Raw genomic sequence first — 129,927 nt, 5'->3', positions numbered from 1 at the left:
ATAATTAATGACAGAGCTCAGCAAGGCAGGCTCCAGATTTACTCCCTGATACATGACACACTCAAGCACATGCAAGCACATGGGCAAACTCTTCACTTTTGGTGACATTACATAGACTTACATTAATTTCCTGGAGACTTACCCTGACTTTAACTTTACCCACTGACCCAAAAATCATGTTTTTTCCCAATTGGTTATACAGCTTCTGTCCCCAGTTGGCGAAGCCATCCCTAATTAACTGATCTTATGCCTGAACTGTGTCCCTGAAAGTAGGCTAATGCCGGGATCTACACAATATTTTTTTCTTTCACAATGGTCACCACGTGGAATTAAGCAATCATAGTGCTATTAATGCTTGCCATGTTTTAAGCAGGAGACTAGCATTGTACACTTAAATGAAGATACAATGATATGTTTTAATTTTAGGTTTCACAATCACTACAACTGAAATGCTTTTTGGGGCACATATGTAAACATCAAACATTAAAAAGTCAAAGCTCCAGTGGCTGTTGGATGGCGAGGAGAGCAGTGGCTCATCACCGCCTCCTCCACAGACGGATTCAGGCAGGAAAACCTGCCGTCAGTCATCAGTGACCGTTAACCGAAATCAAGAAAATGGTCACTGATGACTAATGGCAGGTTTTCCCTTTTTAGTCAGCCTGTGGAGGAGACGGAAATGAGCCGCTGCTCTCCCTACTGTTAATACGGCTCAACTCAGCCAGACAACCACTAGAGCACAGCGTTGACTCTGTTTTGGTGTTTGCATATGTGCATCAGAGAGTATTCTGTGATCATATTGGTCAATGTCAAGTAACACGTCGTAGGAGATGTCAAACTAGACAGGACGATATAAACAAGTCTGACATGTTAGACTTTTCATCCGGGCGTTGTAGGGTGTCCCAGATGCCTCACAACTGTTCTTTGATTATGTCAGACTACAAGACCCGTTTGTCATTCTTGACGTAATAATCATAATTGAGCCCAAAGCTGGTAATTTGTTGGCAACAACAAAATCATGTCAAAATCAGGCTGGATTCATATAGTCTAATCCTAGCATAAGTCAGACCCACACACACACACACACAACGAAGCAAACACAAACTAGGATCCACAAACACAGACTGGGACATAAATGAGCACACGCTTTTGCAATATATTATTCACATCTGTAGTTGGCGGTGGCAATCTGCTATCTTCAGAATGAAGCGAGTGGATTTTTATGTAAAACAGATTTTAATTTTTGAATTCATTGATTTTTTCTTGCAAGTTGAAATTTGCCCAATTTGCATCTCAAATTTTACAGAGCTGTGAATGTAAACAAGCAAACAAAGTGAGCAAGAGAGTAAAACTTTAACGAGAGAATAAATTAGCAATATAATGCATGTTTGTAATGCTGCAATGGCTTCCTCCACTTTACCTCTCCAAGATGTGAAAAACCTCTTAGGCAAGCTGTTGGAGTGGTGCTCCGAGCTGCTGGCATGCTTTTGTAATAAGGGATCAGCCTGAGAATGGGGATCATGAATACAAAAGCATTAATGGGATATGCATGGTGTGAATATGCATCAAACACATCTGCGCTTATGCTCTTGCCAGCAATGCACAGCATGTAATGCACCATGTTGCAGGTTTGTTCTCCATGGCTTCCCCTGTCTCTGTCTGACTTTGATTCCCATGAGGCGCCACACTTTTAGTGGGTCACTTCATATGAAATGCGAAAAGCTTTTCGGCCTTTAAAAGCCCGACCAAAATATTCTGTGGGGTCTGTCCTTAATCACTCGGATTGCATTAGAAGCTGAGAACAAACGAAGAATGACAGCGAGTAAACAAGCAATATGTGTCAGTAAAGCAATAAGCACCCCACCATCCTCACCCTATCTTTATCTCTTTGTCTGTCTGTCCATCCCGAGCCCTTTGGAGTCTTCAGAGTTTAGGGGGCGGGTGGTAATGAGGGTGCAGGCGTTAAAACTGAGGGGAGATTTGAGTAGAAGACTCAACTCTGCAGAGGGCTTTGGAGAAGATGAAGGAGATGAGACAGAGAAGAGACATGGGGTTTCCATGGACACTGCTGATAATGACGATGGTTGGTTCTCAATCTGACATGTCTGGATCGTCAAAAACATTACGGCTATCTCTCTGATGTACTCAAACAACCGTCTTTCAAAAATATTCTGTGGCTGTAGCTGCAAGGGGAAGCTGGTCTGTACTTGCACAATTTCAGCATCTTACACAAGTTTTTATCAATTTATTGTTGTGGTCGGGTCTTAAAGGATTATTTCATACTCCAACAACACTGGCTGACCTCTGGGCTTGTAATGCTAGAAAGGGTAAACCTGGAGGTTTAACACAACAGCAACACTGGTTCCAGAATTCACAATTAAGGAGCCGACAGTAAGCCCTTCAGGACAAACAGAGCCTGAGGACAAGCTATCAGCAAAGTTAAAGAAACATCTTTTCAACTTTCCTCAAATATGTTGGTTGATATGGCTCACAACGATTGGCTGGCAGAGTTTGAATGGGCACAGTGAATGACTGATTCTTTTGAATATCCTCTTGCTCTTTTGGAGAATCGCATCGGAGGTGCCACAATCACAAAAATGCTGATGTACTTGTGAGCAGTGATACATTTCAGTGTAAATTTCCCTGTGGTCAGACATCCTGGATCTACATAGGAAGTACTGCAGGATTTTTTTTTCTTCAGTGCTGGATGGACTTCTATGAATCCCTTCAGGCAAAGGATTGCCTGATAAAAACAGAGTATTGCCTCTGTCGTGGACAATGTAAATACTTGAACACACGCACAAACATACACGCACATACACACCAAACAAGACACGGGAGCCACAGAGGTGTAACACTAATTATATCTTCCATACACTGTCCACAACTTTGTGGTACAAAACAGGACCAAAAGCCTTGAATCAGAGGAAACTGAGTACACCTAACTGATGTTCAGACATCCAAAACAGTGAGAATGCTGAGACTGTTTTGGATCATCAGCTTAGAGTGCATTTACTCAATCTCTCCTGATTAATGACAGACTATGGCATCACTTGCTCGTCTCAGAGCTAATTGACTGTTGTTTGTAAAACTTCCTCCCTATAAAAGGAACAATGCAAGTATTCTACCGCAGGTTATCTGAATGCAACCTGGTAGACATACTTGGGCTCCATGATCCCTAGCAATATATAGATTATGGTGTATGGTTCTTTGTTTTCTGTCAGTTTGTTTTTTTGTACTGTGTTTTTTTCAAGGATTGAGCTCCTGTCAAAAACAACAAAAAAAGTTCATTTGACCAACGGAAAGTTGAAAGTGCTTCCAGATTTTAGACTCCATGCTGTGCACTTTTCAGCCCCCAAACCGACCCCCAACCTGGTCCCACCCTCCCACCCCCAACTCACCCTCCCTTACCTCCAGATGATGTCATATGTTTAAAGCTTGTGATCTTTTGAGTTACATTGTATGGTATACATACACTCATGTGATTAATGTGAAAAGATATTGCATCGTATCCAAGTGCTTTGCCAACACATTAGCGGAAAGATGAAAGGAAGATTCTTGTACAGCTTTTGCATCAGAAAAAAAAAAACAAAAGGGAAAAAAAAAAAGAAAAAAAATCATGCGTTGTTTCATGATAATTTGTAATAGGCAGCAATAGGCTGCCTTGGATTGCTATGTATTACTTGTGTATATATGTATGCTGTACCACTTGTCTGCTGTGAAATTTGTTGACTACTCAGCTTATATAAGGGCTTTTTATAGATATTAAAGCAGACTGGGCAATCTGACGTCACTCTCTGTAACTCCTGACCAATTTCTCCAGATTTTTTTTTTTTTTTTTTTTAAGGGATGGAGGAATATGAACAGAATTTTCATGCATACAAAATGCTATATGAATAAACTTTTGACTGACTGACTTACCGACTGAAATGTCTATAGGCACTCAAACGCCGTTGGCCCATGTGTTCTGTTTGAATAAATCTTTCAAGAAATATAACAATCATTTGTTCATTATACCTGTGTGTACTGACTGTTTCTGTTAAGGAGTAGTGTTATGTGAAAAGCTCAAAAGACATTGTACATTTTGTAGTTGCCAAATGTCCAGTTCACAACATTTACTACTATAAATCCTAATTCTTAAGTTGCTGCATCATTTGAATCCCTCATGCATGTGAAGGCAGGCATCACCACTAATAACCAAAAATACTATATAGGGAGTTAATGAAATTATGTAAGTATAGTGAATGATACATTGTATCAAAAACAGGTTTTCAATTTATTATAACTTTAATGGGGGAAAAATGTGTCTCTTTTACAACAGCAGTCACTGGCCTTGTATCATTCTAATATTGGATTTGATGGTGCGTTTAGATTGTCGGTTAAGCAGACATGATGTGACATCATACTGAGACATTTTCAGGACATGTTTAAGTAAGAGTGACAGCAGAAAATATCTAAAAATATCATTAGTAATTCTTCTGTGATGTAAAACCACCGTACATGACGAAATCCATCAAAGAAGAGGCAGAGATGAGAAAGGAAGACTGAACTGACTCTTCATGTTAATCCTTCAGCTGAAATTCAGCTGAAGTTCAGGCTTTCTGGGGTTTGTCAAAATAGATCCTGGGAAATACAACAATTCGCTAATGAATGAAAAAATTGGAATGCTTCATCGCAAAATAACCCCTTAAAGCATTGGCAGATATGAACATTTCCCTTAAAGTTATCACATAAATGAAATGATTGTGACAACAACACCGATGGAGGTGTTAGGAAGGAAACTGCCTCCTCCTACAGCAGCTTTAAAGATCTGCTGTAAGCTTTCATTTGACCCAGTTTTGAGATCTCAAGTTTGATTCCCTGCAGAATAGATTCATCAAGAAAAGAAAGTCACAAAATCTACCAAAAAGATGGATGAAATGTAACAATACATTTAAAGATGTGGCAGAATGGCTGGAGACGGAGAGAAGGGAGCACCAACTTCACAAGATCATGCAAAGAAAACAACACCCACTCTCTTTCTTTCCCTCCTCTTTCTACCTCTTTTCTCTTCTCTCTTTGTCATACACAGCCCGAAGTACGGGACTCTGAAAGAGGCGTGTTGCCGCTTAATTTGTTCTGACATCATCTGGGATTTAACAGGATGTGTTTCCTGTGGGTTGTGAGCTGGCAATGCGTGTTTTAGAGCCCCTAAGTGCGTGATGTCATCCGACAGCACGTAAAACCTTTCACGTTGCCTTGTTTCTTGCGGCTTGTCAAAGAACCAATCCCCTCTGCACACAAACACACACACACACACACACACACAAGAAGTAAACCTCCATGCATTAAGACAACTAAACGGTCAGTTTAATCAAGTAGCCAGAAGTAAGACAAACGGGACCAGAGGAGTCAATATAAGACCTTTATCATTTAGGGAAATCATAATGAAGGCCATTGTATTTAACTGATTTACTGTAATTGTTATAGTGCAGTGACATCACCACTGGGTCAATAGACTAATCCAGTTAACAATGTTGAGACAGTCATCTGACTTTTAGTTGGCTGAGTTATTGGTTTTGACATTAATAATATGATCGTCCATTTTTCCTGGAATAAAGACAGACAGCATCATTGTTCCTGACGAAGGGTGAGTAAGAGAACTTGACCTCTAACAGCAACGTGTTGTCCCTATGTTGTACACACAAACATTAGAATGGCTAATGCTGTCCTTTATGCAGATGGCCAAAAGAAATAGAGCAAAATAAGCATATCTAATGTGCAAAAAGTAGTAATGTGTAAAAGATGTGAGTAAAATGGGCACAGATGTTCACACATGAGCACACAGTGCAGCGGAGCACAGAGCAAACGAACAAAACAGTGTCATGTTTGTATTACATCCACACAAACAATGTCAAGCCTTGCAGATCCGCAAACAGGCAGTCGACAAGCAAGCCGAGAGGTACGACAGGATGTATGTCGCTGGCGAACAACACTGCCACATCTAGCCCTATAGAAAGACAAACTGATATGCACTTTTGATTTATTTTTTTTAACTTACTCTTTATGATGATACTGTGCTTTCCTGCAGTTAGTCCCTGAGGCATCAAAGACAAAATCATAACGTTTCTGCATATTTAAATTCAAAGTACTCTTAAAATCACAAAAAGATGAAAGTAGAAGTGAATAAACCTCCTCTATAGCCTCAACACATATGCTATGGTTGGGAAACCCTTACCCATACAAATGAAAGTATTTCAACCCATTAAAAGAGTCGTTAACTTTTAATTTATTTTTGCAAGAGAGAGACAAAATAATGATAGTAATAATATTATAAATAATGGATATGTAGTCCATTATTGAGTAATATTGCTTGAGAATAAATATAAAAAAGAACATTTAGGTGTTCATCAAACCTGCAGCCTAAAGGACAAGATATTGAATTAGTTTTACAAACTGGAAACAGCTGTCCATGGATGCAATGTACTGGATTTGTGTGTGTGTGTGTGTGTGTGTGTGTGTGTGTGTGTGTGTGTGTGTGTGTATGTGTGTGTGTGTGTGTGTGTGTGTGTGTGTGTGTGTGCAGGCAGGGCAGTAGGCAATGGGCATCATCTCCAGCTGTCATAGATGTCACAGTTCATTTATGTGTCTCAAGGGTTTGGACCAAATCCATCACGGAGAGCAAAAAGCCAAATGCCACAAACCATGTCCACAATAATTTTCTCTCTCTCTCTCTTTCTCTTTCTCTCTGACTCCCTCTCTTTCTCGCCCATGGCGAGCATCCTGGGCGTAAGTACCAGTGTATAAATGTTCTTATTCAGGTCAGAGAATACTGGAATATTGCATTACCATTACTTATTCAACCATCCTGCTAATACTAATGCAGGGTCTCTGCATTCTAGCAGCAAAGCAAACAGAGTCAGCAACCTTTTAGCACAGAGAGGAAACAATATTAATGTTATCTAGGAATTTAAAATACAAAAAACTATTCTGCATCCAATCTGTGGTCCTTTTTATGCAGCAGACATTTGACTCATACTACAAAAAGTGTGAGTCCAGTAATGTCATGAAAGTGTGAGAATGAGCCTGCATGAACAATACCAGGACCCTGAAACTGAAGCAGCTAAATGGAATTCAGCCATCGTTATGTCCCTCTGTGACATCTCAAAATGTCTGCTGTGAAAAAGGAGGACAGAGAGGTGAATATTTCAACTTTTATCAGACTATATTAGGAGTGTGTTAAAATATAAAACAATAGATTAGTTTTTTTCATCTATGATTTTTTTAAAAGCAGTCAAATTTATTTAAAACTTCTACAAGCTACTTCAAAAGCAAAGATAGCAAGGTAATTATCTCCAATTCAGTAGTTTGATGGATGGCTTTTAAACTAGAATTATGAACATGATAAATCATTTAATATTGCCACAATTTCATATAAGAATATTTTACAGCTGGCCTAATCTATTTTTTTGCAGTATGCTATCATCAAAGGACTATTATTATACAGTCACCAGCACTTTATTGGAAACACCTGTGCAATATAATGCAATCTAACATAACAGTTCTGCCATTAACTTTTACAAAAAAGTGATTATTCTACTTTATGTTTATCATTGAGATCATAATAGATGGTGGTAATATACTGAAGTGTATCATATTGTAGTGTTCCTAGTATTGTGTCAACTCCATCAATATACATGAGGGGGACAAAATATTAGGAATCTTAGTGAAAACTGGTGTGTGTGCTGTGCATGTAAATTTTACAGGCCATTATAGTGTAGCAGATTGAATTTAACAGTTAGAGTATAAGTAAAGTGACCACATTCTTGAGGTAAAAGAAATCGTACAGGCGCAGACACATGGCTTCTTTCACTGTTGATAGACAGGTAGATCAGATGAAGATAAACTGAGCGAGAGAAGGAGTGAATCAAGACACATTTAGTGCCAAGTGGTACAGTGTGTCCATCCAAAAACTATGCCTCCCAGACGGACACAGCACTGGCATTTTACCAGCACACCTTTGTGCATCCTACCAATGAATGGATTTTAACCGGCACCTGAAAGAACCAGATAAGGCAGAAGCGGCCACACTGAGCTACTCACTGCAGTCGATAATGACAGGATAGAAAAACAAATGAATGAAGGGGGGGGGGGGAATACCAAAAAGCCAGAGGAGGAGGGTGAGAGAGGGGTGGGGAAGAGGGGAGGAAATATCCTCCCCTCTGAAGAATTATTGTCAAAAAGAGAACGATCGCAAGAATGAGACCGTGCTAGATAATAGCAGGAGAAGAAAGGAAGGACAAAAGGAATCGGGGAGAAAAGGGAGATGACATTTCCAGCTGCACAGGGAGAAGGAAGGCGAGAGGCGTACGCTTGATGCAGAACTAACAGAATGTAACATAAGCTGTGGAAAGCCAAAGAGAGCTGGACTGGTAGAGGCAGGAACCAAACCAAAAGGAAAGCTTTACGTCTGCTGCTGCAGGAGAGAGACAGACAACCAGAGTGAGCAGCAGGAGTGTGGAGGTTAATCCAGCTAATGCTGCGGTTGACTGGGGAGTGCACAGCTGGAAAATGGGGCCATGGAGAGCTGAGGAAGTGCCGAACCTGGTAGTTTTGGGGGGTTAAGTGATACAGAGGGCAAATATTCCACTCTAACACTCTAATTATATATTATTACTATTATTATTATTATGATGAGGATTGTTTTTCTTCCTTTCCTACCAATTTGTTTTCCATTTTCCCCTATTTCGTTTGGTCTGTTCCTATATGTGTGGATTTATATCCTGATCTTCACTGTTCTGTCAGATTAGGAATATTCTGCATAATGAATAGAATATCATTGTTGGCAGGTTTAATTTTTTAATAAACTGCCGATCATGAAAAAGAAGCTCAACACGACTAGTAGGGTTAAATCAGAGTTAATAAGATGTACTGAGGAGCTGAGCTATGTGCAGGAAATTATAATCACAAGGGTAACAGTGTGACACAGAATATCATCTGCAACAGAAGGAAACTGTCAATCTATGCGCACATGAAAAGGCACACGCTGGTGCACACTCACACAGCCTTTTCACTACATTCACACATATATTCACTCTCCTATTTTATTCATACAATATGCATTCATTAGCATATAATTTACCATCTTTCTCATTGCTGGGAATCCCACAGATATCGCCCTCTTTCTTACTTACTCTCTAATCTTCAATCGATAAAGTTGCTCTCGTACAAGCACACGTGTACACACACACATACACACACACAGAAACCAGCACAACCAGGCACATTCACACACATGCGAATCTGCAACTCTGCAGGCCTGGGCAGAGACGGCTCCATCAATCTGGTCAACTCTCTGTCTGCAACCAGCTGTCGAAGCACAGTCGGGAACGTAGCAGGCTGACAAAGGAGGTTCAAGTGAAAGTGTGTAAAATTGTGTAGCTTACTGTACATGTGCGTATTTAAACCAGAATATTTCTATGCATGCATTACAAACTTGCATGCATAGAAGCAGATTTAGTAGTACGCACTGCAATAAACTTTCTCTGCTGACAAAAATGCTAACTGCGTTCAGGCAATTTAGATGGAAACAAGGATGGAGGTGTGTCATTAGAAGTAAGGGCTCAACACGGATGGAGTCTGAGAAAGGGAAAATGAAGAGATGAAATGAGGTGGAAAAAAATGCAGGTGAAAAAGGGAGAGAACAAAGCTGAGGGTGGACACAGAGAATAGAAATGCATCATGTAGAAGAGACCGGCCATACGGAAAATAAGAAGAGATGGTGCAGAGTGTAAATGTGGGGATGTTATGTGAAGTACCCATCCAGAGAGTATTAAAGAGAGTGTAAGGGTGCACAGAGGGTAGAAGGAGGAGAAAAGAGGGATATCTTGGAACGAGGAGGAAAAAAACTTAAGAAAAAAGGAGGGAGACGGACAATAAGTGAGATGAATAGAGGAGGAATAAAGGAGGAAAAAGGGAGAAAAAGATCAGGTGAGAGATGGAGAGCGAGAAGGAAGACAGAGTTCCACAGAGATCATGGTGCTATTAGATGGATGTCCTCCATCAATCTGCTCCATCCACTGCTTCATAAACTCAATTAAACCACAGGCCTCTTGAGGACGAACACTCTCCTTCTCCATCTATCTATCTAAATCTCACCCTCCATCCCTCCATCCCTCCACCCCCCACCCCCCCCCTTGAGTCTGGCGGGAAATCTACCAGTTTGTGTCACAAATACTCCAACCTTTCCCTCATCAACAGCACACCCTGCCTCAACTGTGAGAGGCTATATAACAAAGGAAATTAAAAATACCACTGCTGTTCATAGATCATCATCTGGACACCTTTTGTTGACCTCATTTATCATGACTTGAAGTAAAAGCAGATCCACTTTCAGTCAAAAAAACAAATGACATTTAAGGCCAAATTTGATGGCTTTTATGAAGGGACATTTGTGGTTATTACCTCAGCGACAAGTCAAATTCCACTTGCTATCAGTGCCACAACAACTGGAGATATAAAAGGGGGGGAAAAAACACAGACAGGCACTCCGGACTACTTCATAAAACCACAAGCCCCAATCAATACATCTGCTTTAAAGGGGAAATGATAGGAGATGGAGAGGTGGGTGGAAGACAGCACATAAAACCTGATGGATAGATAGAGCCAAGACCTGCCGCACAAAATTAATTAAACTTAAGGAAATTCATGGTGATTGGACACATCCATAATTACTCTGGCTTGATCTGTGTGTGTGTGTGTGTGTGTGTGTGTGTGTGTGTGTGTGTGTGTGTGTGTGTGTGTGTGTGTGTGTGTGTGTGTGTGTGTGTGTGTGTGTGTGTGTGTATGTATGTGTGGGTGTGTGGGTGCATGTGTGCGTGTTTAATGGATGGCGGTCTTATCACAGCTACAGATTAAGAGAGGTTGTGTGTAGCTGGAAATTGAGTGTGGTGTGTATGTGTGTGTATGTTTGTGTGTCCACCTGACATGTGCTCTTTTAAATTAACTCTTTGGAAGTGGAGTACCTCACTCCCAGTCAGTAACTCCACCAGTAAAACAGTCAGTCATTGGATAGCAGACCACTCTAGTCTGCGCAGGAGTCAGTCACTCTGACCTGACCTGAAAATCCACCACAATCTATCAGCGACTGTCGGCCGGGAGTGTTTCTTCCCATATGTTAGATTTTATCTCTCCAGGAAAGATTTGCTGAGTAGGCTCCTGTGGCCCCATCTTTCTTCACTTTTTTTTTTTACTGTCGCACTACCTGCTGTCACCCGTTGACCAGCTGGGAGTTTGGCACATTTCTTAAGGAGACAACAGCTGTAATTGCTGAGAGAGAGAAGCGCAGACTTCATTCAGTTTTCTAGCCTGCATGGGGATCAAACCGCTTATCTTCCAGACGAAAACCTGCCTTGAGGTGACTGGCAAATGTCCGTTTGCTGATTTCCAGTTGACTTCCATGACTTATCCTAGCAGTGTAGCCCTCTGTGTAGCAATGTTTATCTATTGGTCAGTTGGTTAATCCACCACTAATGGTCCAGACTTAAATATCTCAACAACTATTGGATGGATTGCCATGAAATCTTACACAGACATTCGTGGTTCCCAGTGGGTCAAATTAAATATATTGCTTGTCATTGGTACACCAATTAAAATGCTAAAAGAACAAAATCCACAGTCTTTGGTCCCTGCAAAAATGTATTCTTAATTTTATCTTGATAAGCTAAGTTGGTAAAATCAAGTGGATATCTTCCCAAAGTTAGTCTTTTTAGTATAAACTTTCTCTTAATTCTTCCCTGGACATTGTTTCCTTGTTGAGCTACAGTCAAGGGATAGTAACACTAGGAGAATCTGAAATTCAGATTCAGCAGAACAGTTGCCTCAAGGTGAGAGGAAATCTTACAACCACAAAGGCACTGGAGTGGCACTTAACATTTTACATTTGCATTTGTGTAATTACAGTAGCTGGACAGACTATCGTTTCCATCTCAAGTAATTAAAAGAGTGAGACACGTGTAGAATAAGTTCAAGGTTTTGTAGTGGCACCACTGCTTACCTGCAGATGCTTCAGAAGCCTCAGAGACCATTTCAATTAAAGAGACACTCCACCAATTTTTTATACATCAAACGTATCTGCTAAAATGGCTTAATGTGGCATGCAAATGGTTCAGAACTAATATTGTACATGAGTCAATACACACTTTCCTGAGCAGTCACACCAAACATAGATTTTAAGAATAATCTTGCCTCCCTCAACTTGTCTTCCCACCTTCTCTGTTATTTAATTTCAACAAACACCCAGTGCTCGGAGCTCCAACCCACAGAGATACTAAATACAATATACAGCAGCACAAAACAGATCATTAGTGAGTAATCTTTCAGTGATTATGACTGAGTCCTGTCACTCTGCATCACTTCCCCCTTACTGTCACTTTGAACTAATATACCAGGGCACCACTACAGTAAGACATGATTGCAGGAGCTGCAATTTTTCCACTCAATTACCGCCATTAATCTGCTTCATCTGAAGCTTTTATGTTCCCCCTCCACAATAAATAACTGTCTCCCACAGCGATTCAGTCAAGCAGCTCTATTATAGTAAAAAGCTGAACTTTTCAACAGGACAAATAAACACATGGTATCAATGGGCAGGGGAGAACCAGGACGAAAGTAACTCTTTTTAGATAAATGTCATTTTAAAAGATAATGTTACGGACAGAAACGTCAAAAAACTATTTCACGTGTGGCCTATCAATCACATGTGGCCTATCAATAACGGGTGCTATTTTGTATAATGTGGAACGACTTATAATTTGACTATGAACGGAAGTTTCACATTGTTACTTTTGATCCCATCAGTAACACATGGGTGGGTCAAAAATAACACAACGGCAAAAACTTAAATTGTTTACATTATTCTTATTCTTATTAACAATGTCTGACAAAGTCCTTGTTAATATGTAATTGCAAACATATTATCCTTTATCTTAATAAAAAATATGAAATTTCATTTTTAGAACATACAGCCTAACAATCAATGACGTTTCCTAGGTCAATACCTTTGACCTTTCCGCCCACTCCACCAAGTCGAGTTGACTGAATCTATCAGTTTGCAATCATAACATGAAATAGCAGTGTCTCAGTTGAAAAAGCAATTGATCCAATGAGCACTGCAGGGGGACTAACGATTAGCCAATCAGCACCATGGAAAGGACTAACAGTGTTGTCCAGCTATGTGCCGGAAAGAAAGACAAGCAAAATGAGGCAATGGTCATCAAATATGAATGTTACTGCATTACTCACCTCACATGTTTTCAGAAATATATTCTAATGTACTGTTTAGCTGTAATATGAGAAAGTTTGTAACCCAGCCGCCATGTTGAAAATGAATAAACCAAAATCAGGCACTGCCCAATTTGCAGTACATCACCCACTACGTCACCACCAGCTGGAGCGTTTCTCCCTCCCCCACCATGGATATGTTGAGAGTAAAGGCACAGTCAGACGGAAGATGGAAATGAAGTATAACAAGTTTACAACTCTGTCTGATATCAGCCAATCAATGATGCACATTTTGATTTTTTTTTCAGCCCATTAAAAGGTTGCATTTCTTTAAATTCCTATTTCAAATCATGTTGAGTGATTTATAGTTAAATACGATTTGTTTTAAGATTAGATCAATAAAAGAACTGCTCGTTGTTACTATAGAGGGACGAAAGCAACACCTACATGTCACAATTCAAATCCATAAAGTGATAAGTTTGACTGAGTAAAAACACACAAGGCCACAGATCTTTTCAAGTACTACTGCTGATTATACTGACTGTGATTGGTGGATCTTTAAAAGCAGAGATGCTACTCAAGTCGCACTCAAGGTGAAAATAAATTGGCTTTTGACTAAAAAATGAGAGAACATTTATTTCTCCAACTGCTGTTTACCACTACCATACATAATATTACCTGTGTATTTGTTCATTTTCATTTGTTGGTTCAACACATGTTCCATATTTGTATGCATCGTATCCCCCTCAATCTGAATTTAAGAAGAAAAAAAAGCTAGAAATGTGGAGTAACATCATCACAACCTATGAGGATGTCATTCATCTGCAGTAAAATGTCAAGAATAGGCCATTTATTATTCATTATGAACCATTATGAAGACTTAATGAGCCTATTTGTACAGGAAGAAAGGTACACTAAGGGAAATTCAGTAATAGTAATACTGTGTCCACTAACAGCTTGCCTCACTGCAGATGTGTCTGTTTTGACATTGGAATGAAACTGCAGCAGTTTTCTTCACTCTTAATTTTTCTCACCTGAAGAACAAACATTTGCTTTCACTTCTGCTGTTTCCACTTACACTCATTTACCACAAGGCTTGTCAAAACATAACTGTTAGAAATGTGAAAAATCTGTCATCTAAGAAGAAATACACTGTCGTTTTAGCTTATCAGATAGTAAAAATACAGCACTTAGAACATCTAAAAATAACTTGGCATGCCTTGCAGAACAAGAAACAAAAATACCTCATCTTTTGTCTACAATAACACAGAATTCAGAGACAAACACTTCCTTCAAGATTACAAAACATTAGTTAAAGTCAGTAGCGTGCGGTGGTGTTTCAGTCAGGGCCAGCACCAAACTCCAACACTTTACAAAGCACATACCATGTGACACAACATCAAAAACAGCACATGTTGCCCGACTGCTCTTAGAGGAAACTTCTAAATCACTTCAAAAATAAAATCAATTTCTATAACAGACACAAACAAAACTCCAAAATCCCTTCCAAAATGTACTTCACAAAGAGAAAGAGAGAGAGATATTAGCCCAACAGCATCACCAATCTGGTCCAGAGAAAGTAAAAATAAAAAGTAAAATAAAACTAGCACTCACCGATTACTTGTAGATGAAATCCATCCTGCGATCATTCATGATGAAAAAGGCACCCGAAGCAGGTCCGCAATCATATCTGTATCTACCGATCTTGCTGTTAAATCCATAGACATAATAAAGTCACCCATTGGTTTGTGGACTGCTGCTTGGAAGCGAATAGTATCGGATCTGAGCAGCGCCATCTTGAAAATTTCAGGTGCATGCTGGGTATAAAAAAAAACACGGATTCTACTTATATGGGCATCAGGAGGAGCATGAGGCGCCCTCCTGAACCTGTGAACCAATCAACCTGTGAATCACGACGTAGCCACGCCCTAAGGCATACCCTGCTTTATCGTCAAATATAAAATCAGGGAGGCCAACATTTCACAAATGAACATCATACTGCATTGAAGAAGGCTTTAAACTAGCGATTGAGACCATAAACACATTTTGAAAACGTTTACTGAGGTTAGAAATCAAGTGAGAAGTTGGTGAATTCTCCATTGACTTGTATAGAGACGGAAGTCCTTTTGACACCAAAACGGTCGCCCCCTGGTGGCCTTTTGATAGAATGCAGTTTTAAGTTACTTCCGTGTTAGCATCATTTCAGAGGACCGGAGCTCCTCGCCTGGCCCCAGCAGAGGAAAGGAGCTGTGATGCGTTTATAGGACATAGGAGATTTGAGCTCCACAAAATATAACCATTCGTTTTTCTGGATAACGTTGCATACTGAACAAGTAATTGACTCCAGATACATTTCAGAATTATGGAAAAAACAGAAGAAAAAAACATTTTTGACAGGGCTAGCAGTGCTAGCCTTGCTGCCCCTGACTGCACACCACTGGTTAAAGTTCAATTACTCTAGGCACGCCAATTATAAGTCAACTTCCACATTTCTCACACATTTTCCATTCAAAGTGGTCTCTTTTATTTAAATGGAACATCAGATTAGATTTATATTTAGATTTACAAAGTACTATTGTTCTGATTCCCCATGCAGGTCCTACCTTTTAATCAGCCACACTTGGCGATACATCTGGCACCTGTGAGCAGCTGAATTAATTTATTACACTCTGCTTTTCAGTCAGCAGGCCTGGCTCTCCCTCTGTACCACAATGAACATTTCGATCCAATTCACTTGAGTTTAAATCAATTCGATCCAACTGTCTTTGTGATTGCTGAATGAGAAACAATAAAGCCAAGGCATTCAAGCACATAATCAACGTTGTTTTAGAGACCAAATGAATCCTATCCCCTCTCGTAGTGGAGGATTAGAGATTAAAGAATGCAATCATGTAGATTATTGTCACACTTTGGCATGCTAGTGTTCATAACTTGTAAATAACATGGTAAGCTTATGTTAGATAATTATTATCAGAGCATGCCACTAAAACATGGAGCACTAGCAGGGAGCGGAACAGAGTTCAGTCTCTTGTCAACTGGTTACCCAAAGTAACCAGAACAAAATATACATAATTAATGTGTTGCAACTACACTTCAATGATGAGTTCACACTTTTTCATATCTGTCTTAAAGGGGACATAATATCCTTTTAGTGAGGCTGTCCACTTCATAGTCTTTGTTACTAAGTTTTTTTTATAGGCTGTTTGCGTTGTCCACTGGCATAACTAAGATCAGATTTGGGCTTGAAAATGTATAGATGTATTTCAGAGGTGAAAAGAAAAGGAGAAAAGAAAGAAGCAAAACCTGATTAGTAATGTCTGTTTACCTAGCAGAGAAGTCTGCTGAGGGACAGGGTGGGCTCCCCAGGAGAGGACCTTAAAGAGACAGGAGTTAAACAGCCTGTTTCAGACAGAGGCTGAACTGAGTGGCAAATATAAGACAAATAAGTGTCTTTAAACTGTAAATCATGCAAAGATTGTCCATTAGAGAGCCAGAATTAAAATATAAACCTGAAAATGTGCATGATACATCATCTTTAAAATAATTTTCAAATCTTATATATATATACAAGTTGAAAGAGTTGTGAGAAGCTGCAAATGTTCCTCCTGTAAATACTGACCCCGAAGAGATAATTTATAGCATAATTCCAATGTAAGCGATGTGGGATACAAATCTGCAGTCATTGTTTTGAGCAAAAAAGCATTCAAAAGTTCAACCAAACCAAAAAGAGACTTCAGCAGTCTGAATTAGTTGAATCAAGTAGAGAGCAAACACTGAAGTTGCAGCGAACAGACAAAAATTCATATTACAATGGTCGTAATTTTGGAAGAAGCCCAGCTGATGTAATTTAGACTGACTTCTGTTATCCTGTTAACCTGGTTGTAATTCATTCTCTCTCTCTAGAATATTTCATCACTCAGCCCCAGTCAGTCTCTCTCATTACAGTTTCTTTCTGTCCTCTCTGCCGTCCATTGTCTATTATTGTGCGCCTCTATCTCCTTGTGTGTGTGTGTGTGGGTGTGTGTGTGTGTGTGTGTGTGTGGGTGGGTGGGTTGGGCGGGTATGTATCTGTTCTTTTGGGGTCATGTTGAGAGAATTTGACTGCTGTGTTGAGCTGAGTTTTGCTCCAATTAAAACAACAACACTTGACAGCAGCAGAATACTAAGTCAGAGATGCTGCAGCTCAGTGCTCTTTATTTCCCTACTATCCAATTCTCTCTCTATTTTTTTTTCTTCTTTTCCTCACTCTATCTCTCTGTGTGATAAGATCAATCTTTCATGATCTGGGTTGGGGGAAAATGCCACATCGCAGCAGCAAATAGTAAAAGGCTATGGCAGAGAAGATGATTGTGACAATAGGAATAGACAAAATTTGGGTATATGAATGACAACACTGTGTCACTGGATACAATGTATGAAGTGGTGAATGCCATGCAGAAAACAATATATACAGAAAAAAGTGCAGAATAATGACAACACACCCAAAATATGTGCAGTAAGGAAAGTATAATATAAACGTAGATATCAAATGGAGAATGCACCATACTGTATATAGAACATAGAGATTTGAATTTGTCTAATACTAGCTGTTTATATATTTATGTATGTATCCCTCCCCTTAGGTCTGTTTCTTTGTGTTCCTCTATCTAATTCTCTTTGTGTCCTCCTCTTTCTCATTCTCTTGACTCAGCTCTCTGTTTCTTCATTGTGCCTCTGTATCTTTTGCTTGTTGCGATGTCACTTAGTAGCTCAGGGCTACTTGTTTCAGCTTATAAGTAAAGTCAACTATACAATGCATAGCTAAGGCTCTCTGTAGCTCTCTGGTTCTTTGCTCTCATCTGAGTAAACATCCAAAGTTTCCACGGACCCAGCTGTTAAATATATCTACCACACAAGCAACTGTACCACACTTTCAAAGATCTTATATTTTTTTGCTCATCATTTAGATGTAAATTGTTGATAACTTACAGATTGAGGTGCAGGAAATGTATTTCAGCTGCATAAGGAAATGTTTTCCATTCTGTTGTCTGTTTCAAAGTATTATCATTTTAAAATAAGTTATCCATATTAAACAACAAAACACATCAGTTTTAATTTCCCAGAATTCTTTTTTGACACTATTTGTCTTTGCCTTCAAAAACTGTATTAAACCACTGTTGAAAAAAGAAAGGCTATGGTCAAGGTTTGGTTAAGTCTGGGCACAAAAACGACTTTGTTAGGGCAGGGAAGAGGATTATTTCAGTTAAAAGTATTACAGGTACCCTTGTTGTCATGGTTACAGCAATAACCACAATGATAAAGGCAAGGCAAGGCAAGGCAGTTTTATTTAAATAGCGCATTTCATACACAGTGGCAACTCAATGTGCTTTACATAAAAGAAACATTTAACAGAAAAAATTGAAAAAACATGGAATTTGAGAAATAAAAATAAAACCCAATCATCCAACACATACATACACCCCCCCCCCCCACACACACACACACACACACACACACACACACACACACTAATAATAAAGACACAGTACAGAAACATAGAAAGAGAGAGAAATAAAATACTATAATAGAGCATTAAAAATAAGATTGCAGCATAAAATAATGATTTGCTTTAAAATCATTAAAAGGACATAGAGTGCAAATGAAAGATTAAAGTCAGCAAACAACTGCAGTCATGGTTAAAAGAAACTTTTGACGATAAATGCTAGACTTGGCTTGGGGGGGATTTGCAAAACTCTCGATGAGAATGCTCACTTAAATTATAAAGTTGCCAACGTTACTTCCTTAAAGTTGGGCGACCTTTGTTGTCATTGCAACATAAGCACCATGACAAAAGAAATGTCCTGACTTGTGGTTGGAAACGAGGAGGCAATCTCCTGCATCTAACCTCACCTCCAATAATGGACATTTAAATGTGTATCTAGATGTCATACCTGTGGCACGCACGAAATATACTTCCAGCTGAAAAATATTAGTTTTAAAGTCATGCCGAAAAAAAAGGAATTGTTAAAGTTGTGTCCATGTACCAAAATCTTCACTAGATTAATGCATCAGTATTCAAATGTAACAGTTACATGTTCTCAAATTGTAAAAACAAAGCCAAAAGCAGTTGGGAAATTAAATTGAGCTGTAGGCTGCATGTTTGTACATGAAAGACATGATCAATATACATTTTACCTAATCTCAGAAAAGTTTAGTCAGCAAAAAAAGCAGCATTTATTTCTTGAGCAAAATCATCAGAAAGGTTTCTTGGACACTGGTTGGCTCTTCTGTGTGCATGTGGCTGTATCCAGGTGTGCTGTCAGTAGGTGGAATAATAAATAATAATAATAAATCAAAGCTACAAATTCATTTCACCCATAAAGTCCTACTTTAAAAAGGAACATGTTCTGGGGCACTGATTGTGTTGTTTTTCCTGAGAGGACAGTCTCTTGACAGTATGAAAGTGCACATGATTGTTTTCTCGTGTCAGACTGTGTGTGAGCTCATCACTCATTCATGATTGTTTGAAATCTTTCTGCAACTCTTTCAGCAGATATTTTTCATGTGGTTTACTGTGTAGCAAGAAGATTGTGGCTCGCTCAAGAACAAAATATTTTTGGTAGCAGTTAATATTTTTAACTTTTGCAACATCACCCTATTTTTAGAGGGGGAAATATCCTCAGTTCATATTAAAGGAATTCGGCATTCAAAAGAAAGTAGATTATCCAAAAGGGACAGATGTTCTCAAAAAAAGCTATTTAACATTACAACTTGTCTGTTCGCTCTTTGTTATGCATCCTTTTTGCCTCCAACATCTAGAACTTCTCTCCCCGTTTCTTGCTTCTGATCTTGTTTCCTTCTTTATCTTGTCATCTAGGGACACCATTTACCTTTTTTTAAATTTAGTTTTTCTACATGCACTTCTTCTTACCTTACCCTGCTTTGTGGAGGTAGTTGTCTATCACTATTGCCATGTGTGGCACCTGTTCCTTCTCCTAATTTATCCTCTCTACCCTTTCTCCTCTTATGTTAAAATTTAAGGTATCCGATACAAAGATGGTTTTATTCTTTAACCTTTTCAGTTAACAAATAAACACAAACAGAACCTAAACAAACATAGAACAAGAGTTGATGGCTATCATTTATTGTCAATCACAGTCTTAACAAAAGAGTTCCTCAGCATACTACTCTAATACATTTGTATCACTACTATCACTGTGACTATGCCCTCTGAACAGCTTAAGTTCTCTGCTGACCTGGTGAAACCATGTCTGTCAGGATGTTGTTGCGTGTCGTGCCCTCGTCTCTCCGATGGACGGGCTCCAAAACGCTTCACTACCCAACTGCCCATGCAAATCATTACCTTTGGTCCAAACTGTACCCACATGTCATTGAATTTGTGTGTGTGTGTGTGTGTGTGTGTGTGTGTGCGTGTGTGTGTGTGTGTGTGTGTGTGTGTGTGTGTGTGTGTGTGTGTGTGTGTGTGTGTGTGTGTGTGTGTGTGTGTGTGTGTGAGTGAAGACATTTTGGCCGCCTGGTCCAGCTGGATCTCTGTGACCCAAAATACCTGTTGTAGTGGAAAGTACAACTATTAATAATGGCTCAATGACAGAACCTCAGTGTGAAAGGACACTTACTGTAATACATAGCTGAAGTTGCAGCACTTATAGGTATACAAGAATACCTCTGTAAATGTATTCTTTTTATGAAGGGACGTAAAAGGTAGATCTGAAAGTAAGTGGTAAAATGCTCTCTATTTATTGTCAACAGAGGTACTATTGCTCATTTATCCATGTTTCTTAGTCTGCTACTCTGTATTCTGTTTGATTTGTCATATATTGCCAGTGAAAAAATATTTGGCCACAAGAAGACAAATTGACTTAAATGGGTATTTGTGTGTGTGTGTGTGTGTGTGTGTGTGTGTGTGTGTGTGTGTGTGTGTGTGTGTGTGTGTGTGTGTGTGTGTGTGTGTGTGTGTGTGTGTGTGTGTGTGTGTGTGTGTGTGTGTGTGTGTGTGTGTGTGTGTGTGTGTGTGTGTATTTTACTCATGCTGGTGCCACTGTTGTAATTACAGGTAGCATATTTGGCAGCTCTTACTGTTGTCTTAGTGTATTTGTAGCCAATGTTTCTTGATCTTGCAGGACAGAAGAGAATAGAGAGAGCCATTGTCCATGCTCGATCTATTTTCAGTGACAGATTTTTCTCTCTCTCTGAGGAGATATTACTGTGTGGGTTGCAGAGATTTGCCTTCATGACGACTGCCAGCTGGCTGAACCTCTCATCTTTCCCTAAAATGCCCCAGAATCTGTCCACGCTCTCCCTGTCAGAGATTTGGTGGCCCACTAGCTGCTCTCTTACCCTGTCTGCACAAAGCATTAGCTCCACATCCATGTCCTTGTCACTGTAAAAAAAAAAAAAAAAAAGTTAAATATACACTGCAGCTGTCAGTTGTAGGCTGTGTGATTGTTCTGTTATATATAGAGAAAACTGTAGATCTGCTATTAGATGTATCTATGTATGTATAGCCTATGATAATAGAGCACTCAGTGTTCAGCTTTAATCCTACAATATATAATTTGCACTCAAGGCACAAAAAAAGATCTGATGTACATGTTTATAAATGGGGGTGACCAAAATGCCAATACCAGTACCTCTAACTATGATGCCCCATACAACTAAATGGACTCAAAAACTCAAAAATCACCATACAGTTTAAAACCAAAAAGCAGTGGTTCATAAGGCCAGACAGAAGTTGAGTTGGTCAATTGACCATGAATAATGCTAGTTTTATTATGAATTATGGACAAAAATAAGTACTAGGAAAGTACCCCCCTGGGAATAAATCTCACTCCAAGCTGAAGTCAAAACTTGGCAGCCCTGCTCATTACTCTGCATTTATGTGCAGCTCTACATCTTTTTAACAGGGCATTGTATTTTAATAGGAGATTACTTCTACCTTCAGTGTGCCTCAGTGTGAGCTCTTCACAGCGCAGACTTATCTGATGCATTGGAGTGGAGGAAGCAGTGTCACATCTTTTCAGATAGTCTACAATGACACCCTCAGTTACAGGTTGCATGAGTGCAAAAAACACTCCTCTCAGTGTCCGCATGAGTGAGCACAGGGTGTATATGTGCCATAGCTGATTCAAATTGTACTAAAAGCTTGTGTACTTTTCCTCTATACATTGAGGAACATGTTGACAGTTTAGTGTCAAATGAGGACATACTGTATGTACACAGTAATGAGCTGTTGGATGTATTATAAGAGCTGGATAAGGCTCCACCACTGAGCCCACAGACCACCATTGTGAAAGAGACGTATGTAAAACAGGACACCTCAAACTGCAAACACGGTCAATTATTTCTCTATTACCATATTTTATCATGGAAACTTTATATTAGTAAAACTTTCCTCGAGCTAAGAAAATCAATATAAAAATCTGTAACATCATCACAATTTAAAGTGTATGTGCCGAGCGGGAACTCACAGGCTGGGTCAGCGGGTAAAACACCACTGTACCTTTACAATGGACCACACAATGAAGAAGGACACTGGAAGCTAGAAACTTTTGTTGGCATATGTGCCATATGAATCATTATTAGTGGACTGAATGGGCTATATTTTCAGTCCAGTATCAAGCTCCTATAATACATTCATGATGCAGCTCCCTGTCCAATACATCTCCTAATAGAATCATTAACCTTTTAGCTTAGCTTTGGCACAACAACTGTGCCTGGTTGAAAAACAGACTCTATGTAAAGCTAAGCTTACTGGCTGCTAGCATTAGCTTCATATTCATTGTACACACAGAGTGGTATCAATCTCCTCTCCTAACTCCCTGAAAGTATGTTACATTATTCCTTTAAAAGATAACTCAGTGTTGTGAAGAATATGGCACGCTAACTGCAACTAAAATTACATCACAACTCATAACTTGATGGATATGATATTTGATTTAAACAAATCTCATCCTATAAATGAATGACTGATACTGAATATGACTGCTGATACCAACAACAAAGCACTCTTTCCTCGTGTCTCATGTTAGCAATTGAAATCAACTATAAAATATCAAAAAGATTATGAATTTACTAATCCGTCAAAGTTTGCTGGGTATTGCTAACAAAACAGTAATGCTGAATAAGCTTTAGTATATCCAGTAAAATTTCATTTCAGTTATAGGCCTATATGGTATAATTCAAGATACAATGAGTTACAACATACAGATGATTATGTTACACTGTCAAACAAGATAAACATAAACAAGGACTGAAATAACTATATTAGATGCACTACAGGAGAAAATAGTACATTAAGAGAAGTCAACCTAGTAACAAACCTGCAGCATTTTCATTCATAATCAGAATCCAAAATGAGTCAAAAGCCCCAAGTGATCATTATTTGCTATATTATGATTCACTTCCAAGAGTCCAAGAGTGTTAAAACTTCAAACAGTGTTGCTATTTACCCAGTCTGCGGTGTTATTATAAACTTGCAGTGTGGGAGGTTTTTCTCTTACGTATTCCTGTGATGTCTTTCAGTTTGGTGGAATTCATATTAAGAAAACCCAAACAAATTCTGAAAATAAAATCCCAGAGGTATATTATACCTTCCAGACAAACACAATCAACATTCAACTGAAATTACAACCATAACAGCTGCATATTACTTCTGTATCCAAAATATTGTTTGTGGTAAGCACTGCTCTGCGCTGGTGGCATCAAGTGGAATGTGTGAGTAATGCAAAAAAAAATAAACGGGTACCGCTGCTACTGGGGAATTTAAAGCTTCTAGGCTTGTTCTAATTTTAGTATATCACAGTCTAAATCAAAACAGCCTCTACTCTGCCAACATGACTGAAACTGTCTTGATATGATGTCTAGGAGTTCCTTTTGAATTCTGAAAATATGCTTATAGTATTTGATGAGAGACGGGGGTGGCCCAGTGAGTCACATTGTTGCAACCAAGAGATCCATTAATGTCCATTCAGTCCTCAGCAATCATGTTATCATTCTGGTTCTGAGGCCAGTAAGAACCTGATGTGGTTTCATTTAGCTCTTTTTTTCCCTCATCCATCTAATTCCTCTCTCACCTCCTATTTTTCTCTCTCTTTTCTTGACCTCCTCCTCATCTCCATACCTCAAACCCCTTTTTTTCTGCCCTCCCTCTCAGCCTTCCAGGTCCACAGGCACCAAATCACGTCCCTGTAGACTCAGTCACGACAGTTGTGCAACTACACGCTTCCCCTAATGAGGAACAAAATGGGTTTGCAGTCCTGATTCAACCATAACACCAGCTCTGTAGTGGATACCACCGTAGATCAATTTGTGTGTGTGTGTGTGTGTGTGTGTGTGTGTGTGTGTGTGTGTGTGTGTGTGTGTGTGTGTGTGTGTGTGTGTGTGTGTGTGTGTGTGTGTGTGTGTATGTGTGTGTGTGTGTGTGTGTGTGTGTGTGTGTGTGTGTTGAAGAAAGATACACAAAGGCAATTTCCTGGACAGGAGCTGCATGTGCACAATGCATATAGATTGTGTTAACCTGCATGTGTGTTTGGAAAACGTGCTCACCATTAACTGATCTTATGATGATAAAAAGGCCAGTTGAGGTCACTTAATATTGAAAATATTGCACACAGGTACACATCCAAATAAATCTCACACATGCAAGCAGATACACATGTACTCATCAGCGTGCACACACACACACACAATGTCCAGATGGGACAACCCAAGGGCATTCCAGGAAACGGCTGTAAATGGTGACTGATGCGGCAGAAGGTCTCGAGGACAGTTCACATGTATTTATGCATCTATGTATTTATGCAAGGACACGGCAGTTATCCTGGCCTTGGCTTGACACAGACATGGAACACACAGCAGCTGTTGACCCGAGTGATTCCAAAAAACAGCGACCCTGCCAGCTGGTTGGCGGTCCGGTACCGGTTTGCCCGTGGAGGCAACTGACAAGTTAGAAGTGGAAGTAAAGGAAGTGGAGGTAGAGGTGGTCAGAGGGAACAGATAGACATGCAGATTCAAAGCTGGAACAGAGGAAAAGCAAGTATGCCACACCCTTGTTTCCTCTGCAACATTTTTCATTCTGATGACTTCAGAATGAAAAATGTCTTAACCCTTATAGGATGCAGATTGTCTAACTATTTAAATCTGTTTCTGCATGAGATGAAAACAAGAGTAGAAGCAACTCATAACTCGTAAATGAATATTCTGGCTGTGAGTGTGCTTTGCTTGCATGTGTGTGACAAAACAAAAACCGTGAGAGACAAAAAAAAAACTAAAAAAAAGAAAACAGCGATGTGATGCATGCCTGGCTGTTTATGTGCTTTTACTTTTGCAGCGAGTTCGTTTCTAAAGTTGTCTTCAAAAACTTAACAGAGTGCTTTGTGATAGTCTGTGAAAGTCTAAGCCCTTGCAAAATGGATGATAAAAAATGATAAAGGTTGAGGAACAAGGTCAAGAGAGTCAGGAGAGAGGAGGCGAAGAGAGAAATGAGAGGACGTCTGGAAAAGCGGAGGAGGCGCAGCCAAGCAAAAACTCCCTGGGTAATTAAGGATTTCAAGAACAAATCAGGGGGGGGGGAGGGATGAAAAGGACAGGAATGCGGGTGCGAGAGGATGAAAGATGAGCAGAAAGAGGAGATAGAGGTCTGAAAAGTGGAAGGGAAGGTTAGCATGTTTGGTAGCTGTAGATAAGCAGAGGGATGAGAAAATGGCAAGAAAGGGAAAAATAAAGATGGAGAGGATGATAAAGGGAAGCAATAAAGGAGCAAGGGGAGGCAAAGAAAAGAAGGAAGAGAGTTAAAGGGTGAAGAAAAGGATATTCTGTTTTCATACATGCCAAATGTGGCTGCTGTGATAAATTGACCGTCATTCAAACTGCAGCAGATGTCCGAGCAAGCATGACTGGACAAGAATAATCATCACACTTACTGATGCAGTTTGCAACATTTAGCCAGACTCCTTTGAGACTGAACTTAATTAAATGTGGAGACAACTGTCGTGACAACATAAGAAAGTATCTGTGATTGTGAACAATGCATATTTTAAGATTGTTTCAGCATTAGGAAAGTTTGTTCAACTGCCTCTGGCTAAAAGTGCACAGAAAATCTGGTTAGTTATCGGACGGGTTCAAGCTTTTGCAGCACATAGTGCTTTTGAGGCGTGCTGATTTGTAAATGAGATTTGGGATTATCTTCAGTCTCTCCTCCCTGCAAAACACCAAATTCAGGGAACGTGACAAATTGTGGACTTATAGTTACCCAAAACTGAGACACTCTGTTACTGTGCACTGTATTCATTAATTATTCCTTGCTCAAAGTGGAAAAGTAACCTTCAAAAATGGTACATGAATCCCTTAATTATGCATATCAGCGCTAAATGAAACATTAAGCAGGGATGTAGTTCTCCCGGCAAAACCTTCAGGAGAGCTCATGAAAATGCAGCTTTTAAACACTTACCTGTTAAAAGTATTCCGCTTTTCTCTTTCTCTCTCTCTCTCACACACACACACACACAGAAACGTTGAGAACACTGTTATGTAGAATATTGAGAGAAGCAAATCTGGACTTCTCGATAGAACTGCAGCTGCTGTTAAATCGGTGTCTCTATTCATTTTCACTTCACACAATCCATTTGGTCTGAGTGGTTATCCTCAGAACTGATTCACTTTGTTGTCATTATGAAGCTGTTAAATAATTACATTTAACTATATTGTAAGTGAAAAGAGTCACATGCTTAACATATTTTTACATATGCAAATGTACAATTTTGACCTGTGTTTATCAAAAATCAGCATTAAAAAATTGTATATTCTATAAAATGTTGTCCTGGACCATAAAATAGTGATTGTGATTATCTTTTATCCATAAGATTAATCAAACAGAAGGATTCATCAAACATTTATTAATGACTGATGGGGAATCTATGAATGTGAATTGGTGTAGAGACTAATTATGAGTCAGAATATGAACAGGTTGTAAGCATTAAAGAGTTGGCGGGGATCTAAACAGAGCTAAAAGGAGAGAAAACAATGGACACTCATGTGGTGCAGACAAGCACAACTCTAAAGGAATGATAATGTTGCTTGGTCTCAGCTGAATGTGTAAATAGGCTATTTGCTGATACATTCACAGTAACTACTTATAGAATGATATCAATTTTGTCACAGCTTGTTAGTGGCCAAACATTTTTCAATATTGTGTGTGGTATGTATCTTAGCCGTAGAAACTGCTTATAGCATAATAACATGATGAAAATCACATATAATGTGGTATATTTTTAAAAACTTAATTATTTTCCCAGTCAGGCCCTTCCAAAATGTAGTTGCTTTTTAAGGACATATTAGCTGAACCGTAGGGCACCTGGCTTTAAATATTCAAATGTTTTGCAGTAGTAATTGTAAAATGCACTTTGAACTACGGCTGCGCCTATAGGAAGAAAAGCCAAGTCACCCCTATGTGTCATGGAAGGATTTGTCACCACAGCAGGAGGGTCAGCGTGACTCATTGAGTTTTGTTACAGAGGTACTGCCATGCTAACAACTTTGGCCCAGCCTGACAGCACCCTTGAAGTTGAAGAGAAAGTTAACATTTGCCAAAGTCACATGGACACTCATAATTGTGCTACGAAGTGAGCTGATTCAGCTTCTCACCCGCAGGGAGCAAAGACAGTCTAGGTCTGTACGCATTTATTATCCACTCTCTCTTAGGAGGGGTGCTGATCTAAAGGCCACGGACCAAGTCTGGTTCACATCTGTTTGCAGAACAGTTTTGCTCCACGGTGAGATATCTGCCATCTGGAGAAGTGATACCATCTTTGACAACATGACTGATACCACAGAGTTTAGTCGATGTACTGATAACACAGACGTGATCTGGTGTATTTTTGCGATAGATGTTAAATGACTGATAAAAAAACTTAAATTATTGTCGTCAACTCCTGCAAAGCTGCTTACTACTTGTTCAGGTTAGAACATTGGTTTAAAGAACAAGTAAAATGAGCAAAGGAGAAATAATTAGGCCCACAGGGCACTGCCAACATTTTTTAAGCAAAGCAATAAGTCACGTGTTAAAAATTTCTTTCCATTATGTTGTCAAAATGTTAATTATTACTTATTAATTCCTTTTCCATTTCCTTTTCTCATCAACCTTTTGCTTTTCCAAGGGCGAGTTTAGCTGAGATTGCATTCTGCGTCTTCAAAACACACTTACTCACTGAGAGTTGATTCATGAGAACATCATTCATTTAGTGCTGTTTATTGGTCATCTAGACCGATTAGCATTGCTGTGCCTTGCTCATTAGGTCTTGATAGCAATTATTAATACTCTGAGGGACGTAGCAGCAATATAGACTTACTTTTTGGCTCAAATTTGAATGGTTAATCCATCTCCATCCTGAAGCTGCATCTCAAGCTACAGACAGAGCAACAGTGTCTCTTAGTGGATGCTCAAAGAACTGCAGCCCAGCCACACTCCATTAGATTCCTTTTGCCTTCTTGCGTCTTTAGACATAAATTATGGGGTCATCTCTCATGCAAATTATAGTTAAATTACATGTATTTCTATCATGAGTGCAATCTTTGGCATTAATATTAACAAAATGTAAAACATGCACGTGAAAAGCTCCGGAACTGCACACTGAAAATAGCCAGAAGCTGTTCAAAACAGTCAAAAAAACACCAGGGATTCTCAAATTTGCAGTCAATGGCTTTATGTATAGGTAGATTTACAAAAACAATTACACAAACAATATGCATTAACATATCTACCATACTTAGATTACTTAAATAGGGAATAATATCCATAAATATCTGTTGCAATGTCACATTACAGGTAGCGGCCGGTAGCAACATACATCAGAGCAACGAAGGGTGACCTGTGCAGTAATACATTTCTATGGTCAGGTTAGCATGTCAGTTAGTTGGTTAGCAGAAGGCAAAACACAACCCAGATTCACCTGAGCTTTCCAGCCTTTTCAGGGGGAATTAACTTCAATTTGTTATTCTCTAAAAATAGCCTAATCCTCGGTTAACCCTTTTAAAAAATTGCACATCCAATCTTTTTGTGCATGTGCACTGGAGAGATAATTAAGCCTTGAGTGACAAGTGATGGTGACTGCTTGGAAGGTATAGTGTGTATAAGGTTCATTTATTGCAGGAGAACACAATAAAAGTTAATGCTGGTTTAATCATTCGTTGAGATTTCTTGTTTTGCTGTGCTTCATTATTCAGTGTGTGTAAGCAGGGAAAAAGGCTTGTGAGGTTCAGTGTGGTTCATGTGTGTACCATTATCTAAATTTGATAAACCCGATACTGCATGTGACCCGTGTGTTCTGTTGAAGTTAAAGAACTACTGTATGTGTTCTTTCTGATGGCAGAGTGCAGAGTATAATGCACAGAGATTATAGGCTGTGAGTGTTACTGGATCCAGATGTTGTGTAATTCAACTGTTTCCTACAGTTAAGAATTGAATGGATTGAGGGTTATTAGTTCTAACACTTTATTGTAGGTTTATTAATAAAGGTTTTCTGGAGTTTCATACTCTAAAACTAACCATCAGGTTCTTAACACAGACTGCAGTGGAAGATACCGTCTGTGCTCTATTAAAACCAAGCCAACTCGCAAACAGTATGCCTGTAGCCAAGCAGAGGGAAATGAAGGCACAGAGGTGTATTGTATATCAAACACACTCTGGTAGCTGTTAAAGGACTCAAGCAGATTGATATTAATTAGACTGTACACAAAGCAGTGTTTAGATTCTAAATATGGTCACCTTTACATTAAAAAAACACCTGTAGATGTGTGATTTAGTGTTAATCAAATGGCAACTATGCAACAACAAAAAACAAAAAAATAACAAAACGTATAAATCTATAATAACCGTCTCCCTTTGGAGCTGGTAACACAAGCCAAGAGGCACCTATGACAACATGTGTCATATAACAGGGCTGCGATGCAGTTCACTTTCACTTATATCAGAGGGTAGATTTAATACCAAAACCCCTAATTCATTCATCTTATTCAAGCTTTCAGAAATAATGAAAAATGCTGTTTTTTGTTTTCAAGAGCTAAAAATGTGATGAGGATTGCCTGGGAAATTATTTATAGCACTGTGGAGCTGCGGGGGCTTGTTTTTTCTTGCCCTGCTTGCTATAAACGCATTTGTAATCAACTCACCGATTAACAAATAATACACAGGGATTACTTTCATATAAGTAGAAATAACTAGAATTAACAGTGAACTGAACCCAGTCCTGCTGTACACTCAACAAGTTCTAATATCCCCTTTAATCTTATAACCCTCAGTGTAAATTAGGCATCAATCACCTTCTGCATGTCACATCAGAAGCTGTGTGACAAATGGAATGATAATGTAAGGTAAGGAGGCGACCACAGTTAGGCTGAATCAAACAGAAACAGAAAAGTCAAATTTTACAAGTACAAAATGATTGCGGATACGAAATCAACTAGAAGCTACAAAATAAAACATATAAGTGCATAATTGAAATATGATTGACATTAGAAGACTTTCCAAAATTAATTTATCCTGCTCTTGCTTTCCATAAACCTGCATTCATTGAAAATCAATATATTAAATATATCTATGCAAACTCAGATTAATTCCATTGTAGTCAGCAGAGGATGACTCTCGCAAGGACATCTGTGAAAACTGATATGTCAGTATAATAATGTCAGTGGTCAAAACAACTATTTTATTAAATAAACGTTGTAATACCTAAAAAGGGAAAATACTTCATTTCTGACTTAAGCAATATCATTAAAGGAGTGTTTTGCACGTTTAAAAGTACTAAATTAGCTTTATGCACCAATGTACAAGAGGTATTTTAATGTTGCATGTTTAATCACAGCTATTAGATAAATGTAGTGAAGTAAAAAGTGCATGATGTGAAGTAAAGCCATTGACTGTATATAAATATGGATGACTTCATCTCCTGCTGCTATGCAAAAAGTGAAGCCAAAATATCTCCTTTTCGGAAGCTGCCATCTTGCTTGTGTGATGTCATTTGGAACCAGAGTCTACGCAGTAGTCTGGTCATCCCGCCACCAGACAGAGGTGTGAAAGCGGCTGTCAAAGCTGTCTATCATGATGGCACAACCACTTTTTTAGTCTGGCTCGTGTCAACTCTTTTAACATGGAGGGGGCGGAGTTTGTGACCTACGTTGCAGCCAGCCAACAGGAGGAGATTGAGATGTTTTGGCTTCACTTTTGGGGAGCCGTCATGACATCCATTTATATACAGTCAATGAGTAAAACTAAGCCTTGCATAGTCAACCTTATTTACACTTTATAGTCTAAATAAAGTTGCAGCGCCTCGATTTGTTAGAGTATTTGTTGATGAAATATATGTTGTTACTTCTGAAAAAGTGTAATACTCAGATATCTGACTTTCCACAGATGTACTTTGAAGGAGGCAACATTCCTCAAACTCAACTTTTAGTGCAGGACTGTGACTGTTAGCATATCTGGCTATTATAACCTGAAATTCCCTTAGCTTTTGTTACTGTCTGAGTACTTATCACCACATTGCATTTGAACTCATCAATGGACACTCAAACTTCATGAGGTGAACAGTGAGTTCTTCACAAGTAGCATTCATGATACAAGTTACACGTTATAGAGGAAATCATAAGGAAATATGATAAATGATAATGAATTTGAGACTTCTCACAGACTGACTACAATGGAAATGACCTTAAAAACACTTAATGACATCACTGCTCTCCCAGATCAGATGTTTCTTCCCCCGTTGATGACATTACCTCCTGGAGGGGCGATGTGGATCGAGTCCAGAATGGGCCGCAGTATCTGGCCAAACGGTCTAGAGGTTAAAGAAGATTTCATTCATATTTTGAACCGATTCAGTATACAATAATCGAAAATATTTTTAGGTCTATCCCATAAACTTGAACCTTATTCATATGTCACTGCATATTTACAGACTCTAGCTGCATCTACACCAGACACAAACATATTTGTGTTTTCCTGTGGGATTATAAGATCTTTCTACTTAAGAAATGTCATGTGAATTGGCTTCTACAGTGAATTTTTGAGTGACAAATGAGTCGCTGTTCTTTCCAGGTCTCGCCAAAGAAAATATTTGAGGAAACCACCATACTTAATGTGACATTTACAGGCTGTAGTCCACTCTATGCTGCCTTGCACTGGTGCATCTGAACAGAGTTATCACTTGTTAAGCAAACTTCAGAAAGTGTCTTCATGAATATGAGATGCCAGCAGCTCCAAAATAACATGTGGGTCTAGTTCATTTATTATTTATTGTATTGTTGTTGCAGGTGTAGCTCAGATCATTGCTGTCCATTATGCATCTATTGTAATCTGCACTATTACAGCAGTAACGGGTGCTGCCTGTCATCTGATCAATGTAACAAAAGATTAAAGCGAGCCTTCAAAACAGTTGCACCAAACCAAAAACTTCTCAGAGGGCTACATCATGTTTACTTTTTGGCTCACAAGTTTGACATGTGTGCAACTTTGTTCAAGATTGCATGACAGCATATTGAAATGGACACACAGACTACATTCTTCACATGTTATAATACTCCATATTATGTATTATGATGTATATGTAATTATAAATCTCAGTGTATTTGAGAGCAGAGAGGCAGAAAGACAATAGTAGCTGTTACTGAGCTGTTGTCTTGTCTAGACTCTATCAGCATATAGGAACACATTTTGACACACTGGCATAAACACTCACGTGGAGAGGACTTCAGATGGGAGGTCGGTGATGTAGGAAGGGATGGTCCTCCCCGTCATGAACTGAGCGACCTCATTGGTGAAGGTGTTGCAGTTGTGCTCAAACAGACGATACCTGTCACCCCTGAGACAAGAAAGAAGAATAGAAGAGATGACACTTCACGTAACAGCTTTCATGTATTGACAAGTGAGTAACAAGTGTAAAATCCTAACTAGATTTGACTGATTCTTCTAACCTAGACTGAACTGATTAGACTTGTAACTTTAGCTACACATTATAACACACAAACTTTGAAAATGTATAGAGATTCCAACTCTCTTAAAGATTACTACAAGGATGTTTTCGCTGCAAGTGCTGACAGTGTTCATTTTTATTCACCACTAAAGTTTGGTGGCCTGAACCAAAACAACTACTGGCTACTAGATGAAGGACAGCTTGTTAACCTGTATGTGCTTTCTCCCAGGGAAGAGAGATAATCCATGAAGATCTCCTCAGACACCTCGGTCTCACCCAGCTCCACCACTGTGTCTGGAGGACCCAGCATTGTCCCACCCTGATGAACACAAACACAAAGTCTGTTGAAAATAAGAACACACATAATATAAACACACATAACTTGAGTGATAGCAATCAAACCCAGAACTCTATAAGCTTCTACTTCGACTGTAACTATTGGTTTGCGGCCATAAATTGGTTCACTTAGAAATGTTGTGTATCTTATTTGTGTAACTGTGTATGATTTTACATCAAATAGAAAGAAGCTTAACTTCCGTAGGCTGTTATCTTCCAAGTGTGTGCAGCAGCCTGAGGTAGATTGCCTAATTTATTTTTTTGTGAGCTTGTTTGATGAGGCTTGTGAAACAGGAGTCTCTTCCCTTGTTACAGACTCACCGGCGAACAGCTGGAGATCCCCTCCCCTCCAAAGAAGAACTCATCACCGTATGCCACTATAGCTGTGTGCCTGGAAGAAAAGCACATTTTCACAGGGGTAAATCTGGGGCAGAACAACTCAATATTACCCAGCATTATGTAACATAACAACTTAGTTTCAAACTATTTAGCAAACCAAATGACTCCAGGTCTACAGTGATAACAGGCAGAAATACTACACTTCACAGAAACAATCTAGCTTTGGATAGAGGTGTGATGTGTTATTTTGTTACAATGTGTTGGAAGTTATTTTTGTATAGTGGGTCCCTCTATCCTACAACCCTAATTATGCTTCACTCCTAAATTTCCCAACATAAAAAGAACACAACTAAAAATAGACACACCCCCAGAGCTGTTTTTAACAGTCATGTGTTTTGCAGTTTCTAAATGCCTTGTCTTATCTGCTCTGGGGCCAAAAATTGGTCACAGGCCTTTATGTGATGGATCCACTCATTACATGACAAGCAAAGTTTTCATGAATCAGAAGATCTGACTTAATGTCAAAGTAGCAGAAAGGAGACACATACCATATACCATCCAGTTGCTTTCCTGTAACAGAAAGGAAAATGTAGTTTGAAGAAGGAGGCGGTTGATGAATATTAACAGGCAGTATTCAGCTTTGAAGAGCTGTAACTAACAAGTGATTACATTATTGCCCCGGTAACAACCTTTTACCTAATTCTTACATAAATCAGTCAGGTTTCATAACTTGAGTTTCACATAACATAAGTAATAGACCTCGATCACATACAGTGCATAATAACAGCAGCATACGGCATAAAAGGCATCTCCACCCTGTTATTTGTTATCACTTCAATGTCCCAAAGGCCAGGCTGCATTACATCTTTTTCTTTATCTGTACTCACCTAACATGATAGGACTGAGGCTGCGCGCCATTCCTCTCGATAGATCATAAATATACAGCTGTACATTGTATCTCGTAGTATTCTTATCCATAATTTAAGCCCTGAAACAGCCTTTTTCTTCTCTCGTTAGCAGGCTAAAGCTAGGGACCTCTAATGGCACAGCTGACTGGGAGGTCCGCTAATAATGATGTCATTACGTGTGAAAAAATAAACTTCCGATCCCATCGTCTTCAAAATTAAAGTTTTTACGGAGAAACGTCAACAACATATTGCGTTACTTCTTGAGAAATAACTTTATTTTGAAGGGAGTTCGTTTATTTCCGGAAATAGCATAGCTACCGCTGAATGACTTGACACATTTTGATTGTAAGGGCTCAACAAATAAATAGTTCAATATCTCGTCTTTTTTCATTGTAAACAAAGTATTAAGTGCCACATGTTATCAGTCTAGTGCCTCACAGTTAAGGAGCTTTTGTTATTGTTTTTGATTAAAGGTCATTTTATGAGTTTGACTCTTTTCAAAGTGGGACACGGTCATGGATGTTTTGTCATGAACTCCTGCTGACCACTGGAGGGTGATGACAATAAACTGCTTTCTGGTCAAAATGAACAATGTGATTTTTGTAAAAGTTGAGCCACAGTTCAATTATTTTATGAGTGTCAGTATACGGAGAAGAGAAGTTATCGTTTGAACTTCATCATGGTTGAATTTAGGAAGTTTCTTTTTTACAATAACAATAATAATATTGCATTTAATTTGTACTGCACTTTTCTTATGCAGTGAATCTCAAAGCGTTACATTATTAAAAACACACACACACACACACACACACACACACACACACACACACACACACACACACACACACACACACACACACACACACACACACACACACACACACAGACAAAACAACCTTAACCCTTTTTTTTTTTTAAATCTGATTTTATTGACTGCCTTTTCTGTTATCTTTCTATCTATTCATTAATACTGATCAATTCTAATCACTTTAACCCTGTGTACTGTTAGCTGTTGATTATATGAAATTGAAAGTAAAGTCATGTCCAATGTTATCTTTACCTCATTATAATACCTAATTGTTCTCTGTCATTGTATTAATGTCACACATTGTAAGTGTGATTCATTATATACACTAAAATACATACTGCATCCAAAACATAAAAAATAGAAACATTTTTAAAGCAGTTGGTGGCGGTATTGCACCGAAAACACCGTTAAATATAAAAATGAACCGTCGTGAATGAGCCCGCTGATAAACCTACCGCGGTTTTCTTTTTTTTGTCCTAGGATGGCGAAGTCGTGACGCGCTCTATTCTGCCTCTGATAGGCTTACCCTGATATTTTTACCCGAGCCCTGACCAATCTCACTCTTCATATGTAAACCTAAGCCAATTGACGAAGGCAATGAGTACTAGCCAATCAGAGGCCGAGTAGGGCGGGTTATGACTTCGCCGTCCTAGGGAAACAAATTCGGTCCATCGGACCAAAATAGACTGGCGAGGGCTGAGCAGCTGACATCCACCAGAAATGGCTGCCACCGGAGTTCTTCCCTTTATAAGGGGGGTAGACCTCAGTGGAAACGACTTTAAAGTAAGGATTTTTAGCAATATTCTTGGATTATATGTCCACAACTGTCTTGTAACTAGCATAGTTAGAGAGCTATCTAAAGTGAATCCAAGTTTAGAGACTCGGAACAACAAACTGCTAAAGGCTACAACACTAGCTTAGCTTAACGTTACTAGCATTGGGCGTTAGCCAGTTGTCACATTTTTTAGACATGAACAAGTGTAGTCAAACATGTCTTGGCCACCGGCGTCCTGCCTGGTGGAGAACTGACTTTTGTTTAAGGGGAAAGTTAGTTAACTTTATGTAGTCGGTTATTGTAGTTGGCTCTCATTTCCAGCTTCATGTTAGCTAACACATATTAGCTGTACTGTTGGCTCTCTCTGTCTGAGCTCTGTGTCTGAACATGTTATCAGATAGATAATGCAATGGCCAAAGACAATACGTAACATTACAGAGTTTTTGAGTGGTTTACAGCTACCCAATGTTTTCATACTTAGGTTTTGACACACCACGCAGGCTTAAATTAGGAAGTACGGAAAGAAAAGCAGCCTTGGTTGGCAGCAGTGACAGCTGAGGTCACCTGGCATATTTTTGAACCATGGATGTATAATAAGATGTTATCCATGACTCGCACTGGCTGAACTATTTGTGTAGTTTAGACATTCAACGCTTCCTGTCATGACAGAAGTTAAAGGAAACTGGCGAAATAACTCCTGTAATCAGTGTAATCATCTGTATCAGTGTGTGGCTGATGATTCATACCTTATTTTCAGTGAGTGTTGGATGACCTCAGTATTACCAGTTTTTGCCACAATGTGTTTGATTTAATAACGACTGTAACCTGAAATTGTCAGATGTAAATATATACATATAATATATATATAACTGTAAATTATTATGTACACTTAACATCACAGCTAGCCAGATTTTTACTAATTAACCAACAAGGGAGATGCCATCTCCTAAACATGTATATGGACACATACACTAAGTTTATTACTTTCTATCATCTACATTTACAAGATAAAAGTGAAACATTTTGACACATTTTGTAATAGCAATTATGTTGAACATTTCAGAAAAGTTTACAGTCATGACAGTCTTTTTACGTTATTAGCTGTATGAAATAGTTTATGCCAGTTACAATTAAACAAATCTCCCATTTACCATGGAAACATTAAGTCCTGGATCTTACCTAAATAGTTCAGGTTAATATAAATAAATATCAGTAGTACATTTTAAAGGTCTTCATCACAGATTAACACTGTTGCACTGAAAAAATAGCATTGGTAAATAAAGTTTGCTACATTCTCCATATCTTCTTCTATGTCTCTCACCTCTTCCTTTCTCTCCATCTCTACAGGGGGGGTACTTCCCTGAGCATGTCAAGTGTATGAGCAGTCTACGATGGCTGAAGCTGAACAGGACAGGACTGTGTTACCTCCCAGAGGAGCTGGCCTCTCTGCAGAAGCTGGTGAGCTATTGACTAGTTATTAGCTTGGTGTCACATCTCTATAAATGGAGGCATTAAATCATAACATCAGTGTTGTTGTTCTGTCATCTGATCTAATCAGATCGGATTATAGTGAATCAACACTGTTTCCTTTTGATATAATTGTGTTTTGGTTCACTTTTGTTCTTTTTTCACTGTGTGCATTTCCACAATGAATTAGTTTGAAGCCAGAGAGACTTCAAAAAGATTTCTAAAAATACTCTTGGTCGGTGACCCACTCGAGATTTTGTGATGGAGGAACAGTTTATCCCATTCAGCAAAGACAACACAGATGTGACGTGTTTCATATTAATGTGAAGTTTTATGGCTTGTCCTAATACAGTAATACCACAACATCTTTATAATCAGTAGTAGCTGTTGACAGCGGTGGTGTTTATGTCATGATAAGTGAGGTTAACAGAGGATGCCGCATCAGCACATTTTCCCATTGCTTTAGGGAAACCTCACCTGATTAAGAACAAGCATAGCCCAACTTGAATCCTTAATGTCTGTGATGGGATTATCTGAACCTCCAAAGCTGTGTTCATTGTGTGAAAAGATTATCTGTGCTAACATGCTTTATCTTTGGTGCAGGTAAATAGGATCAATCTATTATCATGGTGAGCAGTCACAGTGTCTCCAGTGTGTTTAACTGAACATCTGCCTTGATTTGATCTTGTTTGCGGTTACATAATTCTATTTACAGACAACTGGGCATTAGTGCACTGTGCTGCTTGTGGGGAATTTTTGTGTCATTGAGGTGTTATTGTTTTATTTGTGCACACACAAAATCACTGACTCTGTTTTTCCTTCTTTAGGAGCATCTTTCAGTGAGTCACAACAGTCTGACCACCTTACATGGAGAACTGTCCAGTTTACCAAACCTACGGGTAACTCACACAAACACACACACACACACACACACACACACACACATACAAAATACACAAAAATTACACATATAGCAGATTTCTATGTTAACAATATGCTAGCTGTTATAAGTTATCAGTTGTTGATTTCATTCTAATGCTTTGAAAAGTTCACATGGGTTTTCTGGCCTGACCACCATGACCTATTTTTAACTTGTGCTGCCATTCTTTATAAATATAAAGTGTGTTATGTAGTTATAATTGTGGCCTAAATGTGTTTGACTGTGTGTGCAGGCGGTGGTTGCCAGAGCCAACAACCTGAAAAACTCTGGAGTCCCAGATGACATCTTTCAGCTTGATGACCTGTCTGTGCTGGTATGAAAGAATCGCACATCATTCCTTTGTCACTTAACACACCCTGATTGACATTTTTGCAATTGTTTATGAAACTTTACTCTCCCCTAACAATTCAACCTGGCTCGCAGACAATATTAACAACTAAAACAACATTATGTTTTTCCACTTTTTCTTTAGGACTTGAGTTACAATCAGCTGACAGAGATCCCTCGGGACCTGGAGAACAGCAGGAACATGCTTGTGCTTAATCTGAGCCACAACAGCATTGACTCCATCCCCAACCAGCTGTTCATCAACCTGACAGACCTGCTGTATCTGGACTTGAGCGATAACAAGCTGGACAGTCTGCCGCCACAGATGAGACGCCTGGTCCACCTGCAGACTCTCACACTGAACAACAACCCGCTGATGCATGCTCAGCTGCGGTAAAGACATCACTTTGTTTCTATAGTGCCGCTTCTATCCTGACCTCACCTCACACCTTTACCCAAACAACCAGACATTTCAGGATTTCATGTTAGTTCTAAAACAAAGTGATTAACTTCATTTGAAAACAGGAATATAAATTTACTTTGTGCTGCTCTGTGTTTGTGTCTGAGCAGCCAGCTGCCCGCCATGGTGGCATTACAAACTCTCCACCTGAGGAACACCCAGAGGACCCAGAGCAACATGCCCACCAGCCTGGAGGGACTGACACATTTAGCAGGTAACGCACACATTATCTTTGTTACTGATAGGCCACTGATTTAGTGATATGGTACATTTTCCCTACTGCTCTCACGTCTTGGCTTTTGTAACATTCAGATGTTCACATGTTTCATGTGTTGCTTTGTATATATACTCACACACACACACACACACACACACAGGGTTTTCTACTTGTTACAAACACGTCTTCCCTTTGTTTCTGTCCTTCCAGATGTTGACCTGTCATGTAACGACCTGACTCGGGTACCAGAGTGCCTCTATTCACTGGGCAGTCTGAAGAGACTCAACCTGAGCAGTAATCAGATCTCAGAACTGTCCCTGTGCATCGATCAGTGGACTCAGCTGGAGACGCTCAACCTTAGCCGCAACCAGCTCACGTCACTGCCTGTAAGGACAATAATCACGCTACTGTGTTGTCTTTTTTCTACCAGTGTTTTATATTTGGGGGGTGGAAAAAATCTAAGAGATACATATTTTATAATTTGAACAAATGAAGCGTAAATATCTGTGAGGCTTATTAGGTGTAAGTAATGTTGACCAAGTAGTTACCTTGAAGAATTTCTCTTTATAATTTGTTTTTAAAAATGTCTAACCTTCAGAGTTTGCTTGTGTGTCTCCATCCAGTCTGCAATCTGTAAGCTGTCCAAACTGAAGAAGCTGTACGTAAACTCAAACAAACTGGATTTCGACGGGGTTCCACCAGGCGTGGGCAAACTGTGCAGCCTCACTGAGTTCATGGCCGCTAACAACAACCTGGAACTTATCCCAGAGGGACTCTGCAGGTGAGCTTAACACATACACACAGGCGAGGGTGGATACCTGGAAACCACTTGAGAATGACGTGAGGTTAAATGAATATTTGGTTGTGTGTTGTTGTGTAGGTGCGGCAAGCTGAAGAAGTTGGTGCTGAATAAAAACCGCCTGGTAACACTTCCTGAGGCCATCCACTTCTTGACTGACTTGGAGGTACAACACTAAACACACAAATAATAATATTAATAATATTCGACTTAAGGCACCTACAAACAGCATGTATATTGGGTAAATGGTGGATTAATGTGATTACTTTGAATCGTGTTCTGCTACCCACACAAGCTCTTTAACGTGAATGTACCTCTTTGTAGATACTGGATGTGCGTGAGAACCCCAACTTGGTGATGCCTCCTAAACCAGTGGACAGAGCAGCAGAGTGGTACAACATCGACTTCTCCCTTCAGAACCAGCTCAGACTGGCTGGGGCCTCGCCTGCTACTGTAGCTGCTGCTGGAGGAGGTGTGTGTGTGTGTAACTGTGTATAAAGTGGACATGGATGCATTTAGGCATTTAAATCCATTGTGTTTGATTGTACCACAAAGCCAACTTGAGTGTGTTTGTACATGCAGGAGCCAGCCCCAGAGACCCCCTGGCGAGGAAGATGAGGTTACGGAGGAGGAAGGACTGTTCTCAGGACGATCAGGCCAAGCAGGTGCTGAAGGGCATGAGTGACGTTGCACAGGAGAAAAAGAACATGGAGGTAAGGGAAGAAGATAATAGAGGATGAAAGGACTGTGGAGAGAGTGACTTCGGTAGAGGCTGTGACTGGAAGAAGAATAAGTGGAGACAAAAAGGTTGTTTTGCATTGAATTGACCAAGAAATCTACTTACTGTGCAGGAAAACGGGGACTTGAAATACGCAGATTTAAAAGTCCGGCGCTGGGACAAGAGTCTGGAGAAGCCTCACCTGGACTACTCTGAGTTCTTTATGGATGACGCGGGGCAGGTAATGTGTCTCTCTCTTTGTCTTCAGCAACTTATCAGGGCCTTTAAACAGGGCACCGAACTAATTAAGTGCCTTAGTTGAGCTGTGACATCAACTGGCAGCTCCCAGGCATGTGTAATAAAGAAGGTGTAGATTAGATTTTGCTGCTTTGCATTGTGCATGTGAGTATACACACTCTATCTCTTCTTTTCCTCCTCTCTTCAGGTTCCAGGGGTATCCGTGTGGCAGATAGAGAACTTTGTGCCCATGCAAGTTGAAGAAGCTTTCCATGGCAAGTTTTACGAGGGGGACTGCTACATCATCCTCAAGGTAGCAATCTTTCAATCTGCCATCATTTACATATTATAATATTAGTCACATTTGCATCAAATAAATTGGATTTAACCCAACTAAATAGACTAGTTGGAACTGGTGGAACTGTTTTCTCCCCACGTCCCTCTCATTCTTCTTCTCTTTGCAATCGTAGACCTACCTGGATGACAATGGAGCGCTTACCTGGCAAATCTTCTACTGGATCGGTCAGGAAGCAACAATTGACAAAAAGGCCGGCTCCGCCATCCATGCCGTCAACCTCAGAAATTTCCTCGGAGCCGAGTGCAGGACGATAAGGGAAGAGATGGGAGACGAGAGCGAGGAATTCAGTGCTGTATGTATCAACACACAGTTCACACAAGCAAATAAAAAAACACGCTCAAGAAGATATACACATAAATAACTTCAGCAAGACTTCATCAATGCAACTTCATTTTTGTAGCTTGTTACATATGGAAGATAAAAATTGCTTCACATAAAATACGAGTTAAATAAAGTAAAGTAGAATAAAATGTATTTAAAAATGCATATTCTTATATTGGACCCAGGCAGGAAACAACTGTTACATGCTGTTGTTAATGATGGATGTTTTTGTCTTGTGTGCAGGTGTTCAACAATGAGATCTCCTACATTGAGGGAGGAACATCTAGCGGCTTCTACACTGTGGAGGACACAAACTATTCTGTCAAGTAGGCTTGAAAACACTTTTCTTTATAAGTCGAGTCAAATTTCTTTATCTTATCTTGCTTTTATCATCGAAATATCTATTAAATTAAATTCTAAATTGTCTCGTTTAATCAGGTTGTACAGAGTTTATGGCAAGAAAAACATCCGACTGGAGTCCGTCCCTGCTAAAGCCTCCTCTCTTGATCCTCGGTAACTCTCACACTTTTTGTTATTGCTGCCATTTTGTATGGTTGCTATGTTTCATTCAGTGTGGAACTTGGATTATTGTGTTCATGACATCCTGTCTTTCTTTTCCTGGCAGCTTTGTCTTCCTGTTGGACACAGGGCTGGAAATCTTTATCTGGAGAGGAGCCAACGCTACGCTGAGCGGCACCACGAAGGCACGGTAAGACTTAAATCTAGCCCTGACACACTTGAATTGTCTCTTGGGCTAAATATTTCATCAATCAGTGCAACAAAAGATTCATAAACAATCAAAACTGATTCCAGCTCATAAATGCAGTGATGCAAACCCGTGTATGTGTGTTTTTTTTCATCTTTCAGGTTATTTTCAGAAAAGATCAATAAGAATGAGCGTAAGAGCAAGGCAGAGATCACCACCCTCATGCAGAACCAGGAGCCTCCAGAGTTCTGGGAGGCGGTGGGAGGACAACCAGAGGAGATCAAGAAACACGTACCGGATGACTTCTCTCCCGTCAGACCTAAACTATACAAGGTAACTCCCACAGACAATACTACTACTCTGTAACTGACTGAATCTGGTCAGTGTTGTAGGAGGTGAAGGGTGTAGAGAGGTGTAGAGGTAGAGCTTTCCTCTTCACAGGCTTGAAGTCACATGTCTGTTGTTGTCCTATAGGTGGGCTTGGGTCTGGGCTACCTGGAGCTGCCTCAGATTAACTACAAGCTGTCAGTCGAGCACAAAGACACCAAGATCAAACTGGACACCCTGCCAGAGCTGAGACTGGTATGTTTATCCGCTGCACAATCACTACAAGTCACCTGAATATAATCATTTTTATCAAATCCATTTTAATTAAATTGACCCACCTTCTTCCATCCTCACCTACTCTCCTTTACTTCTTCCCATTTCGTTCCTCAGCTGCAGTCTCTGCTGGACACAAAAGGCGTGTACATCCTCGACTGCTGGTCCGACGTCTTCATCTGGATCGGGAGGAAGTCTCCGCGTCTCGTCCGAGCCGCCGCTTTGAAACTGGGTCAGGAGATCTGCTCCATGCTGCACCGGCCCAAACACGCCAGCGTCACCCGCAACCTGGAGGGCACCGAGTGTCAGGTGTGAAAAATTCCTATACTACACTCGATTCTGTATTATATGAGGCAGTCGTTTTCTTGTCAATCTTTAAATATACTCACTCTATTCTCTTCTTCCTCAGGTGTTCAAGTCCAAGTTTAAGAACTGGGACGATGTGTTGAAGGTGGACTACACCAGAGCAGCTGAGACTGTACAGCAGGGCAACAACCTACAGGGCAAGGTCAGTGATACCAGTGTGTTTGTTTGCAAAGCTAATTGTGGACTCTGATAGCATGCTGCCAGTCACATGCTACTTATAAACTGAAATTAATCCAGTTTGTTGAGTCCAGTTTTTTTTACATTTTTTCAAGTCAGGCAGAATTTTTTCATGTGTGTGTTTGTGTGTGTTTTCTCTCTCAGGTGAAGAAGGACGCAGAGAAGAAAGATCAGATGAAAGCCGACCTCACAGCTCTGTTCCTGCCGAGGCAGCCGGCCATGCCTCTCACTGAGGTAACACACACACACACACACGGTTATTCCTTTTTTCTCTGCCACTTCCTATTTTAAACACACAAAAAACTAAATTCTTGGATATTTGTGATTTCTGTGTAGGCTGAACAGCTGATGGAGGAGTGGAATGAAGATCTGGACGGTATGGAAGGATTCGTGTTGGAGGGAAAGAAGTTTGCTCGCCTGCCGGAGGAGGAGTTCGGACACTTCTTCACTCAAGACTGCTACGTCTTCCTCTGCAGGTAATTGTATATGTGTGTGTGTATATGAGTTTGTGCGGATGTTTGGAAGCAGTCAGGTGTGTATGCTCTGATTTTATGCATTTGAAATGAAAACACGTAAATTGTAGCTTTCTATATGTTTTAATACAGAAAATGACAAACCATAATTCAGTTATTTATTGTGTGCATGTTTCTGTTATCTCACTGCGCTCTTGTAGATACTGGGTGCCTGTGGAGTATGAGGATGACGAGGAGAAGGGGAAGGGAAAGAAGGCAGGTGGAGGCGGTGGAGGAGGAGGAGGAGGAGAGGAGGAGGAGGAGGAAAAACAGCCGGAGGAGGACTTCCAGTGCGTGGTGTACTTCTGGCAGGGCAGACAGGCCTCCAACATGGGCTGGCTCACCTTCACTTTCTCCCTGCAAAAGAAGTTTGAGAGTCTCTTCCCTGGAAAACTGAAGGTGTGGTGTGATTTGTGCACATAATCTCTGCTGGGTATGTTTTTTTTTTAACAGTATTGAGTGGAGCTGACTTTTTCCTGTGTCTGTGTTCAGGTGGTGCGTATGACTCAGCAGCAGGAGAACCTCAAGTTCCTGTCCCACTTCAAGAGGAAGTTCATCATCCACAAAGGGAAAAGGAAACAGAAAACGGATGGCGCCCAGCCCTCCCTCTATCACATACGCACCAATGGCAGCGCACTTTGCACCAGGTAAACACAGCATGTCGTCTTTGTATCAGATTCATCTACAGCAGCACAGACACACAGTGGACATAAGCATCCGTTTCTGTCCTCACATCACATCTTGTATCCGTCTCTTAGAACCATCCAGATTGGAACAGATTCCAGCAATCTCAACTCGGAGTTCTGCTTCATCCTCAAGGTTGGGATTGTTTTGTGTTTTAACATACAAAAAAGTTTTCTCTTGTCCTCTTCCACTTTTATACTGTTTTTTAACACAAATATGGTTATGTTCTTTACTTGGACAAAGACTTGTTTGTAGGTTTCTGTGTAACAGTGAGTTTTCTGCAGGTACCATTTGAGAGCACAGACAATCAGGGCATTGTTTACACCTGGGTGGGCAGAGCTGCTGACCCTGATGAAGCCAAACTGGCCGAGGACATCATGAACAGCATGTTTGATGACACGTACAGCAAACAGGTGAGTGTGTGTGTGTGAGCACATATTTAGTGTGTGCAACTTGAATTACTCAAAACTACCCACTAAAAAATACAGCTTTCATCAGCTGTTATGTCAGTGTTTTTACTCATCAGCTGACAGTTCAGTCAACTTTTGACTCATCGTTCACTTGATAGTTTCTCTGCTTTCAGTGATCACACTAAACTAACTTTTCCAGCTCAATTTATCACATTCTCAAGATTTTAGTTTCTTGTAGTTCTCTAACTTTGAGTGAATATCGTCAACTTCTTTCAACACTTCCATTTTCACTGCTGTTTCAACTCCTTACAGTATTTCAATTATTTTGAATGGTTTGAGAACACTTTCAGCCTTGGGCACCTTTCTTTTTAATTTTCATGCTGTTTGCATGCATGTATTAAATCAAAAATACTCCCCTCAAATAAATTTGAAGCATTTGCACTAACGAAGGCAGACAGGATAGATTGAACCTTTCAGAAACACCTTTATACCAGCACTAAAGCTTTAAGCTAATGTGTCATGTCTGTCTGCATGTACTGTGATGAGTATATAAAAGTAATCATGTCTCTCACAGAACACCAGTAGCAGTTTGTTTGCTTCAAAGTATATTTGATCAATTTTGTCTCCTTAGGTTATTAATGAGGGGGAGGAGCCAGAGAACTTCTTCTGGGTGGGAATTGGTTCTCAGAAGCAGTATGATGAAGATGCAGATTATATGAAATATGCCCGGCTCTTCAGGTGAGTCACCATGACCTGCCTGACCAGCAGCTCTCTTCAGGTCATCATAAATAAATGAATATGTAAGACTGTCTGCTTCTTTCTCTGTGTATGTATTTATCTTCCTTCCTCTCCTTCCTCCAGGTGTTCGAATGAGAAAGGTTATTTCTCCGTGTCAGAGAAATGCTCAGACTTCTGCCAGGACGACTTGGCTGATGATGACATCATGTTGCTTGACAACGGCAATGAGGTAATTATAATTTGCAAACAGAAGTGATGTACGTGTTTATTTGCATGTGGAGATGCCAGTTTTGAGGTGAAGATGGAAGTACATCATTGTTACCTCTCCTTATCTTCTATCAGGTGTACATGTGGGTCGGTAATCAGACCAGCCAGGTGGAGATCAAACTGAGTCTCAAAGCCTGCCAGGTGAGTGATAAATTGAAGTTTGTGTGAAGATGTTTTTGCTTTCATAAATCCATCTCCACATCTTATTTAACCCCTCTCATCCTCCTCGTCTCCTCTCCAGGTTTACATCCAGCACATGCGCTCCAAGGACACGGAACACCCCAGGAAGCTGCGGCTGGTGCGGAAGGGAAACGAGCCTCACTGCTTCACACGCTGCTTCCACGCCTGGGGGGCTTTCAAAACTCCCCTCGCATAAACGAACATTCACGCGCGCACATAAAAAAACAAAACCGCTCTCACGTACATTTAAATTGATTTGCTGCCATGTAATTTTCTTCCAGTAAGATAAAGATGATGATGTCTATGCCTAAACCCAGCTTTACCCGAACCCCAAATTCCTCCTTCTCCTCATCCCGCTCAGCACTGCTGCTCCACAGCCTCATCGAGTTCTCACTCTCAGGCTCACGTCTTCTTATTCACATGAACGGCTCACACCCCAAAACATCTGCACAGGTTTAAATTTAGAAGAACATCCCTTTCAGTAAAAATTCATCGGCTCAAGAAGCTGTTGGCGTTCTCGGTTTCCTGCTGTTGGGGGGAAAAAACTACAGAATATCTAAATTTTTCTACAATCCTTATAAGCCGCAGCTCTAAATACTGTTGAAAGAGAATTATGTTTTTGAGATAAAGTAAAGGTGTACAGAGGCTTTATAAAAACCCAAAGGGAGGCAAATCCCCGAACATATCGATCTGTTCCACTGCTTTCTCGTGGCTCGCGCTGCATGGTCGATAGTTTTCCAGGGGAGGAGGGTTTAAGAGGCGCTCCTCCGTGCCATTTTGTGCAGCTCACTTGAAGCAGTTTAAAGGCAGATAAAAGTTGATTTTACAGTTTGTACTGCTTTTTTCATGACAGAGGAGCTGAACAGAAAACAGCACTATAATTGTTTCTCTGAGGAATGTTGGTTGATATATATATTTTTCTGTTGTATGACTCTAAAGGTGTGTGTGTGTGTATGTGTGTGTTTACCCCATGCGCCTTCACTGAAATGGGGTCTGCTCCCCCTTTCCCTAGTGTGTTTGGTCTCACCACCTGTAAGTTGTCCGCTGATCAGAGGGGGCTTCTTCTCACCCTCGAAAGACACGTTTGACTTCTGAGCGGAGGTCAGGGTGCAAAGTTACAGTTTGTGAGGCAGCCTCGTTTTAATGTTTAAGGTCAGATGTTTTAATGTGCAATCAGAGCCGGGAGATACTGAAACTAATTAACTACGACACTGCGTTCAACTTGACGGGCTTCAGCTTTTTTTCTTCTTGCTTTTCTGGAGCTTTGCTAGCGAAGACGCTCAGAATAGGACGAGAAAGTGCTAAAAAGTTTCCAAAAGTGTTGCTTTTTTTTTTTCAAATATTGCTCATCTTGGAAAAAAACTTTTTTTTTTTAAATGCAATTTAAAATGGGAGATCTAGTGCATCATATCAGAGACATATCTTAAAGGGACAGTAGTTTGTTATACGGTTAACAGATTTCTGATCGGTCCGACCAGTTCTACAGCAGATCATTTGGAGCACATAACGCAGGTTCTTGTGATCATGTGACCTGTGTATCATGCAGGTATCGGTCCAAGCAGTATATCTATATATGTTCACAAATTGCTGCAACTACAGAACCATCTTTTTTTGTTTCTGTATACCATATTTTGTGGGGTGAATTGTATGCTATTAAGTGTGTTTGAGTCCTACGCACGTATGTGTGTATATGAATATGTGTACATGCTCCTGATGCCACCTGCAGATGCTTTATTTATGTATTTTATATTAAAATAAAATCTCACATCACATTGTCATCTGGCTTTTTTTGGTTACCGTCTAGTGATCAGAATTCATTTGAATTCAATTCCCTTGAACGTTTAAACAGTGTGGACATTGATTGTGCAATTTTAAAGATGTGATTTTTCTTCTTTCCAAACATGTCTCACTTTCAGATTTTACATACGAAAGCATGTGTGTGATGCACTGTTACAGATTGAAAACCTCTAAAATTAGCTACACCTTCTGTATGAAAAATTTTCCATCTTTTTTTTTTTTAAGCACAAACCAAACACAGTAGACCAAATCCCTTAGAGAGTAAATTTTTATTAACATTCACAATTTTTCATCAGCCAAAATGCTAAATGACCCAGTTAAAATCCTACGCACAAAACTGAATGACAAAAGTAGAAACAAATTCATCATAATTGTGGAATAAAAAATAAAAAAAAAACCTAAATCGTGCCAGCTGTAGCATGAAAGGATTAATTATCTGAGTGTCAACCAGAACACAGACAAAAGTTAACACAAAAGTAAAAAGGCATTAACATGATTCCTACCTGTTGAGCTACATAAGTTAGTAGTGAGGTCCCTTTTTTTTTTTTTTTAAACTTCTTATTTTATTTAACGTGATGTGATCAAAAAGCTTGAATACGTGTTACTCTATCATTGGCTTGCCGTTATAAACCTGTCTGTAAACCTAGATATAGATACTGTATATATTTTTTAAATTTTTTTTACACAGTAAAACCTTTAAAAAAAAAAGGGGGGAAAAAAAGGGAGGGGTGGGGGGGTGGGGTTTGTTTAAAATACTGGTGATCAAAGCTCTGAAGCCAGCCAATATTATCCACAATGCACCAATTCACAGAAACCCCAAAGAAATCTCCTGGGTGCATCATAGTACACAGTACATTACACTTAGCATTCACACTGACTTCGCCTCCCTCGCCACACTTCCCTGAGTCCCGTCAAAAAGATTTCTGCATGAGATGATGTAACGTTACGAGAGGAGGGAAGATTGAACCAAAGTCTCCTGTCACCACATTCTTTACCTTCATCCCCTGTCTCTTTATGTTTGAGTCACTGAAAATAAGCAGAGAAAATATGTTTTTTTTTTTCCTGATTTTACCAAACCAGAGCAGAAATTGAGGATAAAAACAGAAACTTTATTCTCAAGCGCTGATGATCCTGTTAACTTCTCGTCAATACTGTAACTTCACGTCGCATGGTCCCGCTGAATGTAGCTTCCTTATTGGGAAACCTTTAGGAGGGCAGTGATGTCACATGTGAGAGGGCTTCAAATCAGAAAAAGCAGCCAAATGTTTCACTGATGTCTCTGAGTGTGAAGCTGCAGGTGTGTCGTACCGTGTCTATATCACTCATGTGACATCACTGTCCACCTTCTAATTACATGACATGGCCCCAAAATAAAATAACAACGTTATTTCCAGTTGAGGCCATGTATTAAGAAATTAAAGTATTTCCAAAAGCTGTCAAAAATACTATCTCATCTAAATCTGCTTTAGAACAGCTGCAGCACCACCTTCGTGATGGTGTGTGAACGCAGGCTTAAAGCTCAGCTACTCTCTCTCCTTGCATCTGCCACTCAACAGTATCCACCATTATAAAATACCTTTACTTTGCCCAGAAGCCATAGAAAACATATTTAGCATCAATCTTTGCAATACAAAAACACCTTCATTAATCCAGAACTCCCCCCCCCCCCAATACAAAGAGCGTAAGTAGACAGAAAGCTTGTTTAAACCTTGATCATATTTCTTCACTGCACTTATTGGCACATAAAAGGGGGAAGAATAGAAATGCTACAAATCTCAATACTCAAATATTCAAAATACTTCATTTGTTAGTCTTGCTCTTTTTTCAACGCTACAACGCTCCCCTTTTCCTTTCAGTCTCTGCTGGATATCAGTTCATAAACAGGGCTGTGGTGTTTGTAACATGTGCAAAACAATCCGACACATCCGCTAGTGTGTACAAGGAATCTACTGGCGCGTTCGGCGACGGAGCACCAGTTCCAGTTCCAACTGTGGGGAAACCTCAACAGACCATAGCACGCCACAAAACTGTGGGTAGAAAAAAAAAACAAACGTCACAATTAATTCTCCTGTGTGGGATGTAACAGCCCTTTCCTCGCGAGCTGAGCCCCCTCCCGTCGTCACGCCTGACCGCCCCGACTGAGGAGGGTAACCAGGGGAAGGGGGCTCAGGAGGTGCGACGCAGCCGTGACGGTAAAAATGTCAGCCTTTAAGTTCTTGAAATCGGAACCGTCGCCTCCGAGTCCGTCCCTGCGCCCACGCCGTGCTGAGTGAGAGTTCGGTGTCTCCGTGTGAGGGAGGTGATGTCATGTTTCCAAAAGTGGTTATAAAAGAAGAAGATTGAGTTCTTCCAGCAGGAGGAGCCGCAGCCAGAGTCTCTAACCTTGTTTTCTTTGTCCGTATGAAGGCTTTCCTCCCGGTGTGTGCCAGGCTAACGGGAGAGTGCAGAGTGCCGGCCGGGGGGCTCGACAGTGGGCTGATGGGAGATGTTTGTGGTCCAGCACTGAAATCCGGTCCATCCAGACCACTTGAGCCCCTCCCTGTAAAACTTGAACAACAAGGAGGACAACATGAGCTACAATCATTATAACATTACATAAAGACACAGCTTGATTCAAAGACAAAGGAGTTTTGGGGACAATTGGTGATCTAAATAATGTTAACATGAACAAAATCAGATCCATGTGTTGATGCAGGTCTGACAAAAGATAACAGCAGGTACTCGTTAAAACTGTGTATTTCTTTAAACTTTTAAGATCTAAATAAGAGACATTAGCTCATATCACATCTGATTGTCTCCGCTACTCTTGACATGCAGACAAAACAAAAGTTCAATGGAATTCTTTGAGGTTAAAACAATTAGTGGATGGTTCAGAAACATAAAAGTACTTCACAAGCAAGAATGGCACACATGTGGCTGTTTTCATCTTACTGTTTGCTGTTTTTATGACTCTACATTTCATAGCTTTAAGACTGTTGGTTGGACAAAATGTTATTTTGGGTTAGGGTTAGGACTAAAAAAGATAACAGACAGATGAAATAATAATGATTAACCTATATACAAAGTACATTACTGAAAATATATATTATTAATAAATAAACTATATATATATAATATAAAGTAAATGCAGTACAGTGTGTGCACAGTATCTGTATTTTCATATGCCACCACCAGAGGGCAGCAGAGAGTTTAAGAAATAATTAGGCCGAGCAGGGAGATGATGTCAGCAACCATCACATCCAGATTTATGACTGCTGTGAGTACACAGTGTAATGTTATTGAACGGATGAGTGCAATTAGTGCAGAGAGGGTAAAAGATTCCACTAAATACTATTTACTTCATACTGAGTACAGCTCCCCTGTTTCACTTTATTTAATCATAAAATTAATCTTTGCTTTCAGTATCAACATACAGTAAATACAAATATATGCTCCAACTATGATGATAATGTCTTATATTTTGTAAAATCTAGCATTGTATACGCCAAATTTGAATTTTCAGAGGTAACACTGTTCTTCAGCAGGGTCAGTCACAGCTACTAAAAAAACTTTTGAAAATTGAACAACACGAGTTATACATGTGAAGAATTTAATCTGGGCAAACTGGTAAAGTGAATAAAGCTGCGCAAATGAGCCTTGGGCCAACTCCAAGTACAGTACAAAGAAAGTCGGAGCTACAGTATGAGAGCACACAGTCCTTTCAGACCGCCTCGCTGGAAATCATTTCTGCTCCACTGGCTTTTCAAAGACGCAGAGTGGAGGGGAAAACAGAGCGCAGAGGGCTTGTTATTGGAATGCAGCGCTCAGACAGAACAAATCTTTGAAGTTTCCACACTCTGGACCAGCTCCATTAGAAACAGGTGTCTGTCTGTCTGAGTGTGTGTGTGTGTGTGTGTGTGTGTGTGTGTGGGCGAGTTTGTCTACGCGCTTGCTCTAATATACACAGTGTTGTTTCAGCAAGTGTGAGCTCATGCATCTGCTTCATACAGGTGTGTTTGTGTCACTTTAACAAAGAAAGGTGCACTTTTCTCACCTCTTCAATTGATGAGGATGCCGGTCGAGCGTCCCTCCTCCTCTTTGATGTTCTTCAGGTTATTCTCTGCCTCGTCCACAGTGCTGCACGGCAGATACGCAAAATGCAAATGAATTCTCGTCTTAGAATATGTTATGTAACGGTGTGTAAATGTGTGTGTGGGAGCGTGTATGCCTACGTTAAGAAATCCCTGACGTCCTCCACGGTGATTTCTCCGGTGGAGTCGAGGGTGAGGTCGGCGCAGCTGAGTGGGGAGTCCAGCGGGGTTTCCAGGATGGGAGACGACAGGGTGCTAGGAGGCTCTTCTGTTTGTCCTGTGAGGGAGAAGGCCAGACAGTGAGAGGCTGAAGGCTTCTGATTGACAGTATATATAGATAGTATACTTTCACAGAGTTGCATTGCTGTAGATTTTTGGATTAATATTACAAGTTTATTTGTTTCTTTTTAGATGAATTGTTGCTGAAATTCACATTTTTTCTAAAACCCAATAGCATGCCTGTGTTACTCAAATGTCACTCCTCAAATGCTTTCACGGCTCCTTCTTCCTCATCTTTCAAAATTAACAGTATTTAATCTTCTTCTATTCAACAACACATTCTCAAAGTCAGCACCTATCTGGGCACGATTGGTTATGGATTCCTTTTCTGTAAAACCCAACAAGGTGGGGCGACTCAAAAAGTGGATGTGCCAAGATTAACCTGCTTTTTCTCCTGTAAACACAAACTTTGTAATGGTGTATTAATGCTTACAAGTTGTAAAAGTAGCAGGTGATAGGCCCACTAGGATATAAACAAACCCTACTCTGGTCTCCACGACAACCTTCATTTCCTGCCAGGGAGGGAGGTGCTGGGCAGGAGAGGCAACTGGGGCATACTGAATGGTTACTATGGGGACCAGAGAGGAACCCCTGCAAGGGCTGCTTGGAGTTTAAGAGGTTCACAGAGAGAAGAGAGAAGAGAGAAGAGAATAAAGAGGGAGAGAGATAATAAGAGGAAAGAAAGAGAAGTAAGGGCAAAAAGAAAGTGTGTGTGTGTGTGTGTGTGTGTGTGTGTGTTCAGGCCTACCCTCAGCCTGACCCATCTGGTTCTTGTGGGTTCCGTTGGCCTGCGGCTGCGTCGTCGTACCATCGCTGCGGAGACACATGAGCACACATCATTTGCTTTGGCCATAGATGGAGTAATAATAAAGCAGTTACAGTAAAAAGTATCATTTCTTTGGTTTCGCAAGCAGCTGAGTGCATGAGAGAGAGCTGGTGGTAACCCACAAGAAAGCATTATGAACAGCAGGCTTGGGAGGTTCCAAATGTGGGGCCCAGGGACCACAAAGGGTCACTGATAGGCTTACAGGGGGTCCATGCCGAATGTGGTTAATTTGACTAATTCTCCTCAGATTCAGATAATATGGAAGTTAGTCAGACGTTGCATAAAATCTTGACAAAAAATTGACAAAAACGTTTATGTACATTGGACGACACTGACATGGAAACATTTGAGAGTCCCTGTGGTAGGTAATACAAACATTATGGATGTTATGGTGTAGAGGAAAGGCAGATCATTTTTATCTATGTGGACGAACAGAAGTTGTGCGTCCTAAGGTGAGATACACCCCTGCTATATGATTGTGTCTGTGTGTGTATTACCTGGCCAGTGTGGACTCCAGTGGCCGGTCCAGCTGAACAGAGCAGAGCGGTTCAGTGAGGACCTTGGCAGACAAGGAGAACCTCTCGTACTCTGAGGGAGAGATCAGGTAGAACCCTGCGTAGAACCACACACAGAGACAACAATTAGATAGATAGACTTGTGATTAACTGTAAAAACTCCACAGGATGTGTGCAGTTTATGCAGGGACACCGTTTCTTGCACCTTCATTAAAATCAAGTTTTGTCCTCACCTTGTCCGTACTTGGTGAAGACGCAGGATGCGATGCCGCTGATGTCCTCTTTACGGATGCAGTCATAGCGAACCTGAAAATACACAAAATATCAGTACATCATTAAATAAACAGTGAAAGTACTGTAGTAAGTGTTCTAATGTACTAATCAAAGCAGCACAATTGCAGTAAATACCACTAAAATGCACACAATCATACCCCCGAACCCTACCTGCGGTCTAAGGCCAGGTATGTTAAAGAGGTGCATGTCCCCCAGGTTGGTCAGACAGACCAGTGTGTGTTCGCTGTAGTCTTCCTGAGCTGCCGAGTTGAAGACCACCAGAGCCACCTTCCTCACCCGACAGCCTTCGTGCGCTGTCAGCTTGAACTTGGTCTTAGCGCTGACCTTGGGGAGGGAAAACACCTGCAGAGAGAAAAGAGGAGAGAAGCCAATCATAAAAAAAAATGTAACATTACATTAACATTTATGCGTTACATTATAATCCATTTTTTTCAGCTGTTACCTTGAGCTGTTCCTCGGAGGCGATGAGCACAGAGTGAGCGTTGGTCATGTCCGGGGCGATGGAGAGGTCCTGCGAGGCTTCGTACGGGTCTGGTAGCGGTTTCCCCCGGCCGTCCAACACGCAGATCGACACCACGGGGGCCCTGTGCATCAGCTGGATCTCTTTACCCAAAACTGCCTCCACACACACACTGCTCTCTCCCGCGCCGCCCCGCTCACACACGCGCCCCGAGCCCACGCCGGGCACCTCCAGAGCGTAGGCGTACACACTGCCGGAGTTGGTGCCCGCCCACAGTGTGGGGCCGTGATGCGTACCTGTTATAGACACAAAGAGAAATCAGAGAGAGATTGAAGTGAATGATTCTTTTGATTTTTTTTAAAGGCTGAGAATTTGTGAAAAGGAAATTCCAAATTTAGTTCATAATCTTGACGAGGAAGTTAACACACCATCACGCAGGAAGGTGTCGGCGAAACAGAGACATCGGACCACTCCAGACAGCGAGTCGTCTGCTGACCGGGGTTCAATCCTTCTCTGTATCGGAGCCATGTCCTCCTGCTCTGCTAGAGCAGCGTTTGCCTCTTGGACCTGCACATAACACACATACATACACACACACACACACAGTCACAAAATGCAGAAATGCAGAAATGCAATTAACTCTACTTGCTCCCAGAGATTGACAGATGTTTACCTTGCTGGTTGGCGTGGTAATGGTGCGTTTCTTTCCAGACACTCTGCTCTTGCGGATGCGTCTGAAGCTCTGCCGTAAGGACTTTTTCAAGGATTTGACTCTGGACAGGGGACCCTCCATCGCCAAGGAGTCATTAGGGTGCAGGGTACACCTAGGGGAACAATTTGGTGACTTTGATAAATTTATCTAATAACCTATTCCAGCAGCGAAAATAAAGGCAAGACTGAGGAAGCTGATATGGAGTATAGATCCTGAAACATCCCTTCTTTGCCTCATGAACACCCAAAAATAAGAATGAATATAACGAGCTGTGACTGTGTGTTCCTACCTGGCCAGCACAGCGTTTCGTCTGTGGTAGTCAAACAGGCCAAATCCATGACTCGTCCCGAAGGAGATCAGGTTCCACTCGGCGTGCAGTGCCACCGCTGTGACAGAGGCTGGGGGCAGGCACTGCACCAGCACCAGCGGCTGAAAGCCTGGGGGGAAGGGGGCGGGTTTAAGCCGCGGCTCCAGCCTGTCATGGCCCTTCCAGGTGAAGCCCTCCCTGTCCTGCAGCAGGTCGACCACCGAAACGTCCACCGAATGGTCCGAACGCTCGTCACTCAAACCCAGGACGATCACCTGGAGAGATGAGAGGAAGGAAACATAATGACTCATTGAGTATGCAGACATTTCACAGAAACGCCATAAACTGACATCACACAAAAAGTTCAAAATACCAGCACATAAAACAGCTCACCTACAAAAAGTGGAATGTTTTCAGAGAACTGCAAAAGTCAGGAAAAAATCCAGTGACGATGCATAAAAGTGCCACAGTTAGTTAAAATGTCAGCTTTATCTTGGAGGGTAACACAGTGGGAAAACCCTATGTGTAAAAGTTACATTTTAACCCTGTACTACTGAAGCTCTAATAGCAATAATCCTCATCATATGGTTTGTTGTGTCAAACACTTTTAGTCGAGTCCAGTTTGTAAGGCTTTCACCTTCTATTCCTGTTAAAAATCTACATAAATTCTACTTAGCACAGGTGTACCTGTCGTAACCAGGCAACGGTTAAGTGTAAAAGCACTTGTGAGATTGCAGTTGCACCAATTAAACTAATCACCTGCCTTCATCTCGTTCTGAGAAAATAAATCATAAAGCTATTTAACTTCTTGGCAGATATTAGCAAGATTATAGAAAATAGATATAACATGTAAATGTTAGTATAATTACTCTTAATGTTAACTGCCAGTGTGTTATATTCACCTACACAGATACTATATAGATAATATCTCACCAAACACAAGTTAATGAGAGCAATCCATGCTAATGAAAAGATGACAAATTCACAGAGTTCTCCTGCTGTGAAATTGTGAACTGTGAAGCACAATTATCTCTGTTAAAATGATTGGATAATCTAGATAATTGCTGAACGAAATTCTCTCTTTTCTACATTTAAATGTATTTGTTTGACTTAAACTCTTAAAGCTTTTTGCTTTTAAACAAAAATCTTTTTAAAAACAGGAAAACAGTTATTAAGAATAATAACTTCCAAAAAAAACTTGTATTGCATCTTCAAGAAATGATGTGAGACAGTGTGACAGAGGTCAGTGTGTTTGCTTTAGTAGACTGTATGTAGATTTTTACCTGTCCAGCAGTCCCAGCCACCACCAGCTTGTTACTGTATTTGCACAGACCGATCTTCTGGATGCCCAGTCTGGGGTCATCGCTGTATGGGTCAAAACAGCCCACCTATACAAAACACACAAACACACATGTACAGAGGTTGAGATTAGCTACTTACTGCATATATCTTATTTTGCTTCACTGTGGCTTTCTATAAAGTCCATCACAGTCACTAGTTAACACAGTGACACTTCAGATTAATGTTCCAGCAGCTATAGCAGCATTCTGAACATGCAAACAAATTCAAGGGACATTTTCTTCTAAACTCTCCACCTCCAACATCACTGTGTTTCTCAATCTTTAATCTGAACCAGTCACAAACAGTTCAGGAAGACTAATGTCAAAATGCTCTCCTGAAGCGCTCCTCCTCTTCCTCGCTCTACAGCAGCCTCTTTGCCTTTATTCTCTACCAAATGCCAGGCCGGCCCCCCCCTCCCTTTCCCCCTCATCCACACTCAGCGAAACATGTGCGTTAAACACACACACACACACACACACACACACACACACACACACACACACACACACACACACACACACACACACACACACACACACACACACACACACACACACACACACACACACACACACACACACACACACACACACACACACACACACACACACACACACACACACACACACACACACACACACACACACACACACACACACACACAGTAGGAATTCCAACAGAATCCCCTCACATGGGAGTTGTGTCTTGGCAAAACAAGGAGTAGGAAAAGTTGGTCACTAATACACACATACACAGAAAGAGTGGGCTGATGGGTCTGGTTTTCATTACAGAGGAGAAAAAAGGGAAAGGCTCTTCATCCCATATGAGGGCCACATTCCTGAACATGCAGCTCTGTTACCACAGGATACATGAGGAAAGGATGGGGAGTAGGGTGGGGGAGGGGAGTAGGGTGGGGGGGGTGAGTGGGAGAGCAAAGAGGGGAAGAAAAGAAGAGTAAAAGGAATGGGAAAACAAGCTTAAGAGGTGAGTGTGTGTGTGAAGACTGATATAAGTCACCAAATGAGACAGTTATGAATCTTCCCTTTACTGTAATCCCTGCTGTCTAGAGAAGAGATTGCAGGTCGTATACGCTCATCTTGGACGACGTCCAGTCGTCCACCCAAACATTGAGAAACATCTCGGATTCAACTTGATTTAAATATTCATCGCTTCTCCATTTCCTGTCAACATCTAGCAAAAACACGTCCTGTTCAGCCAGATTTCTTCGATACGAGATTCTGCTTCTTGATGCTGAATCACTTCATTTTAATGTAACGCTGTACAGAAAACAGGCCATTAAAACTGAATCAGACTGCGGTTCCTTCAGAGTCAAGTTTTAATAACGGGAACAATGGGGTGGGCCTGTCTGAAAACCAAAACGCATGAAAACAATCAGATGGGAAAATTAGGCCACAGATGTAGTGTTACAGGACTGACTGCGTGCGTGTGTGTAAAAAAACACAGATTGTTTTTTTTCCCCAAAGCCTGTAAAATAAGATCTTGTGCCTGACTTCTAGAGGGGGAGATTTTATAACTCTCTTTTTCCTTTCACCTACTCAAGCCTCCTCAGCTCTCACCTTCCTGAAGGGCGGCCATTCCTCCTCCTGCTGCATGTCGGGGTCGTCGCTAGGGTCCTGAGGGTCATCGCTAGGGTCGCAGTCAGTGTGGAAGACGTTGGCTGTGCTGAGTTTGTACAGTGGTGTAAGAGCAACACCTGACGCATCCCAGAAACGCACAGTGCCATCCTCATGTCTGTGAACACACAGATTTAAAGGAATGTTGCAACAAAAATACAATCAAAATTTTCTGTGTATTTTGGTGGAAAAATCCATCTGATCATGTGATTTCTTTGGATTTGTCCAAAATACAGTTTATTATTAGGTACAGCATATGTAGCCACATTTAATGCAATCTGATTCAATAACCCTGCAATACATTACATCTTCGTAATAAGTTTTGTTGGTTAATTTTGAGGCTGTGGTTTGGTGGTATTGAATTACACTCCCTTATATTAAAATAAAAATATTAAAACCAGAGCAATACAGAACTACTACTGTGAGAAGCTACAATAACAAAAAGGTGATAGCTACTGTACCTTTTTAAGTACCTATCCAGCTGTTACACTTTGTTTAAACATTGTAGTTGTGTCTCATTGTGCTTCATGCCAATGCTGGCTCTGCCAAACATCTGTAGTTGTCTCAGAATTTGTTTATTGCCCTGAACAATTCTGCTTTCAGTGTTTCAGCACATGTCACATGTTGATCATGCTTTATGCATGTGGTTCAGATCTGATTTTTTTCCTATGCAGCATTTAATCACTTAAATTTACTAGAGCGAATCAGATTTGTGCCAGATTATGTAATGAAAGAACTGTTGAAAACTGGATCCACCTGCAGGGTGGACACAGCTGGTGGCCTGTCATTACTCACTTTTGGGGAATTTCAGACTTGAGACCAGTTAATTAGGGACAGATTATCCAATTGGGGACAAAAGCCATGTCCTCAATTGGAAAAAAGATGATTTTTGGTTAAGTAATTAAGGTTAGGGTTAAGGTTAGGAAGGTAGTGGTGATGGTTAGGGTAAAACTCCAGGAAATTAATTTAAGGCTATGTTCAGACAAAATTGGGTGGTGTGGCAGACCACCAAAGGGTTGAGCAGAGGTATGTGGGGGTGTTTGTGCTCTACAATGTAACGTATCAGAAAATACCATTTTATTGATCTGATTCACCGGCTTTCTCACTACTACCACTCCCTATACTAATTCATGCGCTAGCTCATTCGACCACAGCTGCTTTCAGCTCTCTCTGTTTCTCTCATCATTTTTAAAATTCGTCAGGAAGCCGACGAGCGAAGCCTGATTTTACTTTTAACATTACCAAACGAAGAGAAATGTCCTGCATTCCTCATAGTAATGTCTTTGTCCTCCCTCACGGTAGAGTTTCACAGCTCTGATCAATGTGATCGCCGGCTGTGATTGGCCACCAGGGTGATGTTGGGTTGCGGTTCCCCAAAAGTTTACTCTGGCTCAACTTTCTCACAGCCAAATTGTCCACAGCCAAAATGCACAACCACCATTCAAATGAATGGGAGGACTGATGATTTCGCTACACTGCATGATTTGATCTGAATACGGACTACGTCTATGTAATGTGGTCTGATACGTGTGTGTGTGTGTGTGTGTGTGTGTGTGTGTGTGTGTGTGTGTGTGTGTGTGAGCGCAGCATACCCTGTCAATAGCAGCTCTTGTTGTTTGGGTGGAGGTGCCAGGTTTTTCCCTCCACATATGGGCCAACTCTACACAGACAGAGATTGGATAAAAGTTAGAAAGTTAGAGAAAAAGCAAATTCACATATTAAAAACTTTGACCAACAACATATTTCCTGACGTTTTCCATTTCATCATGACCCCGGCTCAAAATGTACTGGCCCTGACACCCAGGCACGGCCCCACATGGATGAACATGTGTAAACAGAAACTCTCGCTGGCCTCTGCAGCTCGGTGCTTTTGTTGGGTTTTCTCTGTTATAGTGCCAGTCTCTCTGGTTCAGCCTCACACACACAGACAGACAGACAGAGATGATTTACAAACGTACCAGCTGTGAGAGAGTGTGTGTGCCACTGATCAAACAGCTGATCTAAGCTACAAGCCCTTGCACAGCCCTTAATTGCCCACACCTGCTCTTAAAGTTAACACAATACCAGCAAACTGATGGTCAAACTTCCGCTGGCTTCCTCCCAGCTGTCGAGCTGCCAGCGTATGAGCTCAAACTAACTAGTAGCATGAGTAATTATGTAACTAACTATTATGTATCTAACTTATAATTAAGTTACTAACTGTGGTTGTTGCTGTAACTTAAGTGCAATATCCTGATTTAGATTACTCAATTTAAAACTCTGCAATTTCAATAATCATCTATTGGTCCTGCTCTCTATTTGCGGACAGATGTAGCAGCTGAGTCTTGAGATGACATTTGGTAGAAAGCCAAAAAACAACCTGTATGTTGAATCTGTGAGCATGCAGATGTGTGTAGTATGTATATACACACTGACTAGTGTTGATGGCTACATTTATAGTGAATGCAGGAGTTGCCTTGGCGATTGGCTACACTTTGTTTAAGGTATTCTCAGGTTAAGCTGCTTACATGCGTCTTGGATTTACTGTAATTGAATATACCTGCTGCCATGAATAAACCAATTTACAGAGTAATCCTGTCCTCCTGTAGCATCCTGCCAACAGCTACAGCTATGTTCTATGATTAAGCAGAAATCAATTAATTAAAAACTATTCATTTGTGGAAAAGAAATAATGATCCCAATAGTGATGTTATTTGAGAAAGAAAGAAAGAAACTCTTGGTCTTGGTTATTCTAAACAAGTTGACACGTATTTAATGACTCACTCTTAATTAAAGTCTCATTTTGTTACATGAGTAAATGGATTAAATGCATATATAATAAATCACTTAAAAATCAGCTGAATTGACACACTGTGCTTCTCACCCCGTGTGCGTGTTGGCGGCCCTGCTGTGCTTTGCCAGCGTTGACCAGCCTCTCCCAAAGTTTGGGCGGGACGCTGGAGATGTGGCAGGAGCAGGTGATGGCTGAGGAGTGGAGAGGAGCCAGGTAGGGAGTGGGCACAGAAGGCCACCCGGGGGTCTTGAGGTCGATAACGACCAGCTCCTCTTCTAGTAGCACTACCAACGCTGACGGGTCGTCAAACTCTGTGAGGAGAGGCGAGACAGAATATGAAGTTCTGAGACATTTAGACAACACTTTTTATACAAAATTATAGTTTAGCGAGCTGAAAGAGAAGCTGAAAGTAAAAAGGAGAGAAAACTATACTGGACACATGCCAACCATCTTTAATGCTGCCCAGCTCCTCACCTTTCTCTTGCTCTATGCTGTGGACAGTGAAGAAGTCGATGACTCGGGACGTGAAGTCCAGAGTGACGTGGTCTTTGTCCTGTTGAATGGTCAGACAGTGGCGGTCACCGTAGCTGGCTCGGGGCATCCCTCCACTGTATAACAGCACTGATGAGCTAGAGAGAGCCACACAGAAGTAAGGAAATATTTTTTACCATCACATCCATGTTTCAAAGGATAGAAAAGGAGAAAAAAAAACATGCATGCTACAAAAAATTCTATTCATTTGTTCATATATTCATTTTTTTTTTTTTTTACTGGAATTACCAGCTTCTTAACATTTTTTTAAATAAAACAGGGCAAAAATTACTGACTGACCTATTATTTATCCCTACATACACAATCACGAGAATTTAAGACATTTCTCTGTTTTAAAAGGGAAAAAGCCAAAAAAAGGTTGGGAACAGCTCCTCTGGGGAAAATACAGGTGTTTGTAATATCAGTTCTAATAGAAGATGTAGTGTTTAATTTTAATTTTAAATTATAAATATACCAATTGCACTTTGAGAAACTGCAAATGAGCTGCTGATTATGAGCCAATGTCTCTTCGATTTTTACTGCTTTTTATTAGCACTTTGATTACTGTAAACTCAAGTGAATAGTCTTCTTGGAGCAGGAGACAACGTTTTGGTCAAATGGGACATAAAATCAAAAAACAAAAGTAGTACAGATTAACTGCCACTATCTGACTGCACTCATAAGAAAAATGTGTCCCAAAATAGGGACGAATGGCTCACCCTGTCTCTGTTGTCCTCCTCAGGATTTTGTTGATGGCTTTACAGGGAAATGGTCCTGCAACAGACAACAACCAACAGTGATGTTAAAAAATATGAACTGTTCCATATTCCAGAAAGCCTTTTAGTCCAGAGAGGGCATAGAAAAATAAAAATAAAAATAAGAGCCGAGAGAAAAAAAATCATCATTGTCTAGACTGTCTCATAGTCACTCCCAAAAGGAAGCTGACTGGACAAATGCCCCTAATGCTAACACTAATACTAACTATAACCACAAGTTTCTATTATGAGTCACAAACATGGATGACCAGTCATGGTTCATTGAGCCATAGTCTTTTAGATTAGATTAGGTTACATTAGGCCAGATGATACCAGAATACATATTCATCACCAGACCTGGATGACAATATACTGCACGCCTCAAAAATGCTTTAGCTGGTAAACACAAATGTTTGTGTGTGTGTGTTATGTGTGCATTTCTCACCATATGGGATGGTAGAGGACTCTGGCTGGTGTTTGTAGGTGTTGCCGCTGGTAACAGCCCACACAGAGTAGCCACCATCGCTATGGGAGCTGACAAATAAGTTTCCAGAACGTTCCCACACCAGGCTCTCCAGCTGCTGCAGGGGGGCGGGTACACATGTGCAAACACACACACACACAGACCAACATCAGACAGGTCACATAGCAGTACAATCATACATACTATATTTCTCAAATAATGACAACCTGTTGACTACTGAAGGAGTTGCCACTGAACTAATATCAGAGAGCAGAGCATCTTTGAGCAGCTGGGACTTTACTTGAATTAGTCAATGACTTGGAGAAGTGTTGGGAGTAATTATGTCACTTTTAATTGTATTATTACTTTTATCATTCCAAGTTTTATAAAAGGCATTTTAGGAAGAAAGATACTGTATATTTAGTGAACTCTCATGTTCAAAGCAAAGTAACAATTACAAGAAATAAGGCAGCACAATACTAAACTAACGTTTTGTCATGGAAAACTAAAAATGTACATCAATTTGCAATAAACTTTACTCTATATACCAGGTACCTGTTTGCCCAGGAAGAGCTGATCGGCATGACGGGTGCTCAGGTCCCATAGGACAACCAGGCCTCGGCTGTAGCCAATCAGAATCACCCCTGGTTGCTGAGGATGTTCCTGAAGAGATTCCACCGGCCCCAAAGATTTCCCACATCTGTAGTCCTCTGGCAGGCTTGAAGAAACAAAACATTTCCCCATCATCCTCCCACATCTGTCCCATTTACCAGAAAAGATTTGCTTACACTGCATGCTGTAAATTACAAGTACCTACAGGTCAAAACAAGGTGAAATAATTGTCAGTCAAGGGGTGCTTAAATTGTTCATCCTGCGTGCTCATACATACAGAGTAAAGATTAAAGTTGGACCCATAGTCAAAGTATCTCACTTGATAAAAAAACTGGTAACCATGTCGACTAGGAACCAGGAGTCAGTAGATATCCGCAGGAAGATCAGGAGGAACATTCAACACCAGAGAGAGATGGCTCACAATCTTCACACGTTATCATGTGACCAAAGTGAAATTTCGGGTTAAGTGATGATGACTGAGCCAAAAAAAAAAAAACTCAGCATATTGCCTCCTAAGATCAAAAATGAACCTTCATGCTCAAGTATGTTTCATGTTTGTTATGAGTCAGTTCATTTTAAAAAAATTTTATCAAGTTATAACTTTCAAGGCCATTTTTTTGGTAAGAGAGGAGAGCCTAATTCTGACTTCATGATGTAATGTACAATCAGAAAAGAGTGGACTGATTTGTGGGAGCGTGGAGACTGAAAAGGCGAGCTCAAAAGCTTCCACTTCCTTTGCACCAAAACAAAACCAACATTCAGTGTTAAAACAAATGTCTAACAGAATATATAATAAACTCTAATACTGCAGCAAAGACTGCTCATCCAACAGCAACAACAACATCAAGCTGGAGCTGAGCTTGTGAACTAGACATTCCTCTGAGGCAGCAGAGGAATGTAGAGCAGGACACACCCTCAAGATGTCAGAGGATTCCCTGAGCGAAGGACAGAGGGAAAAAGAGGGAGAGAAAAACGATAGAGGAAGAGAGCCGCAGACATGAAATCCAATAAACAAACAAACATGGGGGAGTAGACAAGAAAGTGCAGCAACTTTCTGAGCTCTTTACTGCAGATGAGGCAGAACCATCGCAAAAGACATTGTCAGCTTGTCACACACACACACACACACTTCAAACTGCTTTGGTAGGGTTCACTGAGGAAGATCCTCTCCGGAAGCACAGAGGCAGAAACATTCCCAACAAAGCATTCCATTGTCTCCGTCTCTCTGTTCACAAGTATTTTTAGGGAATCCAGCATCCTGCTACAGAGTCCTGGTGATGAGCCTCTGTGTGTGTGAGTGTGTGTGTATATGTGTGTGTGTGTGTGTGTTGGAGATTCAGCTGAAACACTTCCCCGACCGGAACACCGCATTTTGGCAGCTGGTACAAAGCCTCACTGTCTAAAACCTCCCCTCCTTTACACACACACACACACATGCACACACATTATACGCACAAACACACACACATACACACACAAACACAAAGCCTTATCAGGGCCCTCGTTAGGCCTCAGTTCTGCCCACTTCCCTAAACAAGCCTGGTTAATGAGGGGTTTGGTCAACCAGTAGGACAGTCAGTCACAGAGCATAAAAAGACATCCAACAGAGGCTCTGTGATATACTGCCACTGCATCAACAAGGAATGCAGCAAGAAAAGCTGCCACAGACAAAAAAGAGAATACTTTTTCTAATATGTGTAAAATAAATAAAATCAATACTGCAAATTGCCAGTTTGTCCTGGATCTGTCTTTCAACACCACAGTCCTACAGTGTTTTATTCTAGTTCACTGCTGAACTCTCACACATGGCTATACAGTACTGCACGTCACACTGTATGAATGTTGAGGGGAGGGACAAAATAACAGAAACACCATACAATTGAAGAACCCACTTAACAGATTTATACAGCAGAACTAGTATTATTCTGTGTTGTATTTTCTCCACCCCTCATTTTCCCACAACTTCTACTCAAGAACATTCATCATGCACTCATTTAAATTCTAAACCAACATCATATGATATCAGCCTTGAGTGCACCAAGCTGACTACAAATCTACATCTGATTCATTGTTCCTCACTCACACTGCATACTGTAAACATCCAGCGGAGTATATTATTTTTCACTTTTACATGATGTCTTCCTCCCTTTCCTCTACTCTCCCGACAGCATAAAGGGGATCTGAATGTTCTCATGGCCCCGAACAACACGACTCGGACCCGCCTGCTGCTGCTGCTGCTGTTAGGGTCAGGAGGGATATTTGTCTCTGCGTGCGTGTGTGAGCCGACTTGCTCAGCTGGAACTGTGAGTGAAGGGAGCGCTCAGTGTTAAAAAACATTTCCAGAATCGGAGGCTTTATTTCCCCGTCTGACTCAGAGAAACACATGCAGGCATCTGTCGTGAGTGGTTCTCTGTTTATGGGTCTTCCAAATAAAACAATCCATAGATTACAACTCATCCAGAACTAGACCGCACAAGTTCTAACCAGGACAAAAAGATCAGACTATGTAAATCCAGTCCTCCGAAACCTTCACTGGCAACCTGTTGTCTTCAGACTACATTTAAAAGCATAGTATTGGTTTACAAAGCACTTGCTGGTCTGGCTCTACAGTACATCTCAGACATGTGGTCAGTTTACAGTGCCAACAGATTTCTCTGGTCACAAGGTGGAGTCTGTTGAGATTTGGTTGTTGGCCTTTTTGTGTGTTTTTTTTTAAATGTAAAGCACTTTGAACTGCTTTTGTAGGAGATGGTGCTATACTGATACATTTGAATTGAACTGAATATATCTGGTGTCATGTTTGACATACTCACACTGGAAGCATGAATGTATACTGTGCATGCTCTATGGGCAGAACATGCACACCAGAAACTGACGCCAACCTAGCCGGCGAATTTCCGGTTAGCTCTCCGTTAGCTTGAATGGGGATAAAATAATTTAATTGTGTTGCTCTCCTAGACTTTTCAAACATTATTGGACCAAACTGAAACAAGTCATGTGATGCTCAAAACAATTTATCTACCGTTTTACAGCTGAAACAGTAGCAACAAGTAGGCTTCAGCAGAGCCTGTTACGTAAGTGCGTCAGTGTTTTTGTAATTACTGTCACTGCCAGAGAGGAGACACTAAAGTTCTCCACTCCGGCTTTAACATTTTTTAAAAATAATTTCTTGGCGTGTCATTTACGCATCTCACCTCTGTGTGACCTGATCCTGGAGCAGCGTCTGGTTGTCCTTCAGCAAGAGGTGGGGCAGATCCAGGAAGTACACGCCCCCTCCCTCTGTTCCAATGCAGAGCAGGTCACACGACCTCAGCAAGAGGAGGACTGTCACCCGAGTGGCACTGGGAGGAAGAGGAGAGGGAAGATGAAGCATGAGTCATGAATTAACCTGTGAAATTCCTGAATTTACAGTATAAACAGGATCTGTACCTGCAGCTCTCAATGCCAGGTCTTCCTGGGAGGCTGTAGCTGCCCACTTCCTGTAGAGAGACCACGCCCTCTCTTTTAACACCTCCCACTTCCCTGGGGGCCGCGGCCACCAGCTCCCACAGGTGAATAGTGTTGTCATCCAGCAGTGACAGCAGATGACCCTATCGCAGAGCAAACAAGTCACACATTAACATTCCACATCAGTTTGGACGCCATTAACATAATCTCTTTTTTTTTTTTACATTCAGAAAATCCTGGCACAGAGCTCACCTGTCCAGGCAGGAAGTGGATCTGTGTGACAGCAGTGGTGTCTTGGTGTAGTCCTGTGAACTCCACGCCAGGCTCCCCGTAGCTGTGAGGATACCGTCAAGGAAATACACAACAGAGCAAACCCTTACACAGCACAGAGTGAAGAGTGCTTGAGCAGAGTTATCCCCTAAAGTCCACAGCCAGCAGAAACACCATAATCCCAGTTTGAGCTGCTGGAGCAGATGTGAGAGACTAAGTCAAATGTGAGAATCAAACACAGTGGGAACTTCCAACTTACGCAAGAGTTTTTTGACATAAATTTGGAAGGTGCAACCACTTTTATAGTGGAAAAGTGCTGTCATCTTAATAGTACAAGGAAGTATAATTTTAAATGTGTTTTTTTAAATAAAGTATAACTATGTATGAAGGAACAAGGTTGTGAATTTGTAAAAACTGTCTTAGACACCTGATGGGTGTCTTACTGCAGAGCTGGGCAACGCTCACAGTGCATATTTTAAGTAATATAAAAAATTAGAAGAAAAGAAAAACAAGATAAAGAACACCTATATGAAAATAAAATAAAATCTATAATAAATAAAAAGTTATGTAGTAACATAGGTACGTACATATTGATATGTGAAGACTACACAGCAATAAAATAAACAATTTAGTGAATTGTGTTTTGTAGTAAGTTGCATTAGGCCTGAGAGTGTCAGTCTGGGATGGCATACATTTTTTTATTTATACAAAATTTAAAGTAGATCAAAGGATTGTGATGTCAGAGTGGGTAGGGGTATTAGTCATTCATGTCACAAATTAAAGGAGCAGTGTATAAGATTGATTGGCATCTAGGGTTCTCTCGCCCCTCCTCTACTCTTCCAAGTGTGTACAAGAACCTACATTGGCCGCAAAATGCATGAAAATGCAAAAGGCCCTCTCATTCCCAGTGTGATTTGTCTGTTCTAGGCTACGGTAGAAACATGGCGGTGCAACATGGTGACCTCCTTAGAAGAGGACCCACTCCCTGTGTAGATATAAAAGGCTCATTCTGAAAAAGGTAATAAAAACTTTGATTTTACAACAATTAAAACATACCTATGAATATTATGTTCCATTTCCTCCAAGTCTGTTTCACTAGATAACACTAAATCTTCCTTTAAGAAATCACACTATACCACACTAACAGAAAACAATGATACTGTAAAAACATTTATATATACTATAATAAATCCCACATTATTGATATTGCTTTATATCAATACATGCATATAAAGACTTTAATCTGCCAGCTCTGTTGTTGGATAACATCCAAAAAGAGACACACTGCATTAGCCCAGTTTACCATTCATCTCCTTCTCTCTCTCCCTGTTAAATCTCTTTCATCGGAACTCTAATAGCCGCAGCCCAGTATAGCACTACATGTCAAGCATGGCAGCAACACCGCCAGGGTTAGACTTCCAATCATGGTTTAAAAATATGTATTACTGGTACGGTGGGACTGTTTGCTCAAAAAGTGTCAACCAAATGGCAGACTTAATTTCTGGCTGTGTGGAAGGTCATGTTCTCCAAAAAGGGACAGATCATAGAAACTAAAACCAAAGATATGACACATTTGTACACAGCATGAACACCACATGCACTCGTGACAGCTCAGCATCACCGGCCCATCGCCACATTAACACACATGCCACCACGCAGCGAGGAACATCTTAAGGCATCCTTTCCATCTTCAAAACATTTTTAAAAATAGATTAAAATGTGACCGGTAGGATAGAGTGTGACACACACACACACACACACAAAACTGTTAATTCTCAGCTGTAAACAAACAGAAACATACTGGTTGGGTCTAATAATAGGGAAGAAATTAGAGTGCTATAAGAAAGCTCATAGCAATTACCAACAACAGATGACGCAGATGCTCAAAACCACCACTGTGTGTGTGTGTGTGTGTGTTTGTGTATGTGTATGTGTATATAATCAACAGCAATCTTTACAGAGTCCTCGCCTTTGTTAGACCAGTAAATGAAGCCGAGCTGATAAAATAAAAGGCTACACTTAAGAACTGTGACGCCATCTACACAACTCGGCTAAACTGTGAGTTAGCGCACACCCACTAGCTTGTGAGCAATACTGACACACTTAAGCCCACTGCTTACATAAGGCTGTAGGAATGTGGATTAAATATGCAGAAAAATAAGGAAATCTGGAGAGATCGAGTGTTTGTATGCCACTGTGTGGAGTTGGTTTCTGCATTTCTATCGCTATCTTTTTTATTATCATCTACAGTTTTTTCCCCTATGAAAAAGGGAAATAATATACCTAGATACATTATTCATCTCCTCGTGTCATTCCCATTTATATCTTTAATTTACTGGATTTTTCTTTCCCTGGAAGACTCCAAATCAATTTATCTTCTTCTCTTTTTTTCTTTAATCGCTCTAACTCTAAACCCTGTGAGGGAAATGAGTGACTACATTCCCTCCACCCTCCTTCTACCTCCTCTCATTCTCAAGCTCTGACAAACATACCTGCAACTCCTCTCACCCCTTCATTCCTCCCTCCTTCGCTCGCTCCCTCCCTCTGCTGAATCCCCAGAGGCCCATCTGAGTGTTATACTAGCATTCCTTGGTGTTGTCACTTCCTGTCCCCTGGTTTTATTCCCTGCAATAACACATGCCTCAAACAGCTGGAGGTGTGAGACAAAAAGTCTCCGATGGGTCATGAACCACTGGACCAGATACAGGGAGGGGGGGGGGGGGGTTAGACACCAAAACAGAGAGTAGAAGCGAAACCACAGTTTTATAAAAAAGAGTTTTGCAGATTTCAACTCGCTTCATGTAACCAGAGAGATGAAACTGAAGTGAGAGCAAGAAAAAAAAAAGTGTCAAACAGCTGTGTTACGAGGAGATGAGATGTACAAAGCGAGGTCGACAAACTGTGAGGAAATAACTATGCTGGAAAGAGATAGTGCGACATTTAGGAAAAAAAAAAAAAGAAATTCTGCTGTGTTGGAAAAGATAGGAGTAAGAAAACTGACAGGAAAGTAAATGTGTGGGGAAATCAGAGATCCACAGCTGTGTAAAAAATTTCAAAAGGCCTGAAGACAGATGGACTGAAGTGGTTTGTGCATGTGACCGCAGCTCATTCATCACAAATCTATACAGCATTTGCCACGCCATTTAAGCTAGCTGTGCAAAAAAAAAAGTGCAAAGAAAGCTGTCAGTGCATGGAGAAAAATAAAACCACTAATGACTATTTAAGACTATGTCAGAAGCTTGACACTTGGCTGGTCTTTAGTACCTCTGACAGCAACCAGGCCACTAGCATCTCCAATTTCAAACTTTGTCCTTCCACATAAACCCCAAATAATTATGTCGCACATGCAGCAGAAGAGTTGTAAGGCAGGGCAGAGGTCTTCAGTGCTAAACAAATGCAGGGTGTGACGAGGACAACTGTGAACTAACAGCTCAACTGTGGCATTGTTCACACACACACACACACACACACACACTTCCTGGTCGTGGTGATGTCAGAAGACAGCTGGTAGAGGGATTCCCCGGTGATGATGTCATCACCTCCTCACTAGCGACAGCTGTGCAGTAGATGGAGTCCCTTTTTTTTTTTTTTTGCTTTAACCTCATTACAAGTTTGTGTGCATGTTTGTCTCCTCTAAAATTAAGCTCCCTCCCCCAAGGGGTCTGCTGATTGGCCAACAACTCCTCAATAGAAGTGGGCAGATAATAAATGTGTAAATGTGTCACATTCCTGTGCTCCCTTTTAAAAACACTGATACATAACTCTGCTGGCATGTAAAGTATAAATAATTAAAATTCACACAAATAAACACATGCAGACGCAGCCTCATCAATCTGCTTCCACTCACGTTAATCTCTGGTTAACCATGAACTTGACCGACAGAAAGAATAGCATTAACAAGCATTAACATTGTTTTCACACGAAGAGGACATTTTAAGCTGGTGGCTAATAGCTTTGTGCACATTAGTTTAACAGAAAATGATAACTTAAACTTTCAATTTAATGTAGGCAGCTTATATTCTCTGAACATTGCCATCACCTCTAGCTGATTATCTAAATACCTTTGTTACAGTCATTGTGTCCACATGAGTCCAGTTTCTTATAAAAACCATAATCCTATTACCTGTACTCTGTGTAGTGCCAGTCAATCTGTTATGCCCAGTCAGCATAATGAAGAGGTCATCATGAACAGCAATTCCAACATGAAAAAGGACAGAGCAGTGTAATTACACATAAACTGATTAGAGAGGGATTAACTGGAATTAATATGAATAGACAGAAAGGCTAAAAGTCTGTAGTATTACTAATGGCTCATACCCACATGGAAAGGTTTCATCCTCTGAGGAGCATGAATGATTAATTCAATCGCAATCTCCTCTTTAGATTTAGTTTGTTTTATTTTTTGATATATGGTGTAGTATAACACAGGTCAGAGAGACACAATAAAACAGGATTCCTCCTCTGAAGATCATGAATATCCACAGAACATTTCTGGGAAATGAAAGAATGACTTTTAGATTTTGTCATGAACCAAATCTTTAGTCAAGGGGAGATTCTGGTTGGATTGAGGCATGAAAAATGGACACATAACAAACAGTCCCCTTCACTTCAAACATGCCACATAAAGACGTGGCTAAATTTAAAAGATCAGGATAAAAAGACAGAAATGTCGGATGAAAGGAGCTGCTGCAAATTCTCAAGATGCCTAGCCAGGAAGGAACATCAGAGGCTACACACACACACACTCGCACGCACGCACGCACGCACGCACGCACGCACGCACGCACGCACGCACGCACGCACGCACGCACGCACGCACGCAAGGCCATAACACCAAAAAGCTAAAAGTCAGGTCAATGCTCGGTAAAGAGCTGGAAACACTGACTCAAAGCAGTAATTCGACAGCCTCCTCTTCAATCCAATTTGGACATGAAAATTGAAAGTACCAATAAAAAGCTATGAAATGAACCACAGAAACTCAACAGCTCATCTCATAAAAAGCAGGGAAAGACCCAACGGAGACAGCAGACATCCTTAAAAAATAAAATAAAAAGGTTCAGAAACAAGAAACAGAGATGTTGGATTAGGCCAGCCCTCCCGCCCCCTGAATCTTATTCAACATGGGAGACGTGAATCTTTGTGCAACCTGTTGAATGACGCGCTGGTTTAAACGGTGGTGCTCCGTGCAAAGAAACTATTCAAATCAACCTGCACGTTCTGACTGTGGAACTGGCAAAGATTTGCTGCATTGCTCACCAGAGAATCCTGAAATGCACACAATGGAGGCCTACAGTAACTCATAATCACTGAATCACTGTCTCTTCCTCTCACACACACACACACACACACACACACACACACACACACACTCACTCACTCACACACACAGAGCGCGATTGCCCGGTGATGCAGAGAGAGAGCGTTAGCAAGGATAAAGCGATTTCACGGTCTGAATACAGACAAACAGAAGGCATTGTCCTCCATGCGGACACACAGACAACGGCCAGCACACTCGCTAACACACACACACACACACACACACGACAGAAGATAGGGATGGGCAGAAAGGAAGGATGAACTGACCCAAGGATGAACATATAAGATGACCACACACAGAATGTCAGAAAGAGAGAGAGAGAGAGGTGACAACATTTTACAAGCAAAATCATAGAAGAGTTTTATTTCCAGACATCAGACAAAACGAGTCAAAATAGTTTTGTTTGAAACTCCTGAGGCATTATCTGTGAGCATTTTCCCCTCCAACTCCTTTTCCTTCTTACACACACACAACACACATATAATCTCAAACTCTTCAGACGTCTGGCAACAGGCAGCCTTACAACAAGACAAGCCAAACAACTCCACCCACCCACTACAGAAACAATCCCGTCTCATTTGCATCCTCTCCCTCTGCTAGTACCTCTCAACCTCCCACACTTCCCCTCTCTCTGTCCCACTCGTTTAGCACGCACGCTCTCCCCCCGACAGCTCGTCAGGAAGAGGATATACTTGACTTTCAAAAAACCAACAGCAAAGCACGAAAAAAATGTTTAACCGTAATGCAAACAACTCCAGAGGATGACTTATAATGATTTTTGCTGACTGGCGTGACCACCTGAAAACTTCCACTTACCGCCTGTCATCTACGTTTTATACAACGGTGTAATTAAGGCAATGTTTAGACATGTTTAAAGATAGAGCTAGCAAGTATGCGGATGCTATTACTCTCCAGCACTCAAGATGGACTTTCTCTTCCTTCACTTCATCGATCCTGACTGATTCAGCCCTTCGGGGACTGATTATTTTCACACAACTTTGATCTGTCAGTTCAGATAAACGTTCGCTTTGTTGTGCTCCTCTCGTCCACCTCCTCGACGTTTTGTTCCTTAACTCTCCCATTCAATAACTGATCCGCTCTGTCCAACTCGGCAAGCCCACACACCCTTTCATCCCCCGCCTCTCTCCAAAAACTGGGCGAGCAAAAGTGTGTGTGTGTGTCCATTCAACTGTAAGTGTGTGTAGATGTGGGGGTGAGGCTGAGGAGGAGGAGGAGGAGGGAGAAGAGGGAATTTTAAAGGTCCTGCCATTCTTCAGGAATATCAATGAGGGTTCAAGTTATAGTCAGGGGACTGAATGACAGAGAAAGTCAAAATGAGGAGGCAGAGAAAAAAAAAAAGAAAAGACATGACAAAAGAAAACAAAAAATAGGAGGAGTGAGAGTTAGCAGAGTAGGTAGTGTGTGGGCATGAGGAGAAAGAGGTGAAGGATGGGAGGAATGTAAAACGAGTGAATCAGACTCAAGCTAAACTGAAAGAAATGCAGGTTACATAACCTGTATGATTTTTTTTTTCTTCCACAAATGAGCCTCCAATACAAACCACAGTCTGTGCCGCTCAGCATCAAAACTAATTAATTTGACTGGGGACTAATCAAAAGCTGGAAATTGTTGGGGAGAGGGCAGGAAACCACACACACACACACACACACACACACACACACACACACACACACACACACACACACACACACACACACACACACACACACACACACACACACACACACACACACACACACACACACACACACACACACACACACACACACACACACACACACACACACACACACACACACACACACACACACACACACACACACACACACACACACACACACACACACACACACACACACACACACACACACACACACTAAAGCAGCTGTCACGGTCAGTTTCTCAGGTCACCATGAGAAGAAAGATGAAATATATTCAATCCCCATCATTTCAATACTCGTAACACATGATTCACAGTGAGAAAGCACATATTTCCCCAGAATTTCAGACGAGCGCCACTGGTTGATTAAGACAAAACATGAAGAAATGTTGGTTAAAAAAAAAGTAATAAAACTTCAGATTTTTCATTTTTACAGGCGAATACATTCCAGTTGAGAGACAAAATCTGATGAATCAACACGAAACAGGGTGACCATGCAGTGTGGAGTGTGTGTGACCAACAGGATGTCAGACAGACAGAGAGAGAGAGAGAGAAAGAAAGAGAGCTGACAGCTGAAGCACACCCACAAACACACAGATCAAAGCTCTGCTCTATGTGTGTGTAAATATTAGCTTGTCCTCAGGCTGTTGGATTGCCGATACTGGAGCTTCATGGTCATAAAGTTTCAGTGTGATTCAGCACATATTGGATTGTCCTGATAAAGTTGCAGCAGCACAATTTCATACCCACAGATAGGTGTGTGTGTGTGTGTGTGTGAGCAGTGATTCCTGAACTTTTTACCCATACCAAATGCATTTTTACCGACAAACACTGATGTCAGATGTGCTGAGCTGTAGACTTTTAAAGCTCTCCAGTCTGCAAGCACTTCTCATCCCAGGCTACTGCACTGGTTGTCTTGGAAACCAATTCAAAAGCTCCCTTTATTAAGACTAGACTCACCAACAAAGCTCTCGCCCAATCTGCGCACACATACACACACACACACACAGAGGGAGGGTTAACCCAGGGCAGCGCAACATGCATTCCACGACAGGAGACAGACTCCTCGAGATCGGCCCACCACCCCCACACATTATCTCTGTCGACATACACACATGCACGCATGAAAAAAAAAACCCGAAAAAAAACCCACACCACATTGTCCCCTTCCCTTCGCTGAGCCCCAGTCTGTGGTCGAAGCAGAAACTCTCAGGGCGTAATATGACTCTGGCTTTATAAACACGCAGAGAGAGCGAAGGAAGCAGAAAAGAGAAGAGAAAAAAAAGAACAAGTGAAATAGCGAGAGAGGCTGAGAGAGGAGGAGAGATCACGCCGAGACAGAGAACGACAAAAACACGTACAAGTACCGCTCATTTTGCAACTCTCTGCTCCTTTTTTGTAACGCAGTCAATAACCTTCACGTCTCTGCTCAGCCAAACTTCCTTTTGGTTTTTTTCTGATCTACTCCTACTGCTCGACACACACTGTACACTACACAGGCGTCGTGTTGTGTGTGAGCGTTGAACCACACATCCGACACTACAGGCAGTAACTGGGTGTGTGTGTGTGTGTGGCTTAGGTCAAACCCAAGTCAGTGAGTCTGTGAGATTATCAGGGAATGTGGACACACACACAAAAAAAATGAAGGCTATTTTTTCAACTGAATGAGATTTGCAGACAAAATCAAGGTGCATGCTGCTCTGACGTGAATTCTTCACAACAAAATCAAACCATTTACTATTAAAAAAAAAATCATTCTTTCTGCCTGTTTTGTGTTGTGGTTTCAAAGATGGTTTCCAGTCCAATTTGGCTCGCTATGACTTGTATAACAGCGGCTACAAAGTGATTGAACGCAATTGTTCTCAATCTTTTTTGGCGTGAAAACAAAGCAATGTTTACTAGCCAACAAGAGTCATGAGCGCTCCAAAAAAAAGACGATTTTTCCAACTCAAGCTGAATGATTTAAGAGGCCCTGAGAAGTGAAAATTGTCCACTATTTAACAAGGAAAAGGCAAAAAATGTTGTGTAACTTTTCCAAATGGATTTACTTCTGGGCCCTCTGGGGGGTCCTGACCCTCATGTTGGGTGTTGGGAATCCTTGATCTAATGCAATAAATGTGTGAAACAAGATATACAATTCTGTAATATTCCTGTAAAATGACCGATTTGTAAAAATTTCCAGATATTCCCAGAGAGGGTGTACATTTCTTCACTCTGCAGCGCTCCAGTCTATGCGGACTTTACAGAAATTCCAGCAGCAGCTGGGACTTTTGCGCTAGGTAACACCGTGTAGCCGTGTGGTGAAGTTATTCTGCCTCCCCCTCCATCTCTTTCACACTCCCTTGCCTTCATGGCCTCCCTTTATCTCCATCTCTCCCCTCCCTGCTCCATTTCTCCCTCCATCTATCTTTCCCTCTCTCTCAGTAGTGGAAGTGCCTGGTACCACCAGTCTCTCTCTCTCTTTCCACCACCCCCCCCCCCCCCCCCCCCTCCTCTCTCTCTCTCCCTCCCTGAAAGCTGCATCTCAAAGAGTTGATTCTCCAGTGCATGTCCATGTAACACACACAAAGCCAGCCTCCCTTCCCACACACAGCTAAATGTGTACATACTGACTAAATAACAATACGCAGTTGCTATGGGCAAACATTCAGATGCACACACTGGCATGTTTGTGTGCTCATAAATCCTGTTACATGCTCCTCGCTGCAGGTCACACACACTCACAGATGAAACATGCGAGACGAACAGGAAACATGTGAGGCAAACATGCAAGACAAACACACTTAATATACGCTTTAAAAACATCAAAGCTCTTCTTTTTCTAAAGATGATGATTCTGATGATCTGAAGCTAAAACTCAGCAGCTTGATTAGTAAACAAAAGTTAAAGTAAAACCTAACACAGACCAACATCACCTACTCAAAGTACTGTAGCAGCAGACTGGCAACGGAGATCAACAAACATGTCAGAGTTGTGTCATGTGGACAGAGCATGAGCCTCTGAGTTGCTGAAATTTTTACACAAGTGTCACTGACACGCTCTTCCAAACTACGGTTTGCTAAACAGCATCTCACAAGCCAAACTGACTCGTTTCAGGCGTCAACGTTCCAACTGACACAAGTTTTGCACCGTCACTGCCGGCAGTTGGAGGTGTGATTCCCAGTGGCCACACACTAAAAAAATGCATTAGTGGCATTTTGAGTCTCAACAAAACATTTGCCAAATGGCGCCACAGTCCTATCAACTATGTAATATGTTACTAAGTTAATTGTAGGGCTCTAGTGACAACACAACAGCAGGGCAAGAACACAAGCAGTCAGATATCAGGTGGTCTATGCACTTTGTCACTGGCTGCACTTTATTGCTTGCTGTTCTGTATTTGTAATGTTGTAATGTGAAATTCAGCAAACATTTTTTATGTTAGGAAATTACTTTGAAAATGAGCCACACCTGAAATGTCCAATGTCCAAACGAAGGACAGTTTGAGTAATAATTTAAAAAGTTTCAATTCCTTCAATCTCTCCATTAAACATGTTCCTCTGCTACCTTCAGTTTATGAGGGAATGGTGAAGATGCTGAAACATCCCACAGAGACAGACAGCACACACAGCAACGCTCAAGAGATATTATATAAACAGCACTGCTGCAGATACTACAGTTTATCTTCACCATCAGGCATCATCAGAGCAAAAAACCAACAGTGCCAAAATAACATAACTCAATACACTTTAAACTGCACCAAATGGCGTGGACTCCTTGTGCTTTGTCAAATCGCAATGGCGGCAGTTTAAAGATTCAGTAGTATTCATCCACCCACCTGCACAGGAGATGAGATCGAGAGTACGACGGATGCATGAAACGCTGACCCCTGTTACTGAAGACGGCACAGTAGCTGCACCGCAGAGCTGATGTGGAGATAAACAGAGCTCCACTTCAAAAGATGCAAACTGACAGTTTCTGTGCTCCACTGTTCAGAGGTTTTCTTAGATCATTTCTCACCTGCCAATCATAGTTGGCTGAATTGTGGGATACGTAGCCAGCTGTGACTTAGCTGAACAATATTATAATAAATACATCTGTTCAATTGGTTTGATAACTATACATGCACGCGTGTATTTCATTTCTCATAATTGTTCATTTCTAAATTGTGTATCCTGATTACTGCAGTACAACCACCACTGGATTGTGGGCTGATTGACTGGTTAAACATCTGGTTACATGTCATTGGTTGTTAAAGCTATTCTCAGTTTAAATTATATGTAATTCAGACTATTTATTTATTGAAAACTCTGATACGAGTTCACTTGAGTTGGTCATTCCAGCCTTACTGTGAGTGATGGAACCAAAAAATTAATCTGGTAGATGCATCAGCTCCATGATGATAAAAAGGATACACTTTGATGGCTCCTGACTTTGTGCCGATGGCCATAAGCTGCAGCTTGGGGTCAAAGGCCAAAGCACTGGGTTGATGGGGGAATCCATGCTCCACAGTCTAGAGAAACACAGACAGACGAGAGAGAGATTAATAGACGACACAAGAAATAAAACAATGAAGTGAACACTCCCAGATTTATTCTTCTTACATCTTTCCCCTAAAATACACCCTGTCATGTCTGTCTGTGTGTGTGTGTGTTTACATCTGTCAGACTGTATAGTCAGTGAGGCGTCTAAGTGGGAGGACTCCCTTAATAAAGTTAGAGGAAAGTTCTTAAAAGCAGTGATGGCAGCAGCATTGCTTTATTGCAGCGCCATGCAGAACTTGTTAAATGGGATTAACATAAATTCACAGCTTTTCCTCCTGCCACTGTCAGCAGAGGACGAGACAGCTGGGAAAGCATTCAGATCTACAGAAAGAGGGAAAAAAGAGCAGAAACCTTCTTGTAGGAAGAGACTTAAAGCTACATTAAAGAGGTCAAGGGGGTCTTTCAAGTTTTGCAGTCAAGGACCCCTGACCAGACTGTGTAATCAACAAATCTGGAAATGACTTATTTAGCTTGGGACTCGAGCTGCAACCATTGCTCAACTGACTGAAAAGTTGACTGACAGAAAATTACTTATTACTTAACTATTTTGATTATCAATTCATGGTTCCAACTTCATTTAAAAAAGATATTGTGGCTTCTTTAGTCCTTTGTGAACTGAATATCTTTGGTTTGTTGACTTGGGTTGGAACAAAAAAAAAAAATACAATTCAGATTGAATCTTGGCCTTTGGGAAACAATGATCTTTTTTTTGGTTTTTTAACATTTTCAGACATTTAAGCCAAAAAACTAATAATTTAAATCGAATTTAAAAAATGTTACTAGCGGCCTACTTGGGACCTAACTCTGTCTTTTAAGTACCGGTCTGATCACACACACACACAGATAAAGTCACATCAAAGACTCACTCCTGTTGAGAGACCACCTCTGTGATAGTTGTGGCAGCTGGTGTCTGACCTTAAAAAAAAGTGTGTGTGTGCACGTGTGTGCACGTGTGTGTGTGTGTGTGTGTGTGTGTGTGTGTGTGTGTGTGTGTTGTCACAGTGCAACAAACAGTTCATGGACTTTAGACATGATACACTGTTCAGCCAACCTGATTGCACTACTTAGACCACATTGACTTTCTCTTATATCTTTGAGTTTTCACCCATTGACGACTCATTGTTTTGCCCTTTCTGCCGCTGCTGTCGCTCGTCATCTCCCCGTACATTCTGACATGAAGCAACTAACCAGTTAACTCTTCAAAACCCAAACTACAAACTATGTGTGTTTTAACGCTGCACAACTTAACATGCAATAATCATCATCTCAGTTTCCAAAATGATAAAAAGTTGAAATCTGTAACTTCTAACTTAATGTCAAGCTCTGCAATAGAAAAAAAACTGAAATCCTGGTTAAAATCAACATTTTGGAGCTTTGGTAGTAGGGTTGTGGGGGGGCCTGCTGTTGAGCCAATGTAGAGCTGGAACTAACAATATTTTCAATTATTCATTAATCAATTGGTCTATAAAATGTATGAAAATACTGAAAAATGTTCAGTATGGTTTCTTAAAGCCAAAGTTCACATCTTCTCAATGTCTTGTTTTGTTCCATTGTACATGACAGTCTGTTGTCATGTACGGCACATAAAAGCTTGAAATCATCATTTTTGATAGGCTGCAACCAGCAAATCTTTGGCACTGATGTTCTGACGATTGACTTATGAAAGAAAACGACTAATCCTTGCAGATCTAAGTTGGACAGCGCACCAGATTATGAAGTGTGGTTTTTGCCAAGTCTCATGAGCCACATTTAATACTTAAAATGCAAACATAGTGTAAAAAGACATCACTCTCTAAAATCTGGCTCCATTCTGACCTCATTCAGATGGTCAACCAGGACAAGTACCCCCTCACACAAGCTGTGACGAGCTGGTCGACATTTGTGAGCAGCAGAATAAATACGCTTGAGTGTTTGCTTGTTGTTACAATAGTCTTCCTCACAGAACAATTGATTAATCAAAAACATCAGCTTTCCTGGCTTAACTGTATACAACACTGATGCTTTATGTTTCAGAGTGGCTGTCAACCTCAAGTGTTCATTTGAATTCACCATTTGTAATTTTGGACGCCTTATGAAGGATTGGGCTGTTAGCCAAAAGGTTTAAAGAGAAAGCAGGTTTCCCTTATGCATTACAAATATTTATTTGTCATCAATTATCAACCTCTCCTCGCTTGTATCCCACTTTATGTGCACTGCATGTCTAAATAATCTAGTGGAGTCTGGTTCCTTTGGACCCGTCAGCCCCTGTGCGTGATGAACTGTGGCTTTCAAAAGTTTGGGCAGTCCTGCTCTCTGAAACACTCTGCTCTACTTTTTGAGTAACACTGTACAGATAAACAGCGGCCTCACCTAACCCGAGTTCAAGGCTGCAGCAGTGCATAACCGCTTTGTCTTTACACAGTCGTCTAGCATGAGCGTGGACACCATTGACTTGAAAAGATTACCTGCAAGCGGATATTTGATAGGCACGTTTATCAATACATTCCACAGACTTGACAAACGGGCACCACGGGCTACTTATAGTCTCCCACCAGTTTAGCAACAGCAGTCAAGGTGACAACATGCAACAAACTGAAAGTGGATCTGAAATCTGCTCAGTCCAGGAACTCTTAAATAGACCTCCTAGCTGTCAGGGTGAGGAGGGCGGACAATGTGAACTCAGGCACAGGGAGGCTGACTATATACATGAACTGGTTTATGTCCATGTGGATGTGATGCCAGAATGGAGCAGCACGAAATCTGACACTCATTTCTGTTTCCCCTCCAGACCCTAAAAAACTGAAACGAGGAGAGGTCTGAGCTCCCGGCACCACCACCACCACCACTCCAGCGAGGGGAAGACATCTGCAAATCTTTGCATGATAAAATGTTGCAGTAGCTTCTGTTGGCATACGTTGAAACGCACGGAGAAGTGTCCTGGAAAGCTGGGCATGTCGGCCAGCTCGTCCCCCTCCATAAAAACCCTGACATCAATAAATAAGCACTGGCATACATTAGTTGAAGTTAAAAGGATCTGAGAGTGTTCACCATCTTTATTTATAGATATTTTTTAGATTTGTGTTAAATCATTTGTTCAGATTGCACAAAAATATTGTTAATCTGATCTAAACCTATAAAAAAGGAAGGGAGAAGGCATAAGAGTTTAACTGTCACTGCAGTTGCACCCACTAATCAATATCTGAAATGTGGGTCACACAAATTACATGAAGCATAAAACTGCTGCAACACAATTTGAACTAATCTTGGTAATCTGTAGCCCTGATTATCCCATCATCATCATCATCATCATCACCACCAGAATAATCCCTATCACTGGCACACAGTAATCAGTTGTTGATGGTATCACAGTTCACTTCAAACGCGGGCCTCGTTTGGATGGAAGCCAATTAACACGCCATGAAAACAACTGAAACCCATCAACAAAAAGCCAAGTCCAGTCTGTGCTACAACCACCCATCAGGACCAGTTCACAGATAAAATGTGCGTGTTTGTAGCTGGACACCAGGACAGAAACAGACACAGAGAGGACAAATGCTGCAGAGAGTGCTCGACTTCAAATCTGGTCCCGTTTTGAGAAGGAGGGGAAAAAAAGACAATACTAGCTCTGGTTTTGGGGAGCAGCAGAGGAGGAGAGAAGAGGAGGAAACCCTCGCTCCCCTGCCTGCCTGTCCCTCTCTCCCTCTCTCTCTCCTCCGTTCCGTTACTTTACCTTGTTGAAGGCGAAAAGCTCCTGTTTTATCTTCTCTCTCTGCGGGTCGGTGCCCTGCCGACGAAACCTAAACTTCATCATCTTGGAGCCGAGCAGGAAGGGGGAGACGGGACTGGGGAGGAAAACACGGAGATAACAACCTCGGCGATGCTAATAAGCTAGCTAAACGACTAGCCCATGCAGGCTGAAAGCGGGGCTGGCAGGCTGCGACGCTGCTGCTGCTGCTGCTGCTGCGGGCTGCGGCTCTCCTCCCTCCTCTCCCTCCTGGAGCTGTTTAGGTCGCGGTGGGTTTGACCACAGTCTCCCCCCCTTTCCCCAACTCTTCCCCTCCTCTTCCTCCCCCCGGTTCACACGGACCCCGTTGTTGTTAACCAATGAAAGCGAATAAATCTGCGAGCAATTTAGTCAGAAACGCCCACACAGCCGAGCGTTGGGTTTGTAGCACAGGACGCACCGAGTGCACTTCCCACCGACGTCTGTCAATATGAGAGGATAAACGGTGAGTCCTGTAATTAAAATCAAACTGTCAGCCAGTAAATGGCCAATGGGAGTTAATAATGGCAAACCAAGTGAACTTAATCAATTGTTGAAAAATTGTTAAAATGTTTTATGTTTGTAATTATAATAAAACTTTTTGGATTATGCTTTCTTATTGTGTTATTATGCTATGTTTAATGATAGATAGATAGATAGATCGATAGATAGATAGATAGATAGATAGATAGATAGATAGATAGATAGATAGATAGATAGATAGATAGATAGATAGATAGATAGATAGATAGATAGATAGATAGATAGATAGATAGGATGGTCGATTTTGCTACAATAGTAAGGTAGGGTGCATGATTGTCCTTTGACGTCAGATTTCAGTGCACTTAATATAGACACCTGAATAATATACACAAAGAATATTCATATGGCGACAGCAACATACAAACAGTACCAAAACATATACAAATATGAATCTGAAATACAACAGCTGTGATGGTGATGGACAATGTAATAAATAATAAAAGTCCAGATGAGCAATCTGTCTTCACTGTCAGAGTTTTCTAGTTTCCTTGTTTTGACTGAATTTACAAAGGTAGAATTGATTTTTGGTATCATCATGATTCTAAATATTGTAATTATAGAGAGATGTAGGATAAGGAAACCATGTTTTTTTTTTACTTTAAATGAATACTTTGTCATTTCAAAACAGGCCAAAAACTATTTTTGTCTTGTATTTTGTTCATCAATTTGATTTACTGTGTACATTGTTTTCATCATGTTATAAATAAAGTTCTACAAAAGCAAGATGAACAAATTTACACACCAGAATAATTTATGCTACAAACTTTAATTTACAACATTATTCACATGCATTGATTATGTACAGTAGGTATTTACAATCAAAATACATTATATAAATAATCATTTGACTTAGTGCAAAGTGTTCTCCAATGTGGCCAAAATGTGCATTCCCAAATATGTGTCCCCTGTTGTGTCTTTCCCTTGATTTCATGGCAAGGGATGAAAATGAGAATTAATTCATTTAGTGGTTTGTTCCTGTGGCTGCCTTCTCTTCTTTGAATTTTAAATGGTAAAGCAACTTAAAAAGTAATATCTCATGGCTTCAAAGGGAATGTTTATAAGTTACACCTAATGAAAAATGACACATTATGTCAAACCACAAGCATCAACTAATGTTAAAGCAAAAGTAAGGTTATACTAAAGTGTACTTTCTATTCATTATGCAGACAAACTCTGCCTGGGAAACAATTGTTGGCAGCAGCAACAGCAGGGGATCTTACTTGTGTTCAGTGCAAGAGCATTTTAATTCAATGTTGCAGGAGGATCAAGGCTAATCAAATCATACTCAGATGTGGGGATGTGCCTTTAAAGAAGCCTAATCCATCATAGTCTCAGCACTATAAGGCAGCCATAGTAGACAAGATCTTAAACTGTAACATGTATTCAAGCCTGACTCTTGGTTTCTTAAAAGATGATAATATGCCTGTGTGTACTTTATCTGTTTAATGCAGATACAGATCACTGAATCATTGAATGAGGAGCTGAAATAATTCGTTTGATAATTAATTTGACAATCAACGGGAAATTAAAAGCTGCGGTTCTGAAAACTGATTAATCATATAAGTCATTTGTTAAAGCAAAACCGCCCAAAAATTCACTGACTCCAGTGTATCCAGTGTGAATATTTTCTTAGTCATCTATGATAGTAAACATATTATCTTTGGGTTTTGTCCTCTTTGTACAAAAAATAAGTAATTCAAACATGTCAACGTGAGTTGTGTGGATTTGTGATCATCCTCTTTTAACAATTTTATGACATTTTATGAACCAAACGATTAATGGAGAAAATATATATCAGATTGAAACATAATGAAAAGTAAGTTAGTTGCAGAATTCATTATGTACATCAGTTCTTGCAAACTATGTCATCAACATCATCACCATATATTCGTCACATTACAGACGTATGGGTTTTAAATATCAAAAATATTCTATATTTAAAATAGAGGTAGATACAGTACATTTATGAGGCATAAGGTGTGTGCATGTGCATGTTTATGTTACAGCAGGGTGATTTCACTTGGTGGCAAAGTGAGTCTCTTTTCTCTGACAGACAGCATGTTCTCCATGTGCATGGCAATGACTCGGCACAGCTCCAAACCCTGGAAAACACACACACACACACACCACAAACATATAGAAACATTTAGGCCACTTAAGATGAGTGAAATGGACAGAGAAACCATAGATACCATAAACACTATAAACACAACTCTCTAAGTGCTTATCATGTCTTCGCACACACCCACCTGCTCAAGTTGAAGCTGTGTGATGCGCTGGTTGAGCAGGTCTCCTATCATGATCTCCACGTACGGGTAACTGGAGCCTGAAGTCGGTCTCTGGGTGCGAGTTGACTGGACCTCCTTCAGAGGGAAACGCACCATGGCCTCCTAATCACACACGAAACCAAATGTATGCTTGAATACACATACAAACATACACTGGCAAACTGATATGCACAGATGTTTAAAGTTAAACACATCAAATAAAAGATTTATTATCTAGGAAAATGTTTGTCATGCTCTATTTCCTGTTATGTGTGGATCATGAGTTGTGAAGTTTCAAAACGCGTAGATGGATGACAAAAGACAGCAGCCAGCAGAGGGAGCCAAATAATCTTTTTTTTTTTTAAATAATTGAATTATAGCAGTATGATTTTAATTAAAACGGCCCCAAGGGAAATCAAATGAGTAGAGTCCTCATACTGTTACACATATCCAGCTGCACACTACCATATTTTTCCAGCTGGTCCTGGAATGTGAAGCTTGCACAACATTACACAGGCAGGTTGTGTGTGATTGTGACATACATGAGTATCCTTGTGAAGAAAGTGCAGCCCATTCAGATTTACTGCCAGGATGCACGGGGCGTGGATGGAGGCTGAGCTAGAACTCTGGATGTAGAAAAAGGAGGAGCCGAACATGGGGAAGGCACTGACCAGACCTGCGGGAAAAACACACAAGGGGTCATTACTACTTTGCCAATCCATTCAAGCCAAAGTGACGACAATGAGAATATGTCTTTTATTATTTTATTATAGAGTAAATGAGAGTTACAGTCTTACCAAGGAACTGTGCACGGGCCTGGTTTGGGTTTAAAGGCTGGACCTGCTGCATGTGTTGAGTTGTCATATTCAGCCATTGCTGTGGGCCCTGTTTGCTGTAGAACTGTGAGGGGACACACTCCTGCAACTCACGGCTAAACAAACACACACACAAACACACACATAGAGCAAACCAGGGATACTGTATCTCAGAGGCAGCAGTTACATTATATACAGAGATGCATGCTAGCTGAAGTTTTCTGTGTAAGTAGCTGACATGCGAGTGCATTTGCAAGTTTGAATTTACATAACTGTATGAGGATGCACCTGTGATCGCCATATGTGTCACTTTGTGTGTGGTCTGTCTTTGAAAGTTCAGCTGTGCGACAAAATTTAAGCATTCATGGCACATATGGCATTCCATAGATATATATGGTGTATATTTACATGGTGGGCAGGTAGATGGTGTCCTTGGCACGGTGCTGTAGGGCAGCCAATCTGGCGATCTGCTGCAGATGCTGTTCACTGGCCTTACCCTGAGGAACCACACTCAGCAAGGCTTTAAGATAGTCAGGTAACACCTTGGACAGAAACACAGAGGGTGCAATGTTACTTATGGAAATGTAAAATCTATATTTTCGTGGTCAGTCGGGTGTTTGCATAAGGATTACAGAGGTAATATCTATAATGTGATAATGTAATTGTTGTAAAAACCAGCCACACAACCAAAATATGAGCCAAAGATGGCCAGACTCTAAAATTCTGTTTGAAAATTGGAAATTACCTGTCCCTCATTGCATACAGTAACTCTCTACCTGGTTATAGTGCATGGTGACGTATAGTTCATTGTCAAGTTTGAGAGCCAGACTCCATATGACTCTTCTGAACCACAGACTGTAGTTGGCGTCCACTGGCTCTGCCTCTGTAGCAATGTCCAGGATGTATTCACGCTTGTTGAGGGGGCGCACATTCTGACCTACACAAAAAACAATCATTTACATATGTGTTACTATAAGAAATGCTAGACCTTGTTAAGAGTGTTTGCATGTTATATATTCACTGTGACAGCTGGATCCTTGTTACCTCTGTGTGTGACCAAAAAGATGGCATATTCATCCAAAGCCTCCACCCTGTGAAGGCCCATCTCATAGCAAAGCTCCTCAATGACATCCAATGCAACCTTAAATGAATAAATCCACTCACAATAAGCAATTCTGACATAATGTTGATCCACAGACGCAGCATCAGCTGTGTTCTTTGTTATTTCAGTACTACAGTCAGTCCTTCTGCAGCTACTTATTGCTAAGTCTAAGAATGTTACACACTAGTATGATGCTTTTCTTCAGAATCAGTACAATATCATTTCACTGTGTTTTACGTGTGTGTGCCACTCACAGAGCACGTCTTGATTTTCAAGTGCCTTTCGATCCCACCTGGCAGCAGGAACAGTTGTCTCTTGGAGCTCCGCCCAGCCTGTGCAGCCAATCATAGAGCAGTCACATTAAGTGTACAGTTGTCATTGAGAGCAGGAACGCAGCTGCCAAACAAACTCACACTTAAACATGACAGATGCCTTCAGTAGAAAAGCATCAATTCCGTTGGATGAAAATATCTACCGCACGCAGCCGATGACAGGGAAGAGATTAATAAGGTAGTGAAAGCAGCATCAAAAAATCATTTGTCAAGATTCGCCAAGTATTTCTGGTATGTATAATACCCACATCTAAGGATTGGTCTGAAAATAATATGAGACCCCTCTCATCCAGTACTTTTTGTCCCCTTCCCTTCAGGAAAAAGGTTTTGTAGTATTAAGAGCAGAACTTTTCATTTCCGTAAGAGCACATATCCTGAGGAAACAAGGGCCCTTAACTCCTCATCAGCAGTTTAGTCCATTTACTCAATTTAACTGTCTCTTTTCCCTTGCAGGTTTTTAGTACTGGGTAAGTTACTATAAATTAGTATTTAGTCACAGTTATTAGTTACTTTTGTCAAAAAGTAATTGATTGACTTTACCAATAACTGCATATAAAAAGTAACTGGTTACTAGGGAAAGTAACTTTTGCATTACCTTTAACGCGAAAGTGTAACTCGTCCCAATATCTCGTAAATCCACTCTGTAAAGAGTCCGTTTTGTTTTCCACAAAACCCCAAATCAATTCAATTCAATTCAGTTGCAAAGACAAAAGAAAGAAAACTCAAAAGGCTGCTCCAGGCTCCACAACTCAAACCAGGAATAACAGTTGCACTCCATTAACAGGTATTATTTACAATATATAACGTTATGAGTCCAGATACAATGACATGGTACGATCAGATGATGATGTAAGTGCATTTGTCTGGTATCCTCTGCAGTTGTTCACACGTTTCTTAATGATTGAGGAAAACTGAAGAAAATGGAGGAAAAGTAAGCCATAATTTGAGGGTTTCCTGTGATACACTTGACCATTGCAAAAGGTTAAAGGCATGGACTCACCAGCATAGCTTTCAGTTCCATGCTGTTTGGATACTGTACACGCCCGCCATATTGAAAAGTCCTCCTCAGATTCTGCTCACATGCCTTTGCAATACCTGTCAATTAAAAGCAGAAGCCAGTCAACACTATGATCACTGAGACTCAATAGATGAATGTATGCATGGATAGATCATATACCTTGGTACTGCACCCCGGTGCTGGCACAGGCATCCTGCAGAAACTTCAACAGGAATGGCTTCATCACATCAGAGCAACGATGGAAAGCTGTCAGGATGTACAGCAGCCTCCATCCTCTCTGACAGCTGTCCCTACACAAAATACGCACACACAACCAAAAATAAACAGCTCTATACGGACCACTTTGGTACAAACTCTCTAACTCCATGCAGTCTGTTCACCATGATAAAATGTAGAAGAGTCTTACGGTTTGGAGCTAGTGTTGGCAGTGACTTGCTTCATCACCTGGCAAAAGGCTTCATCCTTCATCAGACCATGATCAGCACTCAACTACATTCAGAGAATGAATATGTGACAAAGATGTACAGATACATGTGTACACACAGACACACAAGGATTAGTTCAAGCATCAATGACACAATAAAACAAAAAGATCATGAGTGGAGTTTGTTTCAGTCGTACTGTGTACATTTTGTTCATGTGTACGTACCTTCAGTATCGTGGTGACGAGGTCCTGCTCACTCAGACCTTTCAGTGGGAAGTCTCCCATGAACTTCATTATAGCTGGACAAAAAATACATGGGCACAAATTACATTTAAAATAAAGGAGGCCTCAGTATACTACATCCATATTTTGTTCTACATCAATCACCTAAAAGTCTTAAATAATATATGTAGCCATGAATTACTTTTTTAATCTTCCACTCTACTACCATCCATTCCTGTTCTATTCTCTTCTCACCTAAGAAGATGTCAGCAGCCACTCTGTTCATCCCACTGTCTGAGAAGTCAATAAGAGACTCCTGGATTGGAGACTGGAGAGACAAACATGATGAGGAAGTAATACCTGAAATGTTTCAATCAGATCTCTAGTGTTTGGTAAATTATGAGAATGAGGCGTCAAAGAAAAATACTTTTATTTTTATACTTTTATTTTGTGCCACGGTGCAGTTCACAATAATTTAAATAAGATTATACAGGAATGTATAGTCATGATTCTGCCTCTTACCTTGGAGAATTTGACCATGTCAACAGGGTCTCTGGCCTCTTTCCCCTTTTTGGCTTTCTGATCACTGTGGGGAAAAATACAAGCAGCAGTCAGCAGCTGTGAACTTGTGTCAGTGCATTCATGAGTATAAATGTCCATTTACTTAATTTTAGGACCAATTTGAGCTTTGGACCAGTAGGTGTGTATGTGTGTGTTTGTGTGTCTGACCTCTTGTTCCTTTGTGCCTCTCTGAAGTACTTCTTGGTAAACTCAACCATATCGTACTGGCTGCCGTGCAGAGGCAGATCGTCCATTTCGCCGATCTCATTCACCACCTGACACACACACATACACCAACAGCAAAAATAAGCTAAGTAGCTGTGTTGCTTAAGGGCGAGATGTAATTATTTAAAAATATTTCAATTCCTGCAAGCCTAAATATTCCAACATATATTGTAAAAACAGTAGCTGGTACTGTAATGTAGTGGTATTGGAAGATGAAGAAAAGGTATAATCTTTCTTTTTTGGGCAATATTTTGGAAAATTGCAACCATAAAGTGAGTAAAGAACTTCCTGGTCTGCACCTCTGTGGAAAGATCAAGCTCGTGGGCAGCTATGGCTGAGCCCATCGCAACGGCAACAGCAGCTGAGGCGGCAACCCGTCCCTGTCTGTCGCGAGGCTCCAGCCGCTCAGCAGGGAGAACCAGGAAGTCTGGAGCTGCCACAGGTCGGACGTACTCAGAGGGAAACACTCCTGACTTTCCATACACAGCCCCAAACCGCCAGCCTGTGTGCAAATACACACATACAAACAAACACACACACACAAGTACACGTGCACAATCACTGAGAGGTTCATATTCTATATAAACGTAAACAAACCTAAAGTGTCACACCCAAAACCACAAATGACACATGCATTCAAAACACACAAATTGCAGTCATCTTGGCTTGTGTGTCTTGTGACAACTGAAATAAACATCTTAAATGGAAGTAGAAGAAGCTAAGAGGCTAAAGAAGCACACTTTAAAGCATCAAACATCTTACCATATAAGTCCCCTTGGGCAGCGCACTGCTAGTTTAATGATATGTTCCTAAGGTTACGTGATATCTTCCAAAAGTGTATCCTTAATATTGTTAATGATCTAATGATGTGTGACGACTGTTCTTGTGTGTATTTTTTCATACTCTAATGTATTTTAACTTGGTGTTATGTCTTGTCTTTGTGTTTTTATTCACCACCTGAGTCCTGATTTTCTTCTGAATGTGTAGTGTTGCTGTCAAATCAAATAAAAGAGTTTAAAATAAGTAGGAACACAACACAAACTAGGACATATATCCCAAAGCTGCAGTCACTGCACCCAAGCCATTGGGTTGAGTGACATACAGGTTTATTATCAAAATAAACCCAAACCAACCAGCAAAAAAGAAAAAAGAAAACAGCAAAGCAAACACTCACACACACACACACACACACACACACACACACACACACACACACACACACAAACAGCCGATCACACCAGGCTGTCAAACCCACCAAACTCAGGAGTGTCTCTCTTTAGCTCTTCCAGAAGCATGACCTTCTTCTTCACTATGCAGCCATAATATTTGCCTGATCACAAACACATATACGCACAAGGACACATTCGCACACACAATGAAAGTCACGGCATGAAGCACAGAGTAGCAGAGAGCAAGTGTACAGAGATACTGTGTGTGTCCTTAATGCCAGTAATTGTGTTTGTGTGTCTCACCCGCCTCCAGCCCATCCATGTGCTGAAGTCTAATGATGTCTCCTTTATGGAAGCTGAGCAGAGTCCTGTCCTCAGTAATGTAGTTCCTCACTGCCACCACGTACTCTGAGTCCTGACGGAGACGACAGCCAGAGGAGGTGTGAGCCAAAACAATGTCATCACAGTGGACTGGGTTACATTTGTGTGAGGAGTTTAAGACAATTGCCTCTGTTTCTGTCCCAATATGATGAACAATTTAAGAATGTATTTAAATATTGTCTTTTAAACATCTTCTTGTAGTTAATACGTTGAGGACAGGTCTACTTTTTTATGAGAATATCACAAAAACCAAGTCAAGTGGCAGACTTCTTCTTCTTCTTCAGTGGTAAGAGTGAGACAACGTATTTGTGAATCTGAGGCTGTGAAAAAACTCCACACCCAATCCTTACTTGTCAGGTGATCCATGTACACACATTCAGTAATCTGTAAATAATATGTAATATAAAATGCAAAAAAAACCTTCAAAAGATTTCTAGACATTTATATGCACAGGAAGCTTTTAAAAAAAAAAGTATTAGATTCATGAACTTGAAGTTTCAAATGTATAAGTACAACACACAAAGTTGGTTTGTGTTTTTTATGTAAGAGGGTTTCACATTTGTTCAAACTGTTTGGTACATGTTTGTTAACACCATAAATTGCTCATAAATCGTTATACATATTTGTAAATCTATTTTTTAAATATGTGGATCAAATGTGTGATGAGACACACATTTATCACTAGTGTATTGATTAATTTCCCTCCATTAATAATCATGCTTGTATATAAAGACAACAATATTGAATTTCCCATATTTAACACAGCTTAAGCTATGAAGGTGAAACAGATTTCCACATAGTATTCAGTCTGCCCGCACTGTTTCACCTCAGTAGTTGCTGAATTGTTCTAATATGTATATATTTATATATATATATTATATTTTACTAATTTGAAATTGGTATTTGTGTTTATCTGTTGGCTTTATATGATTTCAAATGTTCTGATTGTATTCATTTTGTCTTATCCATATAGATAGATAGATAAATATCCTCATCTATAAAAGAAAATTGCATTTGATTGAAAATCTTTGTGCTCCTTGTGTGCTATACAAATAAAATTACTCTTGTTATTATTGAATTCCAGTTGTGTTACACAAAATATACACTTATAAATATTTTCTCCATGTTGGACTTCCAGACCCACTCAGACATACACACACTCACACAAAAGCCCTCTGACCTTCTTGAGCTCTGTGAGGAAGTAGTCGATCATGTGCTTGACCTGCGGGGCCTTGGCGGAGAACAGGATCAGCTTCTCGTTGATCAGGTTGAACTCTAGCATGTTCTTGGATGGAATCGACACAAACAGGATGTCCGAGTAGCTGCAGGAAGTAGGTGCAAAAGCGGGAAGTCGACATAAAGTCACAGAGAAAAGAGAGAGGGGTCTGAGGTCAAATTACTGGAGGACTTGACACGGGAAGTTGTGAACGCTGAATAAGGTCACTTGACATTTTATGGCCTTTTATTTGAATGAGGAGAACACAGTCTGTTTTTTTAGTTAATTTAAACTCTTTTAATGTGTCTTTGGAGCATTTTTTAATGATGTCTTGATAATAATGTATGACGTCTTGAAAAGGTGTAGGTATAATTTTAGCTTGATGACCTGTGGCTGACATCACAGAAACTGTGTCCATGTTGTTCTGCAGTCTATGAGTCTATGAGGCCCACCTGTAAGGCCTCAGCACCCTGAAGTAATCTGGAGTAGCGGAGCTGCTCTTCACCATCTTCAGCAGCTTGATGCCTTTATGAGACACAGACAGCACTTGAACTCCTGTCCCCACACTGCCCTGAACACACACACACACACGCAAAACTGAGTACAGGCACTTATGAAAATTGTCAAATAAAAGCATACTAACAGTCCTACACATCAAGTGAAGGAAGCAGACTGCTGTGTTTATATAATATTCACAGTGAGAACTTGGTTGGCTTTGGCTACATATTAAATTCAACACATGTGAGAGAGACAAGAACTCACAGAGGCTGGAAAGAGGCGGGAGAAGTAGATCTCCCACGAGTCTCTTGCCATGGCGACCACTTTCTTCTTCACATTCTCATCATGAGTTCCTGATACCTGATCCACTTTGTTCTCTGCTGTTAAAAAAACAAACAAGGAAAGTTTAAGCTACAGTATTGAATCCTGAGAGCAAAGTGACGTCTGAGGGGCCAAAACCTGCATAAGTGGAGTTATAAACAATGTTTTTAAACAAAGCATAAAGTCCTTGAAAGATTTGCGTTCATACCAAACAGAGCTTTCATATTCTGTCTCTCCTCCTGAGTGATACGGATGCAGGCCTCAGAGAAAGTATCATGTACAACCTGCAGAACAAATGCACAGGAGTGTGAACTCTGGAAAACTGGAAAATATTTATGGCTGCTATAAATAAGTATAAGCATAAATAATCATCATAATACAGTATATTTATATAGTACTTACCAAACCCAGACATTACAAAGTGCTCAACAAGGACAAAACTAAACCAAGTACCTAGAAGAGTACTCTTTGATGTATTTGTTTTTACGATAGCTATGATGCTAAAATCTAGATTTAAATCACAAAGTTTAGCATTTTACTGTTAATAAATCATAACCACCATGTGGTTATTGTGCTATAAACCACTAGTTTATGCCATAATGACCATAAACACAAAGATGATCTCAGGCTTTTTCAAGAATAAAAAACTAGACCTGAAATATTTATGTATAAATTAATTAATTAATAAATCTAACATGAATTACATTTAAAAAGAGATACATTTAAATAAAGAATTAATACATAAATCAACCTGTCTGAAGATCAGGTCCAGAATCATGGGATTGTTGAAGGTCTCCCTAGGATAAAACACCTGGAAAACAAAATAGATCAACAATGGAAATATTTACAAAAATAAATAATTCTAAAATATGACAATTTTAAAGCATTGTAAAATAGTTCAATGTTAAGCAGAAGTAGATCCATGTAGAGGGTACTAATATTACAGCTTGTGCAAATTGAATTAAAAAGTATGGTCTAGATGTGAAAAGTCTAGACCATACTTGTGTGGTCTATGTTAAAAGTGCCTTGAGTTAACTTTTGTTGTGATTTGGCACTGAATAAATATAATGGAATTAAACTGAATGTTACATTTCAGGGCAATATATATTAGTTGCTTCCGTCTATGCGTGTGCACATTCATGAAACCCACCTCTTTCCTCATGTAGAGTTTCCAGGGCACATTGGTGTAGGTGAAATATTCATCACTAGTCCTGCTGTGGAGTTGAGTCTGTATGATCTCCTCCTCTACTGGTAACTCTCGAGAAACTGAACACAAACACACATGTTCAGCTATTTTAGTTCTTCTTCAGATGTGAGTATGAAATTAGTAAAGATATGTCTGTCATTGTACATTTTATTCCTGGGGATTTATCAAGTATGTGAAAAGCTCACCTGGAGGAGGGGCGGGGCTCATGTTGGAGCTGGTTGGCCCCACAGACCGAGTCTTGGTCTTCTTGCTAACCTTAATTACTGCCGCTTCTTTTGGTTGGGAGGATGAAGATGTCTTTTTCCTTAGACTCTGAGACATGAAAAGGGGTATTTTAGCGAGTGTGTGTGTGTGTGTGTGTGTGTGTGTGTGTGTGTGTGTGTGTGTGTGTGTGTGTGTGTGTGTGTGTGTGTGTGTGTGTGTGGTAGGTGGGGTACCGGGTTTGCCATCTGGTCTTTAAGTATCTCCATGGCTTCATCATGAGGGTCTGACTTCTTGGCAAACATCTTTCCATCATCTTTCCTGCACACACATGAAAAGATGACAATAAGTTGACAGCTCTTGAAATCTCTTCAGTCTATTCAGCTGGGAAATCTTGTGCATATGCACTGCATGTGTGATACTTTTGTATTGCATGTCCAGTGGAAGTCGTCGTGCCAGCAGGCTGGTGCTGTTTGATGATGTCTTTGATGTCGTGACTGGGCTCCATTCGTTCGGTGTTATTCACAGTGGATCGGACCGTGTCCTCAGGAGGGGGGCCACGCGTTGGACCTGAAATTTAACTTTCCATTAGATCAAGCACGTATAAATAATCCAGTGTCCAATCATTTAATTTAACAGCAGTAAGACTCATTTTCAATCCTTCTTCAGGGATTTAATGCATGACAAATTTGCAAACTGTCCACATACTGATTGGCTCAATTTGAATAATGCTGATAGTTGCAAAAAGTATAACAGCTCTGAAGATGTAACTTGTAAAAGCAGCTGTAATTGATTTAGCCGAGGTGGACAGCTGTCGGTACTAGTATTTCAGTCAATCCCAACTTTTTAGTTTGATGCTGTAGGCTTCAAACCACTGTGTCACAATGTATCAGTGTTTTCTTTCCTTTTTAAGTACTAGAGAAGATTTTCAGTTCAAAGAAGGTTACAAGAAAATCATGAGGCATCCTGAGGCATTAACAGTAACATTCACACCACACAGCACAACTGCCTGTGTTAATTTAATCCAGATAGTGCAAAACATACTCATTTTTCGCTGAACAGCAGCAGGACCGGGCTTGTATGGTGAATCTTCTCTCTCTTTGCTCTGCAGTGAGACAGGAAGTAAAGCTGAGTGCGCATTTATTTGCAAGATACACATTAATGTCTAATTTGTATACATATTCTGGCAGGTGTCACCATATGTGTGTTCATGCATCTCCACAATTCAATGGGTTGTATTTGTGTGTTCATTTACAGGGCTGGGTGTGTGGGAACGCGGCTCTGAGTGATGCTGTGAAGGTGGGGACTGGGGGGCTGGGGCAACGGGGGGAAAGGAGGACAACATTTGCTGCTGGATTGCCATAGCTTGCATGGTCATCTGCTGGGCCTGCAATGCACACACAAACACACGCAGAGTCATGGTTCCATCACTTCCGAACCCTAATACTTACCCTAACCTTAACATAACCCTAAACTGACCTTAACTTTAAACCAAGTCTTCACCCTAAAACTAATTATTTTACGTTAAGGGGACTAGTGTTTGTCCCCAAAAGGGAGGCAAGTCCCCACAACACGTGTAAACAGATTTATGTCCCCAAAACATGAGGCATACCAGGCATGCACACACACACATATTTGAAAAAATGTTAGGATTTACAACTGACTAAAAGTCAATAATTCACGTAGTATTCACTTAGTATCAACTTATTATTATCTACAGTATGTCAATTTGATTTTTTAAAACTGTTTTGGACTGAGCTATGCTAGCTGCTTCCCTGTTTGCGATCTTTGTAATAAGCTATGCTAACTGGCTGCTAGCTGAATCCTAGAAAGTACTCAAGTAAAATTCAACTTAAAGACAGTTCAAGTTTTAACTTTTGACAAATAAAGTGTTACTGTTTATTTTCATGTAACTCAGACAAAAACATTAACTGTAGCTTTATGCAGTTGTTCAGAGGCAGGATTGTGACAGACCAGAATGATAGCTTGCTGGTGGATGATGGCCTGTTGCTGTTGAGTCAGTACTGCCTGCTCCGATCCTAGAGAAGTATGATATATAAACATAGACAGCATGTGATAAAAATGGGTTTTGGGGTTAAAAAAAACAAAATAAAACAAAAAAACAGCAGAAGCATACATAGTCCACCGCAAAACACCCAGTAGACCTCTGCTTCAAACAAACCACACAGCAGAACCTACTGCACAACAAAATGTAAGAAATGAAAAAGTTTGAGATGGCTTCTATATAACACAAAGTGAATTCATGATAACTCCATCATGCCCAAACCTTTCAGGCCACACATGCTGTTAAAAACCTAACGCACACACAATCTTTGTACCTGGCACACCTGTCATCACAGGCAAGCCTGGAACCACAGTTGTGGCAGGGAGCGAGGGCACCCCGGGCAAACCGGGGACACCAGTGACATGGGAAGCCACATCAGCATCTCTAACAACAGCAGGGACAGCAGCAAGTGCATGAGTGGATGATGACAGGTTGGATGCAACATGTGTGGCAGGATTGGAAGTGGAAGAAGTTTGTTGGTAGGGGTGCTGGGGCTGGTTGTATTGGTGGTATTGTTGTGGCTCATGTTGTTGTTGTTGTTGTTGTTGTTGTTGTTGTTGCTGCTGATGTTGTTGTTGGTGCTGTTCATGGTGATGATGGTGGGAGGGGATTGGCATGGCAGGAATGGGTGGCATCATTCCTCCTGCTACTGGAAGCACTGGGACAGCTTGAGGAGCAGCAGGCAGGGAACAGGGTAAGAGTTAGGAACAGTGTCGCCTCCACATCCCTGTCTCTGTTTTAAATGGATTTAAATTGGCTTTGTCATCTGGGACAGGCAGACCTGACAAGCTTATCAACACTTCACTGTAAGATAGTGACAGTCTTCAACTACAACCCTACAGTGGATGGATATTTTAACAACATATTCATTATTAATGAATTGCTGCTCACAGGCAAATAGAAATGTGATGAGATTTGAGGGTTGTTTTTTTTTAAGGATTTACTTTTAATGTGAACATTTGTTTCCATAAATATGTATGTTTACTACTGAAACCTGCAATTCATGTGAAATAAATGTGTAATTATATTGTATATCACATACAGATACATACATTTGGTTATCTCCAGACACACTTTTTACATAATCCTTACAATGAAAAACAAGCACACAAATGAAACACAGTGTCACATATATAATGAGGTGGCGAGTATACACCAATGCACAAACTGTCCACAATCAGAGAGGCACAGTGATGTATCCTTATCTCTGTACAGTAGCCTGAGGTTGTGTCTCCATTTTAACCATATATTCACTCAGTTTCAATATATAGTTTGAAGCATTTCTATTCACACACATATTGCACACAATATGCAGTTGCATAGTGTGCATAGAAATAAACTTCAGGCAGACTTTCCTTCATCCCTCTTTCTTCCTGTCATCACTGCTGTTACTCTCTTTACTGCACATTGTCCAGTGTGGAGATATCTTTGATTAATAACTCTACAGAGGATGTATGAGGTAATGAGGTATGAAGGCTGACATAAATCTTAATACCAGCACATTCAGAGGCTTGAAAACACTCCAAAAGACAATGACTGCTTGACTGGTGAAAAAAACGAGAGGTATAATAAATATTTTCAGATGTTTCAAATGTGATATATTTGTGACATGAGGCTTACGTACAAACTTTTACCTTTACACATACACACAAAACAGCCTATGGTAAATACAGCAGTAACAAAACGAGCACAGACAGTAAATGATAGCGTGAGTATGCGTGTTTGAGTGAAAAAAATAAAGAACATTTGTCGAGGGAGTGAATGAGAGTGACAGGTGCCTATAGACGGAGGGTAAAGGAGTCATCTGGGGTTACAGTGAATGGCTGTTTATGCATTATCTATGAGGTCAGACTGCTCATTACAGCCTAAGCGGCAGATTAAGGTTAGTGAACCATACACCTGAACTTTACACTTCATTCCTGTTCAGTGTCACAGAGACACTTTACCCTTCACCTTGACACAACATGGAAATAATTAAAATTCATATATATATATATATTGCTAATGACTTTTAGTTTTTTTCATCATTTTCACCTATATTTACGATGTCTGAATTACTTGATTTTATCAGCTGTTTTCAAACCTTTAAAGTATTTGGCCGAATTTGAACTGCATTACATGATTAGTTTTCATTTCTGTACCTGTCTGTCTATTAGCTTGTTCATTATTCATATTTGGAAGTGGAGGTTTAAAACTTTGTTTCCAGTACTCAGCAGAAGTTCTGCGGTGACAAGAGGGCAAAACAATTTATCACCGTGAGATGATTTATGACCCACTTAGAAGAAGCTGAATAATTGATGTCAGTGTGGAGAGAAAGAGTTTGACAGAGGATGAATAGATGGATGGATGGCGGGACAGCAGAAGAGCTGGAGGTGAAAAATTGAATTTAAAAAAAAGAAAGATAGGAGAGGGTAAAGTGCAAACATTTGAGTCTGCCTGCAGTTGAACACAGGAGAAATACATGAATAACAAAAATACAAATCCAAAGAAACACTAGCGGGCAGTCTGCTCTGAGATCAAACATTACTAACAGGAATCACACACAAGGGTTTTACCTCCGGGGTGTATTCCTGGTGGATAAGGCCGACTGGGAGCCAAATGACTCTCCCCCTCTCCTCCTCCTCCTCCTGTGATACCTATACCTCCTCCTCCCTTCATTCTTGCTGACAAACTTCCAGTCTTTTCCATATCCTGATGGGCACAGACAAATAGGTAACAGAGATTCAGCAGAGTGAAAAGGATGGTTATAGATATTGACAAAGTGGAGTTTGAGAGACATGAAGAGTGGGGCAAAAAGTGTGTGAGAGAGAGTAAAGGAACAAGAGAGAGGGAGTGTATTGTATTGGTTGGTTCAGACCCTCTCTGAGTGAGTCAGTAAAACTGTAGGAACTAAATACTCCCCAGGAAGTACCGTACACACTGGAGAAGATGCTCCAATACACACACACACACACACACACACACACACACACACACACACACACACACACACACACACACACACACACACACACACACACACACACACACACACACACACACATAACTGGCACAAACTTGTAAAAACCTTTCTTCAGCATAATGGATCTCATTCTTACAATTGTAACAAAACCAAATAACTCTTTTCCTGGGAAAATACCTTTATCAATGCAAGTAGCAGCTCTGCTCAAAATGCAAATAGTTAGCATGAGCAGCAACAAGTCACAAAATAAAGTGCCACTTGCAGAAGCTTAAAACACAATTTTTTCAGTGACTTGCTCACAAAATACCAATTATGGATATTAAATTGTTTTAGTGTCTTTGAGAACTCAAATCCCTGAACATACCTGCACGGGTGGTACGCTCTTCCCATTCCCTCGCAGTGACAGAGCCTTTTGCCTCTTTTTCTTTTACTCATTAACAAAATCCCCACAGAGCTGTGTATGCGTGCTGCCTGCTGTTACAGTCAAATACGGTAGATCGCTTAGTAACCTAATCATCCCTCCTGCTGGGCGATCATGTCTGCCCCATTCATACACAAACAGAAGCCGTGGATCACATGTTCCATCCATCCGTCAACACTCCCCTCCGTTCACACTCAGATAACAGATCAGGTGGAGAGGGAGCATGACCTGACTGTTTTATGTATTTCAGGGCTGTAATTAGCGATAATTTTCATGATATATTAATCAGATTTTTTTTCCATGAAAGGTGCAGTGTGTAGGATTTAGTGGTATCTAGCAGTGAGGTTGCAGATTGCAACAAATGAAATATTCTCCACTTCCAAGGATGTAGGAGAACCTACATTGGCCTTTAAACTCGCAAAAAGCGTGATAGGCCCTCTCTTGAGCCAGTGTTTGGTTTGTCTGTTTTGGGCTACTGTAGAAACATGGTGTTGCAATGTGGAAGAGGACCTGCTCCCTATGTAGATATAAAAATTCTTATTTTCAGGTGATTATACACTAATTAAAACATACTTATGAATACTATATTGCTTTTTCCGCCAAGTCTGTTCTGCTAGAGGCCAATAAAATCTACACACTGCACCTTTAATTCAGAAAATGTGAAAAATATCAAGCAAATGTTCCCAGAGAATCTATCAAGCTAGAAACAGTCAGTGTTTGTCACTTTTACTATATAAATGATTTTAAATCTTTAAAACTTCAATCAGTTATCAAACTTGGTTGATTAATCATCAATTATGTATTTTCAAAACAAAAATAGAAATTATAGTAGAAATGCATCATTTCCTGTAGATCAGTGTGAGTACTCACTATGCTGCTGTCTGACAACACAGGATCAAAAAGACTGTCCAGGTAGCGGTCCATTCCCCTCTGAGTCTGACCGTCACTGAACGCATCTGACTCTACTGGACAAACACAGAAAGCAGAGTGCCTTCAAACATGTTGCACTTCACCCTCTGTGCTTTTAGTAACTAGAAATCATAATTATCTAAATAAAAGCAGCAGAATAGCTTTTCTGGTTTTGCATCAGGACATCTGCAGATAACCAGATATAGTCTAATAATGGAGAAAATATTGGGTAATGAAGATGGAGCATACTATCATATATTCCTGATACAACAAATGATTGCATATTGAAGGGTTTATACATATTTTGGCCAATGGAATTCCCTTACTTTTCCATCACTTTTCCCTGATTTTAAACCAATTTTCATGACCAAACATTCTGTAATCTAATAATAATAATTTTCAAAAATGTTAGGACTGAGCAATAATTCAATACCATTATTAGTGTAGGCACATTGTAATTATGTGGTCATATCATTTTATCATTTTATAAACTTTGCTGCCCAAATCAAAAGGGGTAGGGTTACAAATGATTATAAATTGTACATGAAGAATGAGTGTGTCCAAACTTGACTAGGTGTGCGCGCGCGCGCGTGTGTGTGTGTGTGTGTGTGTGTGTGTGTGTGTGTGTGTGTGTGTGTGTGTTTGTGTGTGTGTGTGTGTGTGTGTACCATGGCTGTAGTAACCGTCAGAGTCAGGCACACTGTAGGCTGGTCTGCTGCCGCTGCTGAGAAGAAAGGCAGGAGGAATCTCCTCATCTGAGTCAAAGCCACTGCCAAACAAAGCACTGAGAGAGGAGAGGAGAGGAGAATTGTCTGTTTTGTAATTATATGAAAAGTAATATCTGTATTTCTAATATTTATTAATGCATGTTCTGTGCTGTATGTGGTGACAGTGTGTGTGCTCTTTGTGTACTGACAGGCTGGCATTAGCTCGGACTTTAGAAGGATTGTTGGTGCTGATGATGAAGTAGCTCTTCTGCTTTGGGAAGTCAGTCGGAAGCTCCAGGTCTGCTATCAGGTCCATCACATAGTCATGACCTGCTAACTCCACCCACTGGCCGTGCTCCTTCATCAGAACTGAACTCCCCCTCCACCAGTCAGACACTCCCCTGCAAAACCACACACTTCACACACCAGCCTATACCTGTTCTTATTGTCGTCAAAGTTTTCTGTACTGTACAACAAAGTTTGATCTTTTGCAGTAAAATATCATGAAGCTAAGAGTTTACATTGACATTAGGATTACAAATATAACAGAGATAATTCATGTTGAATAAAAATTGGACATACCACTAGACAGAAGTGTCTGAACAAAACCTTTAGCTGAAAAACAACTCTGAATGAGTGTATGGTATTAGCACCTGTGTCGCAGAACGTCTCCTGCTAAATCCTCTCCACTGGTCCATGAATGGACCGGACACAGGAATGATCCTCCTACAGAGAGAGATGAAGATCAGCAAACATCTTCACCTATTTCTTTTCATTGTGGATTTGAAATCACATCAAATACTGAATGTTAAAGGGCAAAACACACTAAATTGTGCAACTCACACACAGAGAGCCATGAAGTTCCATCACCTGATCCTGACTGGCAATAAATAATCAATGATCATCGGCTGTAACTGATCCTACTCAATAAAAGTGACGCCAACAGTGCCTGAGTGCTTTTCTTTGAGGTATGTGTTTAATGTAACTGTTGTATGTTTGTTTTTTTTGTTGCGATATGAAAGCAAAGTAAATTTTCTGAAGATTTTTGACATTATTGATTTGTTGTTTAGTTTTCATAGTGAGCAGCTTAAAGTGGTGTGACATCATTGTCATGTTCTGTGTCTTACCATCAAAACAGTGCACATGCAACACCATGTTAGCTTTTTTCCTGCTGACTGTCCACTCCAGCAGTGACAGCGGATAGGTGCGTGCAGTCTCAGGGGCGGAGCCTGAACCTATCTGCATCTTCTGATTGGCTTGGATGAGTCTGTGCTGCAGCAGCGCTTGGCAACCGGCGGGGGCGTGGTCAGATACAAATCTGTAGAGTATGGCAAAATGAGGCTACCCCCCATTGCATGTTTTTGTATAAAAAATGTCATTATGATTCTGTACTTGTCTGTAAGAGGTGATTTCTTACTTCAGCAGATATTTGTCCATTTTGGGCGATGGGGCAAAGCTGCAGACACAAGCCAGCAGCAGCAGCCAGCCTCTCTCAGCATTGTCAGTGTTCACGTTCCTCCACACCTGGTTGACAACCTGAGCCAGGATTTCATCCCGTATCCCTGGAGACAACAAGCCCCTTTGGATGATGTAATTCCCAAACATGTTTTCCTGCGCTCCGTTCAAGTGAGGGTCCCCCATGAATCGTAGTACCTGACATAAACAGAAGGAAAGCAAAAACCACCATAATTAAGTCGTTAGATGTTGTCCTTTGAAAAAGTTGTTTAAAAAGTCCTTAAAGGAACAGTGTGTAGGATTAAGTGGCATCTAGTGGTGAGTTTGCAAACTGCAAACAACTGTATACCCCTCCCCCCACCTTCCCCCTTCAAGCCTGTAGGAGAACCTATGGTGGCCACGAAACTCACACATACACACTGAAAGAATATATACTCCAGATCCATGGGTATATGAAGATTAGGAGAAGAGTTTATACAAGGTCATACTACCATGATGAAAAGCTCCACGGCCTCCTCTCTTAGGTCCTCTTCTACGCGGGTCAGAGGTGACTCCAGAGGGGCCATCAACATCCCAAACTTTGGTTCCTGTGGTGACAAAAGACTAACTTTTTTTTTTGGGGAAGCACACTAAATTCAACACATCTTACATGAATACTACATGATTTTGAAGAAAAATCCACTTTAGGTTGCTTTAGCAGCCCTCCCTCACTTCTTACCAAAAGAATAGATCATTTTAAAAATCCAAAAAGATCCCTTAAAATAAAAATGAAATGACTCTGTGGTTCTTGTTAGGTGTCATGTAATGCTGGCCTACCAACAGTGTCAGAATAAACTCTCAGTGGATGTACATTGCCACCTCTTGGACTGGACTGCACACTAAAAACTTTGGTCTGGAGTTTCACGGTCCAGCAATTCATCAATTTAAGGAAAAACCAAAACCATTAGCTACTACATAAGTTAAAGAATAAGTCCAAGTCCAACAAGAACAACATGAAGCTGCTGTTTCTGATCCCCTTTAGTGCTGTTAGTGCTGTGATTTTATAATAATTGGTCAATCCAATGACACAAGTGTCATTTGTGTCCTAATTAACCAGTTTCACTCTGGTAGTGACTTCAGCGGATACGTAACATTTTTACAGGACAGTTAAATAACCACACACAAAAGAAAAATATAAAGTGATGCTGGCTGTAACACTGTAATTATATTGATATACATCTGACCCTGAAGTAGATCTGTACAAAGCGGTAGAATGGGTAATTGTTGATGTCCAGAGGTAGAGTGAGTTGATATGAGGAGGATTCCTGGATATGTGGAGCCTGAAGCAGAGCCAAGCAGTCTGAGTGCAGCTCCCTCCTGACTGCAGACAGAGCGAGAGAGGGAGGGGGAGAGAGAGAGAGAGAGAGAGAGAGAGAGACAGAGAGAGAGAGAGAGAGAGAGAGAGAGAGAGAGAGAGAGAGAGAGAGAGAGAGAGAGAGAGAGAGAGAGAGAGAGAGAGAGAAGAGGGTAAGCAGCAAGTAAACAAACAGCACGGGAGGAATCGTTATAAGTATGTTGCAGCATGAAAACTATCAAAAACTAGAGTTAATCAACTACAAATATTACTTTTTATTGGTAAGCTGACTAGACATGCAATCGGTGTTATTTTGCACTATATGGTTTATTTATTATCTGAAGCAGTTCCTGTCCAACTCTGTCTTTACCACGCAAATCATTTCTTGAGTTGATACTGTCAGTGCCGATGAGAGGAGACACATTTAAAGAACTGAACATCATTAGGCTTATGAATAATGTGTATTTACACCATGTGATGAACACTAATGGGGAAGAGAGACAGACAGATGGACAGACATCTACACACCTCCTGCTGCCTGCAATAAAGCACCCAGCTCTGCAGGGATCACTAAGTGGGTGACATTCACCACCTCCCTCTTGGTCAGCTCCTGAAAAAGTAACTGTTTTTAATTTATCTGCAAAGTGACAGTGAACAATTTTGAAAATTATGTTAGTTTTGAAAAAGCAATTCAAAACCTCCATCTCACCATCTCTCTCCTCCTTCTGTCCTCCTCAGATTTCCTTCGAGCTTCAAACTTCATCTGCAAACAGATCACAAAAATCCCACACTGAATATTTTCTGTTCAAAACAGAAAAATAAATTCAAAAGTACAAAACTGGAACAAATCTAAAATGTGCAATGTTTACAGATTTTGTTAGACAGCATGTGCATGAGTGATATACATGGGCATCATCAAGTTGTACCCTCTAAATAGGAGAGACATATCATGTTTTAAAGCAGACTTCATGTACCTTGATGTATCGCTTGCGGCTGACATACATGTGGACGAGGGAGCGGAACCGCACCAGACTCTCCCTCATTTTCACGTAGCGCTTCCTAGAGGACAGAATGGACATTAAGTTTTAATCTTGCTGTTAAAACATGTATTATACCCAACAGAATCTGACTGCATTTTTATCAATCTGTCCATGTTCAAATCACTAATCAACACTCACCTTTTCAGAACTGCTTTTAATGTGTGATTAATGATTTGTGTCATATGTGTTGTTTTCTGTGCAATATGTTTTTAGCTTGTAAAGTGTCTTTGAGTGCCTTAAAAAAGCACTGTATAAATAGAATGTACCATCATTTATTTTGAATGCATTTCACAATACATATCAGCTGTTTGTTATGCATGTGTAAGGTAGCCAAAGAAGCTGACGGTGCACCTTGTGAGGAAACCTCGGCACTGAGCCTGCAGCCCTATGATCTTTTTACGAAAGGCAACAAAACGTTTCCTGACGAAGAACATGCGGGTGTGACGCTGCAGGGTGAGAGCGGCAAGATCGCGGCAGCGCTCCCGTTTACACTCCAGCAGCTGGTAGATGTCCTCCTTCAGAAACAACTGTCATACACACAAACACACACACGTGTCACATTCCTATGCAGTCCAAAAAAATGATAATAAAAAAATGAAAATGATACCACATAAATCAAACCTCACCTTTGTAACTCCAACGTGGTAGGCTCCTGGAGTGAGAGGGCACAGTTTACTGAGCATTATCACACAGTTCTCTCCATTTGCAGCTGGAAGCTCTCGAATCCCCACTAAGGACTTATATCTGAGGATGACACATTCACATGTATGCATGCATGTATATTTATTTATATATATATATATATATATATATATATATATATATATATATATATTTATAAATATATATTTATATATATATTTATAAATATATATTTATATATATATATATATTTATAAATATATATTTATATATATATTTATAAATATATATTTATATATATATTTATATTTGGATTTCTGTTCATAAAGGCTGCTGCAGCCTGTGGAGCTCTTTTTTTGTGTCTTCCCAGAAATGTTGACTTCCAATGATACCTAATGCTTCTCCTATTTGCTCCGAACAAATAGCTGATGCTTCTGCAGGTAAAGTAAACCAACCAATCAATGTTTTCATTATATTTCCAGGTATATAAAATCTATAGTAATTATCCCTCTGCACAACTACAAGGTGATAAAACTAGTATGTTGATGGACTTAGAATGAGTGCATTTAACCTTCATTATAAACATGATGCAAGTAAATGGAGGGATACTTTTTATTGCCAAAAAGAGGCACCAAAATTGCTTACCACCACCCATTGATTAAATGATTAAATATGTTACCTGAACAGGAAGACGTAGAATGGCATTCTGACAGGATATCCCTCTCTGCGGATCCTGATGGTCTCTAGGACACCAGAGTGTCGCAGCTGGCTGCTGACCAGGTCGTCCTCAAACACACCTGGTTGCTAAAACACAATGTATACGTATGCTCAAAAATCAATGAATACCCTTGTCTACAGCATGCTTCATGCATGCAAATGATCAGTGTTAATGTCAGAAATACTGAATGTTTGAAAAAGATACCTTCATATTATTTGGCTTAATGCAGCGAACAAAAAAAGGGTTGCACCTGACATGGAAGAATAAAAGTAAAACAAGTGTTGTCAGGTTATTTTTGTATTTCAATGCTACTAATTGCCAGGAAATTGTGCTTGTTTATGGATCACAATCGTGTACTATCAATTATTATATCAAGTAAATATCTTCATTTCTCTCTCTCTATTTCACCTCTCCATCTTCTCCACTAGCTCGAGCAGAGACTGTTGGAACTTGTTGCTGACGGTGGGAGCTTGGTATTTTCGGGTGACTGTGCTGCTCTTCCTCATGTGACCTCCTCTCTGCTGACCCATGACCTCTGCATGAACCATGAAGAGGTTTGACACCATCTGGACACACACAAATAAGAAACATCTGTTCACACACAGCATTCACACATTTTATGTTGTTTATGCGATTAAGATTAGGATTTAGAATTTAGGATTAAAAGTGACGTGAAATGAAGATGCTCCTCTCCTCTCACCTTGTTCTTGCTCTGAATGAACAGGTCCAGGACATCCTGTCGGACCTGGTCGTAGTTTTTATCAAGGAACTTGTAAACCTGAATCGATGACATCACAAATTATTGGAAAAATCTCTCAGGGATCAGCAGGTTTCATGAGGGTGATTAGCATGTGTAGATCAAAAGTGTCACATACTCTACTTTTCATCAATATATTCTCTTTTAAAACATCCAAAACTCTCAACAGATCAAATACGATCAAAGACAAATATGGATGCCAGCCAATCAAATCCATTTCATTGCCAAGTGGCTGGCCAATAGCAGATTTTGTCAACTGAGATGAGCCAATGAGGAGCTGTGTACCTGATAGGTGACCCTGCCAGCAAAGTGCTTGATGGTGAACTCTGGGAGGGGCATCTTTGGCTTCAGATACAATGGGTTGTTGCCATGGTGATAGTGACACTTTTGGAGAAAAGTGTGGTCCGTCGCCTGGCAACAAAACAGAAAACAGCAGACTCTAAATGACGTGCAATCATCGTATCTGTCTGTTTGACAGATATGTAAGTGTGTTCATGTTTAAGTTTCCTCTTTCCCCTCCTCCACCTGTGGGAAACAGCTCTGGTCATCCAGAATCCTCAGTATCCCATGAGGCTTAGCGGCGATGAGGTCGATGCAGGGCTGGTTGTCACTGAATGGGATGTCCTGCCAGGAAATCTGTTCCCTGCTGTACTCCTCCTGAGTAGTGATCACACACAATACAATGTGAGGAGTGTGTATGTGTGTATGCCAGTTATTGAGTGTAACCCCCGCAGGTGTGACGTCGACTCACCTGTTCTTCCCTGAATACGATCCTGTTGAAGAAGAACTGCAGGTATTCGTTTGCATAATTAATGCAAAGCTGCTCAAAGCTGTTGAAGGCCAGATCCTGTTGTTCCCACACACACACACACACACACACACACACACACACACACACACACACACACACACACACACACACACACACACACACACACACACAGGGCTGGTGATTCTTTACATCTTATCTACTCTACTAAAGAGTGATTATTCTGGAGTCTGTCTCTCTACTGTGCAACACAAGAAAGTGACAGAGAGTCGATAAGAGAAAACGGGTTTACCTCAAATCCGTAAATGTCCAGGATGGAGATGGAGAGAGTGTGTTGGCGAGGGTACACCTGAGCATTGATCCTCTCTGTTAACCAGTGGAAGAGCAGTGAGTACAGGATCTTGGCAACAGCATCTCTGGAGGACAAAGATTAGTGTGTAAAAGACAGATGTAGGATAGAAATATTGGATGGAAGAACTTACAGACAACACTTTCTTGTTAAATAACAATGGGACCGTCATTACAGATTAAGAAGGGAATAGGACACACAAACATTTTTATATCATTAGTATTTGCTGTTTGGATTTAAGTTCATGTCGAACAAATACTTTGATTGGGAACATAATGTCTGATGCAGTGGTATTTTCCTATCAGGTTTCCATGGTATAATCTGAGCCATACAACTGGAGGAAACATAATGTTTTTTCATGTGTATTGGGTATGTAAGTGTCTCACACCTGGCATCTACAGCACTTTCCACAGTCAATGGAGTGTAGATCTTGTCCTTCATTGTCTCCTGTGCAGAATAGATAAGAGGACAGTCATTTATGCAACACATTTGATGTGGAGGAGCTAACTGGGTGAATAATTTCAGCAGCATGGCACTTACTTAATTAACTGAAGCAGCTCAAGGACATTTTAAGAGTTTGTTTTTAGAGTTGCTATGCATATTACATATATGCATATTACAAGTGTTTTATTGCTTAATGTTTAAATTTGAATATTTAAACCCCCACGCAGGTGTTTTCACTTATGTTGCCTGATTGGATCTCTTCTCAAGACTGTATGTGTGCAGACTGATCGACTTATCACGTTAACGATGACGTTCAAGTGTCCAAGTAAGACATGACAGTGAGCCAGCATACACAATACCAGGGCTCTGAAACTAAAGGAGGTAAATGGAATTTAGACATCATACATTTTATTAATTAAACCTGTGCGTGTTTTATTATTATGACTTGTTAGTGTATATAGTTTGGTGACATAGATAAGATTCCCAACCCATAGCTTCATCGATCTCCAATGGTCTTATCAGCCAGAGTAATTAAAAACATGTGTGGGTGTGCAGGTTCCTTAAATGCTGTATTTCTTGGGGTTTTTTGGGGGTTTTTTTTGTAAACCTTTAAAAGGATTAAAATAGTCCTGTGTAATGTAACTGGACACAATGACTGCTGTGTTTGGGGCTCGATTATAAAATGTATACACTACACTAAAGTGGCAAATCTCAACATGGTGCAGCTTCGCTTATTTTGTCCTCACTACACCCCACCTTCTCTCATCTGCTTCACTGCTTTCATTTCCACTCTACACCACTGTCTTCTTCTCTGCTTCCTCCCTAACTTTCTACTTTACTCTCTTACTGTGTGGGACTCACCTCCAATCAGATAAAGAATGCTTTGAGACTTGAGACTTTATCTTGCATCAATGCACTTCACACATGAACACACTTACACAGACACACACACACACAAAAAAAACAAAACAAAAACAACAGCACGCACGCCTCATCCAGCCAAAGGAAATGAAAGGGCAAGGCTGACTCCTCTCTTGTTACATATAAGAACCACATTTGTAATTAGAAATTCAATTAAACAAAAGGCTCTTTGCATAGAGTATGTGCACGTGGATGACATACCCTGTGCCATGATTAGATTTACTTTAAGTGCATTCCTCCTGTTTCCCTCTCTCCATCTCATCTCATCATCCTCACTCCTTGTCATAAGCATCCAAAACCCATCAGGAGAAGTGGATCTGTTCATTCTGCTCTTCTTTTAAAATGGACAGAAAAGCAAGACGTTGCTCAATCAAAGACTGGGATATGAGAGAATATAGCTTGGCAAAGGATTACCAAGAGGAGAATTTCGGGAACCGAAAGATTTTTTTTCCACTTTCCAGGATTTCTACTTTGTCAGCTGCTGATGTAAATTAAGCAACAAAGAAAGTTGTGGGCTCTAGTGGGCTGAGAACTTTAACACTCATTTGGTTGAAAACATTGATTGATTGATTTTATGACTTATTCCTGGAGATTAGTTCCTATTTTGCTTGCATGCTGGAGTTGGTATGGATGGAAAGCACCTGAATCAAAGGAGTACAATGCTGCAATTCATTTTATTCATCTGCTCGAACAGAATCTGCACAAACAGAAATGGATTCTCAAAAACAAATAGATTTGACTCAACATCTCCCCGCGGCAGCATATGTTAGATCAGGAAGGACACGGTGCAAAAGAAGGTAAAACTTGTACGTACTAAATATTCAACTACTTTTGTATTAATTAACTAGGTTAATGTATTCATGCTTCAGTTACTCTGTCAGCAATACTGAATCTTGATATTTGATAGGAAACCTCTAAATGTCACTTTTTATTAAAGCCCATAATTATTACTGTACGTTCAAGTGTTCAAGACTAGGGAGCCTTTTTTATCCTATGTATGTGACCATGATATCCAAGGGTCCTTTGAAGTTTTCAAATGGCCTGTTCTTGAAAACATACCATTAGAAAAATATACCATTAGACATACCATTAGAAAAATGTGTAAAATATTGATTTTCTGGGGTATTGTCAAATTTGAATTTGGACTAGGTAAGGCTTCATACTGTGATCCATTTGTGTTTTCCAGCTAATAAATCCCTGTTATAGGCATCTGCAGGCATCTGTTTGCAAAAAACCTTCAGGCAGAAATAAAAACCTTCTACTTCAGTGTGCTCAAAAGTCTATTACTCAATGCCAGTAGCACTTAGAATGACTCTGCCTGTTTGGGAAAATGCTTGAGTGTTACCTTTCAAAAGAGACAAAAACCATGTGTGTACTCCAATGATTACAGCTTTCGATTTACTTTGGGTATGCCTTGGATAGGCATTTTAGGTTAATTTTACAGGATAAGGTGCTGATATAGATGCTGAGATATTATTACACATGCATATGGAACACAGTTTGATACTGACCATGACTTTGTAGGTGATGGCTTTCTGTAGTCCCTCTGGAGAGATCTGCAGCAGCTCTGCCACCACTCTGATCTCCTGAGCGCTAACCACTGACGCCACCTCCTGGCCATCAGTCTGTAGTGCAGCGGGGAAAGAAAAAGTAGAAAAATACTGATCTGTTGCATTTGATTAGAATAATTGTCTTCTAATTAAGTGATCTTATGCATTTTTTTTGTTCATGGTCATTATGAACTAATTTTCACAGTGAGGTTTAGTTGATTATATTTCATATTAAGTCCCTTAACATAGCTGTCTTATGACATGTTTGTATGAAACTTCAGATACAAGCATTACCCTCTAAATGTTGTGTTGAAGGATTTGAGAGAAAAATTCTTCTTCTTCTTTTTTTTTAAACAGATATAAAGAAAGATAAGAGAGCATTACCTCATATCTCTGAAAGTAGACATTGCCCAGGTGCAGTATGGAAGACAGAACTCTAAAGATGGCTGACTGGTCATCAGGGGTGAAGTGGAGGATCTCCATGGCAGCACGAAGACGCAGGAAGTCCTCTGCATCATTCTTTCCTGTTATCCCACAATCCCCTCCCTATATGGAAAGAGAGAAAATGCCCTAAATGTGTTTCAAAATCAACATTTCCGAGATAAATCTTTCCCACAAATATTAACACCCTGAGGAGAATTTCCTGATTATTCTGCACTGTCTTCATACTTGGTTGAGGTAATAGTACGTCTCTGCCTCTTGTAGATAGAAAGCCTGCCTTTGCTGCGAGGGGAGACCTGCCAGCATCTCGTAGAAGATATGATAGTTCCTCTCATCTTTGGCCTGTAGGGGTAACACACATTTACCTCGACATGTCCAAGTACAGAAAAGTGCAAAGTTTCATCTTGCATATGTGCCTGCTTGTGCCACCTGGAAGACAATGCGGGACTTTTCCAACAGGTACTGAGAGGTTATGGCACCGCTAATCACACCACTGAACAGAGGGAAGAAACACAAATGCAAGATTAGTTAAATTAAAGAGACAGGAACAGAGACTGAAACCTTTGTGCATTTATTTCATACTCACTCCTCCAGAAAGACTTCAATGTATTTCCCGAAGCGACTGGAATTATCATTCCGTACAGTTTTGGCATTTCCAAAAGATTCCAGCAGAGGAGCTGCCTCAAGTATCTACCAGACATTCAAACACAAAGTAAAGAGATTAGAGATTAAACATTAGCTAAAGTAGACCATTATTCCTGGTCAGACAGGTAGTTTGAAGTGATGCTAGAGATTTTATGAAGCAAATCTAAGAAAAACAGATTCACAATAAAACACAAGATCTCTAATGAATATTGTCACACACCACAGCAAAACACAGCAACATGCTATTCTTATGGCTCTATGTGAAGATTACTTGTAAAATGTAAAGCACAAGGCATGCAGGGAATTCCACTACCTCAATCTGTACCCAAGGAGAGCCAGCAGAGATACACCGACATAGAAAAAAAGACACAGAGACATTAATCATCCTTCAAGGCAGGTGTGTGTGTGTGTGTGTGTGTGTGTGTGTGTGTGTGTGTGTGTGTGTGTGTGTGTGTGTGTGTGTGTGTTACTATCACGCTGTTCTACTGACTCCCTCCAAACTACCGTACCTTTCCTTGTGTTTAATGCAGTGTGCTTGCAAGTATCCAAATCTGCTGGCAGCAGTTTTTGCGTGTCAGGATGTCTGTGTGTGTGTGTGTGTGTGTGTGTGTGTGTGTGTGTGTGTGTGTGTGTGTGTGTGTGTATGTGTGTGTGTGTGTGTGTGTGTGTGTACCTGTTGCGCAAGATTGCATTTGTGATGTATTGCTGCTAGATAGCGAAGGACTAGTTTGGTGGCCTCTGTTTTCCCAGACCCGCTCTCTCCACTGAAACACAGTAACAAAGATAACATCCATCAATATGACTCAGTAATGGAAACAATATATATGATGATTTGTCCAAGTCCTTTGGTGACTGAATGAGGTCACAGCTTTTATATTTACATGTTAGATGGAAATTGTGAAAATTGGCACCTAATAAAATGCACTTTTTGTAACTGCCCTGTGAAAATTATGTATCTCCAAACTATCAAGTGTTCATCAGTTCATGAGTTTTTTCAACTCTGACTATTCATTTTTCAGTAATCCAAAGGGTTTACAATGCTTTTGTCTGTTTGTTCATTTGTCTCACCTAAGTGGGGTGACAGTGGCAGTGACGTTTTGAATTGGTATAGTACAATTTTATGTGCAAACAGCCAAACAAAGACATTTAAAATAGCATTTCAGACATTAGTTATAAGTTCAGTTTCAAGAATGCTGTTAATTACTGCTCTTTTTTTTTAGCTGTTCAAACTAAAGTGAACAGAAAACATCCACATCTCAAAATCAGAACTTGACAGGTGGTTTATGCTGGATCAAACATTGTAAAGAATAAAGAAGAAGAGCTTTTTTGGGATCTCCTCATGACAAAATTAGTATTCTTTAATGGTCCTTAGTCCAAAATGCGGGATGAACTTTTTTCAATATGCACACCGGACTGAAAAAGTCTAATTAGCTAAAAGATAAAGTAGTGGAAAATCCACTTCTTCTAATAGCAAAGTGGAGGCTCCAAATTGAGAACATTATCCGCAGTCTGAGCACCACTAAGCCCAGCTTTTAATAATCACTTAGAGTCCATTATTTGATCCTTCTCACCTTCCTAGATGTGCTAGTGGAGTCTTTGCCTTAATTGGCTAGGTGATGTGAGACCAGGCTAATCTTGCATTAGGTAGGGACTCAATTCCACTTTTACGTTAAACCACCTGAAACGGTCACACACACACGCACCACTGCCAACAGCTTAATGCTAAATACCATCATTATGTGAGCTTGCCTAAAAGGGGGGGCAGAGGTGTGTATGTAGGGACACTGGCACCTTGACCACATTCCAGCATAAGGTTTCAACTGACAGGCTGGTTAGCTAAAAACTGGGCCATTATTGGTCACTGTACACCAGACCTCAGTTACCCCTTAACACGCACTCACTCACGCACACATGCTCCGAAACATAATCTGCTTCTGGCCCAGACCTGGCTGGGCTTTCCTTACAGGTGTCTCCTTCCGAACACGGCTTGAGTGTTTTGGGTGTGTGTGAGCGTGTGCATGTGTGGATGTGTGGATGTGTTTGTGTATTTCATATGATTGCTGTTGGTCATTTCTAAAAGTACACATCTGTGTGTAAGCATGTAGATATACTCTGTATGTGTGCTTTTTCATATTTGAATGCAGTTACTGTGTATGTTTGCTGTCTCTTAGTATATGTGTGTGTTTTGAGAATGAACAGGGAGACACTCATGAATTTACAAACACTAATCCAAGTGGAGACGGAAACCTGACTGTCCAAGAAGCTTCATGGACACTGTATACATCAAGTTTAAGCCGTTACATAACCTAGGAACATTTTTAATGATGTACAAAATGCACATATCATGCTGCACTGTGCAATATTTTCATGTTAAGAAACATCTTTGTATCAATCCATATCAGGTGTAATGTATGATTCACGGTAAGGAAAATTTGCAGGCACATATGAAGTGGTGAATGGAATTTAAAGAGTGAAAGCCAGGCTGAAATCTATGTGGACTTTGATGTTAGCCTCTTACCTGATTATTATGACCTGGTTGTGTTTGGCATCCATCATTTTGGAATAAGCAGCATTTGCTATGGCAAACAAATGCCTGAAGGAGAAGAAGTAATTGCATCAGACATCTGAGTAAATGAAAGCACTTAACTCAAACTATAGTAGTCTTCCTCACTTCTTAAAATCCTGTCCTCGCTAAACTGTTTTTTTATTTTCTTTATTCCCCTCATCTTCCCTTCCTACATAATTCTTTCCTTCCTTGATTTCTTAACTTATAATTTGTCAGCTTTCTTTATGCGTTTAATTTTTTTTCTTCCCCTCTACATTCTTCTCATATTGTCTGTCTTTTGATTTTCTTAAATTTTCTCTAATCAATCAACTTTTTTTTTGTTAAACCAAACAAAGAGCTTCAGAATTGAACATGACAATTACAAATTGCTTGTAATGATGAAACTGAATAAACAAAATCTATTCTGTTGTATTTGAAATATGATGTGCTGACATTCAAACTTGCTGTCTGTAACTGCTTTTGCTATCCTTTGATAACAGGGATTTATGATCACAATATGAAAGTGAACATGACTTACGGAGGGTGCTCTCCCAGAGCATGACCCTTGTACATCAGCACCATGTCTGTCCCATAGATGTTATACATCTTATATGGGTTCACAGAAACCAGAATACTACCTATGTATGTCTGAAAGAAAACAAGGAATGAAGAGTGAGAGAAGAAGAGAAAGAAATTGAAAAAGAGAAGCTGAGAGATGAAGAGATACGTTTGTAAAATCAACACACAAACTCAAAACAAACAAATCTAGGTTCAAGACATTTTCAAAGGTTTAATGGTTGTGTGTAGGTGGTTACTATCTGCTGGACACAAGCTTTACAAAGACACTTACATAAATAATCTCCCTTTCAAACCTTCTCCTCAGGTTCAGCAGAACAGCCTCTTCATGCATCTCCCTAGACAAAGCAATAAGACAAAATATTTAAGGATATAACAGAACTTCTTCACTCAACCACCCAAAACATGTTTGCATGTTAGCCCTGTCACAGATTCAAAACTGGCCTTTCTTCAAAAAGCATTTTACCCATCCCTTCGATCATAGTCATGTCTCACACCACTACAACAATCCTCTTCCCAGTCACTAAAACTCATCCAGAATCTTGTAACCCATCATGTCTTTGAGGTTTTTGGTGTGCAAGACATCACACTGAGCACATAGTATATGCAGTAGTATTTTTTATTTTTACTTACTCTAGCTGTGTCATATCTTCCACTCCATCTTCCTCACGTTGCTCCCGCTGAGCGACAGTGGGCAAGCTTCTGATTGAGTACATCTAAAATACATACACACACACAGAGGGATGAAGACATGCATGTACATAGACCTGCTCTTCGTGCTTAAATACATGCACACATTCACTCACTTGAAAATATTTATTTTCTCTCTTTTTGATTCTAATGTGGACTTTGCCCTTCTCTTACCAAAGAAATGTGTTTTATCTTGTTTACTCATTGTGCCAATCACCCATTGTGATAATATATTGTTATTTTAAACATCATCAACATAGAATTAAGATACCAGAATAACCTGCTCTCTGATTATTCATCTCCTACTGAAAATCTGCTACTATCAGGTTTTTATCATAGTATTACACGTTACACTGTAATATTACATCATAAATATAAGCATGTTTACAGTATAGTGCCAAACCTTTTCTATTTCACCTGCATGAAATGTGAGCTGTCATATAATTCAAGAACTGTTTTTACCTTGTCAAACCATTGCCCTTGTGGTTCCCCCTCCCTGCTGAGATTCCACTCCCCTTGTTCATGCCCCACGTATCCCTGTCCCATCAGGCTGTGGGGGTCCAGCAGCTCCCCTTCTCTATACATGGACCACTTATTGAGGTTCTGCACTGTCCCATGAGGTAGAACCCTCTCCGCACCCCACACATCCGTATCTTGCTGCAAACCTAAAGCATCAACTCCAGGGCCATGTGCCCAGTGCTGTTCAGGGCCAGATCCCTGGACCTGGGGTGACACTACAGCGTATGAGGAGGGTAGGCGATAAGAGGCCCCCCTGAGGTGAGGGTTTTGCAGGGCACCAGAGAGATTAAGTGAGCGGGGTTCTGGTGTGCTAGGGGCACCTAGCCTTGTCATGATATTACCATCTGGGAGACAATAGTTTGCCCCTCTAAGGTTTGGATTTTTTGACAAAGCATTAGACAGGTCAATTGATTGGGGTGCAGAAGCAGGCTGGGCATGGGTCATCAAAGTTCCATCTGGCAAACGGTAAGTGGCTGATTTGAGGTTCTGGTTGCGGAGAGCGTTGGACAGGTCGACAGAGCCTGACTTGTTGGCATCAGCAGAACCAGGTTGCTTGAATAGTGACGTGTTTGGGAGTCTGTAAGAGGAACCACGGATGTTGGTGTTTAGCAAGGCACCAGAGAGGGCAGGCCCTGAGGAGGTAGAGGTGGGAGCTTGGGTCTGGTTATGTGAAAACAATGATGAACCATCTGGGAGCTGAAACTTTGCGTTCCGCAAGTTAGCATTCATCAAGGCACTAGATAGTCCTGGGGATGATACTGCACCCTCAGGATTCTGTGTCTCCTCTACTGGACGTGTTAGAATTGAACCATCTGGTAATCGATAAGAGGCGGTACGAACATTAGCATTGAGAAGAGCAGAGGAGAGCACAGAAGAGGAGGTTGTGACAGGCTCGGGTACTGGATCATTTTTTGTAACCAAAGTTCCATCTGGCAGTCTGTATGTAGCCTTACGTACATTAGCATTGAGGAGAGCAGAGGAGAGCACAGGGGTGGAAGTTGTGACAGGTTCGGGTACTGGCTCATTTCTTGTAATCAAAGTTCCATCTGGCAGCCTGTATGTGGCCTTACGTACATTGGGGTTCAGCAGTGCAGAGGAAAGCATCGGTGAGGAAGGGGATGGAGCAGGTGTGGGCTCTGTCCTAGTTACTAGACTACCATCAGGCAAACGATATGTGGCCTGTCGCAAACTGGGATTGAGCAAAGCAGAGGAAAGGGGTGATTGACCTGAGGAAGGTTCTGCAGGTTCAGTTCTAGTGACCAATGAACCATCAGGTAGTCGAAAGGTAGCCTGACGTAGACTTGGGTTCTGCAGGGCATTGGAGAGCACAGAGGGTGACAGCCTCCCACCACCACTAACACCACTTCCGCCATTAGTGGTAACTGGGGGCTCAACAGGGATCTGGGACATTGTCAAAGTGCCACTCGGAAGTCTGATCATGGATCCCTGGATTTTAGAGGTCTGCAGTCCACCAGAGACAAGTGGTGAGGTACCTCTGATAGTCCCCTGTTGTGGTGTGGTGGAGGGAGGAGCAGGAGAGGCATGGGACATGGGGGAGAGGTGTCGCTGAAGGGGTGAGGCAAAGGAAGCCTTACGAAGCTGGGAGTTAAGCATAGCAGAGGACAAATGGGGGGAGGAGGGAACATAGGGGGCAAGAGGGGTCGCTGCATTAGGCGGTGAAAGAACATTTGTATAGACGTTGGCATTGCGTAGTAGTGGAGATGAGTAGGAGGCACTGCGCAGGTGGGAGTTCTGCATTAAAGCATTGGATAGACCAATAGTGGCATTTAGGTTCATCTCCTGGCTTGCTTGTGCATCAGCTAATTGCTCCCCATCCCCACCATGTATGGAGGAAGGGCCTCTTTGTAAAGGTGTGGGGTTGCTAACATTCTGCAGATAAGGGTTTTGAGGCATGTGTCCTAGATAAGGTGATGAGGATGCAGTTGGAGGAAGGTTTTGGGGGTAGAATTCATACTGTCTTTGAGGGGTTGAGGGTTTCTGTAAAGGAGAAGAGTAACCAGTGGTAGGATAAGGAAGAGGAGAGGGAGGAAAGGGAACCTGAGGGTGCGGTAAAGCATTTGTAAGCATTGGCGATGGGCCTGGCTCCATCATTGTGTAGCCATGCTGGAATATATTCTGAGATGGTGGGAAGGGAACACCAGGGGAAAGACTATGGTGAGCTACTTGAGGTTGAAAAGATGTTGGCCCTAGACTCTGGGGACTCATAGCCCTGTGGGTCAAGGGAGAGGGTGGGTGAGATAGATTGTGCATGGGATAGGCTGAATGGGAGGGCTGAATGGGAGGGCCACGCTGCAGTGCTTGTGGAGATTGAGGTCTACTTTGCAGCCTACGCACTAATGGTTGGGGAGAAAGAGGGCCACTCTGTTTCAATGAAGATGGTGGAGAGACAGGGGGCCCCAGAGGAGGCGCTCTAAATGACTGTCTAGATGGAAGAGAAGGCTGATTTCTGGGCATACGGACTAATGGCTGCCCCCTACCTACAGGTCTGTGGAAGCCCCCTTGGGGTGTACCAATTCGCTTTGAGTCCCTTAACCCTGTTGGTTGGGAGCCTGTCCTGGCTAGCATGGGGGCTCCAGCTACACCCCCCATCTGTCCTGGGGGAGGTGCTTGGCCACTATGGATAGAGGATCTGAATGGGGCTACATGTTGAGTGACAGGAGGTCCATGTCTACTGCGTCTCTGTAAATATGGGTTAGCTGGGGAGGGTTTTACAGCCCCCATGGGCACATGACTTCGAACTCCAGCACCACCCCTCAGCCGGCGAGTTGAGGATCGGGTGGGAAGAGGGCGACTGGTGATATGGGATGGGGAAGGAGAAGGAGGATGACGAGGGGAGGTGGGGCGAAAGGTTTGAGGGGGAGATTGGGCTCTCTCAGGTAGAGGAGGGCTCCTTCTTTGTGGGGATGGTAGGGGAGGAGACGGGGAATGCCTCATCTTGGATGTTTGTTTTCTGCCTTTGAACAAATGAGGTCTGGTAGGTGGCAGAGGCACTGCCTCTGGAGGGGGTTTCTGCCTGAAAGAGAGTCTTGGAGAAGGTGGCGGGCTTGCTCTCTTCCTCAGTGATGACCTGGGTGAAGCTACGGGGCTAGAAAGTGGGGATTGGGGTCGGACAGTTGATGGAGCCCTGCGCAACCCAATTCTCCCCCTTCCTCTTGCTAGAGATGGCTGAGCTCTAACTGACATCCCTTTCCTGTGGTATGTGGGAGAAGCAGGTGGGCTGGGCGGTCTCCGCCTGCCAGGGGGGGAAGCTGGCCTTTGACCTTCCATTGAGACTCGCTGGGTAAGCCGTCTTCTATGTAAGTGAGGGGAAATGTAGGTGTCTGGCTGGATGCCTGATTGGAACTCCATATGATGTGGTGGGAGGTGAGGTGAAGGAGGTGCCATTGCCCTAGTTGATCCTGGCCTTAGTGATAGTTGTGGGGATGGAAGGGGACTCATTCGTCGTACTGGCCTTGGTGAGGCCACTGGTGAATGCATCATCGGAAGCATCGGTGGTTGTATTGGTATTGGTGGCATCATTGGTGACATTTGCCCCATCCGGAACATATGCAGGTCTTGGGGAAGTAAAGGATGGTATATTTGGGAGGCAAATTGTTGTGGTAGGGGAGATGGGGGCAAATGACTGGGGGAAAGAGAGAAAGGAGGCTGATTAGGCTGAGGGACAGGGAAGTTTTCCTGTTGAATAATCCCAGCTGTTGGCGAGGGGGCTTGTATTGGAAGAATGGGGGATTGTTGTTGGTTCATGACAGTGGGGTAGTGGGGCTGTGCAGGAAGGTATGTGGGAAGGGCCTGCTCATATTGTATATCTGACAACATAGCAATATTATTGAGGGCAAGAGCTGGGGAGGAAGAAGTAAACACTGGGGTGGAGGGATGAGAATGATGATGAGGAGGAGGTGGCAGGGTTTCCACCTCTAGTTTGTCCTTTCCAAATAGCCTAACCTGGGGCCTGGGGACTCTGAACTGCTCCGCAAAAGACAGCTCATCAAGAGGGTAAGAGAATTGCTCCTGTCCATGTAGCTGTACTGTCTCAGCTGGACCCAGCCCAGCATCAATATAGAAATGTTGCTGGTATGGGCTATAAATAGCAACAGGGTCTGTATATCCCAGCACTGGGTCATTGTATAGCCCTGGAACAACATCGTAACCGCCAGTCATTATGCCAAATGGGTCTGACATTCCATAGTTATAACCCATATTGGGGTCAAAGTAATCTCCATACAGCTCAGGGTCAAATGGATCATAGAAACCATCCATTGCATTACCATAGTAACCATATGGCTCTGCCTCCATTGCATACAGCATTCCATCTTCACCATAGTAATATTCCAACCCTTCATCGCCATAGTAATCTTCATACTCATCATCACAATAGCCGTATGGGTAACTGTAGTAATCCATGTCATCATCATAGTAAAACTCATCATCCTCATAAAAGTTGCCCTCATCATCATAGTAACCATATTCATCTTCCCACTCATCATCATCATAGTAATCCATTTCCTCTCCATAAGGGTAATTGGTCTGGGGACGTCTCAGGAAGCCTCTAGGTCTCCAACTGTCATGGTATTCTTCCTCATATCCATACTCATCATCATCATACTCATAGGCCTCATTGTAATATTGTGTTTCTCTCCCTCTAATGTTTCTGTTAGCAAATGACAGGCGTTTTCGCTCATGTCCTCCAGCCCGTACTCCCAGCTGACCTTGACCCTTAGAAGTTAGGAACCTCCCTGTCAACCAGTTAGATGCTGCAGCTATCCTTCCTAACATCCAGCCTTTTGTCTTGAAATTTGATCCTGCTTTCTCTTTCCCAAACATGCCTTTGAACTTCCCTCCCAGTCCCTTTGCCTGTGTTGCCATTTTCCCCTTCCCCCCTAAACTAGATAGATTGAAGGCAGGCAGACCTGGCTTTTTGTCAGTGGAAAGTGATTGAGCCCCGATCCCAGAAAAAAGCTTGGTGGTGCCTAGGAGTGGTTTACCACCAGCAGTTGGCTTCTTTTTCTTGGAGAAGCGAATGAATAGACGGGAGGTGCTCTTAAGGTTTCTCTTTGGTTTTGTTTTCTCTAGCTGCTGTTGTTTAGAAGGCATGCTAAAAAGAGAAGATTTCCCTGTGAGGCCTGAGAACATTTTGGAGGCTCCTTTGAGGTGACTCTTGGCATCTGGCTTCTGCACTTTTGGTGCTGCTGCACTCTTCTTCTGTCCCTCTGCTGCAAAGCCCATCATTGCCTTGGAGGCTCCTTTGATGTTGACATCACTCATCTTTTTCAGGTTAACTGCACCCATCCCTTTCTTCATCGGCTTCCCCTTGTCTTCCTCCTTCTTAAAACCCTTCACAACCATGGCCTTAGATGCACCTTTCAGAGCTGCTTTCCCTTTCCCTTTCCCTTTTCCTTTCATGGGTACTCCATCACCCTCTTCTTCAGTCTTCACCTCCACCTCCTCTTCTTCTTCCTCTGACCCCTCCTCTGACTCACTGACAGGTTTCTTTCCTTTTCCTTTTTTCCCATCATCCTTTCCCTTCCCCTTAGCTGGGTCTTCCACTTTTTTCCCCCCTTTCTTGTCATCCTTTCCTTCCTTCTTGGGCTCCTCTGCCCTGCCTTTATTGGCAGTTGATTTTGTGTCACCTCTTTTAGGTGGCATGATGTCTCCTGCCTCAAATCATTCTAAACAAGGGGAAGGACAAGAATCCAAAATGTGCTAAAGCAGGCCAGTAACAATGTCAGTGTTGGTTTGTACTCTTGAGAAGAAGAGTCCAAATAGTAGCAACATCCTGCCATTGCCAATTTCTTTCACGTCTTTCTCCTTTTTCGTTCATCTGATCCGTCTCTGTGACACTCCAGAAACGCACAATGAAGAACACTCCCAAGTAAGTTGTTCTGTAATGCACACTGAGACAGACACAAACCACAGTACTTCAAAACACGATCTGGAGTAATGGAGTCGGAATCTCAGCCATCAGTGCTCGCTCGCATTACAGTATGTCTTCAAGCCTCTACAAAAGAGCTGTTTTCTCTGCGTGTGTAAAAAGAGACGGAAACGTATCTAGGGGTTTTGAATTTAAAAAATTCTGATACTCCTTGAATTCAAAATAGTATGTGAGAATAATTTTACTGATTGCAATGTCTTTCTGTTTTACCCACTTGTTGCCTCTCGCTCCCTGAGTATTTCAATGAAGTCCTTAAAAATGTAGCATCCAGCATTGCAAAAATATTTGTAAATTTCTGGTCTTGTTCCTCTCCATAGGTTTTTTGTAAGTAACTTCCCAGGGTCACACGATGAATAAAAGACCCTGCTATCCCAGTGACAGAGTCTGTGTAGTCCTTTGTGTGTCTCGCATTGTTACTGCGTCCTGTGAGTCCGGCAGTGAATCCTCATCTTGGCCGCTGCACCAACTTTGGCAGGATGTCCCCCCAACAAGGAGAGCTGATGTGCGTGCGTTGGTGTGAGTCTCAGCGTTCAGGGGTGTCCTCCTCTTTGTCTGAGTATGTGTGTTGCATTTGTCGTTGTATCCTCCCACATCCACGTCAGCTTGCCTTTGTGACCTCCTGCAACCTTCTGCATCTCTCTTTGGTTACTGCGACTGCATTCATGCCGTTTATCTCAACTTGAGGCCTCGTCATATAGTCAGCGCATGTGTGTCCAGATATAAGCGTATGGATTGTATCTGTGTGTGTGTGTGTGTGCGCATCAGAGTGATTGTATCCCCAGTTATAGTTGCAAAGGGCACCTTAATATACCAGCTATACTGCCTCAGGTAATCCTATCTGCAGGCTCCCTTCTGAATGAATAATGCAGGTTGGCTGAGCTGTTGCTAAACTGTGTCTGAGAGGCAAAGCCACGCAGAGCCAAAACACACACACACCAGCTGAGAGTGATGTAAAATGCTCACTCACACATTCAACAGTATATGCACGCATTTATGGTAATATGTACGTTTGATGAAGGAACATACAATTTAGGGCTTCACACTGTGAACTTAACATGGGTTATTCCATAATGCAAGGATTTAAGATAAATTATTAGCTGAATCTATTGTTTAATTCAGTGCTGCACCCCAGCTAACTGAAGCTATTCATTTACAACTTTTCACTCAACTGACCACCTAAAACTGAAACCACCAGGTAGATATTGCAGATATTAGAGCTCTGTCTGATTCAGAGCTCAAAAAAGCAAATACTTATAGTCATTTGGTTCATCTTGATATTATCATGATACTCTAAATGCTGAGAGTTTTTCATAGCAACATATTGGCAATTTGATAATTTCAAAAAGCTGGAAAAGCACTACTCAATAAGCACAACTTGGCAACTGACTGACAAAATTAGAAATATGAAGGGTGTATTAGAAAAAAGATGTTTAACATTATGATTATATTATGCATAAAGTAAAAGGGCATGTATCAGCTTGTCCACTCTTGTAAGTAGACACCTTAGGTGCCTTGCTACTTCTTGTTATTGTAGTAGTATAAGGTACAAGTTAAATATATGTGTCTATCTAAATGATGTAGCTATATTTTGAAAAAATATGCATATGTAGACTTTTTTCAACCAGCTTATTTAACATGCTTTTTCTTTTTCTTTTACTAGTTTCATGTTGCTTTAAGTTTTATGTTAGGATTACTTCTATATCGTGTTTTGTTGAAATTGGAATCAGACTGTATGAAAACATATTTGAAAAGTAAAGTATACTTAAAAAACAGATAATCAACTGCTGCTGGTAGCCTCAACTTTATGGTACAGATATGACAATTCAAAAACAATCCTGTCCATTGAAATCAAATATATAGCAGAAAATGATAAAAGAAATACTAATCTGCTATACCTGGACCCAATTTAAACAAACAAACACACACACAAAAAGACATGCCTGCCCACTCATTAGAAGTGTGAGTGGAGTTATGGGTGTGAAGTGTGATGGCGTTACATAAATGCTCTGATGTTAATTCAGTGCAGATGGTCTGATGATAGTTCATTGATGATGGTCTGATGTTAATTCATTGATGACGGGCTGATATTCCAGGAGGTCATCTCAGTGGCAGATATGAATGTTTAATGACTGCCCTGTGTTCTGCCTACACAGCATGGATAAAACATTCATTGCAGGCTGCTCTAAATATATCACAAAGGGTCAACCCCACCCTGGCCTGATCCCCAACCGATATATAATACATACAGGCTAGCGTCAGGGGTTAACAGCCAGACACCATAGAGCAGATGGATGTTTGGGGGCAAACAGCAAATGAAAAAAGAAAAAAAGAAAATGTTTTGGCTATTGCGAGAAAAAGATGCAAATATATAATCTTTTAACATACAGTAGTTTAATATAATAATAAGGTTTTGCATTTTAAAAATCATCAGTAAAGATTTAAAATGTATGTATCCATTTGAAACTATGGATTATTTATTTTAATTTATCAAAAAGAGAGAAAAAAAAGATATTGATCAGTTATGTCAGTTACAGTTAACAGGTCCACCTCTACATTTTCTTTCTGCTAATAGAAGTTGGAAGGACTAACAGTCTTGACCTAAGATAGGATCTAAATTCTGTATCATATGTCCTAAGGGGCAGTGACCATGACAAAACTCTAAACTGTCTGCAGGCTGCACAGCAATAACAACAAGAGCAGATGCTGGTATCATCTATCTACCGACTGAGATAAGAGGAGTGGAGTGGGAGGGGGGGTGGGCACGGAGGAAAAGTTCAAAAGTTCCTTCCCGCTCATCAGATACACACACAGCGAAGGTTGTTGGTCACCAAACAGGTAAAGAGACACACACAGAGATCTATTTGATATGTGTGATATGAATCTGCTGTCTGGCTGATGTGCTCTGTTGACTGAGTGAACTGGTAATGAATAGAGAGCAGATGACAGAGATGTAGGAGGTGGGGAAAGAGGAGAGGGAGCTGGGCAGGGGTAAAGAGGGAGAGTTACATCAATGAACTGCAGATTACACACAGAAAACTGACAGAGGGAGAGGAACAGTGAGGGAGATTGCTAGAAGAAATGAGAACTGAAACGACAGCGCTAGAAAAATGAGGAGAAACAGAGGATGGAGAGAGGTGAGAGAGAGAGAGAGAGAGAGAGTGATACGGAGGGACGACTGGCAGCAAGTCATTGAGTGAGCAATGAAGGGTCTGAAGAAAGTCTTGTCATCTGCGTGCCAATCGCTGACAACAAGCTTTCAGCAGACGCAGTCAACGACACGCAACTAATAAAGGAGATCACCTGAGCATAGCATAGCCAACAGGCTCATTTAATGCCTATGACCACACACATACACACACACACACACACACACACACACACACACACACACACACACACACACACACACACACACACACACACACACACACACACACACACACAAGGAGGCAGGCATGTCTCATAATGGAGACTACATGTGATCACTGAATGCAGGATTTACTGTGAATCATCTAGAGAGAGAGGTACTACAGTATCTAGAGATTGACAGCTACACACACACACACACACACACACAAAATGCCAAAATGCTTGTAACATACCATTCGCCCAATTAGAAACACACATACTCACATAGACAGACACACACACAAATTCACACCTTCATAATTAATTGCCAAAAACAGCAGCCTGAGCCAGCTATGTAATCTGTGACCTGTGACAGCTATGATGATTATCCAGTAGACTATAAGGATCACAGCACCCAGACAATATTTGGTTGACATTACTGTTCCTGAAAAGGTTTTTTTTTATGATTGAGCGACAGACTGAAAAGAGGAGTGACAGCAGGAGCGGGTGATGTTCTTTTCAGACCGAGGAGGTGAGACGGGAGGATGAGGGGGTTGGCCTCAGGTTTCCTGTAAGCCTTTAAGCCCCATTCAAGTCTTTTAACCTTCGCTGCAAGATTACCCAGCGACTTGACAATGCAGAGACGCCGGCGGCTGCTTAAACTGTGGAGACCTGCCTCAGACGGTCAAACACCAACACTTGGCTGAGCCCACTTCCATAAATAGATATAAAAATAACATACTCTGTTTGACCTTAATGTATTTGTTATAAGTGAATTAAAAGCTTAGTGGCAATTTCAGACTTAAATACAAAGACATGGGCATTTGTATTTTACATGGACTGCTCAAAAATAAGTGCAAGAAAACTACTAGAATCTACTGGAACAATTTCTATTCAACAAGAAGCATTGTGGCTCTTGTTGCTGTTTCACCGAATGACCTTTTATAACCATAATAACAATCAAAATATTTTCTGGTCAATGAGTATTCTTAAAACTAATGCCAGTCAGTCCACCTGGTGTCAGCACAGAGCCGTCTGACACATTGCAGCTGAGTTTATATATGGAAAGTATAGTGCTCCTATAATTAATGCAATTTTTGGGGATTTTTCAGCACTACTCTGTTTAATTAAGTTCTCATGAATTTTACTTATCAAGTGTTTTTCATCACATAAACTGGAAGAAAATATTATTTATTATTTCGGTTAATCACGACTGGTGATGAGTCTGTGTATTTTGGGAAAAGGGACAATGTGTTTGCTTATGGCTTCAGAGACCTATAGGTGCTGATTTACAGATTGTGTACACATGGCAAAATATCTTCTGAGTTTGTGATTATTATTTTCTGAAGTTGGCACCGCTGATGTACAGATTCTATGTATTTAACTTTCCCTTTATTTATCATACCAAGTGGTTGTAAATGTTAATTTACATATTTTTATGTTAATTTTGTCTGTTTGTGATGTGAAGCACTTGTGCATGTAATTTATTTTGTTGTAAAACATTATTATTATTATTAGAAGAAGTAGTAGTAGTGTTATTAGTTTTATTATTATTAACTGCAAATGATGTGTGCAGTGGTAACAGATCTGTGCAGTTCAATTCAGTAGATTGATTCCTCTTAGCTTCTCTCTTAGCAAATAAAAGTGATAACAACATAAATATTTTAACACCTGACAACATTAACTAACTTCCCGTTCTCCTGTTTCCACACAGGATACATCACTGCCAGTACAGACCCACCACAAGATAAATCAAGCAGATCAAATATACAGCTCCGAGTAAAGCTGGACTGCACAGACATTGTGACAGTTTAATCTTTAATGAGACACATTTTATACCATATCCTCTCTATGTAATATATACATACCTTAACTGTTCTGGTTAGTGACAGTGGTCAATATTTAGAGCCTTTTTGTAAATCCAGAAATATCCATCAAAACATCTGATGAGCCTACTCACTGTGTAGAGGAAAGAAAACTACGTGATGGCCTCTGTGTGGCTGCACTGACTGATGAATCTGCCTCTGCTAATGGTTTTATAGCCTTGTGCCCACGCATACACACAAAATTACATTCACCACAGACCATAAAAAAACACACAATGGGCCCTCAAAAGTAATCATACCCTCTGTTACTTCAGAGAGGCTTCAGTGATTACCTGTACATCAGCAATACAACTGTACAATAGTGAGCAGAGAAAACAGCTGGTTCAGGTATAAGAGTACTCTTTACATCAATCCACGCATCACTAGTACAGCAATTAGCTTTCTAAACATGTTCCACTGCCGTGTCCCTCTATGCCTAAGTGCCTGAGTAAACAATTAAGGAGATCCATTGTTTGTTAATTGGTAGGATTACTTACACACTCACACACTTTATGCTATCATCATCCAACACTGGCTTCCCAACGTCAGAGCCTCAACAGAAACCCCTACAGTGACAATAGATTGTA

At 40.9% G+C, this 129,927-nt stretch overlaps 4 protein-coding genes across 6 annotated transcripts; 1 reads left to right on the top strand and 3 right to left on the bottom strand.

Annotated features, from left to right (window-relative positions):
* Nucleotides 1-28,938: 28,938 nt before the first annotated feature.
* Nucleotides 28,939-35,609, bottom strand: desi1a (desumoylating isopeptidase 1a). Its single transcript, XM_062438987.1, has 6 exons — nt 34,781-35,609; nt 34,442-34,463; nt 33,876-33,945; nt 33,428-33,537; nt 32,985-33,107; nt 28,939-32,084 (listed from the first exon to the last, which is right to left on the bottom strand). Exons 1-6 carry the CDS (start codon nt 34,869-34,871, stop codon nt 31,994-31,996), a joined length of 507 nt encoding a protein of 168 aa, XP_062294971.1. The 5' UTR covers nt 34,872-35,609; the 3' UTR covers nt 28,939-31,993.
* Nucleotides 35,610-35,631: 22 nt separating this feature from the next.
* flii (FLII actin remodeling protein) lies at nt 35,632-48,638 on the top strand. Its single transcript, XM_062438982.1, has 31 exons — nt 35,632-36,392; nt 37,732-37,842; nt 38,679-38,750; nt 39,024-39,104; nt 39,264-39,511; nt 39,689-39,792; nt 40,006-40,181; nt 40,419-40,576; nt 40,676-40,760; nt 40,919-41,066; nt 41,177-41,307; nt 41,446-41,553; nt 41,758-41,862; nt 42,020-42,199; nt 42,472-42,554; nt 42,667-42,741; nt 42,854-42,937; nt 43,096-43,267; nt 43,409-43,516; nt 43,652-43,843; nt 43,944-44,042; nt 44,222-44,311; nt 44,414-44,553; nt 44,751-44,988; nt 45,082-45,236; nt 45,348-45,408; nt 45,558-45,686; nt 46,315-46,421; nt 46,545-46,650; nt 46,764-46,829; nt 46,930-48,638. The coding sequence occupies exons 1-31, from the start codon at nt 36,330-36,332 to the stop codon at nt 47,062-47,064; spliced, it is 3,810 nt and encodes a 1,269-aa protein (XP_062294966.1). The 5' UTR covers nt 35,632-36,329; the 3' UTR covers nt 47,065-48,638.
* A 277-nt stretch (nt 48,639-48,915) lies between these two features.
* llgl1 (LLGL scribble cell polarity complex component 1) lies at nt 48,916-83,464 on the bottom strand. Of its 3 annotated transcripts, none has more exons than XM_062438983.1 (24): nt 83,185-83,464; nt 79,347-79,444; nt 67,937-68,018; nt 67,667-67,827; nt 67,432-67,578; nt 64,181-64,343; nt 63,608-63,743; nt 63,127-63,181; nt 62,351-62,505; nt 61,967-62,187; nt 60,696-60,763; nt 59,047-59,221; nt 57,412-57,516; nt 56,111-56,403; nt 55,783-55,933; nt 55,538-55,676; nt 55,092-55,405; nt 54,800-54,991; nt 54,589-54,661; nt 54,338-54,452; nt 53,763-53,827; nt 52,877-53,012; nt 52,699-52,781; nt 48,916-51,212 (listed from the first exon to the last, which is right to left on the bottom strand). In XM_062438983.1, the coding sequence occupies exons 1-23, from the start codon at nt 83,263-83,265 to the stop codon at nt 52,703-52,705; spliced, it is 3,204 nt and encodes a 1,067-aa protein (XP_062294967.1). In that variant the 5' UTR covers nt 83,266-83,464; the 3' UTR covers nt 48,916-51,212; nt 52,699-52,702. The 3 variants fall into 3 exon arrangements, with proteins under 3 accessions (XP_062294967.1, XP_062294968.1, XP_062294969.1); XM_062438984.1 differs by having other exon boundaries at nt 48,916-51,204; XM_062438985.1 differs by lacking the exons at nt 67,432-67,578; nt 67,667-67,827; nt 67,937-68,018; nt 79,347-79,444; nt 83,185-83,464 and adding an exon at nt 78,770-79,292.
* A 2,296-nt stretch (nt 83,465-85,760) lies between these two features.
* Nucleotides 85,761-117,684, bottom strand: myo15aa (myosin XVAa). The gene is made up of 64 exons (XM_062439331.1): nt 117,602-117,684; nt 117,243-117,306; nt 116,931-117,040; nt 116,366-116,440; nt 114,521-114,611; nt 114,161-114,166; nt 113,789-113,892; nt 113,632-113,695; nt 113,431-113,544; nt 113,146-113,307; nt 112,723-112,836; nt 110,235-110,293; nt 109,790-109,913; nt 109,480-109,575; nt 109,254-109,385; nt 109,014-109,139; nt 108,672-108,749; nt 108,380-108,537; nt 108,176-108,221; nt 107,933-108,057; nt 107,238-107,355; nt 106,963-107,138; nt 106,546-106,630; nt 106,281-106,334; nt 106,100-106,181; nt 105,462-105,598; nt 104,730-104,825; nt 104,201-104,436; nt 103,911-104,101; nt 103,437-103,509; nt 102,993-103,184; nt 102,745-102,860; nt 102,038-102,132; nt 100,340-100,475; nt 97,694-97,758; nt 96,975-97,106; nt 96,764-96,824; nt 96,142-96,289; nt 95,956-96,040; nt 95,704-95,830; nt 95,462-95,577; nt 95,063-95,122; nt 94,520-94,595; nt 94,255-94,370; nt 93,945-94,063; nt 93,457-93,598; nt 92,199-92,310; nt 91,982-92,056; nt 91,026-91,228; nt 90,670-90,776; nt 90,463-90,526; nt 90,196-90,268; nt 89,944-90,017; nt 89,701-89,783; nt 89,454-89,584; nt 89,277-89,371; nt 88,199-88,276; nt 87,887-87,983; nt 87,619-87,779; nt 87,251-87,384; nt 86,825-86,958; nt 86,570-86,703; nt 86,010-86,150; nt 85,761-85,862 (listed from the first exon to the last, which is right to left on the bottom strand). The coding sequence occupies exons 1-64, from the start codon at nt 117,682-117,684 to the stop codon at nt 85,761-85,763; spliced, it is 6,963 nt and encodes a 2,320-aa protein (XP_062295315.1).
* Nucleotides 117,685-129,927: the final 12,243 nt, after the last annotated feature.

This window comes from Scomber scombrus, chromosome 18, assembly GCF_963691925.1.
Source record: "Scomber scombrus chromosome 18, fScoSco1.1, whole genome shotgun sequence".
Classification (NCBI taxonomy): Eukaryota; Metazoa; Chordata; class Actinopteri; order Scombriformes; family Scombridae; genus Scomber; species Scomber scombrus.
Note: the sequence above shows the minus strand (reverse complement) of the source record. Positions and strands in the feature narration are given on the sequence as shown.

Coding starts and splice junctions, on each gene's coding strand:
- llgl1 (XM_062438983.1), bottom strand. CDS start 83,265: ATGATGAAGTTTAGGTTTCGTCGGCAGGGCACCGACCCGCAGAGAGAG. Junction 79,445..83,184: donor AGCTTTTCGCCTTCAACAAG/GTAAAGTAACGG, acceptor GTGTTTCTCTAG/ACTGTGGAGCATGGATTCCC. Junction 54,662..54,799: donor TACCTGGCCTTAGACCGCAG/GTAGGGTTCGGG, acceptor GTGTATTTTCAG/GTTCGCTATGACTGCATCCG.
- desi1a (XM_062438987.1), bottom strand. CDS start 34,871: ATGGATAAGAATACTACGAGATACAATGTACAGCTGTATATTTATGAT. Junction 34,464..34,780: donor CCTCAGTCCTATCATGTTAG/GTGAGTACAGAT, acceptor TTTCTGTTACAG/GAAAGCAACTGGATGGTATA. Junction 33,538..33,875: donor GGATCTCCAGCTGTTCGCCG/GTGAGTCTGTAA, acceptor TGTGTTCATCAG/GGTGGGACAATGCTGGGTCC.
- flii (XM_062438982.1), top strand. CDS start 36,330: ATGGCTGCCACCGGAGTTCTTCCCTTTATAAGGGGGGTAGACCTCAGT. Junction 36,393..37,731: donor TCAGTGGAAACGACTTTAAA/GTAAGGATTTTT, acceptor CCATCTCTACAG/GGGGGGTACTTCCCTGAGCA. Junction 39,105..39,263: donor TTGATGACCTGTCTGTGCTG/GTATGAAAGAAT, acceptor CTTTTTCTTTAG/GACTTGAGTTACAATCAGCT.
- myo15aa (XM_062439331.1), bottom strand. CDS start 117,684: ATGTACTCAATCAGAAGCTTGCCCACTGTCGCTCAGCGGGAGCAACGT. Junction 100,476..102,037: donor TGTTGTCAGACAGCAGCATA/GTGAGTACTCAC, acceptor TGTGCCCATCAG/GATATGGAAAAGACTGGAAG. Junction 86,704..86,824: donor GGCCCGTGCACAGTTCCTTG/GTAAGACTGTAA, acceptor TTTTTCCCGCAG/GTCTGGTCAGTGCCTTCCCC.